The sequence below is a fragment of the Tenrec ecaudatus genome, chromosome 5, assembly GCF_050624435.1.
Source record: "Tenrec ecaudatus isolate mTenEca1 chromosome 5, mTenEca1.hap1, whole genome shotgun sequence".
NCBI lineage: Eukaryota > Metazoa > Chordata > Mammalia > Afrosoricida > Tenrecidae > Tenrec > Tenrec ecaudatus.
The window spans coordinates 36,447,695-36,569,590 of NC_134534.1; the positions used below are offsets into that span (position 1 = coordinate 36,447,695).

The 121,896-nt window shown below is 46.9% G+C and overlaps 1 protein-coding gene and 1 non-coding gene across 2 annotated transcripts; both read left to right on the plus strand.

Annotated features, from left to right (window-relative positions):
- The first annotated feature begins 26,972 nt into the window (after positions 1 to 26,972).
- Positions 26,973 to 120,351, plus strand: NCALD (neurocalcin delta). Its single transcript, XM_075549426.1, has 4 exons — positions 26,973 to 27,086; positions 100,349 to 100,745; positions 114,776 to 114,881; positions 117,661 to 120,351. Exons 2-4 carry the CDS (start codon positions 100,368 to 100,370, stop codon positions 117,756 to 117,758), a joined length of 582 nt encoding a protein of 193 aa, XP_075405541.1. The 5' UTR covers positions 26,973 to 27,086; positions 100,349 to 100,367; the 3' UTR covers positions 117,759 to 120,351.
- Positions 99,921 to 100,111, plus strand: LOC142449391 (U2 spliceosomal RNA). The gene has a single exon (XR_012784581.1). It is a non-coding gene; the product is annotated as a U2 spliceosomal RNA (small nuclear RNA).
- Positions 120,352 to 121,896: the final 1,545 nt, after the last annotated feature.

Consider the following 121,896-nt stretch of genomic DNA (forward strand, 5'->3'; position numbering starts at 1 on the left):
TCTCCATTATACTTAATACATTTGCCAAATCTGCGATTCCATTCTTGGAAACACTTGTCAAATTCATCTGTTTGGATGACTGACAGCACCTCCCTCATTTTTTTTCCCACCTCTTCTATTCTACATTGTCAAATTGCTGTCCTTTCATGTCCCTCTTCATTTGAGGAAACAGAAAAGAAGTCACACAGAGCAAGGTCAGGTGGTGTGTGAGGTAAGAGAGGCATACTGTTTTTTGCCCCAAGCTTGCACATTGAGATGGCTGTGTGAGCTGGTGCATTGTCGTGGTGGTAAAACCAGATGCCCATCTTCCACAAATCAGGGCTTTTTGTTGAACACTGTCATGCAATCTTTTCAGAACCTCTATATAGAAAGCTTAATTAGCAAACAGTCTGACCTGGTGGAACACACTCCATATGCACTACGAGTGAACATTTTTGTCTCTTCAGGAAGTTGACGGACTTCCAGAATGAGGTTTGTCATCAATTGACATTTCACCTTTTATGAAATGAGAGAAATCACTTGTACAGTTTAGTTTTTCCCATAATGCTATCCTTGTAAGCTATGTTCAACATCACAACAGTTTCAGTGGCATTTTTCCCAAGAAGGAAATAAAATTTCACAGCTGCACACTAGTCTCTTAAATCCGTCATCACAAAAAGTGAGGTTTGAGTGAAACTGCTTTAAAAAAAATGCACTGTGACTGGAGAGCACCTTCCCAGGTGATGCCATTGGGTGCACTAACTCACCTAGCAGAAAAATGCATACTATGAAACCTCTGCTCTGCCCAGAGCAATTCTGAGTCTTTTTGGGGTACCCCCTTGTGTGTTTGTGTGTGTATGTATGGGTATGTGTGTATACATCTATATATGAAATTGTCTCTATAGCTTTATCTATCCTAGATTTCATATAAAGGAAATCATATGAAAAACTCCCAACAATAATAACATAACACAGAAACTCTCGATCTATAGGAAAACAGAAAAATTTAAAAACTAGAACAAATTTTAAATGGGTCGAAAGGGAGAACAAATGATAAGATGTTAAACTTTAACCTAACTACTTCTGCATTAATCTACCTTCCAATGCACTTGCCTGACAGCAAAGCTATTCCCGTTCCTGGTCAGTGATCAGCGGGGCCTCACCAGTGGTTCAATCCACGTGGGAACTCTGCAATGGATTTTGGGCTTCCGCTGTTATCCATAGCCTTCTGCAAACTGGATGCTCGGAACTTAAACTCTAATGCAACTCCCTCCTCTAGTCTTAGATTTTCTTATTTACCATCCTGGATCACACAGGCTGCTTCTTCTATGTAGACTTAGCTGACACCTCGCTTAGATGGCTCCTTGTTTTAAGACAAGCCTCCAAGACCCCAGGCACTATTCTTTCTTATTGCCAGATACCATTGAATTTCTTTACCACACGTTACTACAACACACGTACCTTCAGGGCCACGTCATATGAACTAATTATTCTTAGATTAGGGCTAACAATTAAGTTTGAGCTGAAACTCCATTTATCTACAGTTTATAGATCAAATTGACTGTTTTTACAAAGTCGGTGAATTGCATTGATCTTTCTAAGCAAACCAAATGGCCAGTAAGAGCTGTTGCTGGAAGCTGGTGGGAGGAGCTTCTGCTTACATAATTTCTGGAAGGATATTTTCATTCATAAAAAACCCTCCTATGATTTACACATACATGAACTTTTTCACATATATCTTAAACTAAGATGTACTTTTATTGGGTATGTACTCTATGCAAAGAACCAAGCAAATTATGGCAGGGAATCTGTCATGTTCTCAGTGTGTTTCCAGCTCAAAGAAGGCACCAGCCAAGGACCAAATGCACCAAGATGTGAGCTTGTGCGTACCATGCGGTCTGTTGAATGGATGTAGCTCTTGGTTCCTAATTGGAAAACAAAAGTAACATTGTAGGGAACTTTTCTCAAAGCTCACCCCAGTGAAGTGATTGGTTGGAGAAATCCCAAGCCTTGGAGCAGGAAGAAGTATCCCATGCTTAATCAGACAATGCAGCATGGTACTTACTGGGCTTAAGAACAATCAGAAAGAACAGCTATCAGAAAGTTTGAGATCAGAGTCACCTCCTTTCAGCATGTAAACGTTCTCTGTGATTAATTGAATTGTTAGAACTTTGTAATTTAACTACAGTATTAGAATCTGACACAATTATCTTTAGGCCCATCACAGGTCTCATTGTGTCTTATACAACATGAGTAAGGTGAACTTGAAGACTAAACAGGCCCCTATTGGCATAGGGGTTACAAGTTTGACTGCTAACTGAAAGGTTGGAGAAAGGCAGAGTTCTCTACTCCCAGAAAGAGTTACAGTCTTGGAGACTCATGGGGGCAGCTCTGCCCATTTTATAGGGTTGCTATAAGTCAACATCAACTTGATGGCACTGACTTTGGATACTTTTAAGACCTAGTGCCTCTATGAAAAACATGTACAATAGTATTAGGATGTTGGGTCAGGGGGTTGGACCAATTTAATTGTCCATTTTCCATGGCAATTTAAAATTTAGACATGATAATGTGTGCTAATTAGGGGTAAATAGATTGTTTTTGCTGAGGTAGTTCTGGTCATATGGACTATTGGGTTAGTCTGAGTAGACCAGAGAAACAAATGCATAGACACTCATCTGTGTATAAGAAAGAGCTTTATACACAAGAGCAGTTGAATATTGATGAAACATCCCAGCCCAATCCAGATCAAGTCCATAAGTCCGATATTAGCCCATATGTCCGATACCAATCTGCGAAGTCCTCTTCAGACTCACGCAACACGTGCAGTGATGCTGAGTGCAGGAAGGTCACAGGCCAGTGGCTTGGAAGTCTTGTGGATCCAGTGGCATTGTAAGCATCTCCGCACTAGCAGGGGGCTCCAGGTGGCTTCCCTGGCTCCAGAGAGCTGGCTCCTTCAGCCACTCTCCATGTGTCTTCTCCGCGGGGATGTCTCCAAAGGAGTGAGCAGAAAGAAAGTGTCTCCTCCCTCACAGGAGGAAATACCAGAGTCCCCAGAATCCTCAGGAGAAGGCCATGCCCACACAGAGGTCTCATTGTCTATATCCCGACTGACAGTCTAGACTCCACCCCTGCACTCTTAATCCTCAAATTGACGCCAGACTATGTAACTACCACAGCTATCTGTGGGATGTTGGAATTAGAAATCACTGACCATATTTCTTAGGGATTTGCAAATACTCTTTAGCCCTAGCATCCTTTGTTTACGCAAAATTGTAAACTGAGGTGTGGTATGTAAGACAGATAAGTGGAGGCAGAGGAGGGGCACACATCTCCATTGACTTGTTCTTCTTATGTCCCCAATGAGTTCCCCAAGGCATGGTGTGAACACTGTTTTTCCTTACCAGTTCCCACATTTTACCCAGGGGTGGGCCATGACCTAGTGGGGAGGAGTGGCTCCCTCCATAGTGTGTCTTGCTCAAGACAGAATACAGATAGTTAGATCCTTTGGGTTCAGCTACTTTGGCTCATTTCATTGAGCTTTCTTCCAAAAACCTAACACAACTAGCATCTCTTTTCACTTGCGTTTGCAAATACGTGTAGCTCCTGAAACTGGGCCACTGTCTGGACCGAGATAGGAACTGAGGAAAAGGATGAGGGCTGTGTCCTGAGCCGAGGGGGGACGAGGGTAAATCCATGGTGGGCTTCCTTTACCTCCTTATTCTAGTTGACTGCACTCATCTCTGCTCTGCAAATCGAAAAGCCAGCCTTCTATGACTGACAGGCATAACCCCGTCCCTGCAGTGGACAGGGCCATTTGATCAAAGATGGTGGATTTGCAGGGTGTGTGTGTGTTGGGGGGGGGTGCATCTCTGAGAACATCTCTTTGGCCCAGTAGGCTGTGCAGGTTGGCTATCAGCACACGTCTTACAAGCACCGGTGGGTCCTTTCTCTTCTCAAGGTCTTTTCCACACTTTGAGAAGCAAAGCCTTATGTTACTCTGCGTTACGGCCAAACGAAAAAACCAGACTCCCTGCTGGAGAGTGGATGCTGACTGAGGTGCCAAGACTGTAACCCTGTAGAGAGCCCCACCTTTCTCTCTCGGAGCAGTTGGTAGTTTCAGACAGCTCTCCTTGCCGCTAAGCAGCCCAGTGCATGAACACTATCCAACCTGGGGTCCTGCCTTATGAAAGTGATGGTCATCCCATGCTGTCTTTTCCCATCTTTCTTCCGGGGAGTGTTCTGCTGAGGTGCCCGAGTGGCAGAAACAGGTAGCTCTATCAGTGTGAGTAACCACTTCTGCGTGTCAAGTTCAAGTTCATTGCAATCTATGGGCAGCCACGTCTCGCAGAGTGTTAAGGGTTGGTTTTCAGAAGTAGGTAGATAAGCTAGACCTTCTTTCTCAGGTGCTTCTCTCTGGACTCAAAGTGCCCCACTTCCGGTTAGTAGCTAGGCAGTTGGCAGTACCCCAGGACTCCACCTGTCAATAAGCGCCCTTTAGTTAGCTAGCCCAGGAGAACAGGAAGAGCCTTAAAATAGGGTCCTGAACAGGTAAGCAGGGCTAGCATGAAGTTCCAGTTACTTCGAAGAGAGTGCCTGGAACCAGAAACCAGGTCTCTGAAGGCCAGTCCAATGGCCTAGCCCCACATAATGGGGCTAGTGAGGAAAGGGAAAGCAGGCCTGATATTGAACCCAACAGCATCACCTGAAGCCTGACTCTCACCACCTGACTGACACTAATTCACACGTTAGAACTGGGGTACTTTGGGGAGGCTAATCCTGACAGGGAGGGTACCCCTTGATACCCTAGAAACTTACCCTTTGGAGAGCACTCATGAATGTATTTTTTTCCTTCCAAAGAGCCACTGAGAGTGCTGTGGGTTAGACTTTGGACTGCTAAACCAAGAGGTTGATGGTTCAAGTCCCCCAGGCACTCCTTGGGAGAAGGATGAGGCTGTCTGAACCTGTCAACGTTTGCAGCCTGGCAATGATGTGCAGTGTCACTCTGGGTTGGAATGGACTCGGTGGCAGGGGTGAGTCTGGTGGTGCAGGGTTCACGGCTCGTTGCTGACTGAGAGGCCCAGTGGCCACTCCACACCTGGCCATCTCTTCCTGTAGAGAGTCCCCCCCCCCGCCAAGCACCCCTACGGAGCCGTTTCACACAGTGCTTTCGGCTGGCTCTGAGTTAGAATGCGCCGGACAGCATACCACAACAGCACAGATTTCCACAGCAAGCGCTCATTCATGCCTTTCCCCACTCCATGTCCCCCTAAGGGGGCTGCTTGGTCACACCTGGACTCATACATTTTCCACAGGAGGCTCCTATGACTTGACCCCTTTTTCAGGTTAGTGTGTCAGTTCTGGAAGGAATGGACATACCTTCTGTGCAGTGATCCTAAAACAATGAGCGTCTGTCCCAAGTGGTGACGTTTCTACAGCTTCCCCCAGGTAGCGGGCAGGCTGAAGCCGTGCCAAGACCAAGTCCACACGATAGATCCCCGGTTCTCTTCTGATCACGACTTCCAGCCAGTGCTCTAGTCGGGGAAAGGGGTCGGTTTTCTTTGTTCCTTCTGTTTAAGAAAATGACTTCCTTGTGCAGGTAGGGATCGCAGCCACACCCACGCCCATCCATCCGTTTCTCCATGGGCAGTGGGCACATTCGCCCAGAAGGGAAGTCGTTCCTGCTCATTCTCCCCGAGTTGCTCGGTCCCCACTAACCCCAGTCTCCGTCTCACTCTGCCACTGACGTCCTGCTGCCAGTCTGAGCCCCTGTGGAGGCATCTCGCGAGTGCCGCCAGGGCTCAAGGCAGGAACACTTTCCTAGGCAAGCAGAATGATTGTTTAGTTTTCAGAAGACTTCGGGGGATAGATTTAGGGCCCCTACTCTTTGAGAATCACAAGTGTTATTTCAAGCTGGATCCTCACCCGTTGGAAACACTTCCCTGCTGGTTCTCAACGTGAAGCCTCGTCTCGGGATATCTGAGCTGCAGTCTGTAACTTGAATTGTCTTGAGTGAAAAAGAGGGGCAACAGCCATCGTAATGGCTCCTGGGGAAGAATCTGAAGTTGTTTATTGGTATGTGGAGTCCTGTGTGCATTGATATCTTAAACTGGAACCATCCTGGCTGCGGTGACAGGGGCAGTCTGCCCAGCGGTGTGGTTACAGACTTGCGTGGTTAGATACTCCGTTGTCCCGTAGGAGGTTGCAAAATTGTTTTCTTGGTCTTTCTAAACCATGCTGAATCACGCGCACGCACGTGCACGCGCACACACCACACACACACACACACATCACCACACAGACACACGCACACGCGTGCACACACACCACACACAGCCACATACCCCACACATGCACATACCACACACACATACCACACACACCAAACACACACACCACACACATGCTTGCACACATGCACACACACATACCACACACACAGGCACACACTACACACACCACACAGATACACACACACCACACACAGACGCACACATACACATACCATACACACACACACACACACACACACACGCACTTCAGCCCTGGCTGTGTCTTTAGACAGCATCTAGCCTGTGGCTGTCGGAGTGGGTCCAGGAAGCAGCATCAGCATCACCTGAGGGCTTGCTGGTGATGCACCATTTCAGGCCCCGCAACAGACCCCGTGAATTAGCGTCTGCGGTTGGACGAGATTCCCCATGCCTGCAGTGCCCTTTCAAAGGCGAAGCACGGCAATCTAGTTTAACTCCCTCCGTCTGACAGAGGAGGAAAGGAGACCCAGGAGGAAGAGCTGCAGCCTACCATGAGCTGCCGTGAACTTCGCAGCCTACTTTCTCATACAGGCCCTGACGGCTCCCGGGGTGGGCACTTTCCTAAAAAGAACCGAAAGGCTTAATGGCTTGTGCAGTGGGGTGGATATGGGACTACGGTGATCATTGCAGACTTCAGAGGTTAACAATGAGCCACAGAACTTTGCAGGCCACTGCCTGTGACTAATGTCTCAGGAGCTGCAAGTGTACGGCTGCCTGTCCTTGAAGGAACCTAGAGGTCATGGCCCACAGCATTCATGTTGGCGTTTCGACCATTTGTTTGTGTGAGGAAACACCCTCACTGATCACAGCTCTGTGCTTCTGCAGGTCTCTGAAATCAAGTATTTGCTTAATAAACATGACCTGTTCTCATATTTCTGGTTCGATATGATTACTGCCCAGGGCAGCCTGGGTTTGGGGGTGGGGGTGGGGTGGAAGGGCAGTGGTGTTGGGGGGAGGACTGTGTCAGATGTCTTTTCCATTGTAATTAGGATTTTAAAGTAAATAGACATGGTCACCCTTAGACAGATTCTGAAATCTTACTGCCATTCTAAACATGAAATGGTTGCTTGTTGTCAAACCTTGCTAAGCTGGGAAGTGATGAAAACACTATTTTTAGAAGCCAAAATGAACAAAGATGCATTTCTTCCTGGGAAGTGAGCAGGAAGTCACAGTGCCCTGTCACATTTATGGTGTAAACTCTGTGTCTTGGCCACAAGAGTTGGGCTGTCGGAGGCCACACGCAGAAGGTCTGTGGATTTGTGGGACTGGAGAGAGGGGTGGTAAGTGTGGTTAGGTCTTGGGTTGCTAACTAACTACAAGATTGGCAGTTCAAACCCACCAGCTGCTCCTCGGGAAAAACATGAGGCTGAGTGTTCTCATGAAGATTGACAGCCTCAGAAACTCTGTTTAGGGGTCACAAAAATCCGAATCAACTCACTCTGATACAGTAGACAAATTGTTTTTCTTAATTACAAAACTGTTTTTGGTTTTGACACAATGGGAAAATGGCTTTAATGATTTTAACAGCTTTATTGGCACATAATTCACATATCATACAATTCAAAAGTTCGGTTATATTAAAGAGAGTTATACTATCATCCCAACAATCAATTTTAGAACATTCTCATCTGTCTTGTACTTACTGTTATCAGCTCCCCATTTCTACCCAACCTCCTCTGCCATATTCCCTAATAAATCATCAATGCAGTCACTGTAGCTTTATCAATCCTGGATTTCAGATACCGGAAAACATAGGGCATAAGGGATGGGGAACAAAACCCAAACACCCACTGCACTCTGCATGCGAGGAAGGCTGCACACATCCCTGGTCTATGCTCCGAGGGGATTCACCAGAGGCTTAATCACTGTGTGGACCCTGCAAATGTATTTTGGGTGTCCACTGTCATCCATAGCCTTCTGCAAACTGGGTGTTCATAATTTAAGCGCTGATACCATTCCCTCCTTCAGATTTGGATTTTATTATTTATAATCCTTAGATCACACAGGCTGGTGTGCTTCTTCTGTGTAGGCTTAGTTGATGTCTCTATTAGATGGCTGCTTGTTTGAAGACATGCCTTTAATTACTCAGACAATATTCTTTCTACTAGCCGGGCACCATCTATTTTCTTCCCCACACTTTCTTTAGCAACCTTATCTTCAGTGATCTCTTCATGAGGGTGCCCATCAAGCAGGGCCACATCACAAGAACTAATTACTTGTAGTGTGGCTAGAGTTAAGTGTGAGCCCCCAATCCATGCATCTGTGGTTTATATATGTCTCTGGTTCACTTTAGAGAATCATTGTCATTTTATGTTAGAGAACATAATCCATCATCCTCCTAGGCGTGAGGTCATTCTGTTGATAGTGACATTAATCTAGTCAGTGGTCTAGGCTTTAAAGGACTTCTATGGAAAGCAAACTACACAAGCATAGGCTAGTTGTGAACTGTAATGCATGCATTATTGACGTGAACAGATTAAACTCTTGTGTGACTGGACACTCTTTTCATAATCAACAGAGTTTGATGACAGGGCAAACGTCCAATAACATTTATTTACCAAAGCCTTCCAGATGAATCCATGTCACAATAGAGCCAGGGGAGTGTTAAATTAGTAAAGATCAGTAGTTCCAGACCACCATTCACTGGGCACCTATAACCGGGGGTAGCAGTTACCTGATTCTGAAACACGAGGGTTCTGAAACCAAGGATTACGGGTGAGTTTGAGGTGAAGCCCAATTCCCTTCGTGGGGTTCCACATCAAGTTTTGGTGTGGCCTGGGGAGGATGATGCGGACCTCCAAAGAACAGAGTCTAAGGTCCCAGTAGTCTATACCACATGGTGGCCTGGGTCACCCAGAGCTGGATAGAACTAGATCAAAAGTGTCCAATTAGGAGCACACTACCGGGCATCTTCCCGGGTTCTGTCTACCCATTGTCAAACGTGTGCGTGTTTTCTGACTTTGATGATCCCTGCGAGTTCACTAGGAATGAAGGGTAGTGATGAGTGAGCATTTGCCACACAGAGCTGGCGCGCGCGCCTCGGGTCTGAGAGGAGGACTGGGACCGTCTCATCTGAGCTCACAAGTTGCCCTCACTTCCCAGAGAACGCCTTAAACATGTCAATTCGCGTCACTACTCTTGAAAATCACACCCAGTACAAATCCATTGTGCCTTTTCAAGGAACTCAGGGACATGAGAAAGGCACCGTGATTGACAGTTCATTTAAAAACGAAACATCCAGAACAGGAAAACAAATCTCTAAGCCCCACCTCCCCTCCCCCTTTCTCTCTCCCTCTAACCTCAGCAGTACTTTAAAATTTGCCAAATTTGCATTTATTTATTTAACATTGATAAATGTTTAGAGCCTCTTTTGAGATTTTGTCTCCCTGATTAGTGAAAGCCCTCTGGGTTCCTGAGACTGTAACTCTTTACGGGAGTAGAAATAACGGCTGATGGTTTTGAACTGCTAACCTCGTGGTTAGCAGTCTAACACTACTGTGATTCCCAGATCTCCTGCCCCATGTACTGGAGAAGATAAAGTCTCGGCATTGAATTAGTGCTCTAATGAAAGCAATGCTTTATGGAAACCCCGGGTATACAAAATGCTATCGTGTGCCGTCCACGAAGGTTAACTTTATAAAAAACAGGACCTTTAAAATATAGTGGACTCTTCATAACATCTAATATTGAGATGGGTGTTGCTGGGTGCCATTAAGTCAATCAACTCATAGTGTAACCAAACAAAACAGAATAGAAATATTGAGAATACCAACACATTGGGAAATTGTAACCATTGTCACAGAACAATTGGTATAAAAATTATCAAGTGGGAACCTCATTTGCTGTGATTTTTTTCACCTATACTCAATAAACTATTTTAGGTTTTAATGGGAAGGCTAAGACCAACTTGTATGCATTCTCTTGTCCTGGGAGTTGATGGTGGAGTCTCAGGAGGAGCTCAGTACCTGAGGTGCACCTGCACCTCCAGAGTGCACAGCAGTAGGAAGACAGCTCACGTCTGCTGGGCTTGTGCCTGAGGGACTTCCATTCCAGTTTACCTGTACATGACGCAGTCTGAGTAACCGGGAAATCTGAGAAACCAGCAGCATATAGATATATGGCCCCGGCCAATGGGTCCTTAAACAATCCAGGTAGGATGTGGACAAAGGCATATAAGTAGGCCAGCCTGAAGATGTGTGTTCCCACTGCCCCTTACAATAGCTTTTGCAGCAAAGAATTATTCTGAATTGGATTCAAATGATCCTGGATTTCCAAGCTGATTGTGACACCCAGAAACCTGTGGACCCAAATCCAGGATATCCTATGGCAGAACAAAGAATTCGAGTCCTTCATTTGGGTCTTCGCATCTTTTCCTCCTTTTGAAGTAGAAAGCAGTCAGATGATGAATTCCCCTGACTTGCCCTGGGCTCTGAGACCTAAAGCAAGAACATAGTATTTTAGGCTTTGCGAACTATGCCATCTCTGGAGAAACTACTTAATCCTACCATTGCGCCATTAAACGCAGCATAGGCAGTGCCTAAACAAACAGATACAGCCAATGTGTTATTCTTTTTTTTAGAAAAGCAGATGACAAATTAGATTTGGCCCACAGTTCCACAGTTAGTTGACTCCTGGCTTAGAGGATTTAGATGCCAGGGCCAAAAGATAGTACCAAGCGATCATGGTTTTTATGTGTAGATTGAAGATGCTCAGAAAAGCGGAGACAGATGGAGACCTTTGGGAGGTAGATAAAAGCATTTATTTATAATCATTGAACTTGCCTAGGGTTCCTATAGTTCCATAAGTCATTGGAACCAGTCGGTTCCCCAAAACCTTTGACCTGGAGACACTTGGAGAAATGGCAGAACATCAGAGCAGAATAACTGGATGGTAAAGTCAGCCATCCTGATCTGGGTTCACCTCATTCTTCCGTAAACTGCCGTGGTCAATTTAATGACCTTTAGTTTCATCACCTGTAGCACGGAAACATTAGTTCTTGACTCATAGGATTCTTGTCAGGATGAAGTAAGAGAATTCATATTTAAGATTTCTACTAAACCAAGGCCACAATCAAGCACACAGCCGTCAAGTAGATTCCTCTCTTGGTGACCCAACAGGGCAGTGCAGAACTGCTCCTTAGGGCTCCCAAGGCTGTAAATCTTTACGGGTGCAGACACCTCCTCTCTCTACTGAGGAGCATCTGGTAGGCCCAAACCCCTGATTTTGCCCTTGGAGCCACGAGCAATCCCTCTAAATTCATATGGAGAGTAAACCATTGTTAAGCTCGGTATCTGAAGAGGTGGTGGGAACAGTGGTTCAGCCCAATGAGAAATATTAGGATTTAGATAAAGGATCTGCAGTGAGTCACCGAGGGGAAGCAAGGTCTGTGTCATTGTACTCCAGTACTGTGGCTGTATTTGTGGTTCTGGAAGCTGTTCTTGGCCAGGGAGAATAGCAATAATAATGCTTTGTTCACCAACATAGCGCTCCGATCCCTCGGAGCCGTGGAACGCGAAGCCAGTGCCATCTGAAAGGGCTCCAGAAACAGGGAGCTCGGCCCCGATTGGCAGCAAGTGCGGTCAGTGACACTAATAACAATATACTCCAACTTGCATGTGGGCTAGGCCTGGACCAAGGTGACATGAAAACAGAGACTTTTCCCAGGCTCTACTTACAGAAGGTGGTCCCCCTACCCCTTATTCTCTGAGAGCAAACCAAAGGAACAGTTGACGGCATGTAGACATTCCACAGCAAATGGCACTTGCTCGGGGTAATTGCAGGGCTTGCACAGTATTCTTTTGAGAGGCAATCAGAAGGAAATGAAAATGTGTAAGGCACACTAACCCCATGGAGAGCCATAAGTAGGCTGCTATATTCAGTTTTTCTCCTGGGATTTTGAAAGGCAAACCGAGGGAATCTTTCCAGAATTTTCCTCTCCAGTTGACTAAATTGGCACTCCCCCATAGAACTGCTTCAGTGGCACTGTCAGTTGGTGGTTGTTGTCCGCCATCATATTCAGAGGGGTTTCTAGAAGAGCCTCCCCCAGCGCTCTCCTGTACCCTGAAATGAAGCCCCGTGTAAAGAACAACACCTTCTGGGGACAGTCTTGGAGCAGCTCGTATTTTAAGAGCCCTTCGACCCAAGCATGTCCGTTGGCGCCCTCCTTCGCTCTAGACATTGTTTGTCCATACTGTGGGCCTTAAAAAGTATGGAAGCGATGTTCTTTGCATTTCCTTTTGCTCAAATATTTGGCAGGATTGAGCACAAGTGTTCTTTGTGCTAAGGAGCTCTGTGAAACCGTAAGGTAGACCGCACTCAAGGTGAGGCTTGGAGTGATGTCACCAAAGGGGAGGCACTGGTTCTGGAAACGTAGGCTCCAGAAAAGGTTACGGAGGCTCCTGCTTGTTTGGGATGTTTGGACATCTTGGAATTACAGCTTAACACACTCCAACAGACCAACAAAAGTTTTTTTTAGTTTACATTCTATTTGCTCATTTTATTTTTGATTTCCTAAAACTGTAACTACTTGCCAGAACTACTGTAGCGTGTAATGAAAAGATGCCATTGGTCATCAGGAAACTTCTGAACTCTGCATAAATACAAAATATCAGAGGACATTTTTATATCCTGGCAAACCTTAGAAATATCATTTAACTTCATCCGGTGGGTTTCATGTATATTTAGTATGATTCTGGACTTCAGAGAGTGGGCTCTCTTTGCTTTTGGGCTAATTATACCTTTGGAGGCCTACCAGTTGTGGTGGAGTTGACTCTGGATTCGTGGTAACTCCAGATGTGTCAGAGAAGATCTGTGCTCCATAGAGTTTTCCATGGCTGATTTTTTGGGAAGAAGATCGCCAGACCTTTCTTCCAATGTGGTTTCCCGTCTTTCAGTCAGCAGTCGAGTGCAGTTTCTATCGGCACCTCTCAGGGATGAGTGAACGTGCTTGGCTGCGCCCATTGGAACTATGGAGTTTGTGCCTCCTTTGAACCGTGCCGATGCCACTGCTAGCACTGAAAGGATGCCGGTCCCCTCGGCTGCCCAAGGCTCCAGTTGCAAGAACAGCCAATACCACCGGAGCCCAGAGTGACACCTGCTGCTCCTTCCAGGAGCTGCTCCCTGGGCTGCACGCAAGGCCAGAAGCAGCAATGTTGAACACACGTGCAGGGCTCCGTAGCTTTGGGAATGTACAGATTTGCTGCCATTGAGCGGAAAGAGAGAGAGAGAGAGAAGCATTTGACTTCTCAATGTTTGAATTTGCATGCCAGCTCTTGCCTCGACTCTCTGACTCCACTTATTAAGTCAGACACCTCAGGCAAGTAACTGAACCTCTCCTAAGACTTCATTTTCCTGGGTCTGTAATACTGGTACCTACCTTGTGGGCTTATTGTGAAGCTGAAGTGAGATTGGTCCCACGGAGTGCTCTGCATAGTGCCAAGGACATAGCAAGCAAAAAACAAATGAACAAAAGTCAATATTCAAATGCCGTGTTTATTTTTTTTCTTACACATTAAAGATTAGAGGAGAGTATGAGGAGAACTGGACAAAGAAAGGTCTTACGCAGGATCACGGAATGGGTGAATTATTGAGCACTTCATTTTATACTGGCTTCAAGTTACTTTAATTTTTATAAATTAAGATTTTTAAAGAAGAAATGTTAAGCCCCATGCCCCCTAGGACAAAGTCCTCCTACCAGGTCGCCCTCTTACTTACCACCAGCTGGAAAGCCGGATTTCCCGTCCTCCGTGTTCACAAGGCGTCCGTGGAGCAGATTTCAAATGGGCCGGTTGCAGCCTTCTCCTTGAGGCAGCTGTTCTGGGGGAAGCTGCTTGTCTCAGATGTCTGATTATGCCACACCTGTGAGGCTATAGAGTGCTGCCTCCCGAGCACCAAATCACGTGCAAAGTCTCTGGTGTCAGAGGGTCTTTGAACCGAAGGCGGGCTTAGCATTTCCTCAGAAAGCCGCATTCATGGGAGAGGCTTCCACCTGACCGGCCTGGAACAATGGCTCTTTCAGGCAGGAGGCTGTGCCGAATGGGATGCCCGGAACCCATCTCTTCAGGGTTATTTTTCTGAAATCCTCATTGTCAGCGATGCCCTCTTGGCTGGGAGACTGCAAAATGCATCTTTCTACCAACTCAATCTCTTCCCCCCTGCACCCCGACCCCCACCACCCCTCCCCTTTTTTGTTTTCTTTTTGGGTCCCGATTGGCCGAGGAAGCAAAATCCAGCTTCGCTACGTTTTATTTCTGTGCACCTGCATTATTTATGCTGCCAGACGCTCAAGGCAAGAGGCTGAAGCCATGAGAATTATTAGGCTTGGGAACTGTGAGGACGGGCAAGGGAGCCTTTCTTTTCACGTGGGTGGCAAGGAAATAAAACGACAATCCAGAAAAAAAAAGAAGGCTAAGGCCTTTACTCTTCAAACAATGTGTCGATTAGCTGTGCCGAGGGATGGCAGCTGAATCGAGTGCTGTATCTGCCGCCCAGGCTTCGTGTCTCATGTGCTGGCCTCTCAGACGAGGCGGGGCAAGAGCTGCTTCTGTGCCTCGCCAGGAGGAAGACAAGGCCCCGCGGGGGTCATGATCGAAGTGCTCAGTTTGGGGTTGACCAAGCAAGTGGCGCTGGAAGGCAGGACCCTCACGGTAACTTTGGGGGATCCACACATCCCCTTCTGGCTTAGAAATATGCGGAAAGTTTCTAGAGAACCAATGAAGAGATGTCAAGGGATGTGACCAGCCACTGCCATCTGGGGAAGAGTGTGTATGGACAGTTTTCATGAAGACCCCTGAGCCCGGGACCCTGCTCGGATGCGGTATGGACACACCCTCTCTGTCTGCTGTGGGCATCGCCACTGGGGGAATCATGAATGTGACGCTGCTCCAGGTGCAAAGGTTACCGTGGATCTCGGGGACCCTGTGTACTGTACACACTGTGGTCCCTTGGCACGGCGATCTTTGTCCTTGTAAAAATCATGCGCATTTGCATTAGAAGGAGCATGCGGCGCCCTGGTGGTGCTGCCAGAGAAGCATTAGAACAGTGGTTCTCAACCTCTGTGGGTCTTGACCGCTTTGGGGGTCAAACGACCCTTTCACAGGGGTTGCCTAAGACCATTGGAAAACACATATTAGCACATATTATATTAAGACGGTAACCCATGCTACACCATGTGTCAAGACAAAATTTTATTTATAAGTCATTAGAAATAAATAAATAGAAATAAATATTTCACCATAAAGAATGACATATTGTTTTTGTGGTGAATCGCTATACTTTCGTTATGTTTAGTTTATAACCATGAAAATACATTCTGCCTATCAGCTATTTACATGACGATTCCTAACGGTAACACAATGACAGCGATGCAGTAGCAACAAAAATAATTTGATGGTTGGGGTCACCACCACATGAGGAGCTAGCTGTATGAAAGGGTGGTGGCCTGAGGAAGGTGGATGCTTACATGCTATCTGTGAGGCTGGGGTTTCAAAGGCGGCAGGCGCTCCATGGGGGGAAAGAGAGGGCTGTTCGCTCTCAAGAACGATCCAGAAAGCCTCTGCTTCACACCGCGATGGACATTCCGATGTGTTCAGTCCTTTTGTCTGTAAGTAGAGTTAGGTGGGGAAAACCAAAGGTAGAAGAGGAGTTTTTTACAGGAACAATATTTATGATTTAAAAAAGAGAAAACAATGGAGTCATTTTAAGACAAGAAGGGATTTGGCCTAGACCTTCATCAGAAGTTTCAGTGTGGTCCAGCTCTTTCTCCCTGCCCTTTGCCATCTTTTCACACAGTCCAGCTTCTCTGCAGGGCTACTCAGCCTGCAGATGGAATGAACACGGTGGCAGACACATCCCTGACCCACACCTTGCCTGATCTCACACCATGCAGTCTTCCTTGGCTCCGTTCCAGTGACTGCAAAAATGTAAGCCGCCGCCTAATTCACAATAACACAGGGTGTTTGTGTGTGTGTGTGTGTATTTTTTTTGTTTAAGTCAATAGCTTATAGTTTTAGCCATGTGCATGTGAGCTTCATTTTTTTGGTCACAAATTGCCTCAAGGATATTTTTATGAAAAATAATAAATTTCCATTGGAACACTGCAAACGTATTTCTTGAGTGGGTGCACTAATTGAATTACATCACCTCTAAGGTCAAGTTTGCTTTTGAGAAGGCAGCAGCACTAACTCAGTAAAGGGCCGAGAGGAGCTGATGGTGTCTATATTCTAACGCCCTCGTTTTCAGGTGATAGAATGCCCGCTCAAGCTGGCCAAAATGAATGTAGAGGTTGTTGGTGTGATGTTGAGGTGGCGCCTCGGGCCCAGGGAGGAGGAAGTCAAGGGCTTCTGGGGGAGCTTGCCGTCTGTAACCTGAAGATCCGTGCGGATAGATAGAACTGTATCGCCAAGCCTCTTCTCACCCTGGTAGAAGGTCCCGTGGTGACTCACTCACAGTGGGCTGCTCGAATGGGTCAGAAATCTCCCTTTTCATCTTGGCTTCCCGATTCGCCTGCTTTCTCCTCCCCCACACCTCCCTCCCCCCATCACCTTTCCATGGCCACCTCAGTTTGAACATCACTCACTGCCATTTGAAGATTTCATAATGGAATTAGAAAAGAAGCCCTTTTGATAAGTCCCGTTGCACCAGAAATTCTTGATGAGTCTCTACCATCACTGACTCCAGGGTTCTCAGTCTATTTGGGGAATTTTCTGATTGCTCTGACCAGGGATAGGAAAACTTTTGACATGAAAGAACCAATCCTGTCCCTGAGAAAAATGTAAAAATTACCCAAGAGCTACAAATATACTTTTACACACAAATGAAATCCCAATTCTCTGCATATTATCTTCTAACATTTTTCCAATTTTACTTCAGAGCCACATATACGTACCGAAAGAAGGGCATGTCGCTCACGAGTCGCAGACCATGAAAGAAATACTTATCTATGGTATAAGAGGCTCTGCATGACATCATTTTCCTCCAGAAAGGGTTCACTTTCACTGGCAGGTAGAGTAGGGGCAAATTATTCTTGATTCAATTAGGGATTTAAATCATTCCAGCAGGTTTTGTGAGAGTTTATCTGTTACCCGATTTTGTTACCTCTAGAGGGCATGACCTTTCAGATACCAGGGCTAAACAGCTAAGATGTTTTCACCAGACTCCAACTCCTTCCAGGCTCCTGGACTCGGCTTTTCCTTGCCCCAGGACAGCAAGACCGCTAGTACTGCCTTTTATGTTGTCACTACTGAGAGTATCTTTTCCTTTGACTTCTTATGTCCTTACCTCTCGCCACTTAGGAGTTGACGAGCACTTTAAGGGGAAAGCCATCCCCGATGTTGGCATCACTTGTTGTACCGTTGTATCAAGATCTCGGTCACTCAAGTCCTGGGGCCCTTGTAAAACCTGTGCTGTGCATTTCGTCTCTGCAGTCCTAGGAAACTCCCCAAAGCTCCTCAGCACTCAGGGTCACCACGTCCGTTAGGAGAAAAACAGCAAGTGCTGTGGAGCATGGCTAGGCTCACCTCAATCTATTCCCCACTCTGGGGTCGTGACATTAAGTTGCTGTTGTCTTGGTTTCTTGTTGATGCCATTCAGTAGTTTATGTCTTAAAATCCTGCCATTGAAGTTATTTCCAGTGAAAGCATTACTTTAAATATATGCTAATCCATCAAAATGGGGAACCAGAGTTGCCCCGTCTGTGTAATCTCACTGTGCCTCAGTTAAAGCTACCGTTTGAGTATATAGATAGATATTCTTTTCTTGTTAAAATGTTGTTGTTGTTATTGAGAATATACATAGCAAAACGTACATTGTATGTTACATCATTCAAATTATGCAACCTTTCTTGCCATCCTTGGATGAGTTGTTTCTCTCTCCTAATATAGATGAACTTCCCCCGAATGTTCCTATCTAATATTTCAGGTTTCTGTTGTCAATGTAATCTCACAGAGATGGTTCTTAAAGAGTTTAAAATTTTAATTTTTTTGTTTTAAACGTTTTATTAGGGGCTCATACAACTCTTATCACAGTCCATACATATACATACATCAATTGTATAAAGCACATCTGTACATTCTTTGCCCTAATCATTTTCTTTTCTTTCTTTCTTTTTTTTTCTTTTCTTTTTTTTACATTTTATTAGGGACTCATAGAGTTTAAAATTTTAAAAAGTGGGTGCTTAACACAATGGAAGAACGCATGGATTGTGATAAGAGATGCAAGAGCCTCCAATAAAAGGATTTAATAATAATAAAAAATTAAATAAACTGGCTAAGATAAACTATTGTTTGATTTTAAGAAGATGCCAAATCTTAATTTCGGTTTAAGGCTTAAATATTATTTCAAGACAATCATTTCAGGTATTTACCCAAACTCCCCCCACCCCGCAAGGTTAAATCGCCTTTGCAATGAGTTGTGAAATCCCAATCCGTTCCAGTGCTCCCTCCCTGCTCCAGCCTTCATTACGTGCTCCCTAAATCCCCTTCCCCTCCTGATCACCCCTGCATTCCCGAGAACCCCTTGTATGAGAGATTCTCATTAAGCCTCCACTCCTCCTGTGCTTCCCAGCTGGGAAACCCAACAGGAAACAATAAAAAACAAAGTCACACTTAAGGTGGTAAAGCTAAAATCATAACAGAATGAAGACAAAAATACAACTAATGTATAAGACGGAAAAGACCCCGATCAACATCCAAAAGGCCAGGGAGGAAATTTCTCTCACGGAACAGGTAGGAGATACTTGGCCCCAGTACAAATTCAGGTCGCGTCTATAGGCGGGTGCAGTTCGTTGTTCTCATGTGTCATTTGTAATATCCTCGCTTAAAGTTTTTACTTTGGTTGCTTGCATATTTTCTTTGTCAGGCCATCTAAAGGTTTGTCAATTTTATTGATCTTTTCAAAGCACTTCTAGTTCCATAGGTTCTCTACTATTTTTCTATTTTACATTTTATTTATCAGTGCTCTGATCATTGTGATTTTATTATACTAGTAATTTAGGCTTAATTTGCTCTTCATTTTTAGGTTCTTGAGCTGTCAAGCTAAATTGTTGAGTTGAGCTCTTTCTTTTTTTCCTCTTTTATGTAAGCATTATTGCTATAAGTGTTCTTCTAAATACTACCTTCACGACTTCCCGTAAGTTTTGGTATGCATGCCATCATTGTCAGTTGACTCTATGACATGTAGTTTTACCTTCCAGTTTCTTATTCGCCCTTGCTGACATTAGACGTAGATTAACTAAAAGGAGAGCGTGCCTGGTGCTTTTTAATTCCCGTATATTTGCGTGTGTTTTCCCCCTGCCCCTGCCTATATTTGTGTATTTTTAAGAGTTTTTGTTGTTATTGTTGTTACTGATTTTTAATTTCACTGTTATATTAGAGAAAATACTTTTTATGATGTCAGTCTTTTTTAACTCGATAAAGACTCATTTTGCGAAAGTGATAGAAATGAAGGTGAAGAAATGGTGATAGAATTGTAAAAGACCAAGGATTTTTTTTTCAGTGCAAATACCACTTTCAGTAATATGAACAGCTGTTGCATACATGGGCCGCATCAGATGGAACACACAGAAATCACACTGACTACATCTGTGGGGGGAGAAGATGGGGAAGCTCAATGTCATCGGCCAAAACAAGGCTGTAGAACAGACCATCCACTGCTCATCTGCAAGTTCAGATGGAAGCAGAGGAAAATGTCAGCAAGTCCATGAGAGCCAAAGTATATCCCATGAGTATATCCCACCTCCATTCAGAGTCCATTTCAAAACAGTTTGTTTCATTGAACACTGATGACAGGCCCGATAAGTTGTGAAATGACATCAAGAACTTCATACACACAGAGACAAAAGGTCATTACAAAGACGAGACAAAAGAGATCAAAGTGGACGTCGGAAGAGACTCCGAAATTTGCTCTTGAGCACGGAGTAGCTGAGGCAAATGGAAGAAATGATGAAGCAAAGAGTCGAGTAGAACAATTCAAAGGGCACCTCAAGAAGACAAAGAAAAGCATTCTTGCCAAGTGTGCAAAGACCTGGAGTTAGAGAACCAAAGCGCGTGAGTGTGCTTAGCGTTGCTAACGCTGAAAGAATTGAAGAAAAACAGTCAAGCCTCAAGTTGTAATATTGAAGGATTCCAGAGGCAAACTTTTGAATGATGCAGAAAGCATCCAAACCAGGTGGAGGAATAAAGGAGTCACTTTAGCAGAAAGTCCTGGCCCATGGTCAGCCCTTTCCAAAGACAGCAGGTGATCAAGGGCCATGGGCACTAAAGGACGACATCTCAGCTTCCCTGAAGGCCTTAGCAAAAAACAAAACACAAACAAATTCAGGATTGACCTTCTCTTGTGTTTCCCTTCCAAAGAAAGGCGACCCGACAGAATGTAGACACCATCAAACTATCAAATATTACCACGAAGGCGTGAAAATGAAGTTTTCCTGAAGATAATTTAGAAAGTTTCCATCTTTAAATAAAAACTAGAAACGGTTGTAGAGTACATTGACAGGGAGCCATCTAGATTCAAGCTGGATTCAGCAGAGGACGTGGAAGGAGGGATGCCATCCTGGCATTAGATGCAGCCTCAAGGAAAACAAAATGCCAGAAGGAGGTTTACTTGTGTTTGCTGGGCTTTACATAGGCATCCTATTTTGTGCACATAGCAAAGTATGCAGACCATTGTGAAGAACGGGAATTCGGGAACATTTGGTTCTGCTCCTGGGCAACCTGTCAGAGAGAGGAATGCACAAGAAGAATATTTTCCAAAAATAAGGACAGAAAAATTCCCCAATCTAGTAAAGGACATGAGTCTTCAAATCCAAGACACTCTAAGAACTCCAAGTAGGATAAACCCAGAGATCTGACACCAAGACACATTGCAGTTAGAGTCTCAAAATGAAAAAGATACAGAAAACCTTGCAAGCAGAGAGATGGAAGCCAACAGGAAACCCAAATGCGTTGCCATCAAGTTGATTCTGACTCAGCCACCCCGTGGGATGCAGGCGAGTGGCCCCCCTGGAGCTCTGAGACTGCGGATCTTAAAGTGAGAGACAGAGTTTGTTTAGGTTGTTAGGGGACTCGCAGGGACCCTGTGGACAACAGAATGAAGCACAGCCAGGTCCTGTGCCATCCTCACCACCGCTTAGTTTGAGCCTGTGGTTTCCTATAAGCACCGAGCCAGCCCATCTTCTGGAGGGTCTTTCTCTTGTGTGCAGACCTCTATTTTACCCAGCATGATAGGATTTGCCAATGATCTCTCTCTCTCTCTCTCTCTCTCTCTCTCTCTCTTTCTCTCTCCACACACATATACACACACACTGTAGTCATTCTATGCCAGCCTTCCTTTTGCATTGTCCGGCGTTCACAGGCTTCCGAGGCCATTGAAAATACCCCAGTTTGGGTTGGGGCACAAATCCCCCAGTTTGGTTTGGGGCACACCCAGTCCTCAAAGTGACACCTTTGCTGTTTGAATGCCATGGTTCATTTGATTTCCTGATGGGCCTCCGCGAACGTTGATTGCAGATCTAGCTAAAATGAAATCCTTGACAACTTCAATCTTCTCTGCTCGTCAGGATGTGGTATGCTGGTCCAGTTGTGAGGAATTTTGTTTTTTTATATTGAGGTGTGATCCATTCTGAAGACTGTAGTTTTGGGGGTTTGTTTTTTGTTTTTAATCTTCATCAGTAAGTGCTTCCCGTCCTTCCCACTTACAGGAAGATTGAGTCATCCGCACATCACAGGTTGCTAATGAATCTTCGTTCAGTCCTGCTTGATGATAGTTCTTCATTTCTCTCAACTCTAGTTTCTGTGACTGCAATAGGACAGAGTTAATGCAGTCTATAATTCTATTTATACACAGCACGTAGAAGCATCTTCCCCATATAATAAGTGGTCAGTTAACATCAGTGGATGTAAAAGATTATGCAGTATCAACAGCAATATCCATAAAATATATTAGCATTCCATTCATGTAAACTCATAATATATATGTGTGATTTAGTAGGAATACTTTGATTTACTTTATAAGGAAACATGACTAATCCTGTGCTGCAAAGTTTTGTTATAACTTGACCTTATTTTTTTTATTCTCCCATTGCCTTTCTATTGGAAGGAAAAGAGAATACCATTTATTTCTATTATTCAGCATTCGTTTTATAGTAGTTGAGTCCTTCGGTAGCCTTTGTGTAGCACTCACTATGTGGTGGGCCCTGTGCTAACGAAGACATGACAAAGCTTCTGTTCTTTCCTTGAACATCTTCACACAATTCTCAGAGAAGCAGACGGATAAACCAGACCTTACATCCACATAAAGCTGCCTCCCAGGTGCCAGCGTGGCGGACATGTGCAATGCATTGTCCTCACCACAGTGTTGGGTGATAGATGGTGAGCTTCAGGGGACCTAAGGACCTTGTTCACTGGCCTACTCTGAAAGTGCCGTTCTGTGAGCTCTGTCCTCACACAGGAGGTCGATGGCTTTGACCCTACGGTTCCAACAGTGGAGAGAGCAACATCTCTCCCTACGAATAGTCCAGTCTAGCTCAGACATTGCCATCCAGTCTAGCCAAATCCCATGTCATCAGTCCAGTCTAACTCAGACATTGTCATCCAGTCTAGCCAAATCCCGTGTCATCAGTCCAGTGTAGCTCAGACATTGCCATCCAGTCTAACCAAATCCCGTGTCATCAGTCCAGTGTAGCTCAGACATTGCCATCCAGTCTAGCCAAATCCCGTGTCATCAGTCCAGTCTAGCTCAGACATTGCCATCCAGTCTAGCCAAATCCCGTGTCATCGAGTCCAGTCTAGCTCAGACATTGCCATCCAGTCTAGCCAAATCCCGTGTCATCAGTCCAGTGTAGCTCAGACATTGCCATCCAGTCTAGCCAAATCCCGTGTCATCGAGTCCAGTCTAGCTCAGACATTGCCATCCAGTCTAGCCAAATCCCGTGTCATCAGTCCAGTGTAGCTCAGACATTGCCATCCAGTCTAGCCAAATCCCGTGTCATCAGTCCAGTGTAGCTCAGACATTGCCATCCAGTCTAGCCAAATCCCGTGTCATCAGTCCAGTGTAGCTCAGACATTGAATGAAAAGCTGGAAAGCGGGTCTATTCCAAGCTCAATTCACTTGTCAGGGGGTGTGAACGCACGCTGGTCTACTTGTTTAGTGCGTTTACTCGCTATTTCAGGCTAAGTGGTCAAACTAATAATAGGCAGCCGTGACGTTCCTACAGCAAGTGAAAACTACTGTGTGGTGACGTGTCTGGAGAGGTATTTTAAAATTTTGTGAATCATTTTCATCTAACATCAGGTATTGTCCTTTAAAACACATCATCTCTTCATAGCTTTGGGCTGTACTTTTAGAAAGCCCCATTCTTATGGTATTTCCAACTAGATTCACCTTAACTAAGTACATGGATTGAGCTCTCACTTCCAAAGAGACTAGAACCCTAGTTTTAAGCCTGAAGGAGACTGGTGACTCCTTTCGATGCAGGAGACTTCTCTAGTCACACACACACAAACATTACGTGCATCCGTGTTTGATGTGGGGAGTCAGTCCACTGAGTAACTTATAAGGCGTTGAAGCACGACTCAGGGGGCAGACAGTCTTGACAAAGATAAACCATTCAGAATGAGAATGCTGGCTTTTGCTAATTTCCCCACGAAGCATTTGAAGGCCTGCATTTCAGGAATGTTTATAACTGAGAACATTCTATCTTTGAGGACTTCACCTATTGGCCACGTGTGGCATTGCCGTTTTCCTGGGTTAGCTGGGAAGCTGCCTCAAGAGGAAGTGAAGTTGATCAGGTTACGGTGGATTTGGAGGGGGTGGGTGGTGGTGGTGATATACCAGGCGTCCTAGAGAACATGTGGGCCTGGCAGTTCAAAAGGACCCACCACCTCCCCTTCCCCTACTACTATGGTGTGCATTTCTGAACAGAAGCCGGGATCCATATGTGGAATACATTGTACAGGAGTGGATTTGGTGGTTGCTGAAATCTACTCCTTATGAGATTTGCCCTGACACATTTAGATAGAGTTTGGATTCAGTACATCAACTGATTTTGATCAAAGAGGTAAGTTTTCAACTCTCGTGAATAGATTAACAGTGAAAATTCTATACTCACGTGGAAGCTGCGTTCTGTAAGCCGTCATTAGGAACACATGCGGGGACACCGCAGGGCCCTAGATCAGGGAAGGTGTGCATCGGGGTAGTATCGTGTCACTGTGCTTCTAGCCATCTGGATGCTGAGCAAATAATCTGCGTAATGGGCCTTTATGAATAAGAAGATGGCATGAAGATTGGAGGAAGGTTCTTTTACAGCCTATGATATACAGATGTTAACACTCTGCTTGCTGAAAGCAAAGGGAATTTGAAGCACATACTAATGAGGGTCAGAGCCTGCAGGCTTCAGTGCGATTAGACCTCCACTTAAAGCAAAACAAAGAGCCTCAGAACTGGACCACTGAGCAACATCAGTGGAGAAACGATGAGAGTGCTCAAGGATTTCATGTTACGTCAATCAACGCCATGGAAGGAGCTAGTCACGAAACCAAGTGATGTATTGCATCGGCATGTCTGCTGCAGATGTCTTCTTTAAACTGTTCAGAAGCAAGGATGCGCCATCGAGGACCAAGGTGTGCGGCACTCACCATGGTATTTTCAGTGGCCTCATATGCATGTGAAAACTGGGCAATGAGTCAGGAAGACTGAAGGAGAATGTATTTGAATCGTGGTGTTGGTGAATGATATTGAATCTGTATCATGGCCTACCAGCAGAATGGGCACGGTAGCACTCTGTTAAGCATATGACTATGAGTCGGAACCAAGTCGATGGCACCTAACAGCAACGTAGATGACAGCATCAGGAAAATAACGGTTCAATTGAAAAGGAGTGTGCTTTCCCACCACCACTGGGAGAGAAGTAAAGAAAGTTGGAAGAGCAGGTTCTTTGCCCAAGCACGCTGGGTATTGGTAATTGTTAAAGAAGACGTTGTCTGACTCTAACTGAAGAAAGTTCATGCTCTTTCAGCAACACAAATGTATCTGATGATCTGGTTTAGCTTATTTTTATATTTCATAGAACCTTAGAGATATAGATCTTCCCTCTCTCCTTTCCTTCCTCTTTCTTAAAAAAAAAAAACAAGAGTAACAATCCTGATAAAACCAAGAATGAAAAGTTATTTAGGGTTTTGAGAGCCAACTCTTCTCCTTGTCTTTTAGCCCCTTTGCCCACAGACTGCGCGTCCATTGCTGGATGTCTTCGTTTGAAGTCCCTCACTATCACCATCATTTAACTCGGCTGAATTGGCTCCTTGTTAATGAAGAAGACCCATGAACTAGGAAATACACATGGGTGTTAGGGTTGAAGTATGTTAGGGTCGTCCTGAAGGAAATGAAGTGGGGGGGTTAGAAACTATGTATCCTTATATCTGCCATTTCTCTCAGCTTTCCTTAGGAGCCTTCGTGGTCTTGTGGGCTAGGGGATGGGTGACTTACTGCAAGGTTGGCAGTTCCAACTCACCAGCTAATCCAAGGGAGAAAGAGGAGGCTGTCTTCCATAAAGATTTATAGTCTTGGAAACTCTATGTAGGGTCCTGGTACAGAGCTGGAATCGGCTGGAGGGCTGTGGATTTGGTAGCAAGAACATGGTGGTCCAGAAGCGAAGGTCCCACGACGTTTGAAATGGTTGCTTTAAAGTAGCGTTGTTTTGAAATTCCTGTCAGCATTGTTCTTGCATAAGACATTTTACAGTGTAGGAATTCTACATGCCTTTCCCTGCTTTTCACATCCTCGGTGGGGTCAAGGATCCCTCTTGGCACAGTGGGTTAAGCACTAGACTGCTAACCCAAAGGTTCCCAGTTCAAGCCCACCAGCTGCTCCGAAGGAGAAAGGGGTGGCAGTCTGCTTCTCTAAAGATTTACAGCCTTGGGAACACCCTGGAGCAGTTCAACTCTGTCCCACGGGGTCACTGGTGTGTTTATCACTAGACCCTTGTGCCTTGGGCCACCACCCGGGTTCTCGTTTTATTTTAACATGGTGTCTAAATTTCTGTGTGAATTCTTACATAGGCTTAAAGACCTCCCCGCACCCCACCTTAAGCATCTTCATTTTTATTGTTTATTAATTTTTTAACAATAAATTCAATCAGCTAAGAAAACCATCTCCAGCCTTATTACCCACTTTCTGTCCTTTGGTAGCTCAGAGACACCTGAGCTTCGTGATACTGAGGGGACTTCCAAGGGTGTGGTCCTGCAGCAAATACCATGAAGAGACAACCAAGCGAAGCCTTCAAGAGAAAAGTTGTGGGCACCCTTGAGTCACAACTTGGGGTGCCGAGGTGATTAGAGAGCTGTCCGTGTTGGTTGTGGGGTGAGTGCATACACAGTCACACTCACATCTCTCTCTCTCTCTCTCTCTCTCTCTCTCTCTCTCTCTCTCTCTCTCTCTCTCTCTCTCTCACACACACACACACACACACACACACACACATACATACACACACACACTCTCTTTCTCTCTCTCACACACACAGACGCACACACACACAGACGCACACACACCAGTGACAGATGACCTATTGAAATAATTTCAGAGCCGGTCTGTGGTTGCTACGACAACCAGTGCTCTCTTGGCTTTCATCTGGCCATGTGACAGGGACTTTGACGTCAGCTGGAGGCAGAGCCTGTGGCTGAGTCCACACAGTCAAAGGCTTGTGAGAATCGGGTGGATGCTGGACTCCGACGCTGCTGCCGCCGCGGCTGCTGCTTTCCCGTGGCTGCCGAGCATGGGCTGTTAAATCTCCCACTTCTGCGTGAGGTACTGGGTTTTCTTGGTGTCTTGTAGTTAGATGGTCTGGAAGCTCTGTGTGGTGCATCTGCTGTCTCGTAGCTCTCACAAGTTTATCTCTGCGAGCAATGATTGTTGCATCCGGGAGGAAACTCCAAGCAGCTCCTGGGTTGCTAGTTTGGGGTAGCGCCTCTGGAATTTGGGCTAAATTTGGATTCTCATTCTGCGATGTAGATCAAAACAGAATCGCCTTGCTGGCTCAACGCTTGCTAACACTGCACTGCCTAGAGAGAGGGATGTGCAGCCTGACCTCAGTGCCCGGGTGAGCTCCAGGAATCCTCTCGCCAGCGCTGTTTGGGCTTTAAAAACTCCAGCCGAGCGGAGCCATGGGCTCCTGACTTGGCTTTTCAAACACTTGCTTCCCTGGTCCGGATCAGCTGAGAACAGCTTGAGATTGTGTTTCTATCTTTGTTTTTGTGGCTTTCATAATTAGCAGCAACAGGAGCCACCCCGACGCAAATGACCAGGCAGCTCGGGAACAAAAGTTGAGGGGCTTCTCACAGAACCGGCGAGTGGCATTCTGCAGCGACCAGGGGCAAACTGTCAACAACTTCCTGTTTAGAGAAAAATGATCCGCACTCTGCCAAGGCAGCTGGGTAAAGCGTCCTCTGCTGTGAATGCAGATGCTGGGGGGCGGGGGGGGGGGGAGCAAACAGCACATTTGCGATGTCTTTTGCTGGGAACTTGCTTGTGAGGAGAATATCGTGGCTGGGTTGGTCTTTGCTGAGAAGCCATGCAAGCTGTTTTTAAATTGTAGGAAATTGAAGTAATTGCCCAGAGCAGAAAATCGTAGCCCTAAAATCGAAATGGAGATTCACTTTATCACAAATACCGATAAGTAGGCACCAAAGATTGGCTTCAAATCCTGGGTGAATTAGCTGAGAGCTCTTACCTGTTCAGCCTTGCTCTGCTGTCGGATGCAAACGGTTTCAGTGCACGGTTGGTGTCTTTCCTTTTTTGCCCAAGGCTGGGAATTTGGGATGTTCTGTCACCGCAGATAAGGTGCATCATTTCGAGCCTTGTAATTCACAGAAAACCTTTTGTGTTGAACTTTACTGAGGCTGAGATTTCTAACTAGGCTTGTGAACCTTACGAGTTTAACTGAAAACAAGAGAAAAGTTTTAGGCAAGTAGTATGAGATGTGATGTGGCTGGTATTTTAAAGAGTGCAAAGCATAGTTTGATGGCGTGATGGTCCAATACATACCCGAAAACCATACCGCTGTGGAGCCGAGTCTGACTCACAGTGACACTCGACGGGGTTTCTGAGACCGGAACCCTTAACTCGGCATATGAACAGCACGCACTGCACAGAATGGGAATGGTCTCCATGTAAAAAAAGACTCCGTTTTTCATATGCTGTGTTAGTCTTAGCACACACCCACGGCCAGCACTGACGTTACTGGGGGCGGAAAGCAGGTCGGACAGCATTAGACTGCAGCGGGGAGTGGATACAAGTGCGTCTATCAACAATTTCTCGCTAGTTCTCAATGAATGAATATTCATGAAACGGGCTGGCATCTGATATGTGTTTTCAGTCAGGGCCTCTCTTGGAGGATTTCCCGAGACGTCTCATGTACTTGCATTCAAGGCACGAGCTATCATGCCGTCATTTAACTGATCTCATGGTTATGATAGGCCAGAGGTCGGGTTCCACAGACCCTGAGCCCCATGTTCACTGACACGGGCACAGATAGGAGCGTTTATAAGAACTCTCCGCGATGCACTATTACACGTGATCATGCCTTAGTTTACTGTCACTAAGCCATTCTCGTGATAGCTTTCCCACTTAGCAAAGATTTCTTGGGGCGCTCGCCACGATGCTTTAAGGTCATGAGAGGGTTCTATTCAATGCCCTTGTGGGATAGACTCCATTTGAGCCACCTGAACTCAGAATTTTCCTGCCTCGAGAGCCGAATGTCACTGCTGGCGCTCAGCAATAGACAAGACCCAGCCACTCGGTGCCAGGAGAGCTGCTCTGGAGGCCGCAGGTCCTTCCTTACAGCAAAGCGAGAAAAGAAAGGGCTCTTGGCAGCATCCGCTATTTACAGCAATGAGATTGTGTTGGTTTCAAGGTCAAGTTGTTTCCACTTCCAAGAGCTTGCCCAGGAAGGATTGGCCGTGGAAACCGGCAGGTTGCACTCTGAAAGCGTTTGTGCAGTTTCGGGTTCTTCACCTGGGTGGGTGCCGGGGAGCGGGTGGACCCTGCTGACCCTTCTGAGCGTGATGTGTGTAACAGAGCACTCCGTGAAGTATGCGGGATGGCACAGGAGGCCACTTGCATGGAAATGTCATGAAGCACGATGTCGTCAATACTCAGGAAGGCGTTGTTCAACAGGCAGCAGATTGATCGCTGCCATAATGTTGAAGCAGTGATATTTCAAGAGGGGGGGGGGCCTTAGTGGTGTAAGGGCTACGCGCTCATCGGCTCCCTGAAAGGCTAGTCCCAGTTCCAACTCATCCGTTGACTCTGAGCGTGGTGGGGGGTGGGGGGGGAGTCTAGGGGGTTGCTCCCATCAAGCTTACAACCTAGAAAGCTCTAGAGAGCAGCCCTGCTCTGTCGCATAGGATGATGGTGAGTCACAAAAATAAATCAATTCTCTGCCACCTCACAGCAACACCACCACTATAATGGTGTTGTGAAAATACCTCCTTCCTCTTGGCAACACACGCAGTTTTGTGGTCTGTGGTCTGCATTGTGCCGTCATGGAAACATTCCCAAATAAAGTTTGGACATTGAAGTGGTAACATCTTTCCCATCCTAGTGCCTGGACCTCTAGCCCTGACTTAAATGATATGAATGCTAGCAATTCCTCAAGGTTATAGAACTGCATCGGATCCAAATCCACAACCCCATTTCCAGGGTCAGCTCCACCACCTCTGATGTCACTCTTTGGCCGTGTCGATTGCCCAGTATTGTCTGCCTTTGGTGTGATGAGGGATGCGGCGTGCATCGGGCCACCAGATGGCAACGGCCCCTTCCTGTTCACCTTGAAAGCCCGGAGCAGTCTTACGTTCCTCGGACAGAGGGACTTTTACCTGATTGGATGGGGTTAAGAGAAAAAGCCACGAGCTCGTGCCAGTTATGCAGGTTGAAACCAGGAACGACAGAAGCAAGACGACATCTGTTTGCAAAGGGCGCTTTCTCCACTGGAAGAAGCTAAGAAGCCAGTGCTTCCCGGAAGAACGCAGGGTGTCGGATGAGAGCGGAGCTGCAGACCGGTTTCATGTAAAAGCTCATGCCTGTGTTGGTGCTGACACACGGACACATTTGTTACATTTTGGTATCCGAGATAATCAGCCGAGCGCCCTGAAGGTTTGTCTGCCAGAGGTTTCCAGGATGGAACCTGTTTAAAATGAAATGGGGAATAGAGATACTTCCCAAAGAACCAGGACGCAGCACCGTGGATGGCTTATTGGACATTGAAGACCAGGGAAGGAAGCAGTCGCGTAGATTGTTTAGTGTGACTTCTGAAGGCAGTTGACTCATATCCCACTGCGCTTTGTGTAGAAGAGATCGCTCTGATTGTGCTTGTCAGCAAACCCGGGAAACTTCTCAGTGGGTTGGCGGCTGTCGGCTCCCACTGCCTTCCCAGCTCGGGGTTCAGAGTTAAAATGGAGTGTACAAAGGCGAGTGCACAGACCCATCCTGTCTCTGACATCAGCACCCACCATCTCAGTGTCACAGAACCGGAGCTGTGACATTTGGGGCAAGCTGTTGTTTAAACTCTCTCCAAATCCCTAACATTTGAGATGGAAGCTTAGCAATTTTCCTTTGCGTGTTTTTGTGGGGATTACGAAAGAGGAGTTTTCTCAAACACTTCCCATTCTTTGGATCAGAGAAGAACACCTGTTCAGGGGGTGGAGGTGGGGGACTTTGAATCTCTAGGGAGACTGGATGAAGAAACTTGGGGAAAGCTTACATTCGCCGACTCCAGGCTGTGCGATTTGCCTCTCTGGTAGTCTTTGAAAAGTGACGCCCAGAAAGAATCGTCATTCTTTCTCATGGCTCAGCTTGTATGGATGCGGTGCCTCTGATGGGTCCAACTCAACAAAGCCTTTCAAGCTGTAATATTGTATTATTGTGTCCAGGAGTGATGCTATAAATGTTAGTACCCATTTAGACTTTGACTGATATAAAAAAAATATGACACAGTAAATATTTAAATTTGCCGGAGCCACTGTCTTTAAACTAAAGACAATCTGCTCTTTTATCTCTGAAGTAAACTTTAGGGGGTTGGGTGTGTGTGTGGGGGGGGATTTGGAGTCATTTCTATAAATGTCTTTCATTAGAAACACAGCATCCCCGTAAAGCTTAGTTTGTGTTCACATAATGTAATATAATATACCCAGATGACATTGAAGTCTTCTGTCTGATTTATAGGAAAGAAATCGCTGGTCTGAAAGACATCCTAGCTACTGTGATTCCAAATGGGAGGATTGTCCATTATTTTCTAAATCCTGCACCAGTCACTGCAGGAAAACTGAGGGCTGCGTTTTGGCTAAGCCCAAGGCTACTTGTTTTAAGGGTGTTTCTGGAATTTTCCCGACTCTCATGAACGTAGGCCCCGGTAGAGGTACATGTTGAGAGGAAGGTTGGTATTCGTTGGCTGCCTGCTCAGCTGACTCCCACAGCCACTGGTATGATTCATGGGACGGAAACCAGGATGGATTTTGTGACCACCAGATGTGCAACATCCGTGGAGATAAAAATGTAAAAATAGCATCCCACACAGTTCTCCTGTCGGATGCTTTCCCAGGGCTTCCCATGACTGTAGATAAGGTGCAGCATGACATAGCATCACACAGTCAACGGGTATTTATTGATTGGCCACTGCATCTATTATATTAGACCAGTGGTTCTCAAACTTCTTCATTTCATGGCCCTTTCATACAGTTCCTCATGTTGTGGCGACCCCACTCCCCCAACCATAAAATTATTTTTGTTGCTACTTCATAATTGTTACTTTGCTACTGTTATGAATCATTATGTAAAGATCTGATATGCAGGATGTATTTTCATTGTTACAAATTGAACATTATTGAGCATAATTAAAGCATAGTGATTAATCACAAAACAATATGTAATTCTACATTGTGAACTATTTATGTGTTTTCTGATGGTCTTAGGCGACCCCTGTGAAAGTCATTCGACCCCCAAAGGGGTCACGACCCACAGGTTGAGAACCACTGTGCTAGACGGACCATGGAAGAGCCCTCGCTACTCTGTGGAATCCTGACTTTTGTTTGCCTACGTTTCCATTTCAACATTCCATCGTTCATGCATGTAACGCATTCGGACTACATGCTTGGGAGTTTGTGTTTAACCATCGCGATCCCGTCTGGGGTTTACAGGCCGATTAACTGTGTGAGGAAACCTCCTAGAAACAGCCACATGGGCTAGGGTAGGATTTTTTTAAGAAGAATCTTGGCTAAAGGAAAAACAAACAAACATCCCAGCCCACATCAAAATAGAGCAGACAGATAAGTCACCCGAGAATCATTAGCTTTTACCGCCCAGCGGAAACTCAGCAGGCCCTCTCTGGCTGTCAAACGGCGGCCCAACCTGGGAGCAACCTGTTCATCTTAGTGTTCAGGGTGCCAGGTGAGCACACCTGCCCTGCTCCCACTGGGCCAAAGGCCATTTGCCTCAACCTCAGATGACAAAGGAGACTAGGGATTTTCCCAGGGAATGGTTTTTCAGGCAAATACCCTGTCTTATGCAAATACAAGAGCCATCTTATGAAAAGAATTCATAAGTTAGTGATACCCAAGTGTGTGTCGTTCATCTTTCCTGTGCTAAGTCAGTGATCGACTCTTGGCTGCGATCCAGAGCACCAACCCCAGCGACAGAATACAGCATGGTTCCTATGTTCCTTTCCCACAAGCATGCGAAGGAGGAGGGGCTTTGCTCCCCACAGTCATTCAGGGACTCGGGGCCCTTCTTCCATCTAGTGACACTGCTCTGGGGGCACATTCTGTCGCTCCCAATTTGTTGTTATTTGGGGCAAGTTTCCTAAGTGTTAGTGTTCTTATTTATAGATCATAGGAGCACTTAGCTCGTGGATTTTTGTGTCCACTGACTTTGCCTAGTAACCGGCAGGTACCAAGAACTCAATCATGTGAATGGTTACCGTCCATTTTCTACCACTCGTGAGGTTGTCCCCATCACCCTGCCCCCAGGAGCCTGGGAGCATCACCCCGTGTGCTTGCTGTTATCATAACAGCTAACAGTTAGGGAGCTAGATAAGGTTCTAAATTCCTCTCAAAATAACTTTCTTTCTTTGTTTGTTTTGTTTCGTTTACAACATTCTAGTTTTACAAATGAGGAATCGGAGGTACAGAGAGTTTGGGCAAACCGATTGCCAGTGTCACACAAATTCTTAATGGGACTCTAGCTGCTCTGTTCTCTGTCCTCTCTGTGTCCTGGGTCTTTGTTCATTATCCTCTATTGCCTTCCAAGCCGGGCTGTGTCGTACAAGACTAAGTAAAAAAGTATCTACGTTAAGCTTCAAGTGCAGAATGGCAAGGGCTTATTCCAAACAAAGTGTGTTTACCCCTGTCTCTGAAATCAGTGGACGACTACAAGCAGGTTCTCTCAGTCACACATTGGTCTCATCCAGGTTATTTTAAAAGGGTGGTGCGATCAGATCAGTGGCTTTCATGGGGATCTGCTGGACCAGCTGAATTCAAGGCAGAAAGATCAGCTCAGAAGGCTCTGGTGACTGCTTTGGGGGATTCTAAAGGAGCAGGCTTGATAGATTTTTCTCAAGGGTCACTGGTTGACTAGCAGCGCTGATCATGAGAAGATTTAAGAAAATTGAAAACTGCATTGATGAGACAAAGACCAGGCAAGTTTTTCTCAAGCATCCCCCCCACCCCCCATCACAACAATAATCCTGCTAGGTCTTGCTTACAGTGCAGCAGGGAATGTACTATGAGAATTTCATCAGAAAGCCTTTCTGCATTCACTCTACAGTTGACCTTGATCCTTCTGATTTCCTTTTGTTCTCAGCACTTAAAGAACCTTTACAAGGAAGATAATTTGAGTCCCTCCGGGTTGACAAAACTGCCATTTGAATGTGGTGTAAATTGAATTCTTTGGGTAAGGCTTAGAGAGATGAAAACACCATTTTCTAAAGGTCATAGATTTAAATGGAGAATATGTTGAGAAATGATAGTTTTGCATTTTGGTATTTTTTGCTTAATAAAGATTTGCACTATTTTGTAGCAATACTTTTTCTTTCTTTTTGATTAAACTGAGTAATTTGAGACTTCATTTATTGAAATGATAACTGAGGCTGAATAGTTGCAGGTTTAGTTTCAGATTCTATTGTCTTTACTTATTTATTTTTAATCGTTTTATTGGGGGTTCATACAACTCTTATCACAATCCATATATACATCAATTATATAAGACACATTTGTACATTAATTGCCCTCATCATTCTCAAAACGTTTGCTCTCCACTTAAGCCCCTGGCATCAGGTCCTCAATTTTTCGGCTCCCTCCCCGCTCCCCTCTCCCTCATGAACCCCTGATAATTTTTTTTGATAGTCATAAAATTTATTTTGTCTTTTCCTTTAATAGGTAACTCTAAATATCTTTTATTTTTCAGTTTTACATTGAATTTCATCTACATTGTAGGTAAAAATATATTCAAACTATATATAATTGCATTTTATTTTTAATTCCTCATAATACTATTTACAATGAGACAACTATATGAAAATCTTATATAAATATCACTTAATTTTGCTAAAATTAAGGTCAGAAAAACCCATTTTAGGTAATAAAATTATAATAGAAATTATGGATTTACTTTATTAGACATTTGAATATCATTGGCCTATCAATGATATTCAAATATACACAGGGAGGTAAAATAATTAAATTCTGCAGTCTAATATTTTGTTAACTTTCACTGATATGAAAGCCAAAACTGAGCATAACCTCCCTTGTTAAAATGGCAAATGTTACAGTTGCCACATAATGTATGTTTTACCATAATGTTTGAAAGCCTCATTATACAGATTATTCAACTTTGTCATTATGTAGATCTAATTTTATAGTTCATTTATTTATTTATTTATTTTTAACGCTTTGTTAGGGGCTCATACAACTCTTATCACAATCCATACATATATCAATTATGTAAAGCACACCTGTACATTCATTGTCCTCATCATTTTCAAAGCATTTGCTCTCTACTTAAGCCCTTTGCATCAGGTCCTCTTTTTTTCCCCTCCCTCCCTGCTCCCCCTTCCTCATGAGCCCTTGATAATTTATACATTATTATTTTGTCATATCTTGCCCTGTCCAACGTCTCCCTTCACCCCCTTTTCTGTTGTCCATCCTCCAGGGAGGAGGTCACATGTAGATCCTTGTAATCGGTGCCCTCTTTCCAACCCACTCTCCCTCTACCCTCCCAGTATCACCACTCACACCACTGATCCTGAAGGTATCATCCGCCCTGGATTCCCTGTACCTCCAGCTCCTATCTGTACCAGTGTACATCCTCTGGTCTAGCCAGACTTGCAAGGTAGAATTTGGATCATGATAGTGGGGGGCGGGGGAGGGGAGGAAGCAATTAGGAACTAGAGGAAAGTTTTATTCTTCATCGGTGCTACATCGCACGCTGACTCATCTCCTCCCCTAGACCCCTCTGCAAAGGGATCTCCAATGAGCTTTGGGTCTCCACTCTGCCTTCTCCCTTCATTCACTATGGTAAGATTTTTTGTTCTGATGATGCCTTATAGGTACGCCCCTTCGGCACCTCGTGATCCCACAGACTGGTGTGCTTCTTCCATGTGGGCTTTGTTGCTTCTGAGTTAGATGGCCACTTGTTTACCTTCAAACCTTTAAGACCCCAGACGCTATCTCTTTTGATAGCTGGGCACCATCATCTTCCTTCGCCACATTTCCTTATGCTCCCGTTTGTCCTAAGCGATCCTATAATGGAGGTGTGCACCCAATGATACGATTTTTTATTCTTTGATGCCTGATAACTGATCCCTTTGGAAACTCGTGATCACACAGACTGGTGTTTTCTTCCATGTGGGCTTTGTTGCTTCTGAGCTAGATGGCCGCTTATTTAACTTTAAGCCTTTAAGACCCCAGACGCTATATCTTTTGATAGCCAGGCACCATCAGCTTTCTTCACCACATTTGCTATTCACCCGCTTTGTCTTCAGTGGCTGTGTTGGGAGGATGAGCACCTGATACTTTAAAAATTATTATTTTGTCAAAGCTTATACTGTCCCACATCTCCCTTCGCCCACTCTTCTGTTATCCATCCCCCAGGGAGGAGGTCACATGTAGATCCTTGTAATTGGTTCCCCATTTCCAACCCACCCTCCCTCTACCCTCCCAGTGTTGCCACGCACACCACTGGTTCTAAAGGGGTCATCTGTCCTGGATTCCCTGTGTTTCCAGTTCCTATCTGTACTAGTGTACATCCTCTGGTCCAGCCAGACTTGCAAGGTAGAATTGGGATCATGATAGTGAGGGGAGGTGGGGAGGAAGCATTTAGGAACTAGAGGAAAGTTGTATTTTTTATCGTTGCTACATCGCACCCTGACTGGCTCATCTCCTCCCCGACACCCTTCTGTAAGGGGATGTCCAGTGGCCTACTGTAGCAATACTTTTTCATTTACCCTTATGTTTCCTCTGGAAATGTTCTATATGGTGGCAAATTATACTAACCCCAAACGGTCATGACATTTACAATGCTCCATCATGCTCTTCCAGGACCTCCCACACTCCATCGAGTGGTAAAGGCTGGTCCCCCTTCCTTGGAGCACACATTTGACAGGTTCAACCATAGATTACAGTGAGTGACCAATCTAAATAATAAAATTAATATGACTTCTTTTCTTTGTGGAATATTCTTTATCTTTCTTGCACACACCAACATTTGCCTTTGAAATCTAGTCACCATGTTTGAGAAAGCCCAAACCAGAGAGAGGGGTCACGTGCAGCTTTTTCCATCAATTATAGAACTAAGGTCTCAGCCAAGGTCCAAGATCAACCACCAGGCAGTGCTGTGCGTGAGCAAGCCTTCAGATGATTCTAGGTCTTGGCCTTTGAGTCCCCCTTCACCTGCCTGATGCCAAGTGGACCGAAGATGAGCTGCCCCTGCCATCTCTGTCCAAAATCTAGATTCAGAAGCTAAATAAATATTACTGTCCTAAGCCTATATGTTTTGGGGTAATTTCTTAGGCATTCAGGGTAACTAGAACATATAGAGTTAGATGTGACTGAAATAACTGTATAGAGGGCTCAGATATAGATTAAATGGGTTTTGTGTGATTTGGCATGAGTGCCTAACTCAGCCCAAAACTTAGATGTTATCCATAAACTTACCAATAAGCTTTAGGAACACATTCTATTTATAGAGTTAAGGCCGTGCCCTGCCTGCTAATGCTGTTACTAGGTCTAGGAGGAAATGTGGATTCAGCTGAGCTTGGACTGTATGCTGTGTCAAAACCTCCTTCCTGTCTTCTGTCGGCTGGGCCCCTCCCTACTGGAGAATCATGATATGAATTGCAGTGCTTTCCCATTTTCCTATGGTCACTGTTTATTCCTCTCAGTTCCCATTCATCCTTCTTTACCATGCCTCCTCGCTTCATTTCCTGCCTAGTCTTCTATTGTTAGGCCTGCTGGCTGCTTTGCACTCTCTTGGCCCATTTCCATTGTGTGCAGGTCTCTCATTGTACGCTCGTGCTTTCTAGTAAAGCTAGGGGATTTCTCTTAGCCAAGTAAGATTCCATTCATTCAACAGAGTCGTTTTCCTCTTAATAAAGCTGCTCACATAGTAAGTCTCCCATTGGCTGAGAGCTGCAAGGGTTGGTCAAACCCATTACAGGCGATCCTCACCTGAAGAGACAGCTCTGCTTCTCCTAGTGCGGGGAAATCAATACCACTTAACTCTCTTTTCTCTTACTAAAACTACACATCCCACTGTTCTTCAGAGCTTTTCTTAAGAAGGCTAATTGGTTTGTTCACTCATTCATCTCTTCATGTAACATTTGCTAACTCCATACAAGGCCCTATAGAAGTATCTCTTTCTTGGCAAGATTTCTTCAACTGTCTACTGCACTTGCCATAGACACTGGGTGGTTGTGGTCCAACCACCCAGACCTTTTGCTAATCAGAACCTGCCCCACGTCTTCTGAGATGTTCCTGCTAAGTGGAATAGACCCATGGACTCTGAGCTCAGCCGGTCCAGTCACAGACTAATTGTTATTTTGTTCATTGATATCAAGTTGGCTCCAACTTATGACCTTGAGTGTGTAATAGAGTAACACGTTGGCTGGTTCTACATCATCATCATGAGAAATGGTATCTCTGAGCCCATTGTTGCAGCTCTTGTGTTGAGCCATCTGGTTGAGTTACCCTCATTTTCATTGGCCCTCTACTGTACCTTTATTGGTCTTTCCTTCCTGAGGAGATCCCAAAGTCAGTCCCTTGGACAGTCTAATTAGAGATGCTGAGAAAGCCATATAGCTTGTCTTTGACTTTGGCTATCCCCTCTCATAGTGCCTAAGGTAGTGCTAAACACATAATCCTATTCATTAAATCTGTGATAAGTGTTTAATAGATTAACTACAAAAGCATATGGCACCGAGATGGTTTGATTTGAAAGGAAGAGAAACACCATTTGTTAATCACTTTGAAGAAGTGAATTTATGGGTTAGTTATGATAATTTCATTATTGCAGTCAGGCAGACTAGTCCTGTCCCTACGGCCCAACACCTGAAGGAAATTGAACCAGTGAATTGGATTGAGTCACATAAAGGTGTTAAATAGCTGAGGACAGATCTTTAACTCAGTTTCAGACGGTGAGTGCCCAAGGTGTGTTTCATAACTACAGGACATCACTTGCTGGGACTGCTGCAGCTGCTCGTGATTGTAACTATTTGGAAATCAGTGTCTGTTTTGGAGGTCATTACCTTGGCTGTTTCTCCTGGTTATTTATTTCAAACTGACTGACCATGGAGTGCTTGGCAAAGCCTTGAAATCTACTCCCGGGGAATGGAGACACAAGCACATGATTGGGAGTTCTCTTTATAGAGAACCTGCACAAAATTTTAGTTGGAAACCATAGTTTCATGAAATTTTTTTTTTCTGATATATTCAGTTGCTCTCACAAAAAAAAAAAGAAGTGATTTTTGAAATGATCCAACTGCCGGTTCAAATTCCACTTTTTTTAAAAAAAGAAAGAACGAACCAACCTGATGAAATTTCCCATGTCCATTTCCAAAAGTGCGGGTCCACTTCCAGCGCCAACAGCCCCACCCACTGCTCATCCAGTGAATTGATCTAAAGGTCATTAACTTCGTGTCAGCAACCCCATCAGGAGGTCACAACTTTGTTAAGGTCACAACGTTTCTTGTAAAGGCAGGAAACTAGCTAGGCTGCAGGTTGACTAAAAAAGTGACTTTAAGATACTGCTTCCTGCCCCCCAAAAAAAAAAAAATCTCCCTGAAATGATCTAAAATCATGCCAGGACTTAGGACATGAATATTTTAAAGACAGTAAAACAAACGAATTCTTTTTTTCATGTGCATCAAATGAAAACTCCTTACCATCAAGTCGATGCTGACTCAGAGTCCCCCTGTAAGACAGGGTAGAACTGTCCCTGTGAGTTTCCAAGAACTATCCCGTGAGTTTCCTCCTTAAGGGAGGAGAAAGCCCAGTCTTTCTCCCCGGCAGCAGCTGGTGGTTTCAAACTGCTGACCTTGCAGTTAGCAGCCCACCTTTCAACCACTACTCAACCAGGGCAGCTCAGTGTGCATACGCTTGTTAACATTCCCATTAAAAATCCTAAAGTTGTTGGGGTTGTTCAGGTTGCCCAGGTGAGCCGGATTTTCACAAAGTCAGACCACAGTGGGCATATGCACATGATCCTGAGGGGAGACGACATGGTGGTGGGCTGGACCATAGGTTACAAATCACCTCTTTCAGTGTATTCAGTTCAAATGTTGTGTCCTAAAGCTGCTCATCATTCTGCTAGCCAAAAAGAATGCCGTTGAACTTGGAGGGCTTTCTGGTTCCAGAAATGAGCCTCAACTAGTCTTTGACTCATGCTCTTTTCTAGTAACTTTTAAATTCTAGAATGATATGGTCTTGGTAGAAGAACACATAGAACATAAGGGAGAAAATAAGTATTGCCCTTCATGTCACGGACTAGACACAACCTTCATTAAGATTGTAAAACCCAAAAGAACTTTTTATGACTCCATATGAGAAAACACTAAAATTAAATGAAAGAATTTGAACCTTAGGTAATTGTTTCTTTAATGTAAGAATGATTGGTTTCTAACTAAATTGTTTTTGATGGTTTAAAAAATATTTTGGCCATATGTTTGAAATCAATCAAACATTAGGTGATTGATTTAAACTTAAAAATAAAACCAACTTAAAAATAAAAACTAGGAACCAACTTAAAAATAAAAACTAGTTGTTTCGTAATGACTTATAAATGTGCAAGTTGATATTTTTAATTAACAAAACTTACTTAACTCAAAACCAATGATGAGAGTCGTGATACCAGGAGGGGAGGGGGAAGGTGGGGGAGAAAGGGGCAACCAATCACAATGATCTACATAGAGCCCCCACCCAGGGGGATAAACAACAGAAAAGTGGGTGAAGGGAGACAGTGGTCTGTATAAAACATGAAAAAAAATTATAAATGATCAAAGGTTCATGAGGTGGGGGAGGGAGGAGTGAGCTGATACCAAGGGCTCAAGTAGAAAGAAAATGTTTTGAAAATGATGATGGAAACATATGTACAAATGTGCTTGGCACAATAGATGTATGTATGGATTATGTATGAATTATGATAAAAGCTCTCAGAGTCCCCTATAAAATGACTTTTAAAACATATTTGAGATACTAGCATCTTTTATATGCCACTAATTATTTGAATGCATATTGTATTTTAGTTTATTTCACATTTTGGCCAACATTTTTCCTTTATGTATATTTGTTTAGGGCCTTGGTTCTCAACCTTCTTAATGCCACGACCCTTTAACACCTTTCCTCATGTTGTGGTGACGCCCCCCCAACCATAAAATTATTTTCATTACTACTGCCTCACTGTAATTCCGCTGCTATTATGAATCAGGCAACCCTTGTGAAAGGATCGTTCAACCCCCAAAGGGGTCGTGACCCCACAGGTTGAGAATCACTGGTAGGGACTCTGATTGCCTTTCTCTTCTCTGGTTGACTTGGAAAGCTCTAACCCTTTAGCACATGTGCAGAATGCACACAGTAGGACAAAGTACTTGAGGTCAATATCTCAACAAGAAAGGGAGCATCGTGACCATTGTGTCCGTCTTGATTCTTAATTACTCAATTTGGTCACTATATCCCCTTTCTTTTTTTAATTATAGTGAAATATTTATTTCTAACGACAATAAGTGAAATTTTGTCATGTAGCATGGGTAACAGTCTTCACACCGGGTACACGGATGTGGGCGTGCCTGCCTGGAGACGGATAGAGGATCGGTACCTCGGATCCTAAGACCATCGGAAATATGTGTTTTCTTTATGTTTGTTCCTTTTTCTTTTTTTATATATCATTTTCTTGCTGAGATGTTTCCAGAAAACACTTTGCCCTCATATTGTCATTCTGGCTGTCTAGTGAGGATTTCTTTCCTCAAATACTAGATTCGTTCCATTTCCCGTATCCTAGCTCTATCCCGCTCTTGAATTCATTTTCAATTTCTCTAGATTTAATTTGGAATTGTGCTCAGTGAAGGCTTGTCAAATGGGTAAACGTATGAATGAAAATTGAAGGCAAACTTGGCTTGACCTTACCTGAGCTTGTGGTTGAGTCATTTCCAGCCCCAAGGAAATTGGGATTAGAATTTGCTGGACATGATCCTCGGTAAGAGGAGCTCTGACGATGCAGGGGTTATGCATGGGGGCCCCCGAGTCCGCACCTGGAAACCACCAGCCAGTCCACAGGACAAAGACTGGCCTCTTCACTCCCGTAACCAGTCACCGTCTCAGCAGCCCGCAGGGGAGGGGCTCTGTGTTGGCATCGCCTCGATGGTCGTGAGTGTGGTTTGGTTGGTGGCCTAGGTTAAGGGCAGGGATCTGCTTTGGATTGCAGGCCATCGGTCAACTTATTTGAACCATTTTCAGTGGTGACACATTGGGCTGCTCTGTGGGAGAGAGGCGGGGCTTTCTTTCTACTCCCTCAGACAGCTGCAGTCTTGGAAACCCACCAGGGCAGTTCTACCCTGTCCTGCAGGGTCGCTGTGAGTAGGCATCGGCTTGATGGCTGCAAGAGTTTGGTATGTACACCATCCATCTCTCATTGGGGAAAATTTATTCCCAGGTTTGGATGCCAGGAAACATCTTGGTAGGGTCTGTTATGTGACCAGGCACAGGATTGTGGGGCATCTGCCATTCCCAGGTGGTGGGCTTGCCCCTCACCTGCTGAGGAAAGACCTGGTCTCCAAGGACGCAGCCACCCCATCCCCAGCTTCTCAGCCTCAAACGGGGCTTATCTTAAAGAGCGAAGCGGCATGGCCTTCAGCAGTGTGGTGCTAAGGTGTGTAACAGCCCAAAGCAAAATATCCTCAACTGCATGACTCAGGAACTGCCTTGGAAATCACCAGGGAAAAGCTGGCTCTGGGGAAGTGTGCTCTGGGAATGCCAGCCTAGAGAGGCGCACTTGTGGCAGCCCCTGATGTAGCCACGGCTAAGGCGCGGAGACGGAAGTGACTGCTTGAAGGTGACACCCTTCACGAAGCGAAGGGCCTCTTGTGATTCAGCATTCCAGCTGCTTCTGGGTGCCTTGTCAATACACAGGGAACCAACCCAACTGACCCTCTAGGGCCCCTGGTTAGAATCTTCCCAGGAGCCTGACAGGAGAGGTCAAGTTTATGCACTGGGCTGCTAACCAGTTAGCAGTTCGAAACAACCGGTCACCCCCTGGAAGAAAAGTGACACTTTCTACTCCCGTAAAGACTCACAGTCTTGTAAACCCACAGGGACGGTTCTACTCTGTCCAGGGGGTTACTCTGAGCCAGAATCGACTGGATGACAGGAGTTTTTCCGTTTTGCTAAGTATAAAACTATAGTTTTATAGGTTTGCTAAGTATCTTACTTTTAATTTATGAAAATCTTATTTTAATTAATTAAATTTATATTTAATACTTATATATTTTATTAAATCTTATTTTAATTGACAATAATTTTAAAGAGATTTTTCCCCTTCCCCGCCCTCCTTCCCTTTCCATTCCTTTCCCCTCTCCCAGTTTCTCCAGAACCTTCAAATTCTGCTTCTTTGGGTGTGAAACTATATTTCTTGCAGTTATTACTGTGTTCTTTTATATCAAGAAGTAATTACGTATCAAGGGTGCATCCCAGCCCAGTCCAATTCAAGTCCATGGTCTGAAGCTAGTCCATAACTCCCTCTTCAGACTCATGGAGCCATACGTGACGCAGAATGGGAACCACAGGAAGGTCACAGGCTGGTGGGTGCCGACGCTCATGGATTCAGAGTTGTTGGAAACAGGCCAGAGCACCAGCAGCTCTCAGGGTTGACAGCAGCGTCCCAGCCAGCAGGAAGGCAAAGGGGCAGAGAGCGAGGCGATTCCCCGAGTCCCGCACTCTCATATGAAAAGTCACACCCCAAAGGGATCTCAGCAAGCTGTGCCCTGATTGATAGGTTGGATTCCACTCCTATACTTCCATACATTTTCCAAGTTGACATAAAATCATCCATTCTACATGTGAACCAGAGGTAATCCATTTCTCCATACATGGACATTTTCATTGTTGGGTTTGTTTGGAATCTATGGGCTGGTGATTGAGGTTTGCTTCTTTACAAAGCCTTCAGAGGGTCTCTTTAACCCTCAGTCTTCTCACTTCACAGGGGCTCTGGCTCTGGACAGAGTGCCAAGCACCAGACATTTTCAGCCAAGCATGTGGCTGGTCAGCAGATAACATGACGAAGCAGGTGCCGAGGCATTTATGGAGTGATTCCAAAAGGCAGGCACTGCTATAGATTCTGCTGACAAATACAAGACAATCCTTGTTTTTAGGGATCAGGGAGTCAGAGTGCACCTCTAACCTGACACGAGGAGCCACCTAGCATCACTTGAAGCACGTGTGAATATATGCCATTGGTCACAAGGAGAGCCAATGGAAGTAGAAGTTTTCAGCCCAAGTGACTATCACAATAGGAAGGCAAGTCCCAGCCAGTTGCTTGTTTGAGAGGGGCAGCCTGTGGGTGGGGCCAATTCACAGGTTTTCCCACGGAACTGCCACGGGCAGGCTTCTCAGAATGAGTGCAAACAAGCAAACAAACAGACAACCATAGGTCACTATAACTTTGAGTTCAAAGCTATTTTTTAAAATAAATATGTCCCATACAATATTTGGGAATAGACGTATGTTAAAACACTGGTTACATACTCAAGTGCTAACTGAAAAGTTGGCAAATTGGAACCCACGGAGTGACCCCATGGGAGAAAAAAAAGTTAATAGCATACAGCAACCTACAATTCTAATTCAACTCTGTGCCCTGAGTTTTATGGCTTAGCCTATGCAGGAATAAGCAAGCTCTGGTGGCATAGTGAGTTACTCATTGGACTGCCAACCTCAAGGTCAGCAGTTTGAAACCACCAGGCACACGAGAGAGAAAGAGGAGGCTGTCTATTCCCATAAAGCAATAGAGTCTTAGAAGCCCACAAAGGCACTTCTTTCTGGGCCCCACAGTAGCCATAAATAGGAACCAATTTGAAGGCAGTGCTTTTGGTTTGCTTTGTGCTCAGGAACATTGTTCTCCCAGAACAAGCTTGTCAAATGTGACTCTATAGTCAACCTCACTTGACAAAGAGTAGAGGGCAGGGTATATGCTGTATTGGCCTTTGCCTTCCTTAAAAACCCAGCACAGTGCTCAACTTCTAGTAGATATTGAGGGAGTCAGTACTGACTGGCTCTTCTTCATATGAGACTCAGCTCAGTGATTGCCTGAACTAATAGGGCTGATGTACCATGAGTACCACTTCTCACATCCACTGTAGCATGTGCCTGCACCCATCTCATTTCTCATGCATTCAAACACCTGGGTGATAAATGGTGATGGGCAGAGCCTGGAAGTTTGCGCTCTCTCTCTTTCTCTTTCTCTCTCTCTCTCTCTCTCTCTCTCTCTCTCTCTCTCTCTTTCTCTCTCTCTCTCTCACACACACACACACACACACACACACACACACACACAAAAAACCTCACACGGGAAGTCTCTGTGTCAAGAAAGCTCTGTAAAAAGTGCAAACACACTTCTACTTTTTGGCTTTGTTCTTTTTTTTTTTTAATTAAAGACTTTCATTGGTGGCTCTTACATCTCTTATCACAATCCATGCATTCATCCATTGTATTAAACACATTTGCACATATGTTGCCATCATCATTTTCTTTTCTTTTTAAAATCATTTTATTAGGGGCTCATACAACTCTTGTTACAATCCATACATTGAATCGGGCATGTTTGTACATATGTTGCCTTCATTCTTTTCTAGACATTTACTATTTTAAAAAATCAATTTATTGGGGCTCATGCAACTCTTATCCATTCATACATCAATTGTGTAAAGCACATTTATATATCCATTACCCTCATCATTCTCAAAACATTTGCTCTCCACGTAAGCCCCTGGCATCCGCTCCTCATTTCCCCCTCCCTCCCCACTCTCCTCTACCTCATGAACTCCTGATAATTTATCAATTATTATTTTGTCATATCTTACACTGTCCAATGTCTCCCTTCACCCATTTCCTGTTGTCCGTCCCCCAGGGAGGAAGTTATAAGTAGATCCTTGCAATCAGTTCCCCTTTCCACCCCGCCTACCCTCCACCCTCCTGGTATCACCACTCTCACCACTGGTCCTGAAAGGTTCATCTGTCCGGGATTCCCTATGTTTCCAGTTCCTGTCTGTACCAGTGTACATCCTCTGGACTAGCCATATTTGTAAGGTAGAATTGGTATCATGATAGTGGGAGGTGGGAAACATGTAGGAACTAGAGGAAGGTTTTATGTTTCATCTTTGCTACCTTGCACTCTGACTGGCTCATCTCCTCCCCGCAACCCTTCTGTAAGGTGATGTCCAGTTGCCTACAGATGGGCTTTGGGTCCCCACTCCACACTCCCCTTCTATCCCCCTCATGATGATTTTTTTTCCTTTGATGCCTGATAACTGATCCCTTCGACAACTCATGATCATACAAGTTGGTGTGCTTCTTCCATGTGGCCTTTGTTGCTTCTGAGCTAGATGGCCGCTTGTTTTCCTTCAAGTCGTTGAGACCCTAGATGCTATATCTTTTGACAGCCGGGCTCCATCAGCTTTCTTCACCACATTTGCTTACGCACCCACTTTGTCTTCAGCAATTGTGTCGGGAAGGTGAGCATCATGGAATGCCAGGTTAATATAACAGAGTATTCTTGCGTTGAGGGAGTACTTGAGACTTGAGTGGAGGCCCAATGTCCATCTGCTACCTTAATACTAAACCTATAAATATATGCACATGGATCTATTTCCCCATCCTCATATATAAATATATTTACATATGTGCATGCCTTTATTTAGACCTCTATAAATGCCCTTTGCCTACTAGCTCTTTCCTCTATTTCCTTTTGCTTTCCTCTTGTCCCACTATCATGCTCAGTCTTCATTTCAGTTTCAGTAATTCCTCTTGGTTACATTGCTCTTGATCACGCCCTACCAGGCCTCCTATACCCTCCTCACCACCGATTTGGATCACTGTTGTTCCCTTGTCCCTGAGTTTGTTAACACCACTTCCTTTCCCCCCACCTCCCCGTCTCCCATGCTCCCCCTGAACTGTCGGTCCCGTTGTTTTCTCATCCAGGTGGCTTGGTTATTTCTTTCATTGTGGGCCTCACTTTCCTTAGTGGGAGAGCACTTGGTCCCAGGACACAATTTGTCAATGAGACAGTTGTGCTTGTGTGGTAGTAGTGTGTGCCAAGGAACTTTCAAGAGATAGTATTCTGTTTTGTTAATTCATTTTCCCAAATTGCTACCCTGAGGTAAGTATCAACAGGAAGGAAGAGTAGCAGTCATCCACAGGTAATTAGTGGGAGCCAGCCATCTGCTTGATTCGACCTTCCTCTGTCTCCCTTTTTATGGTTATAGGGATTGTCTTAGCAATATTTAAGAGGAAAAATCACTCCAAGGTCCTTGCTTATCATAGTTGCATTTGAACTTCGCCTGAGCGGTGGCCCAATAGCCATCTGGATTTGTCATTTCTTGTTGGTCACCTTTAGGCAAGCTATTATTAATCTGTGGCTGCTAGGAGGGAATGTCTATCCCCAAAGGAAGAGATTCTAGCCCCAAAGCCCATGATCATCCGAGTTAGGTCCACAGGTTCTGAAGCCTCTTTCCTCTTAGAGGAAGTATGTTGATCACTCTCATCAGCCTCAGTGGGATGAACGGAGATCACATTTAGAAAATGTTTTTACTTTACTGCCCCTGTGTTTCGGATAAGAGAGAAAGACCAGGCTTTCTGCTGCCATAACTAATTAGTCTCAGAAACTCACAAGGGCAGTTCTGCCCTATCCTCCAGGGTCACTGGGAGTTGGCCTCGACCCCATGACTTTGAGTTTGGTTTTGAGTATTCAGGACCGAGGCAGTCAACCCTGGCCTCACATAAGAATTCCCTAATGAGAAAAGGAGGGAGCAGGAGCCAGGTGAGCTTGTCCCCAGTCAGAGACGGGCCGAGGCTAAAGAGAGGAAGGGAAATGCTGGATGGAGCAGGTGGTCCCTAGGATCAGGGGGAGGCTGCTGGCCAGAGTCGCGCATCTGTGATGAAAACATTCAGCCCCAGCGCCCTGCCACCTCTCTCTGCAGCCACCTCCGGAACAAGAAATCATGCGGCTGGAAGAGAAACAGCAAAACAAAACAAAAGAAAAGCCGAGCTAATATTCCCAGTGCCAGGTTCCAGGGACAAAGGAAGACAGTGCTGAGAGAGGTGGGGGTGGAGGATGGAAAAAGAAAAGAATTCCCCTAATGAGTTTTCATCAGAATAGCAGACCAAGACCCTACCCCCAGGAATGTGGATTCATTTGGTCTGGATAAGGCTTGGACAGGGGTGTTTGAAAACGTGTCTTGAAGGTTTCACAAGGGGTGCTCAGGTGAAGGAAGTACCTGGGGTACTGAATTCCAAATCCCACCCAACAGGGTCCATTGGTGGGTCTGCACCATTCCTGCTCCGAAAGCGCGTGGAGCCTCCTGGGGAGGGCAGTTAGCGTAGTGGGGCTCACCGTTTAATTTTAGTGGAATGAATTCACTCCAGAAGAGGCACGGAGAGAACAGGGCCGCCCCAGATGCTGTGTGCTGACCAAACTGGTGAGGGCGGCAGGGCTGGGAACCCTAGCTGCTCCGGGTCACGGCCGCATGAGTGTCCAAGCTGATTCCAGTGATCTCTGGAGGCAACCTGGAAGGCTTGGATACAAGGGGTACCCCCTCCCCCCAAAAAATACCCAGGTTTTTTTTTTCCAAAGCTATATATTTACATTTTTACAAAACAACCTTATCATCTTCAGAGTACTCTCCACGACACTTAATACACTGATCAAATCTGCAATTCCATTCTTGGAAATATTTTTAAACTCATCTGTTTGGACGTCTGACAGCGCCTCCCTCGGTTGTTTGTTTGTTTTTCCTTTACCTCTTCTACATTGTCAAACCACTGTCCTTTCATGTCCCTGTTCATTTTCGGAAACAAAAAGAAGTGTATGGAGCAAGGTCAGGTGAGCCAGGTGTGTGGGCCAAGAGAGGCAAGCTTTTATTTTTGTGCCTAAAACTGGCACACTGAGATGACTGGGTGAGCAGTACGTTGTTGTGGTGGCAAAAGCTGTCTCCCATCTGCCACAAATCAGTCCTTGATTTTTGCTCACACACACTGTTATGCAATCTTTTCAGAACCTCTAAATAGAAAGCTTGATTAATAGTCTGACCTGCTGGAACAAACTCCAAATGCGCTACCCCCCTCACATCAATAAAACAAATGAGGATCTTTTTTTGGGGGGGTACCCCCTCATATGCAGGAATGAGAAGGGCTCACTTGATTGAAGCGCATGTGCCCTGCAATCAGACTGCCTGGGTTCACATTCTGGATCCACCACTTCAGCTCTGTCTTAAGCCACCAAAGCCACAAGCCATGGAATCCAATCCCAAGAAAATCTCTGACCGAGAAACCAGAGGAGGTGCCCAGGATGGCAGGCTGGAGGATGCTTTCTGCAGTTTGTTTTTTAACCTAGGACCAAGAATCAGGAGTTTTATACTTTTATCTCAGTTTATTTTTCTTTTCCCACCTGTCCAAAATAACTTTACCATAACCCTGCCTAACTTACTTCTCAACGGTCCCTGAGATCGTTTTAAAAAAAATGAAAATGTGTTTAATTAAAAAATCAGTTGCTCTTCTGACACGTAGCAAACCCTGTGTGTGTCAGAGTAGAATGTGCACCGGACGTCTTCAAGGACAATGACTGTGGAAGGGACCACCGGGTCTCCTGAAGTGCTCCTGGGGGCACCCGGATGCCACCCTTGGGGCCAGCAGTCATGCACATTAGCCATTGGCACCACTCAGAAGCCCTGAAGGAAAACAAAACCGCCTGTTAACAGCCATAAAATATACTTTTAGAGATTGCCGTAAGAATTAGAGGCACTGTCTAGGAGTCCTGGTGGTGCTGTCAGGTAAACCTGGGACTATTAGCTGCAAGGTTGGTGGTTCAAAACCCCCAAGCACGCACCTCAAGGGAAAGATGCAGCTGCCTGCTCCTATAGAGAGGCACAATTCCAGAAACCCTATAGGTGTCAGAATTGACTTGACTGCAGGGAGCGGGGGGGTGGGGGGCAGTGATTGCTTGTTTGCTAGATGATCTAAGAAGCCCTAACTGCTAACCAGAAGACCGAAAGTTAGCCCCACCAGCCGTTCTGCAGGAGAAAGCTGTGGCCGGCTGCTATTGTGAAGCTTCCAGCCTTGGGGACTCCATGGGCCAGGAGCACTCTGTCCCGAGTGGGATTGCCTCAGGGCGATGAGTTTGGCTTTGGGTTAGTTGATTGCGCTAGGCTCTTTGCACGAGACACTGACAGGCTGAGTGTCTGACCCAACTCAGCAGCACTGCGGGAGCCAGACCTGCTCACCTGTTTCTGTGAACTTGAACCGAGGACACCCTCTGGCACGGTCCACTCTGTCCCGTGTAGGTCACTGCAAGGCAGAGCCCCTTGATGGCAACGACTTTTGCTTGTGTTTGGTTTTTGTTGGTGTTTTATGCTTTTGTTTCTTTATTTTCTGACAGGCCTTAGAGCCTCCTGACTGTCTGGGGTAGTGGTTGCTCCCTGGACTGCTACCCACAAGGTCAGCAGTTCGAAACCACTTGCTGCGCCGAGGGGGAGAAAGATGAAACTTTCTACTCCCATAAAGACTTGCACTCTCGGGGACCCAGGGGGCAGTTGTACTCACTATGACTGGCACCCACTGGAGGGCAGTGAGTCGTCGAGATGGGAGTAAAGGCTGCCACCCAGAGTGCCTCGGACCACAGGTTTTGTGAAGCTAAAGCGGGGAAAAGAGACACAGAAGAAGAACGGGCTGTTTTCCTGGGCGACCTTACAGTGTGCAGCATTGACAGTGTTTCCTTTCGGCAGTTTCCCAACTAAGTAAAGCTTGTCATCCGTGCTTCCTGTCGCTGCATCCTAGAAAGGATGCCTTTTGTGGGAATTTTTGTCTAGTCCACCCCACCCTGACCTTAAGCTGGTTGAGTGGAAGTTGTACCATGCTGCAAGACTGTGCAGCGACATACCCCGGCCAAGCCATTGCCACGTGTGGAAGAAATGGCTTCTTAGGGCCTGCGGGGTTATCCATGGGCACATACCCCTCAGCACAAGAGGGAACAAGCCTCCAGGATTTAGTTCCATCTGGCATGGCATGGCAGTGACTTTCTGCTCCCATAAAGACTGACAGTCTTGGAAACCCACGGGGCAGTTCGACTGTCTCCTACAGGTCTGTGTTAGAAGCAACTCTGTGGCAGTGAGTTGAGTTGAATTGAGTTGTAATAACTTCGAAACCCATTTGGCTAAACTCTGTGCGTCACAAATTATATTTACTGTGGGGAAGTACATTTAAACCATATGTCTGCAAAGGTACAGAAACACAGTAACCACATTTTCCTAACCTATCCCAATTGTATGGATTCTAACCATATCTCATGTTTACAACTTTTCTTTCTATGGACAGCCTTCAAACCAAATAAGGATTAAACTACATTTGTTTTATATTCAACAAATGAGGGTGCTGAAAATGATTTTTTTTTATATCATGAGTTTTGGGAAATGTGGGCACTGCTGTCCCTGTGCTCTGAGAGCCAAAGAGAGACTTGGAAGTTCGAAGCGGTTGCCAAGTGTGTCAAGTGTCCCGGTTGTCCCAGATGACAGCTGGCACAGAGAGACAAGCAACTTGCTCTCATTTGATTTTTTTTCCTACTAAAGAAGAAATAGCAACTTTTTGCCAGCCTGCTTCTTCCCTACAGGAAGGCGACAAACCAAGTGCAGAGCCGATCGGGCCTTTTCAGTCACTTGCCCAGCGCACTTGAAGAGGAAGCCTGTGGACAAGGTGACGTAAGGTGCTCGGGAAACTATGGAAGTGGGGAAGGGAAGAGTGTAGACAGTAATTTTGGATAATGATGCTGAGTTGGCCTCTAATGATATTTCCTTAAGGTAATTAGTGTAGTGTACCAGGCACACGCTACTGTTTGGAGCTCTCCATTAGAGAAGTACATCTACACAAGAACCAGCGAAGGGTCGCTTTGGCCATTCCCAAGGCGTCTAGCGTCTTTGCGAGAAACTCTCCGTTATTGTGGGACCCAGAAGCTTCCGGCAAGTGGTCTGAAAGCAAAAGGCAGCATGCTTCTTGAAGCACGTCCCGCCACCACGGTGCTTGTCGGGGTCCTGGTGTTTTCTGACTTATTCAACTAACAAGGACAACCTTCCAGACCTACAGGACTCCTCTCGTTTTCAAACTCAATGACAAGGACAAGACCTCATCAATCCGTTCATGATTCTTGATCCTGCTGGTCAAACTTTACTCCTGGGCAGCTGGTGGTCCTTTCCTTGGGGTGGGTCTGCTCTCTGTGTAGTGGATGGCCAGCACCATCCCAAGTCTCATAAATGTGAGGGGTTCAACCTTTGTTAATTAGGTTGTCTGATTTTTTTTTTTTGCTGTTGGCTAATTTTGTTTTGAGATTTCACAGCACTTCTAAATTTATATATGTAAACAAACAGGGACACGCTTTTCTTCAAGTCATTTGTTAGAATCAAAATTAGGGAGAGTTCTTTGACCTTCTTACAATTGGGTGCACGGAAGTTGCTGTTGTTAAGTGGGTGTCGAAAATGTTCACAAGCGTCTCAATGACAAAAAGGAATCTGTACTCACTTCCAACTGCGCCTGCCTGTCTTAGCTTTGGAAAGCCATGGGTACTGAGTGGTTGGCTGCCCACTGGAGAACGGCATTCCTAGTTTGCAGGAGAATGACGTGACCGTTTTCTTCTGTCAAGCTTGATAGTCTTGGAAACTCTCTGGGGGCCATTCTGGTCTGCCCTGGGGGGTCACTGTGAGGTGGAGTCGACTTGATGGCAATGTGTTTCATTTTAGGTTTTATTCCTAGGTTATTTTCCAAGGGAAAGGAAAACTACTTCCCCTTTTCGGTTTTTGGAAACAACATGGAGAATGCAGTGTCATGTACACTTAGAAACTCGTGGGTAGCTTGTGACAGTCCATTTTCTGCATGCAGAAGGAAAAGGAACTCGACTATAGCATCTTAAGGCTATAAGTGAAGTTGGCCTAGGACTTGAGGTTTAATACTGATGGTACAGGACACTTGAGATGTGGGTATTGTATCTATGTCCTGTTGGTGCTGTCACCCATCACCACGACTTTAGTGGCTTAAAACAACACAAATGTGTTACCTTGCAGCCCTGGAGATCAAAAGTATAAAGTGGGGTAGCATTCTTTCTAGAAATTCTGGGGTGGGGGAGCAGGTTGTTTCCGTCCTTCCATGGATAGCCCATTCTCATTGGCTCGCGGCCTCATCACCGCTCAGGTTACATGTCAATTCTGACTCCTAGCGGCCATTTGTGATGGGGGGTTGCGGGGTGGAAGGGTGGCTGCTCTAGAGCGTTTTGTGGCTGCGACCTTTACAGGGGCAACCTGCCAGTCCAGCCTCCTGTGGAGCAGCTTGTGGGTTTGAACCACCGACTTGCATCACTAACCACTCAGTCCTCAGCCCAGTGCTTAGCCACTGTGCCAACCGGGGCTCCTTTCCTTGGTTCCCTTTATTCCTTCTCATAAGAACCTATTACACTGGGACTCCCTGGATAATTTAAGAACGGCTCACAAATTTAAAATCCTTAATCACATCTTCAAAGTCCCTTTGCTATGCAAGATAACTCATTCACAAGTTTCCTAATTAGGAATTTCACAAGGGATTAGGAATGAACCTCTCTAGGGACCATTGCGGTGTCTGCCATTCACATGGACATCATTTTGAACTTGTTCGTTGCCATTGACTCGGTTCCCATAGAATCTGTGGACAATAGAACAAAACACTACCTGGTCCTGAGCCATGCTCACAATCCTTCCTATGGTTGAATGTATTGTTGCAGCCTCTGTCAATCCATCCCATTGAGGGGTTTCCCTTTTTCCTGCACTTCTATTTGACCAGCCACGAGGTCCTTCTCCAGGGTCTGGCCCATCCAGGAAACATGCCCAATGTCCAGGAGACCAAGTCTCACCATGTTTTCTTCTGAGGAGCATTCTGGCAGCACATTCCCCAGGACATTTGCAGGTGTTTCTGGCAGCCCCTGATGCGTTCAAGATCACGTGCCAACCCCAAAATGTGAAGTCACAAATTCTTCTTGGTTGTTGTGGTTGTTAGGTGCCATTGAGCTGGTTCTGACTCACAGAAACCCTATGCACAACAAAACACTGCTTGGTCCTGTGCCATCCTCACAATTGTGGTTAAGCTTGAGCCCATGTTGCCGCCACTGTGTCCTTCCATCTCCTGGGCCTTCCTCTGTCTTGCTGCCCCTCCACTTTATCAGGCATGATGTCCTTCTCCAGGAATAGTGTCGCCTGATAGCATGACCACACTTCTTTCCTCATCTTAATTATTGTCCCGCTTTCACACATACATAAAGTCATTGAAATTACCGGGGCTCAGGTCAAGCACACTTTCCTCCTCAAAACAATATCTCTGCTTTTTGACACTTTAGAAGGATTTCTCCCCCACCCCACCCCACCCCCAGCAAATTTGCCTAATGTAATGCATCCCTTAGTTTCTTGGCTGCTGCTTCCATGGGCATTGCTTGGAGATCAGAGCAAAATGAAGTTCTTGACAATCTCAAAATGTCTCTCTGGGTCATAACTCAGGGCTGATTTTTGTCCAAGAAGAAATGTTTCCTAAAATTCAAGAGTATTTAAAAGAAAAAAATAATAACAATTTATAAATTATCAAGGGTTAGTGAGGGGGAGAGGTGGGGAGGGAGGGAGAAAATGAGGAGCTGATACCAAGGGCTCAAGTAGAAAGAAAATGTTTGAGAACGATGGTGGCAACAAATGTACAAATGTGCTTGACACGATGGATGGATTGTGATAAGAGCTGTAAGACCCCCCAATAAAATAATTAAAAAAACAAAACGAGTGGCTAAACGGAAGGAGGAGTGGTGATGGGAAACCACAAAAAGCATCTTTTTGAAGCCCTGCCAGTGGTGCCCACCGTGGGTGCCATGTGGCACAAGACTTCCTGCGGGCTTCTTGTGTGCGAAGCAAAATGCCCTTTACAGCAAATGAATGCGTCCTCTCCAAGAGCCGAACAGGAAACAAGGTCAATGCTACCTCGTAGAGGAAAGAAGCGGAAGTATATGGCAGCAGAGACTTGTCTCCTGAGCACATTATCCTTGGGTCCTTGTTGAAGTGACCTCTTAGTCCTCATTTCAACTCAGTCCAGCTGAAATGGCTGTTTCCAGAACACGCTGAGACTTAAGGGAAGGCATTTCCTTATGCTCTTGATCTGCTCACGAGTGCAGTCCCTGCAGTGTGAGGTGTCCGATCAGCTTAGATACCTAATGATAGGTTTGAAGGACGCTTTCTCCCCACAATACGTCCCATCACCCTTCAGGACAGGGGTTTTCCAGCAGCTCTAGCTCCAGATCTTATCCTGAGCATGAACAACAATTCCAGATATATTTTCCCCCTAGTTACTAAGAAAACGGTGTAGAATTTTAAATCATGTGTGTATTTGAAAAGAATCTATAAATATTGCAACTCGATTTATTCTTGGGACAATCTGGGTTTCTGTACACATGGAAATTTGACAGGAAAAGAGGGAACCGATTATAAGGATCTACATGTGACCTCCTCCCTGGGGGACGGACAACAGAAAAGGGGGTGAAGGGAGACGTTGGACAGGGCAAGATATGACAAAACAATAATTATGAATTATCAAGGGCTCATGGGGGGAAGCGGAGAGGGAGGGGAAAAAAGAGGACCTGATGCAAAGGGCTTAAGTGGAGAGCAGGTGCTTTGAAAATGATGAGGGCAAAGAATGTACAGATGTGCTTTACACAATTGACATATGTATGGATTGTGATAAGAGTTGTATGACTCCCTAATAAAATGTTTTAAAATAAAATAAAAATAGATTTGACAGGAGCTGTAGGCCCCAATTATTCACATTGTCAAAGAGAGCAGTGAGTCTCTTTCCAGAGCACCTCTTTTCCAGGACACTGGCATCCTGAGTTCAAGGTAGCAGCTGCGGGAGCTGCAAATATTCATGATGCTCCCTGGATCCAAGCCCATGTCATAAATAAGAAAAGACCGGACCTCTGCCCACTGCTCTGCCTATTCTGGTGGCTACTATTTGCCTCTCTCCTTGAAATGCTTGTGGGCTGCTTGTGATGTCAACACCATTTGCATGGAGTGCTGGGTATACACGTTCGTGTCAGAATGACTGGTTCCCAAAGAATGGTCCCAGAGAAGGGTGCGCACATCTCTTGGACCCCTGTCCTACAGGATGAGCTTTCTTCATATCCTGATGAGAATCTGGACCATTAACATTGGGCTGATGCTTCACAGTCTTGATTTCAGCTTGATTCAGCTAATAATAGATGCAGGCAGGAGACTGGATCTATTATTAGTTGAATGGGAGGTGATATACTGTAGTAGGTGAGTCTCCATTTGCAAGCTAGAATGACCTGGAATTAAATCCTGACACTTCCACTTATTGGCTGTAGTTTGGGAAAGTTTCTCACTCTGTCTTAACATCTGTTTCCTCACATGAAAGATAAGGGATATTTATACCCACATTGCAAGATATTTAGGAGGGTTAAATGAGGTGTCGCCTGTAAAAGCATCTGTTACCACATCGAAGTACGCCCTAAATGGCAGCTAGTGCGGTTATCAACTTGCCCTGGTGGCCTAGCGCGTTACATGAAGGCTGCTCCTCACAAGGTCTGCGGTTCAAATCTACCAGGAGCATAAGCAAGAGGCTCTTTGCTACTTAAAGATTTGCCATCTCAGAAACCCACAGGGGCAGTTCTACGTTGGGTCCTTTGGGGTTGTTATTAGTTGGGACCTTCTATCCCATTAAAAAAAAGAATAACCTCTTGATCACTCTTCTTCTGGCAGCAGCTGCGCCTCTTTTTGCACCCTCTGGAAACAAAGCCCTGGCAAAGAGATCCTCTCATGGTCTCCAATGACCTGTTGTTGTTGTTGTTGTTGTTGAAAATATACACAGCAGAGCATACACTAAGTCAGCAATTTCTGCACGTGTGATTCAGCGGCATTGATTTGTGTAACCATTCTCTCCCCCTTTTTTCAAACTGTTCCTCCCCTATGCAGGCAGCTCACTGCCCGCTACGCTTCCAATCTAAACTTGCAAGTTGTGGTTGTCAACTTGACCTGCTATCGGTCCTTCTTTAAAGAGCACAATGCTTGAGGCGGATATTCACGACTCATTAACCTAGACTGCTTTTTGTTTTAAAGAGTTTTGTGGGTATTTTTGGTTTAAAGTCCAAAGGTGATCGCAGGGAAATATGAGTTCCTTCAGGCTCAGTGGCTCCAGAAAGTCTGAATCCCATGCGAACTTGAAATTCTGTTCATTTCACACTTACATTCACTTTTCAACTTACCCCATTTAAGCGTTGGCCTGTCTTTCCACAGCTGTCTTTTTGTTTTGTTTTGGTCAAGATGATCAAGAACCACTGCATTGTTTGTCTGTTTTCATTGGCCGATCAACAGCATTGGTAGACCACTCCCTTCTTGACAGAATTTTTCCCTCCTGAACTTCCAGGTCAACACATCTCCTTGTTTTTCTTCGATTTCAAATGCTGCTCCTTCCCAATCCCCGTTGCTGAGGTCTCTGAGCTTTAGACATTGCGGAGGCCAAGGACTCTGTTAATTTATCAACATTCATTCCCTCAATGATCCCACCCCATCCTTTGACTTCAAATACCATTTTAATGGCTATGATCCCTATATTTCTCTTACCAGCCTTGAACAAAATCCTCAATCTCAGACTCTTATTCAACTGCCTGTTTGACATCTCCGCTTACATGCCTATTAGGCATCTCAGGGACATCATGTCCCCAAATTAATCTTTTAGTGCAAGTAATGCTACCTTGCCTTGATTTCCCCTGTCTTGGGTTGGCAGAGGCATCCTTCCAGTTTGACCCAGATCAGAATCTCTGGAGTCATCCTTGGTCCCACCTGCTAGAAAAGCCTGTTTCGTCCACCTTCGCAACAGGCCGCGAATCCAGCCATCCCTTACCCCGTCCATGTCACCTTCGCAACAAGCCGCGAATCCAGCCATCCCTTACCCCGTCCACGTGATTGCTTTTATTTGAGCCACCACCGTTGCTCAAGACCGAGACCAAATACCTTGTATAGAATGCAGCCCACTGACACCAGCATCCTGGCCCCCTTTACTCAAGTCTCTCGTCTTCTTTCTGTCCATCACATGGACCACCCCCTCATGTACTGTGACATTTCCTCATTCATTTGGATTGTTGTTTGTTTGCCTCTGGTAGATTGCAAATACCCCAAATCAGACAGACAGACAGTGTCAGATATATAGTAGATATGCAGACAGTGCTAGGCATATGGTGGACATGTAATCGATGTTTCTTGAGTTAATTTCCAGTGTAAAGCTGAGTAAACTGGGGCTTAGAAGAATTAAGTGATTGGTCAAGGTCATATGATTGTACATGGTAACGCTATCCTGAAATAGTGCTTAAAAGACTCTCAGGCAAGAAACTATAACGTTCGAACATTAGGTGAGTTTCTGTAAGGCTGCTGTAGAGCATGTATTTTTCAGTTTTTATTAAAAGTAGATCTTGTCTGGATAGCGGTGTCTGTGGACTAAGGATGATTTGGTAAAACAAGCTTGACCATGGCTGCTGCTTATTCTCTACTTCTTATCTCTATGCTGTTCGATCAGCTGATAAGATCCCCTTGCTTTGAAATATTTCCACCCTTCAGAATTTAATATACTAATGTTATCCCCACCTTTTGTTTTTTTAAAGTTCTTAAGAAGTCAAGCCAGGCATCTCTTTGTAACCTTTCATATAAGTTGATCCTTTCATCTTCGTATTCTATGTGTACATGATATTCAATGATTACACAAAAGCAGAGGGGATTTTTACTTCTGTATCATCATCCACAAATAAGAGGTAAGAAATTGCTTTATGGGGGCTCTGTGATAGTGTCAGAGAAAGACCGAGGCATCCAGGAGTTCCTTGTGTATTAGGGGAAATTATATCTATATTGTGTGTGTGTGTGTTGAGATAATTGATTCAGGTGCTATATCAGAGACTAAACAACAGTGGCTTAAACAAGACAGACGTTCTCTCTTCTCTCTTACCCTGTCAGACAAGCAGTCAGAGGAAAGGGTTCTGTGCTCCGAGGTCATCTGGCACTCGATCCCTTCCCATTGCTGCTCCACCATCCCCTGCTGTGTTGCTCTCATCTGGACCCTTCAGATGGTAGAACTTGCCTCCTAGTCCCCCCCACAGTCTAGGCCCTAGAAAGGGGATGGAAGGAAAACAAGGTGTCTCGATTAGCCAGTGCTGCTACAACAGAAAAACCCACCACCAGTGGATGGTTTTCACAAACAGAAATGCATCCTTTCTTGGTTTAGGAAGACCAAACGTCTAAATTCAGGCACCGGCTCTAGGGGAGGCTCTCTTTCTGTGGCAGTTCTAGGGGAAGTTCCTTGTGTTCTTTCAACATCTAGGAGCCTGATGTTCCCTGGAGATCTCTATGTGTCTGCATCAGTCTTTCCCCTGCTCTAGGAGGTTCTCATCACAGGGACCCACTGGTGCCGTCTGTTCACGGCCATCACCAGAGCACAGGTGTTTCAGACATTCTAATGCCCTTCCAATGAATTGGATGATCATGTAAGATCACACCATTGGGAAGATTACTGCCAACCCACGGATAATTACAGCCCAGGCAACACATCCTGGAGGAACACGCCTCAGTCCAGGACAGAAATTAAGTGTCTTCCTTTTGAAATTATGGCCCCAAAGTTGAACACCTCACCTAGTCATATGCAGGGACAGACAACCCAAGAGAAGCCCGGCCCATGCTCACTTGGCTTACTGTGTGTCCATCCCTGCTGGCAGCTGTGAATATGAAGAGGCTTTGATGCTGTAGGAAGGTGCGTGGGGTCGGCAGAAAGACAGATGTCAGCCATATCCAGCGGTAGAATTTAGGGTGTGGTGAAAGCGTGAAGGTATTCTCTACAGATTAATAAATAAGCCACTCTTCCCTCGCTTAGTGGGTCATCTGACATTGCTCATATTCCATTGGCCAGAATGTAGCCGCCTGGCCATAGCTCGGATGAGCCAGGAAATGTCATCGGTAGTGTGCCACGTGTCCAGTGTGAGGCATTACATACGCTGGGGCTTCAAGAAGTTGGTGGAACAAAGAATAAAGGGATTCATTCTCATGTTGCTGAAAGGAAGAAGGAGGAGAAGAAGAGAGAGTAGCAATTAGAGTTCAAAGAAAACTCCCTGCTTGACGATATGTGTAAACATCTCTGTCTCTTCCAAATACATAAAAAAGCTTTAAAGGGCAGGGCCGCATCGAGCCCTCAGATCCTTGCACATTCCACGTGCTTCCTAGGTGCTCAGTGATCGGGTGCCTTGGGGGTGCCCTTTCATCCCAGAGGTCTCGTCGAGCGTCTATCATAATACCCCAAACAAACACTGTTCCATCGCAGAAGAAATACTGCCAAGAGAGAAACGTCCCAGGGTCGCCCAGCCATAGCTCCCCGTGCACTGACACGCCTCCCTCTGCCTTCCAAACTGGAGAGGCCGCCTGTCGTCGGGAAACAGAAGCAAAAGATAAGACTCGGACTTAGTGGCTTTGGTTCCAGCTGATTGGCTGCCCCATTAATGCACCCAGTGATGAAACTTCTGCTCCAGCAAATTTGCTGACCCAATTTTGAGAACTCAAAGCCAGAGCTGAGGGTGGCTCGGTGGCATGCTGGGTTCCTCTTTTAATTCAGCCTTCATGGGAACCAGGATCTCGGGCATCCCCTCCCCCAGGTAGCTGTTAAGCTGGTAGAATTGTTCTCTCCAGCCCATGAGGAAATGAAAACGGATCCTCCGGGAGGATGTAAACAGAGCAGCAGCAAAGCGCCCCTCCTCCTGAATCTCAACATCTGTTCTAACTTTCCACAGTTCCCAGGGGGAAGGGGACAGAGCACAAGGTTTCAAGCTATAAAGGAAAGCCCCGTCCATGTGCGCTACTCAGCCACCTCGAAATTTAGGATCATTTTAGCGGAGCGGGCCCCGCATTTCTCTTTGTGGTACCTCTGGAGGGAGGCCAAGCTGTGGGGAAATTCTATAAACAACGAAATGGGAAACACCAATCTTGTTGCCAGCAAGTCGGTTCAGACTCATCAAGGCCCGCAAAGACAGTCGGCCGCCCCATCTGGCTTCTGAGGCTCCCCACAAGAGGACTACTGCATTGTTTTTCTCCTCACCCCTTACCCTCCACCCCCCTTGACAGACTGCCCTCGCGTCCACCAAGTCAAAGCCTTGTGAGAGTGTGGGCCGGGCTCCCAGAGCCACCCGACAGCTCACTGTCATCTGATCCATTCCCACTCCACTGCGACCCCACGGGACAGAGTAGAACCCGGCATGTGGTTTTCGCAGACTGTAACTCTTTACCAGAGCAAAGTCTCATTTTTCTCCTGAGAAGTGGCAGGTGGCTTTGAACTGCTGACTTCGTGGTCAGCAGCCTAATGTGTAACCCTATACCAGGGGCACTCCCTGCAAGTGGATACGGGTGATGTTTATTATGCTGAGGAGAACAAATCTCTCTCAGGACAACCGCATCAATGATTTGAATGTAAACCACCACCGCTTTTGCCAGGTGAGATGCTGAGGCCCGAGCCGAAGGAAGGAGTGGCCACCCCTCATTATGAAAGCGCCTGGTGAGCCGGAGGTCGTGTTGCTCAACAGACTTGTAAGAGACAGACTGTGTTTTGTAAGCCTGGCACTTGGTGAGCGGGCACCGACCTTCGTTGATCTGGATGAGTAGACTAGGCTGCATAGATGCTCCCTGAGCCCCTCAGCCATCCCTGATCCAGATGTCAGGTTGTATTTATTTTAGGATGTTGTTCGTCCCTTCCCTTCCCAGAATACCCAGCAATATGGCCAATCATTTTCCTCTTCCTAGCACAGAAGGCTTTGCGACAGTAACCAGCGCTCTGCTAAGCCCCCTGCAAGCGTTTGCTTCCAGCTGCTTATCCACCTGCTGGCCTGGAGTGAAGCTGCGGTGATAGCAGTCTCAAAGGAAAGCCGTTGCCAGCCAGGCCGGCCAAGCCATGTGGGAGGCATGGCAAGTCAGGCCGGGTGCAATCCTCAGGCTCTGAGGTGTTCTCCTGGAGAAACAGAGTGAGACGCTCTCTCAGCAGACTTCATCCGTGCATTATCAGCGGTACCGCTTGGAGAATCAGGTCAGGACCAGGATAACGGGATTGGGGCCATCACCATGGGTTGGTTTTAAAACTGGCTGCCATCTTGACCTGACTGATGCCCTGGAACCCGGCCGGGGTGGTCTTGGAAGGGCAGAGCGCCTGCTTTCCAAGGAGCCACCATGGGAATGTCGTTGCCGGGGGTTGTTTCATTGGGAAGCAGCCATCCTCTCTCCCAGTGTCCTCAACGGTGATGAACTCCTAATTCAACACTATGTTTCACACGAGGGAAGCCAGCAGTGGCTGTGGCCCGTGGGAGCATGCCCGGGTGGAGCAGTAGCCAGTGGGCATGGGGGCCAACTATAAGATAGGTGGTTGGAGTGCACCCGAGAAATGTGTTTTTAAAGGCCTGATGGTCCACTTAAATTTAAAAAGCCACTGAAAGCCCCAAGTGCAGTTCGACTAGGAGCTTGCAGCTACTGGACAGCCGTGGGTGGCTGTGCCTCGCCAATGGGAACTGGGTTTTTCCTGGTCATCTTCTTTGGGGACGTGTGTCTAGCTGGGGTGTTCACTGCTCTGTCTCATAGCTGAACTGAAAGAGGAGTAGAGAAACAGACTTTGCTGCCCTGGCAGAGAGCACACAGGTCCACCGGCCACTCTCAAGGTCTCCCTTGCTTAAATTTGGTTGAAATGGGGTCTTTGCAGAGAAAAAGGATCATGTTCTTCATTGTCTATTTAAAAGTTTCCTTTGTCTGTGTACCTGGAGATTAGAGGTAAATCCCCATCTCTGCCCTTCTCTCCCTCCTCCCTCCCTCCGTTTCCTTGTCTTTAAGTGCACATTGCCTGCGGGGAGGAGATCCTAGTACGTTTTCCTTCTAGCCATGGGCAAGGAAACACACTATCAGTCAACCAGACGCTTTGTTGAAGAACTTCTCATTATCTACGTCCGCTACTGTTCCGCTTTATGAATGCGTCTTTGGCTTCCAAAAGAGCATTTTTGATGAAGGAATGCTGCTTATTAAAATGTGGGTGGTTTCTTCTGCTCGTGGGCTTGGCAGGTCGATCTGCAGGTGGTTTCCATGAATATTAAAATGCCAGGGTCCTACAAGTGAGCTTACGTTAGTCATGGATGAAGTCGGCTGGAGATGGAGGTGGGGGCTCAGCTTCCTTAGTATCTAATTGAGCCACTGGGTTTGTACTTTCTAGGCAAATGAGCTCTGTGATCTGCATGTGGCTCAACTATCAGATTCAATTTGGAATTCGATTTTGTCCCCTGTTATTGAGAGCATGGATTCAAATGGAATTTTAAACCCTAGAAGTCTATAGCCTTCGGACGATGCGGGCACTGGCGAGAGACAGCCAGGGAAGGAGCGGCCCCGCTGTGGAGGTGCTCATGACCCTGTGAGGGAGTGCGACTCCGTGAACGGAATCTGCCTTGTAACGTGGTCAGTGCCATGATTGAAGCGCGTTCGTTCAAGGTGTCCGCCAAGTCCCCGTGGAAGAAGCGCGCCAGCTTGTGTGATCTAAGGACTGTAAGTAATAAAACCCAAATCCGAAGGATGGAATGGCATCAGAGTTTAAATTGGGAGCCCCTAGTTTGCTGAAGGCTATGGATGACACGGAAAACCCAAAATCCATTGACAGGGTCCACACATGGATGACCAGGGAGGTGACCAGCCTTGCGCTCATGCAGAGTGCTTTGGAAAGTGGATCATGGCAGATTCTCTCAGGTTAAAATTTAACACCTTATCATTGGATCTCCCTTTGACACTTTTTTTAAAACCTTGTTCTACTTTTTAATATTTTCTGACTTCTTTTCAATTCAAAATTTTCTGTTATTGTTTTCAGTTATTTGTTTATTTCTTTGTATGTTTTTCGTTATATGAAACCAGGATAGGTAAGTCTGTACAGACGGTAACTGGATTCATTGGTTCTTGGGCGGTGTGGCAGGGAGGCGATGGGGAAGTGGGGAGCTAATGACAATGATTACAAGAAAGAAGAAAGTATTCCAAGGTCGATTGTGGCGAAGAATGTACAACTATTTAATCTGATTAAACTATTGAATTGTATGATATATGAATCATATGCCAATAAAACTGTTTAAAAAAATAAAAACACACACACACAAAACACACATTCACCCAGTCAGAGACACAGTGATAGAGTAAGGATGGAGAATTGGGGGGGTAGGGGATTTGGAGTTGTGGACTGCAAGAGAGGGACACATTCATGGATAAGAGAACCAGGTTTATACAGTTGTAAGGGCTTGAATCCTTCTACATATTAACTCTGACTTGAACAAGTTACTAAATGTACTTTGTTTTCATCATGATTATTATATTTATTGAGATGAAAGACTAGAATGTTACATAACGTGCTCAAGGCAGGGTTGACAGCTAGAACATGCTCAATAACTGATCATTTGTCATGAGAGAGTAGGCAGTGAATGCAGACTTGGTGGGAGTCCGGGTAGTAGGAGGTTGGCGAATGGAGCCAAGGTGGGGAGCGGGAAAGGGAAGAGTGGAAGCCAGAGTATGTGGGAGAAGGTCAAGGATGATTTTAGAAAAGGCAGATTTGGCCAGATTGTGAAGCAATCTGCCATGTCAGAATGTGGGATTGGACTTGGCATTGAGAAGTTAGTTATTGGTGTTTGGGAACAAAGCAGTGGCGTCGAGACGTGTGCCTTTAGAGAACGGTCTCTCTGGTTGTTGTAGGGGGATGGTCTAGAAGCAAGACTAGTGAGGAAGTGATCACACCAGTGCCAGAAGGAGTTAGGTGTACATTCACTCTGCCGGTGGTTGTTTTTGTTTGTTTGTTTTTAATTTAAAAATAATTTTATTGGGCTCTTACAGCTCTTATCACAATCCATATATCCATCCATTGTGTCCAACACATTTGTGCATATGTTGCTATCATCATTTGCAAAATATTTTCTTTCTACCTGCGCCCTTGGTATCAGCTCAATTCCCACCACAACCACCACCCTCCCTCCCTCATGAACTCTTGATAATTTATTTTTTAAATGTTTCATGTCTTATACTGACCTCTGTCTCCCTTCACCCACTTTTCTGTTGTCCATCCCCCTGGGAGGGGGTTATATGTCGATCATTATAATCAGTTTCCCTTTCTCCCGCCGCCCCACACCTTCCCCTTCCCCTCCTGGTATCGCTGTTCTCATTATTGGTCCTGAGGGGTCTATCTGTCCTGAATTCCCTGTGCTGTGAGCTCTTGTTTGTACTGTCAGTGGTTGTTGAAGAGCATTGGGACCAGCACATTGTTAGGCACAAACACAGGTAGCGTCTAAGCAAGGACAACCCTTGCAGAGCTAGAGAAAGAGGAAACACTGCAATGCTCTTTTTCTGAGATACGACTGGAAAGAGTTGGTGCCTGTCTGGAAGTAGGGGCTGATGGAGAGGGACAAACAAAAAATTAGTCGTTGAGAAAAATGAGATCTTTTTACATTTATTTTGTCAAGAGTCAGGAACGGACAGCAGCCATTTTTCTCTGGCCATGCTCCTGCTCCTTCCTGTTCTTTGTGGGGAAGCGTCATGGGGCTTAGGGACCGTAGCCCCTTTCAGAGAAGAGAGTTCAGTAGATGTCTGAGTCAGGTCATGTTTTGGGTTAGCTTCTGAAGACAATGTGAAATTTGCTCAAACAGCGAGTGAGGAATGAATAGCGAGGGCCAATGTTCTCCTTGATCCCCATGGCACCTCGAAAGCCTCGCTGGCTGCTGTTGAAAACACACACGAGCATTTAACTTCGGAACACTGTTTTCCTGTTGAAGTGGAAATGTTCTCAGAGGCAATATTAAATAATGGAAAATATGAGGTTATTTGATGAGAGGTTGGGGATGGGATCTGAAGGTCATCGTGGGTCATTAGTACGAGTGAGGGGTGATGCATAAATGCTAACGTGAGAGCCAGGCGGAAACTGGAGAGGAAAAGGGATCACGGCATGAGAGCGCTTTTGTTTATTGGAAAGATATTGTTCATAAAGGAATAATAAACCCTTAGAGAAGACAGAAACTTGAGACTCAGGAGAAAGCCATTATTGTCTTTGTTTGCATCCTTTTAAAAGTTATCAGCAATTCCATTATTGGGACGGTGACATGGATACTGTGACATATTTATTGCCAGAGATGAGTATCATTCCCTTTGTGTATTGCGCTGGTAGGACAGATTTCGTTATCATGGAACAAAATGCACTGTGTATCTTAGAGTCAGATGTGGCTTTGTGACACAGCCTCCCTCAGAGCTGTGTGGGGAAGGGGCTGGAGGTAAGAAAATGTCCTCCAGCCAGATCCTCTGGTCAGAGGTGTAGAGTGAGAACTGAGCACATTGGGGTATATATAAAGTTGGATCATATTCTTTTTAAGTTCATGGCTCATCATTTCCTTACTTCCTATTAACAGGCAAGACGTTTTCTCCCAGTTGGGCTGACTCTTCCTGGTTAAAGTCAGAGGGTTTCAGTTGAAAAATGGCCCCTGACTTCCACTTGCTCAAGTGTCCTTGGTTCCCACTGCACTTGCTTCTTCTCACCATCTCATGATGATGGTGAACACTAGACCCTACACCATCTGACCCTTATCACTTGCCCACTTCTGAAGGGACTCCTCGCTGGTCAGGCTGCCCACTCAAGTCAGGAAGATGACCTAACAAGAGAGTTTACAGCCACTCCCTCGGGCACACGCCGAGTCAAGACCTCTTCATCATCTGCCACCCTATGGCAGGCACCTTTTTCCTTAAGTCCTTCACCCAAAAGCAGACCAGCTGTTCAACTAGCTCTTCAAATAGAGAGTCTTTATCCACTCCTCTCCACAGCCACCAGGGACCTCAAGCTCAACATTTGCACCCATTACTTTTCAATCTCTGGATCAGTCCAAGATTGCTTGCTACCACTTAGCTTCAGGGAAAGCACAAATTTAATCTCTGGAAGAGCTTCTGGTCAGCCACCTCAGTGCCCTTGTGTATTTAGGAGTTGTTTGACTTCATTGTCTCCCAGTCATTGTGTCTCAGTCATGAGTCCTGAACACAAGGTGATGTAGGCCTAGATTGAAGCTGGTATTTGACTCGTCAGCAATCTCTTGTGGCCACCATAAAACCTTGTCACTGGTAAGAGTTCTCTGGTTGACCCCATGGCCCCTGCAGATTCAGATCCATTTGCATCTTAAGGGCCAAAAGGTAAATCATTGCCCACCAAAGATTTTTCCTGTTTTGCCCTTTATGAAGGGGTATTGATCAGCACAGTTACCATGGACTCATATTTCCCTGCTTATCAAAGCCTAGTACCCCATGTCTACCGACAAGCCACAGGATGTGTGAAGCATGCTGGAAAGAGTTGCTGAAAAGGACAATAGACAAGGGAGGAAGGATCTGAGACGAAAGAGAAGATGAGGGGGTGGGGAAGGAGTCATGAGATGCCGTTGCACCTGGTACAGGAACGTTCTCTGTGCTTCAGTGATGGGTGTGACCGCTGGGGGCTGTTGGATCCTCGTGATCCCAAAGTCAAAGGTGTTGAGGGTAACTGGCAGCAAAACTAAACCGACCTCTTGCTTGGGTTCATGAAGATGGTCAGCCATAAGGTCCGTTGGCCAAACTGGAAGTCTTTTGAACGTGCAAAGGAACACTTCTGGACAACAGATATCAACCAAGACCCTGCAGAACAGAGCAGGGCACAAGGTCACCTCAGCCGTGATAGGTCTCTATTTTGAAGCTACTGTATTCTCAAAATCTCACGTTGAACTCTGAACAAGACATGAGTTTGATTGCTTTGAGAGATACAAGTCAAAACTGCTCTGGGCTGAATCAAAAGGTTGAATGGAGGGAAAACTCATAAACAAAGACATTTCCAGTAACCATTCAATGTGGTGTCCAATGAAGTGCCAAATCAATGATAATCGATGTGGGAGGAAGGGAGGACGAAGACTGTGCCAAGGCCTAGATTTGCCTTTCCTGGTGACCTTTATGAAGTGCTTAATCTTTTTGAGCATCCTTTTAGGATGGTTCATTCATTAAGCCTGGGGACATGCATTTTGCCAAGGCAGTCAGGACGGTAAAGAATGTAACTCTTTAGCCCGAGACCTACCTGGGTTTGAATGACAGCCCTGCCTTTTGTTGAGGTTCGTAATGTTTCCTTCCTCCAGAAACAACCCAAAACTCCAAGCACTGCTAGCTGGTCAGTTCTGACTCACAGCAAGGTCCAGATGAAGTAGAACTGCCCCGTGGGTTTCCAACACTGTAGATCTTTACTGGGGAAGAAAGCTTTGTCTTTCTCCCTCTGCCAAACCTGTTGGCTTTGAACGGTGGCCTTGTGGTTAGCTGTCAAACAGATAACCCACTCTGCTACCAAAACTTTTCTTCTCCTGGCTAGATTCTTACTTGTTTCTTCTCTCTGGCCTAATCCCAGCCACTCAACCAACCTTTCACTGATTGCCAGTCAATTTTATATGATATAAGCTGGATTATAACAGCAACAACCTTATTGCAATTGTGTCACTTCTGACTCCATAGCAGCCCCATAGGACAGTATAGAGCTGCCCCTGCACCTTTCTGAGACTATAAGTCTTTTGAGGAGTCTAAATTCTCATTTTTCTTTTAAGGAAGTGTCAGTGGGTTTGAACTTCTGACCTTACAGTTAACAGCCCAACTCTTAAACGACTACACATACCCTGTCCTAACATAAAGCTTCTCAAGAATCAGTTCGTATAAAACCATCTCTTTGAAGATGACTCCAGATTGTTTTATTCGTTTTCATTCTTCTATAGCCTTGAGGGACGGCCTTGCATTAGGGGTGTCTGTATGGTCTCCTATTAACTTCTCCACTCAGTAAGGGAGCTTTGGCCACTTTGAGTGAGACAAAATAGAGATGCCCTCTAAGAATTAAATATACTTGGAATTGCCATGATTTAGAACCCCCTCCCAGAAGGTTAAATATTTCATTAATAATTTTATATTAATTATATATTAAAATTAAAATGCTCTGGGTAGATTTTTTTATTAAGTCAAATCTATCATTAAAATTGTTTTCACCTGTTTCTTCAAAATGTTTTGTATGAATATAGAAGGCACTTGCCATTGAGTTGATTCTGACTCACGATGGCCCCAGGTGTGTCAGAGCTATGCTCCGCAGGGTTTCACATACTGAGCTTTGGGGATTCGATTGCAGGCCTTTCTTCTGAGGCATGCTGACGTGGACTGGAACGTTCACTAATTGGGTTAGCAGCTAAGAGTGCTGACTGCACCACGCAAACCTCAAGGGTGACTGACTGTTGTTATTAGGTGCCTCTAACTCCTTGCTATCCTGCATGCAGCAGATTGAAACACTGGCCAGTCCTATGCCATCCTCAAAATCACATAAGGCCATTGTGGCAGCCACTGTGTCCATCTATCTCCTGGCAGGTCTTCCTCTTTTGTTACTGACCCATCACCTAACTGAGCTCGGTGTCCTTTTTCAGGGACCTCTCTCTCCTGATGACATGTCCAAAGTACAGCAGATAAAGTGTTGTCCTCTTCACTTCTGATGATCTAAGGAATACTCTGGTCATACTTCATCGCAGGCCGATGTACTGGTTTCCTGGCAGTCTAAGTTCTTGCCCAGTACCATCATTCAAATGCTTTACTTCTCCCGTGCTCTCCCTTCCTTGTTGTCCCACTTTCATGTGCATATAAACTGACTGAGAACACCATAGCTTGGGTCACTTTTTTTTAGAACCAATAGACAATAAAAGTATGTACTTGCTCACATTTATAGCACATATTCTATTTCAGGGCAGTAGATGGTGAATTCCTTGAAAGTAGGTCCCACATCTTAATTTTCTGTTATTCATGAAGTCAGCCCCTGCCCTCACTTCATGGTCCATTGCAGTAGGACCAAGTTATTAAAACACTGGTTCAAAATAAAGTCTAAGACAATTCTCTTTGTAAGAACACAGGACCGTGTGATCTCCTTGGCCTCACTCACTCATTCCTTGACATGGAATGATTCCAACTCATAGAGATCCTACAGGACAGCGTAGAACTGCCCGCAGGGCTTCCAAGACTGTCACTCACGCTGTACCTCTGAAGTAATATATGGGTATCTTTTTGGTGTTCCAACCAGTCCAAACCTTCTTTGTAAATTTGCCTGGTTTGGGGATCACTCTGCTGTGGTTACTTCAAGGAACTAGCTAGTTAAGGAATGATCCCAGTTGAAAGGAAAGAGAAACTAGTACTTCAAAATGTATATTAGACCTGTGTGTCTATTAGTTTTCATTCCATCTGCTTCGACACACCTCAGCAAGTGATCTTTTACGCATCGGAGGTGCTGGTGTCTCCATGACTACAACCTCCGAAACAGTGTGGTTATTTTTACAATCGTTATTGGGAATAAAGAAGCAGATGTAAATTATGCTATTTCTATTCAACTCTGCTGAATTATAGCTGGCACTTGCCTCTTTTATTGTTTATTGTATTCCCGGCATGGATTCCTTAGGAGACCAAGAAAATGAAAAATCTAGAGAACATTTGTGAGGAAATTTGTTGATGCAGGAATCGTGACTAAGAGTGTGCTTTATGTTTAATAAACAGAGGCGAGGGGCTTGGCTTTTCTGATTCCAGTGGCCAATAAAACAGACCATTGTAACAAAGCCCACATGGAAGAAGCACACCAGCCTGTGTGATCCCGAAGTGTCGAAGGGATCAGGTATCAGGCATCAAAGAACAAAATATAATATCATTGTGAATGAGGGGGAGTACAGATTGGCAACCCAAAGCCCATCTGTAGATAGCCAGACATCCACTTACAGAAGGGTCTCGGGGAGGAGATGAGCCAGTCTGGGTGCAGTGTAGCACTGATGAAACATATAACTTTCCTCTAGTTCTTAAATGCCTCCCCACCCCCACTATCATGATCCCAAGTCAACTTTACAAATCTGACTAGACCAGAGGATGTACACTGGTACAGATAGGAACTGGAAACACAGGGAATCCAGGATGGATGACCCCTTCAGGACCACCGAAAGTGGTTATACTGGGAGGGTGGAGGGAAGGTGGGGTAGAAAGGGGGAACCAATTACATGGATCTACATATAACCTCCTCCTTGGGGGACAGACAACAGAAAAGTGGGTGAAGGGAGACATCAGACAGTGTAAGACATGACAATAATAATTTATAAATTATCAAGGGTTCATGGAGTGGGGAGCAGGGAGGGAGGGGAAAAATGAGGAGCTGATATCAAGGGCTCAAGTAGAGGGCAAATCTTTTGAAAATGATGACTGCAACAAATGTGCAAATGTGCTTGACACGGATGGATGGGTGGATGGATGGATGGATGCATGGATGCATGGATGGATAGATTGTTTTAAGAACTGTACGAGTCCCCAATAATTTGATTTTTTAAATAAATCAACAGACCATTGTTTGAGGAAGGGAGGATTCTTTTCCAGAAACATTTGGAGAATCTATGGAATCTATGAAAACCAATAATATTCATGATTAGAAATCACGTGTAAAAGACCTGTGACTCCTTGCCATTGAGTCGGCCCCAGTTCCCAGCAGCCATGTGCACAATGGAGCGATGACATGTTGCTTGGCCCTCTGCCATCTCATGGGCACCGGCCTGTCAGAGACGACTGCTGCCACCCCTGGGTGAAGTCATCAAATCGAGGTCTCTCTCACTCTCCAACCTAACTCCCTCATCTCCTCGCCGTCGTCTGTGGTGGTTCCTAGGCTCAGACACTATTGGGAAGAAGATGGTCAAGGCTTGCATCAACTTGGCCGTCATCTGAGAGCTCCACCCAAACCTGTCTGCCCTCGGTGACCCTGCTGGTATTTGGAAGACCAGCTATGTACTTTCTGGCATAATAGCGACATGTAAGCTGCCTCACTATAGACAGGTGCTGGCCCTGAAGAATACCACACAACGATTGGGCTCTTCTCTGGTCACGGAAGGAGTACTGGTGGGACAGGGGTGATGTGCTCCATTGTTAAAGATCAGTGGTTGGATCCACTGACTACTCTGAGCGGGGAAAGATGGAGCAGTCTTAAGCTTCCATCAAAGTTTTGCATCCCCAGAAGCTCCTAGAGGCAGTTCTGCCATCTTATAGGATCTCTACGAGTGAGTTGGAGTTTTAATTTGCATCCAGTCAAAGGGTCAGGGAAGCCTTTGAAAGCAGAACCCTGCCTGCCCCTCCCCTGCCTCTGAGGCGTGAAGTCTCCCTAAAGAAACAACCAGTTCTTCCACTTACTTCACAGAGAGGCTGCTTGAAGAAATCCTGTTTGCTTGATCTTGGGAAGATCATTGTTTCCCTTGGCTTTGATCTTGGCTCAAAAGCGTTTTTGACCGGTGGGGGTGGGATGGGGGCGGGGAGATGCGGGGATACCAGAAAGGAAGGCTGGATTCTGACTCCTCCCCTTCTGTGGTGGTACCAGAGCACACAAACCTATGCTGGCACACTGCTGATTTCTGCCACTGGATCTGTTTCAGATGAAAAAGAGAGGTCCAGGTGTTACCACCTGAAAATAGGTGTCACGCCCTTGCTAGCAAAGTGAGCTCGCTGTGCAGAAGCCAGGCCACTAACGCCGAACCTCTATGTCGTCCCTGTTTCCCAGGGTCAAGGGTAGACAGACACCTCCCAGGAAAAGCAGCCTTGCCTTATGGCCTGGGAGCAGATGAACCTCGACGGCATCTAGACAGGGGAAAATCTGTAGACAAGGGCCAGAAGTTCTAGCCCACGAGCTGCCTGGTTGCTGTGGCAGGAAGCAGAAGCTTTTATGACAGCAGAGTGGTAACGTCCTGTCTTTAGAAGGGAAGTAATCTGGAGGAGGACTGAGCATCGCCTTTGTTTAGGAGAATGGAACACCTTTCTGGTGTGTGGCCTGCCACCATTTTCATCTGTGGCAGGGTGTCAGAGACCTAGAATGATCCAAACCCTTCTCTGCCAAGCCTCTCTTGTCTCCTCGTGGGGTTTCCCTGAGAGCTCTGGACAGACAGGCCATGGGACATGGACACACCTCTTTACTATCAGCAGGCAGTGCCTGGCCCTCAGGGCTGGCCTCTCCGATGTGGGAGCGGATGGTTTAACCTCAGGCCCCAGTAGAGTCTTGTCCCATGCTCTCTATGCAATGCGATGTCACCACCGTCCAGCTGACAGAAGGGATAAGCATCCCTGCACCCCATGAAAGCAGAAGAATGGGGGAAGGAAGGAGCCGGGGATTTCTCCTTCTCCCTGCAGCTGGTCCACAGCAGGAAGCAGAAGGGACGTCCGTTTAATTCCTCTAGTAAGCGCTAACCTTCGCTTCTGGCAAGTCAATTGTGGAGAAGCTCACCCGGTGAGATCAGTCCCTCTTGGAGGGAGAGATTTGAATAAAAGGCAAATGTTCTCTCTGTCCTCTCTACTGGTGTGTGTATAGGCAATGAGCTGAGTGTTTGCTGTGCATTTCTTTATAACAACTGTGTTTACCACCTGCCCTATTTTCATTCTGACTGCAGTTGGGCACGGGAGGCTCTGGGAATATAGGAGTAAGTAAGCAGGCTGTTGGTTACCTGAATGGCAGTGCATTTGAACCTACAGTGGTTGGAGATGCCGGCATGGGGTCTGCCGGTAGTTCCGTCCTGGTCCTTTTGTCAGGCTGGATCCCAGGAGGGGCTTCCAGAGACCACGGAGCATTCACCTTGGTCCATCCTCTTCCTTCTACTGGCCCCTGGGTAGAAAGGGAATGTTGGGATTGTCCCGGTACCATTGGTTCTTTGAGGGAAACATTTCTGACATTAGGAACTAATCCATCCTGCAGAGACACACATTGGAGCTTCATTTAGGAACCATCAAAGTCATTGTAACAGCAAAAGTGTTTTTTTTAAAAGAAGGCACCGACAACAAATGGCCTTATTTTAGGAAAATGTGATTATTTTTACGGGCTTCCCTCCTCATTAGCAGTTAAAGCCGGGTTAGGAATGAGCGCTAAAGAGCCAATCTTGGAAAAGGTTTACTGCAGGGAATTGAGAAGTCCACACGGTTCAAGCCAAGTAATGACAAGGTGCTGCTACACAGAACATCCCCCTACACAAACACACAAACATGTGATCACATGCACACCCTCACATGGCGAATGCCGTCCCAATGGGGTCGCGACCCACAGATTGAGAACCACTGCGCTAGCGGCAGGCTCCTTAAAGCATTATTTGCAGACTTGTGGACAAGCACGTGGACCTGGAGCCAGAGATAAAATACTTAAGAGAGAAACTCGGGAATGGGTACGGGAAGGTCCCTAAAATAACTGACACCCACACTCCGGCGGTGCTCCATTTCCTGCTTGGCCTGGTAGAGCCTTGAGCTTGTGGGGTGACCGCGGTGAAGCAGGGCTATGGGACACCAGCAGTCCAGATTTTGAATGTGCCGAGAAAAGTGACGGTGAACTAAATTCAGGATCCTTTGTCTGAAGTTGGTGAGACGACACTGTGCCCTTCTGGGATGGGTAGAATTATGATGGCTTCATCACCTTGGAGGACTAACGAAAATGCCATAAAAGCGTGGTTTGAGGGAGAGGTGTTATAATCTCTGAGATCTGGAGGCTGGAAGTTTGAATTCAAGGCATCGATTCTGGGGAATGGTCCTCCTTAGTCTGTCTCCACTTCCAGTAGCTCCTGGCAATCCTTCAGGCTCCCGCACTAACACACGCACTTCCTCCTTCCTCACGGGGCTTCTGCCTCCCCTGCGTGTGTCTGTCTCTCTGTGCCTGTTTCCTGTTTATATGATCATACGCCGAAGGGACAGCTGCTCATATGATCATACGACGAAGGGACAGCTGTAGCACCCAACCTAACCTGACATGGCTTCATTCACATCACACGGGGAAATCTCTCTCAGTCGCGTCCTACAAAGATGGGGAAGCAGAGGAAGACAAGATCGTTTACCATAAAGAGGTGCAACAGAGATGTCACATATCACTCCTGTTCTCATTCCGTGGGCGAGACCTTCGTTACATGGCCACGTTGTTACGCGGAGCCCAGTGTGACAACAGTCTCTGCTGATGGCCACTGCCCAAACTCAGGGGCTTTGCTGAAGGGAGACAAGGAAGAAGGACAGTCTGTGCCCGGATGTGCTGAGGCCAAACTCGTTCCAACCATTCTGTTCGGATCCATAACGGAGCAGAGCAGCCTGGAGTCATATAACTCTGCTCCGTTATGGATCTGACCCTTTGAGGTTGGGATCAGCATTCTCATACGTGAAATATGGAGGCATCCGGATCACACGCTAGAGCTGGGATTCCAGTCAAGGTCGGTGCGAACACACCTAGCTCCTCCTGCCCTGCTACACTGCCTCCCACTGGCAAGTGATAGTGGGAGAAGGATGGCAGAACCAAGGTTGGGCAGAGAATTAGCATTTGGGCTGGAGTCCCTGGGCAAAATGTTGCGTTCCCTGAATGGTGAGAAAGGGGACAGGGGGATTCAGAGGTGCAGTGGGCGTGGTGGCCCAGGGACTAGGACTTGCGCCTTCTTTGATTCCTTCCCCTTGGAGAGTCACTAGGAGCACTTCTGCCCAGCCAGTTCCTGGTGATGTTTGTGTGTCAGTGTTCAGTTAGCATCCTCGGGGGCTAAGTGAGGCCACACACTCACAATGACCGCTGTGCTTTTCCATCCGGCACACTGGCCTGGAGGGCTCTTTTCCCCACTTAGAATTGGACTCAGTGTGGGATGGGATCTTTGTTGGCCCTGCTCCGCTCACAGTGCTCACCCAAGGAAATCGGAGCTGGTTTCACAGGAAACCTGGCATGAGATACAATACCCAGAGCTTTGCTGTGTGCTTCATCCTGAGGGCACTTTTAAAGGTCCAAGCTGATAGGATCTGACGTCATAAATCCATGGGAAGGTGGGTCTGTTGTCATCCTATTTCTTCTGGCGTCTGTGACAAATGAAACCAGTCTCGGGTTGGCAGTGTCACTCACGGTTCGGGGTGTAAGAGGGGATTGGAGGGTGTTCAAGAGGAAGTGTCACTTTTCTTTTTCACTCAGCTGTGCACGGTCCCTCCCCATGGAACCAGGAAGCCATCTCTGTTTTCCTTGGTACACTGGTCCAGGCAAAGCTCAGCCATTCCGACTGCTCCTTCACCCAGTGTCACAGTGAGCATGCCTATCCCCATTGTAGGGGTTAAATGTTGCCTGAACTAGATTGCTCCTTGCATATAAAGACTGTGTTTTATGTGAAGCAATAGTCTATCTGGTCCTCTCTGCTAGACAGTTCTTTTAATTCATTGTGATAGCTAGCATCTTAGGTGCCCCTTTAGATGTCTGGGCCCAAAATTCATTGTCATTGCATGGATCCTGAGTCCTCGTGGCCCTATAGGACAGAGACGGACCGCTCCTGTGGGTCTCTGAGCTGGTGTCTCTTGTGGAACCAGAACATCTCATCTTTCTCCCACAGGGGCCAGGCAGTCCCGAGGGTGTCATCCAAAGGGGGAAGGGATCGTCTCGAGTGATGACATGACCACCGGCCTCTCCTGTCTGTCGCTCACAATTTTATTCTCCAAGTGGTGTTCATTCTAACTGTTTCCAAGCCGTTATTTGATCTCCTGTGGATACAGTTCAACTTTTTAAAATAAGCTTTTTCGTGCATACATAAAATCCTTTAAGGATGAAAGAGGATCTGCTTATTTGTGATTTAAATGATCTGCACACTGCTGTGGAGATCCAGGTTCAGAAATGTTCAACGCTGGCTTTGAAATCAAAACAAATCCAGTTCACTTCTGGTCGCCGAAGTGTGTTCAGTCCAGTACTTGGACCGTGTGTCCCTGTTCTTTTACAATCGCTGTCTGTGCATGCAATCCATGGCAGTGAGAGAGCATGTCAACCAGACACTCCTTGCTGGGGGCGGAGTTCAACCTGTCAGTCAAGTGGCAGCTTTATGACACCTTGGGGTGTGGCTTTTTGTATAGGAGCAAGATGGAGCAGAGACAATGCTCTCTGCCACTTCAACTTCTTCCTTCCTGGGACCCTGTTGTCTGCCTCCAGGGGCAGCCCCATGAGGGCGCCCCAACTCCCAGAGCTGTCAGTGCCCTGCCAGGTTTCCACCGACCTTGGGTCCCTGTGACTGCGCCCAGCCTGTGCTCTCCCTGCGTCCCTCTTCTCCCTTTGGTGGCACCGCGGGCAGCTATGTGAGTGCTCCAAAGCGGACCCCAGCTAGCATTGGCCTATGGATTTGAGTCGAACTGGGCCGGGGCACCTTTTCGATCGAAATTTGCATCTTCAAATCAAGTTCTTTCTTGTCCACTCTGGACAGCATACCATCAAATCTGTTTTTGCCGAACCTTCTCATTATGGAGAAGGCTGCTGTTAAAGAGTGGGGTGGTGGCGCTGTAGCATTTCCCACATAGTGGGGCATCATTCTTCATTAATCAGGGGAACGAGAGCTACTGGCTAAAGGCTCTCCACCATTATTCACTTGGCAGAGGTACGCGTCACAGATCACCCTTCCTTGAGTGTCTGCGCCTTCAATAAAATGATATGGATGCATTTCACATTTCCTGTACCGTTCCTTTCAACTGCAATCATGTCTTCTCTAAGTCCAAGTTTTTCCTGTTGGAGTAAGCATATCTTTGGATCGATCATCAGTAAGAAAGATTTAGGCTGTCGGCTCCAGCCACTTGTAATGGTCTTCTATTGACGCTTCCCAGGACACCCTTGGGTGCCTGTTTCATGAGTTCAAGGTACTTCCTAGTCCCACAAGGTCAATGCTTTGCTCTGCAGCCTCCTCTCCTGAGCTCATCTCTGCAGCTCACGCCGACTGTATTTACCGGCGCCGCAAATATGAAGCTGTGAGAACCAATAAGCCCTTTGGTGCTGCAAGTTTAAATAGAAAGGGCCAGCAGCCACATGATTCAGGAAAGACAGAAGGCAATTTTCTTGACAATCCTCTCTAATGAACTTGGGGGATTTGGTATCCAGGCCAGCAGGAGCCATTTTGAGTGGACTTCTGGGCATGTGAGCAGGGACTGAGAATGCAGGAAGACTCCTCTCTATGGACAGTATAAGATATGACAAAATAATAACTTATAAATTATCAAGGGCTCATGAGGGAGTGGGGAGCAGGGAGGGAGGGGAAAAATGAGGAGCTGATGCCAGGGGCTTAAGTGAAGAGCAAATGTTTTGAGAATGATAAGGGCAATGAATGCACAAATGTGCTTTACACAATTGATGTGTGTATGGATTGTGATATGAGTTGTATGAACCCCGAATAAAATGATTAACAAACAAACAAAAAACCTGCTGACTTTCTTAGATTCGCTTCCAGATGTGAACGAAGCTCTAAACTATGTCTTCTTTTAATATGCAATGTATTTCTGAAATCAAACCATTTGTAGAAAAAAAAAAAGTCTCCTCTCTTGTCCCTGCCAGACAGTAGGGATGGGTTCTACCTGCATGTCTTTCCCTGGGATCCTAGCCTGGGAGAGACCGCCCAGGAAAACACCAGAAACTTTTGTGAGCAACTTTAGAATGTTCTGGCATCTCTTTTAAGGCCAATTGTATTTCCTTGTGACAGTGCTTGCTGTTATGTAAGGACCAGAGAGAAGCCCCATGGATATGAAACACTCTTGGCAGGATTGAGAAGGAACCGGGAAAGTCTTAGGTGTTTCCGGTTGGGAAGCAGAAACCTCTGTGAGGACGGCTTTGTGGCTCTTGTTGGGCTGCAGTTGGGTTCATTGCAGCTCACAGTGATGTTTTCGTGGCTCTGCTTTTTATAGGGTGATAAGGGAGTGACCCACCCGCGCGCCCATGAGCTGTCAAATAGGGGAGGCATAGATTACACCCCGTGCCTGTCTTTGGGAGAAAGTGGGGGCCTTTGCATTTTTCCCCTTTTTTAAATTAATAAATCATTTTATTGGGGGCTCTTACAGCTCTTATAACAATCCATACATCCATTATATCAAGCACATGTTGCCATCATCCTTTTCAAAACATTTTCTTTCTGCTTGAGCCCTTGGTATCAGCTCCTCTTTTATTTTCCCCTGATAGATTATAAATTGTTCTTATTGTTTGCTTTTTTAATCACTTGGAGTATTTTTAGCTTTCTTCTCCTTAAAAGATGTTTCCATTTTCATCTTCTCTTGCTTGGGAAAAAAAATCCTGAGATTTATCTCAGATTTTTAGGGAACTGAAAGATGATTTTTAAAATCAAGTGGCGGGCGAACAACAGTGTGAATATCATCCCGGGGAAATGTTGGCCTGGACAACGGAACTCTCAGTGCCCCGATAGTCTCTGTAGAAGGTACTCACTGCAAAGAGATCCAGAGACAGTTACTTTGGGAACGTGTTCCTTAGTCATGCCCCACTGGACTGGAGCCAGGAATCTTGGTCAGCGACCTGGCTCGTCACCCAACAGCCACATCTGTAAGTGTTCCAGGTGCCCTCTGCTAACAGAAGCAGTGGAGCGCCACAGCATGGGATCCATAGAAATGGGTTTGGTAGACTGTGGCCGTCATGGCGGGAGCACATACTGGGTGCAGTGCCTCTCTCAGCGTTGTAAGCAGTAGGACTAACAAATAGAGCAGGCTTCTCATGTATGCTCCGGCCCCCCGGCCCCCGGCAGTTATAAACAGCAATGATACTGGCCGCTCTCTTAGGCACCTTTGTGAGGATTCCTTTGTGGCTGTTGGGTTGCAGTTGAGTTGATTTCGACTCATCGGGACCCCATACGATAGAATAGGATTTCTTGGCTCTAATCTTGACAGGAGCCCATGGCCTAGAGAGCTACCCCGACTACTAACTGAGCAACAGGGTTAGGTTGCAAGGACTCGGTTGTTATATGAGAACAGATGTTACACCGACGTACCGGATAACCACATCAGATCACAGAATCGAGGATGACGATCACTGTATGATTTTCAATTGTCATCATTGCGGGACCGTCAGGCCACTGAGAACCAGGGCCCAGCTATGCTGACGCGTGGCCTTTACCACCACAGGTTAAGCATTACACTGCCTCACTCGGAAGACAATGTTTTCTATTTCCATCAAGAATTCCAATCTCAGAAACCCACAGAGACAGTTCTAACCTGCCCTACAGGGTCGCTAAGAGTTGGAATGTACTCAATGGCAGTGGCATTGACACACCTATTTTTACCAGAGGAACATCGCTAATGTGCCAAAGAGTCAGATAGTGGATTTTTTTTGCAATTGTTTACCATTGTAGGTAAGAATGGTTGAATAATGAGACAGTTGATAAGTGCGGAGTAGGTGTCTATATGAAGTTTCAAGCTCTATGATGGACAAGAGGTAGAAACACACAAGGGGAATTCTTGTTTAATCTTGCCCTTATACTTCTCTTTCATTCTTGCCTCTATAGTTGATGGCTGTAAGCCAAATAAACTAGAAAGGGACAGTGACAGACACGATTGGAGCAAGATCCCGTGGAGATGAGAGTAAAGGGGTGAGTGGAAAGGACATAGACAGAGGTCTCACTCATATCCACAGATGACATGGCCAATAGGATTCCTGGTGGCACAGTGGATTCTGTGGTAGACTGCTTATAGCAAGATCAGCAGGTTGAATCCGCCAGCCCCTCCTTGGGAGCAAGGTAAGGTCACTTGCTCCAGGAAGATTTGTAGTCTCAGGAACCCTATAGAGCAGTTCTACTCTGTCCCTGTAGGGCTGTTATGGGTTGGAACTGACTTGAAGCTATGGGTTTTTTAAGTGGATTGCTAGATTAACAAATGAAAATACTGGGTACTCAGTTAAACTTGAATTTCAGATAAAAAACACAATTGATTTTTGTGTGTGCTTTAACTATGTGAATGGCAAGGAGTTAAAAATAAGGTAATATGAGAAAGTACATTAATTCAACAGATGCCTATTAAGTGTACATTCTCTGCCAGGCATGGTGCTTGAGACCAGGGCTATAGTATGAAACAAGATAGGACCTTCCTGTAATAGAGTTTAACATTTGGCAGGAGAAGTAGACCTTAAGCACTTACTTACATAAGTAGCCCATTCCAATTGCACTAAATGTTAAGACAAATGTATAAGATGCTCGTAGGCTATGCTGGTCAGAGAGATCTCTCAAAGGAGGGAGTCTTTCAGTAATGTACTGGGCGGTCAGTGTGTATTAGGTAAGTGAAAACATTTAGAGAGTGTTTGCAGGTTGGGGGTAGGCAGAGAGAAGAGTATTCTAGGTACTGGGAGTGGTCTCAGCAAAGAATAGGATACAGGCAGGAGGATCACTTCAAAGAATGATCCTGGAAGTTCTTCACCTGTGCCCAGAGCACTCCCTGCAGAAAGCCTGCAGCTCTTCTTGGGGAAGGCATAACCCTGCTGTCCAACCTGAGCTGCTTCATGAGTTGCGGAATAGCTTAGCGAGACTTGTTCAGGGAACTTGAGGTCTGAGCACAGAAGCCAATCACCCTTGCCCTCCCCAATCCCATGGGAGAAGCTCAGGGAAGAAACGCCATGCCTGACTCGCTAGCCACTACTTTTCTAATGAAAGTTACCGCTTACATCCAGTTTAGAGCCATGCCTGCCCAGCAGGGCAAACCCTGAGCCTGTGTCTGGCAGTCTGGCAGGGGGATCTTCTCTGGGGACCAACCCACAAGGGGCTCTCCCATCTGACAAGCCATCAGAGGAAGGGAGTCAGTCGTCAATTCAGAGTTGTGACTTTTCCTCCTATCTCCCTGTGCCACTGAATTTCTCTGGCTCCTTCCAATCTCCACAGAACTACATCATGGTGTGAGCGTCTCCAACTGTGGGGGGCTCGTTATGGTAAATGAGCAAGGCAAGCGGAGCCCTTATCCCATTTAGATTACTAGTGTATACTGAGGACATGCCCGGTGTCGGGCAGAAGGCTGAGCTTCTCCCTCTCGCTGGAAATCCTTGTACTTGTCCATCTTCCAAACTGTCCATTGAGAGAGGTCTTGGTGTGATGCCTGTTTCACTGTGGATGAAACGAGATGGAGAGTGAGCCAATGACTTTCGCAAGGTCACAGAACATAGTCAGGCAACGAGGACGTCAAATTAGCTCTTCTGCTAGCAAGTTCAAGTCTTGTCCCAGGAACCTTGCTGTCTCTGAAAGCTACTTGGGTGGCAGTGCCTCCTGGTCTCCTGGCGAAAACAAAGTGTGCAAAGGGTTAAAAAAGATCACTTCATTGTCTGTCCCTCTGCACCAATTCATAAGCTTCTCACCTGTGCCAGTGTTTGCTGGACAAACATGTCTACTCTCGGCCCTGTTAGCCGGGACAGGGAGTGGTTGGTGACTCCGCACAGAAGCAGCTATTCAAAAGCCTGCTTATTGGGGCCACCTGCTGCGTGAATTTGGGCACAAAATGACCAAATAGAGAAACAATCAGTGTCTCTAAGCCCTTCATTCTTGGGCCAAAACCAAAATAGAATAACTGTCTTAGTTACCTAGTGCCACGGCAACAAAATTTGCCTGAGTGGGTGGCTCATCAAAACAGGCCTTCATTTTCCCACAGCTCCGAGAGCTGATCGTTCAAATCAGGGTGTCAGTGCGCTGATTCCATCTGTGATCTCTCCCCGTCCCTGGTGTCTACTGGCAACCCGTGGCATTTCCTTGCTTATGGCTAAGTCCTCACCCGGCAGCTGTCTTCCCCCTTCCCCATGCTGTGTGTGTCTCTGTGTTCATTCTGCTGTTCCCTAGCGGCATCACTAAGAGCTGATCATGTTTAGGGCCTGAACATAACAGAAGAAACTCTCTATGTCCTAACACGGTCAAATTTATAGCTATAGGGTTTAGGATTGCCATGTTGCTTTCTTTTCTATTAATTAATCATTTTATTGGGAGCTCTTACAGACACCCTAGCATTCCATAGTTCAATCATATCAGGCAGGAAGGTAAAATTTCTACCACAATCCGTTTCAACCCATTTTCTTCTTGAACTCCTTTTTCAGGCCCCCTTTAGAGCCCCTCCCCCTCCAGGAACCCCGTTATTTTTTCCTAGACTAGTTTGGTGGAGGTTGCTATAACTTACACAATCCAATATATCCATTCACATACAATTCTGCCTACAATCCTATCGAGTGGGGTTATACAGTCATCAATACTGTCTGCTCCCTACCCCACCTCTCTCCTTTCTTCCCCAACCCTCAGGGAACCATTGTTCCTGTTACTGTTTCTGAAGGGTTGTCGATCTTGACTTTCATGTACTGTGTGATCTTAAATAAGCAAATGGACAAATGCAAATCTCACATGATTAATGAGGTAAACCACATAAAAACCATACCAGAAAGGGGAGGCGATAATATAGAACTAGAGCAGTTAGGTGGTTCATCAGTGTGCTGCGTTTCTTGCAAAGGGACACAACTCAATGTTGTTCTCATGAACTCTTTGGGGAAATTGTGAAGATAAAATGCTAATGAAAATGCTCTGACCTTTCATTCTGAATCCCAGATGCCCTCCCTTTCCCTCTCCCCTATAGGAACTGATTGCTACAGAAACCCTCATTCCAAGCCAGGAAACAGCAGATATTAAACACATGCTTGCTGAATACATTTTTAAAATTGTGAACTATTCTTAGACGCGATGGAGGGGTTTGTATTAATTTACTAAGGCATTTGCAGCCCCTAGAGGATATCTAAAAATGGCTGCCTATGCTCTTCATGAACCCTCTTCCGCCTGCTGGTTCAGGGACAGGCCCGGCTCCCTGTTATGGAGCTAACACTACACCTGCCCAAGTTCACGAGGGCTCACTGATTTGCTCTTTGGTTTTATCAAAGTCATCATTTCTGTCTTTTCTGTAAGAGAATATGTACTGCCACATAAACGGACGTTGATGGCAATTGCAATCCAGGCAGTCAGCCAAGGAAGGACCGTTACTTGTGGCAGCTCCGGAGAATGGTGAGGTGTTGGTGCACCTTCCTTGTGGCAGTTACATCATCTACTATCAACGGGTGAAGGGGTGGAGTCTGACCTGTCAATCAGGTCATAGCCAATGAGGCCTCTGTGTGGGCAATGGCCTTCTCCTGAGGATTTTGGGAACTCCTGTCTTCCTCCCTGGAGGCAGGACACACACACACACTCTCTGCTTGACTTTCCTGTGGACAAGCCATGTGGAACTATGCAGATGGGACCAGAGCCCTGGAGCTAGAGGAGCCACGTGGAGACCCCTGCCAGTGCTGAGCTACTCCACAAGACTGTCCACCGACTGACATCTGATCTTCCTGCAGTTGGTGTCATTGCATGTGTTGCATGAGTCTGAAGAAGAATTTATAGACTGGTATCAGACATAAGGGCTAATATCAGACTTAGACTCTTGATCTGGACTGGGCCGGGATGTTTTCTCAGTTATACAATTGCTCTTTTATATAAAGCTCTTTCTTTTTATCTTTAAAAAATAATTTTATTGAGGGCTCTTATAACTCTTATCACAATTCATACATCCATCCATTGTGTCAAGCACATTTGTACATTTGTTACCATCATCATTCTCAAAACACTTGTTTTCTATTTGAGCCCTTGGTATCAGCTCCTCATTTTTCCTCTCCCTCCTCTTCTCTTCCTCCCTCACAAACCCTTGATAATTTATAAATTATTCTTATTTTATCATATCTTCTACTGTCCAATGTCTCCCTTCACTCACTTTCCTGTTGTCCATCCCCCAGGGAGGGGTTATATGTGATCAGTTCCCCCTTCCTGCCCCAACTTTCCCTTCCCCTCCTGGTATTGCTACTCTCATTGTTGGTCCTGAGTGGTTAATCTGTCCTGAATTGCCTGTGTTTCCAGCTCTGATCTGTTCCAGTGTACATCAACTGGTCTAGACTAATTTGTAAGATAGAATTGGGATCATGATAGGGGTGGTGGTGGAAGGCAGGAAGCATTTAAGAACTAGAGGAAAGTTGGATGTTTCATTGTTGCTATACTGCACCTTGACTGGCTTGTCTCCTCCCTGTGACCCTTATGTAAGGGGATGTCCAGTTGCCTACAGGTGGGCTTTGGGACCCCACTCTGCACTCCCCCTATTCATAATGATATGGTTTTTTGTTCTTTGATGCCTGATACCTTATCCCATCGACACCTCGTGATCACACAGGCTAGTGTATTTCTTTCAAGTGGACGTTGTTGCTTTTGAGCTAGATGGCCACTTGTTTATCTTCAAGCCTTTAAAACCCCAGACACTATATCTTTTGATAGCCGGGCACTTTCAGTGTTCTTCACCACAGTTGCTTATGTACCTGCTTTGGCTTCAGCGATCATATCTGGAAGGTGAGCATCATGGAATTCCAGTTTAATAGAACAAAGTGTTCTTGCATTGAGGGGGTACTTGAGTGGAGGCCCAATGCCCATCTGCTACCTTAATACTAAATCTATAAACATATGTGCATAGATCTATCTCCCCATCCTCATATATAAATATATTTACATATGTGCATGCCTGTATTTAGGCCTCTATAAATGTCCTTTGCCTCCTAGTTGCGTCCTCTATTTCTAAAGCTCTTTCTGTTACACATATGAGTGTCTATGAATTTGTTTCTCAAGTCAACCCGGATTGCCACACTCCTCTTCCCTCTAGTCTGCGGTAGCCAGGACAGGTAGCTTGAAGGCAGTGGTCTCATGATGAGGTGACATGTGGACGTATTTATCCCTTGACTTCAGAACACTGCAACCACTTCACTGTTTGGGACACTCCTGTCATTTCTGTAGCCAGGAAAGTGGCCACTTCATAGGCCCCAGTCCACTTCCTCGTGGACACTTGATACACAAAAGCTCAGCACATGACGAGCTCTCCCACACCCTCTCGATTCACCTCTGGTTGCCGGTGCTCTAGAGGGCAGGGGCAGGGGAGTCAACCACTGGCTGAACTTGAAGTAGCAGGCAGGAGACACAGGAGTTGAATATCAAGCAACAGAGTTCTTAGGCCACCTCCTCAGAGAAACATCCATTAACGGTGAGATGGGGGCAGCGGTATTTGCCAAGTTACAATAACCAAAGCCAAACCAGACAGACAGGGCCATGGAGTTGGTTCTGACACATGGAACTGGTTCTGATTCATAGGAACCCCAGGACAACAGAGCAGAATACTGCCTGCTCCGACACCATCCCCACAATGATGATGTGGGAGCCCATTGTCATAGCCATTGTGTCCGTTCACCTCCTTGAGGGTCTTCCTTGTTTTTGCTGACCTTCTACTTTACCAAGCATCAGATCCTTCTACGGAGATTGGTCTCTCCTGTCCACATGCCTACGGCACGGAGGATGAAGTCTCACCATCCTTGTTTCCAAGGAGAATTCTAGCTGTACTCCCTCGGACCCGGATTTGTGTGTTCTTCTGGCAGTCCACAGTGTTTTCAATATTTTTTGCAACACACAATGGCTGTAAAGACAGAGTAGTTGTTCAGTTTTGGGGTTTTTTTTTTAACTAACTATTGCATCTACTTCCTGATTCAATGCTTTGTATGATGTCAGTGTGCAATGATACCTGTTGAATCAGTCAATAAATGTGAACGCAGCCATTAAACAGGATGTATAGCACGGAGCATATGTATAATGCAGAAGCAGATCCACAATATACTTCTCAGTGAAAATGCAATGTACAAAACAGTTAGGTATGATTGTTAAGAGTGTACAGGTTACATAGATCTGCTCTAAATATCTAGAGGATATAGGACTGAGTACAGTGCTTTATCTTCTATAGAGTGCTACTGCATCTGAGAGAGGATATTCAACATCTATCTCCCTTACAATTCATATACTTTCAATAATGATGTACTGTAATCAGCAAAAACAAAATCCATTTGGGGAGACGGAGGTGTATGTTAAATAAAGTTCTGGTGGTGTTCTTATCAGATTGTATGTATCATTGGCAGTGACGCTGTAGGATTGGCATTGAGTCGATGACTGTGAATGAAATGTAGTGATGCTTTCTTTTGATGCGAAATAATATGGGGTAAAGTGTCCACGGCCAGGCAGAACCTCTCCTTTCTGAAGGACTGGCTCTGTAGAACTAAGTCTCCCATATTTCAGACACCCTACCCCCAACAAAGAAGAATCGACTCGTTTGATTTATGGTGCTGGTGAAGAATATTGAAAGTACCAGGGACTGCCAAAAAACAAACAAGTCTGTCTTAGAAGAAGTACAGCCAGATGTACATATGTAAATATATTTATATATGACAATGGGTAAATACATCTATATGCATAAATTTTTAGATTTAGTATTAAGGTAGCAAATGGATATTGGGCCTCCTCTCAAGTACTCCCTCAATGCAAGAACACTTTGTTCTATGAAATTGGCATTCTATGATGCTCACCTTCCTGATAGGATCGTTGAAGACAAAGCGAGTACATAAGCAAATGTAATGAAGAAAGCTGATGGAGCTCGGCTATCAAAAGATATTGTATCTGTGGTCTTAAAGGCGTGAAGATAAGCAAGCGGTCATCTAGCTGAGAAACAACAAAGCCCACATGGCAGAAGCACACGAGCCTGTGTGATCACGAGGTGTTGATGGGATAAGGTATCAGGCATCAAAGAACAACAGAACCAAAAATCATATCATTGTGAATGAGGAGGGAGTGCGGAGTGGGGTCCCAAACCCCATCTGTAGGCAACTGGACATCACCTTACAGAAGGCTCACAGGGAGGAGACGAGTCAGTCAGGGTACAGTGTAGCAATGATGAAACATACAACTTTCCTCTAGTTCTTAAATGTTTCCTCCCCACTTCCTCCCACTATCATGATCCCAATTCTATCTTACAAATCTGGCTAGACCACAGGATATACACTGGTACAGATAGAAACTGGAAATGCAGGGAATCCAGGACAGATGATCTCTTCAGGACCAGTGCTGAAAGTGGCAATACTGGGAGGGTGGAGGGAAGGTGGAGTGGAAAGGGGGAACCGATCACAAAGATCTACATATAAACCCCTGGAGGCATCAGACAGTGTAAGATATGAAAAATAATAATAATTTATAAATTATCAAGGGTTTATGAAGGAGGGGGTGAGGAGAGAGGGGCAAAATGAGGAGCTGATACAAAGGGCTCAAGTAGAAAGCTAATGTTTTGAGAATGATGGTGGCAACATATGTACAAATGTGCTTGACACAATGGATGGATGGATGGATGGATGGATGGATTATGATAAGAGTTGTATGAGCACCCAATAAAATGACTTTTAAAAAAAGACAACTATCTCAATTTTTAAAAAAAGAAGAAGTACGACCAGAGTGCTCCTTGCAGGCAAGGATGGCGAGACTTCTTCTCCTGTACTTTGGACATGTTGTCAGGAGAGACCAGACCCTGGAGAAGGCCTTCACGCTTGGTAACGTAGAGGGTCAGTGAAAATGAGGAAGCCCCTCAACAAGACGGACGGACACAGTGGCTGGCACAATGGGCTCAGACATAGTACAATTGCGAGGATGGCTCAGTACCAGGCAGTGTTTTGTTCTGTTGTACATCGGGTCCCTATGATCAGAACTGACTCTATGGCACCTAACAACAACCCTCCACCCTCAGCTCACCCCGAGGCCACCTGCTAGTTGTCCTAGATTTGTATCATAGCACGATGAAGACAGATCGGTTTTTAGCGAGCCTCCTGCTCGCTAGAATGTTCGCGCTGACTCAGTTCCCTTCTACAGCCCCTTCCCCTCCCCTCACAAGGAACAAAGGCTCGTGTGTGTCCCAGGCTATGACTCTGTCAGTAGGACGTTCCATCCTCAGAAAGAAAGTCTCCCTGCAAGCAGGGGCTTTCCACTTACTTCCCACAATTCCAGCAAAAGCATTTTGTGATCATGATGAGATTAGGGATGCTCTGGTGGCATCGTGGATTACCTGTTTAGAATCATCAGGTCAGCTGTTCAAACTTACCAGCCACTCCATGGGAGAAAGATGAAGCTTTCCTCTCCCATAAAGATTTACATTCTCTGGGTGCTTAAGCAAATGTGGTGAAGAAAGCTGATGGTGCCAGGCTGTCAAAAGATACAGCGTCTGGGGTCTTAAATGCTTGAAGGTAAACAAACGGCCATCTAGCTCAGAAGCAGCAAAGCCCACATGGAGGAAGCACACCAGCCTGTGTGATCACGAGGTGTCGAAGGGATCAGGTATCAGGCATCAAAGAACAAAAAAAAATCTTATAGTGAATGAGGGGTGGGGAGTGCAGAGTGGAAACCCAAATCCCATTTGTAGGCCACTGGACATACCCTCACAGAAGGGTCTTGGTGGAGACAAGCCAGTCAGGGTGCAGTGTAGCAATAATGAAGCATACAACTTACCTCTGGTTCCTAAATGCTTCCTCCGCCCCCACTAGCATGATCCCAATTCTACCTTACAAATCTGGCTAGACTAGAGGATGTACATTGATACAGATAGGAACTGGAAATGCAGGGAATCCAGGGCAGATGATCCCTTCAGGACCAGTTGTGTGAGTGGCAATACTGGGAGGGTAGAGGAAGGGTGGGTTGGAAAAGGGGAACCGATTACAAGGATCTACATGTGACCTCCTCCCTGGGGGATGGAAAACAGAAAAGTGGGTGAAGGGAGATGTCAGACAAGGCAAGATATAACAAAATAATAATAATAATAATTTGTAATTTGTAAATTATCAAGGGTTCAAGAGGGAGGGGAGGAGGGAGAGAGGGGAAAAATGAGGAGCTGATGTCAGGTGCTTAAGTGGAGTGTACAAATGTGCTTTACACAATTGATATATGTATGGCTTGTGATAAGAGTTGTATGAACCCCAATAAAATGATTTTTTTAAATTTACATTCTCGGAAACCAACAAGGACAGTTCTCTGTCCATAGGGTCGCTGTGCATCAGAAGTTACTGGATGGCAGTGAGATGAGGTTGGAGGAAGTAGGACTTAATTCCTGACATGAACTTGCCTTCCCAGAGGCAAAAGAGCAGTCTGGTCAAGATAAGGCTAAGGTAGTAGAAATACTGTCCCCCTTTTCAATTCTCCCTCTTTGAGTTTTTTCAGTTTCCCTTTTATGTGCTGCTGTGTTTCCTATCCTCCTGTTCCATAGCTTAACTACACCCCTTGATGCAGAGTGGAGCTGTCCTCTGTCGGGTTCTCCAGGGCTGCTTTTTGAGAAGTAGGTCTCCAGGCTTTTCTTGTTCATTTAAATCATTTCATTGGGGGGCTCAGACAGCTCTTATCACAATCCATCCATCCATCCATCCATTGTGCCAAGCACATTTGTACATTTGTTGTCATCATCATTTTAAAAATATTTTCTTTCTACTTGAGCTATTGGTATCAGCCAAGTTCCCCCTTCCCCACCTCCCTCCCTCATGAACTCTTGATAAGTTATAAACTTTTTCTCGTGTCTTACACTGATCACTCTCTCCCTTCACCCACATTTTTGTTGTCCATCCCCCTGGGAGGGGGTTATATGTAGCTCATTATGATTGGTTCCCCCTTTCCCCTCCCCCCACATTACACTAACCCTCCTGGTATTGCTACTCTCCTTATTTGTCCTGATGGTTTATCTGTCCTGGATTCCCTGTATCTTAAGCTCTGATCTGTACCCATGTACATGCACTGGTCTAGCCAGATTTGTAAGGTAGAATTGGGATCATGATAGTAGGTAGGGGGGAGCATTTAAGAACTAGAGGAAAGTTATATGTTTCATTGGTGCTACACTGCACCCTGACTGGCTCATCTCTTCCTTGTGACCCTTCTGTAAGGGATGTCAAGTTGCCTACAGATGGGTTTGGGGTTTCCACTCTGCACTCCCCCTTATTCACACTGATATGATTTTTGTGTTCTTAGTCTTTGGTGCCTGATACTTGAGCCCATGTACACCTCATGATCACACAGTCTGGTGTGTTTCTTCCATGTGGACTTTGTTGCTTCTCAGCTAGATGTCCTCTTGTTTATCTTTAAGCCTTTAAGACCCCAGCTACTCCATCTTTTGATAGCCAGGCACCATCAGCTTTCTTTTCCACATTTACTTATGCATCCCTTTTGTCTTCAGCGATTGTGTCAGGAAGGTGAACATCATACAATGCCAGATTATTAGAACAAAGTGTTCTTGCATTGAAGGAGTACTTGAGTGGAGGCCCAATGTCCATCTGCTACCTAAATACTTAACATATATTACATAGATCTATTTCCTTATCAATAAATATAAATATATTTACATATGTACATACTTATATTTACAACTTCTATAAATGTCCTTTGCTTCCTAGTTCTTTCCTCTATTTCCTTTTACTTTCCTCTTGTCCCTTGTTCATGTTTGACCTTCATTTGGGTACAGTAATTCCTCTAGATTACATTGCCCTTGATCAAGCCCCACCAGGCATCCTATGCTCTCCTCACCATAAATTTTAAATCACTTGTTCCCCTGTCCCTAGATTTGTTACAACACCACCACCACCTTCCTTTCCTCTGCCTCACCCTCTCTTGTATCCTCCTGGAACCATCAGTCCCATTGTTTTCTCCTCTGGATTGTTTATCCCACCTATCTTATCTAGATAGACATGCAGAGACAGTAATAAGCACAAAAACAAGAGAGAGCAAAAGAAAACAAAAACCCCCAAAACAACAACAACAAAAGAAATGCCTATAAATTGTTTGTTGACCTTCAGGAGTGTTTTCTGGTCAAGTCTGATGGGGTGATACACCCTGGCCCCAAAGTCTATATTTGGTATTCCCCAAGGACTTCATTGCTTTGATCCCCTTACTGCTCTGTTGCACACCCTTAGTGTTTTGCCATGGTGTGGTGGGGTCAGATTGGGCACAATTTCTACACTGGCCAGTGTTGTCCCCATTTTGCTATGAGTCAGTGAGGTACGTCATGTCTTTGCATTGACTGCTCTGAGCAGGAATATCATCCTCAGGGCTTGGTGGGCTAGGATGTGTTCCACTATGTCTCCTTCCCTCTCATTTGCTCCTGAGTGCTCTGATCAGACACACTCCTCTCCCTAAGCTATAATTTCTTTGCTGTCCTTTGAAGTGCAATCTTTTTGGGGGGAGGGGGAAGGTACGCCCACATAGTTGGATACCTGTTTGAGAAATCACCAAATTGATTTCCATGGTGGCTGTACATACCTACGGTCCACCAGTAGTGGATGAGAGTTCCTACCTCACCACAGCTCCTCCAACACTTGTTATTTTCTGATTTTTTGAATTGGGCGACCTTTGAGGGTATTAGATGATATCTCATAGTTGTTTTAATTTGCATTTCCCATATGGCTAATTGATTAGGAACATTTTCTCATGTTTATTGGCCATTTGGATTTCTGCCCTTGTGAAACTTCTGTTCAGGCCCTTCCCCACCTCCTCAGAGAGCAATTTTTTCCTTATTGTAAGCTAGCAGAGTAGTATAGCTTTTAGTAATAAGGACTTTGTCTGATGTACTATTGCTAAAGATGTTTTCCAGTCTGTGGGCTCTCTTATGACTCTCTTGGTGAATTCTTCCCATGTACACAGGTGTTTTATCTTCAGTGTATCCCACTTGTCAATCTGTGCCCCCTCTGTGTTTGTGTCCTTCCCTAGCCGAGCCTGTCTTTTGAAGCACCTCTGAGTGCCCCCAAACCTCCAACCTTCCGCTTAGCAGCCAAGCACGTTAACGATTCGTGGCACCCAGGGACTCCATTCTATAAATATCTTCCGGTGGATTGTGGTCCTTCGGTTTCCCACAGTGCAGCAGCTTCCACAGAAGGGAACTTTCGGAAGCAGCATGCTTGCTACCTTTTCCTGTGGTCCTCTGTATGTGTCCCCACCATGGGAAACCGATCCGCGTAGGATGGAGTATGGCCAAGTGCTCCTTAGAGGCAAGGATGGCAAGACTTCATCTTACGTATTTTGGACATGTTGTTACAAGAGGCGAGGCCCTGGAGAAGGACATCGTGGTTGGGATCTTGGAGGGGCCTCCACAGGGCGGACTGGCACAGGGCCTGCACCAGTGAGCCCAGGCATGAGCACCCAGTGGTGAGGATGGTCCAGGGCCGTGCAGTGCTTTGTGCTGTGGTGCACAGGGTTCCGATGGGTCCAAGCCGACTCTGTGACACCGAACCACAGCCGCGTGTCTCTCCCAGTGAGAAGAAACGGCCATCGATCGAGAAACGGATGCATTGGGTTTCAGCAAAGTCAGCATGAGCCCCGGTGGCAGAGGGATTACCAGCTGGGCTGCTGACTGCAAGGCGGTAGTTTGAAACCACCAGCGGCTCCAAGGAACAAAGCTGGGATTGTCTACTCCTGTCAACAACTCCCGTCTGGGAACCTCACTGGGCGGTTCTCCCCTGCCTGAGAGATAGACCTGCTATGGGTCGGCATGGACTCAATGGCAGTGACTTTGGTCTAAATCCGACGGCTGAAGAAGCTGATGTCCACATCCTGCCTCCCCCGTCCTCTGCCCCAACACTGCCATGATTTGGATAAGTTCAAACCTTTTTCGCGGTTTCATAATCTACCGGTTGAAAATCCGAAGCATTGCTTCGTGGGCGAGGTCCCGTGCCCCACCCAGGCGAATGTTCTCATGAATCTGGTCTCTCTCTGGAAACCACGATGGGCTCGTGTTCCTGCTGGGTTCTGTACATTCCATTTTCGGAGACCACAGGGCAGTGTGCATTAAAGTGTGTCTGTGGGAGTTGATCAGGCTGTCCCAAGTAAGTTATGGACTCCTCCCTGGAAGAGCTCAGCCTGGGCTCTAAGGAATTAGGCCACCAAGGCTTCAGATCCTTATGAGGCATTACAGAAACAGAAAGCTGCGGGTCTTTCATTCCATCGATGTGGAGAACACACAGTCCAACACGTGGTTTGCCCATCACCGCTTCATGGCACTGTGGTGTCATGTTTAGTCGCTAGTCCAGTTTTTCCCCTCTTTAAATGGAAACTTAGCTACATAGTTTAGATTCCTGGTCTTGGTCAATCCGGGAGCCTCTGTATAAGTCAGAATCAATGGCAGGGCATGTGTTTTTGTTGGTGACCATTGAGCTTTGTTGTCGTCTGGAACCTTCTCATTTATTTTTCCTTTATCAACTGTGGTCAGTAGTGACCCCACATTTATTTCTTGGGATATTGAACGTAACCCAAAACAAGTTGGGAGATCCTCTTGTTCGCAGAGTAAAGCACTGAAGAACAAAATGCCGGCAGCTGCCCTCTCCCAGACCACACATCTGAAGAGCCAACGTCCCTCAGGAAAGGAAGGGGTTAAACCTCCGCGTTCGTGACAAGCCACCCCCATCACCATTGTGACATTCTTTATTAATAGAGAAGGGTTAGTGGAATCCCCACTCAACTTGATCAAAGCTGGAGTAGCGGTTTAAATCCCTGCTAGCTCTTGGCTTCACCATTCCCATGAGGATTTCCAGATGCCCCAGCCCCTGGTACAGAAGAGCCTCTTTACTCCCGTGGCCAGTCCCTCCTCATCACGTCCTCCATTAGCTCTCTAGCCTTAGATATTATGTTTTTAATCCTTTCTACTAAACTTACAGTGCCCAAGAAATTGAAACCGTGTGAACACTGTGACCTGTTTCCTTTCTTCTTCTTCTTGCTCTCCTGTCGCCATATATTATTTCTGTAAAGACAGAATTAACAAGCCTTCACTAACAGTTAAAGCAACTAGTTTGCCTTTATGAAAGGAGATGCACCATAGGTCCAGCAAAATTTGCAAAGTTTCTATGTATGTACGTAAATACGTGTATGCGTTTGCTTGCACTTGCCTACCTCTGTCCCTAACTGGCGCCAACAGTTTGCTCTTGACTAACGGTTGGCAGTCGCAGCTCACCCACCAGTGGGTGACGCAGAAGAAAACCCCGCGGGAGCAGTTCTACTCTGCACCACACGGGGTCGCCTGGAGTCGGGAAAGATGACATACTGCCCTTGGACACCAATTGGTTAGGTTTGGTTTTAACTGGCATCTAGCTGGATAGATTGATATCTATCTGAATGGCTATCTAACGGGGAAAGTGTGTAAGGTAAAGGGAAGAGGGGTTATTTGCTATTTCAGATAAGTTGCAAGGCCCTGAAGTAAAGAGCCTTCGGAGGTGAAAGCTGTGCCATCTACAGGACCGGGTGCCGGAGCAGAGGGAGTCACCAGAGCTGAATCAGAGGAGTCTGGTTCCTGCTCTTGCAGAGTCTGTGGGCTACCAAGAGGAGGCGGGGTTCTAGTCTAAGTACGCTGGAAAGCCCTTGCAGAGCTTTAAGGAAGGTGTCATGGTCTGTTTACCATTCTTAAAAGTCCCTCTGGGGACCAAATGGAGAGCAGGTTGGGGATCGGGAGAGTGGGGGAAAGGACAAGATGGAAAGTGAACCGAGATTATGTACAGAAAATAGCACTCCTGGCAAACCCAGAAATCGCACCCCTGGCCAAACACCTGGCATCCAGGTCTATTGGGAATCATCATGCACCATAGACTTTTAACTCAACAATCACCTGAGGGCCAAATTAGTCATTTTCATGGAGGGAAGACCGTAACAAACAAACATGCAAACAAACAGCCCTCACAGTACCACCTCCCCCCCCCCCCCCCCCCATTGCCTTGGCCATCCTCCAACCTCACATAACTTTTCCCTCCGTTTGTTAGGAAGGTACATTAGGAGAGACCAGTCCCTACCTTGACATTGAGCAGCTTGTCAAAGAGAAAGCATTGGAAGGCAAGGTGGAAGATGGGAGACCCAGACAGAGTGGGACGCTGGAAAGCAGAGGTTCCTGGGTGAGAAAGGAGGGTGGGTAGGAGAGGGACCAGTGGGAGAAGAAAGTCCTAATGTCTAGATCCCTACCCACACAGTTGGTCCTGGCTCACTGAAGCCCTGTAGGACAGAGTAGACTGTTTTTCAGGGTTTTGAGACACTAAAGCTTTCTCCCACCACAGCTGGTGGGTTTGAACTCCTGACCTTGCAATTACCAGCCCAATTCTTTTTTTAAAATAAATAATTTTATTGGGGGTGCTACAGCTCTTATCACAATCCATACATATATCCATTGTGTCAGGCACATCTGTACATATGTTGCCATCATCATTTTCTTTCTACTTGAGCCTTTGGTATCAGTTCCTCATTTTTTCCCTCCCTCCTCCACCTTCCCTCCTTCATGAACCCTTGATAATTTATAAATTGTTATTTTTTTCATGTCTTATACCGACTACTGTCCCCCTTCACCCACTTTTCTGTTGTTCGTCCCCCTGGGAAGGGGTTATATGTTGATCATTGTGATCAGTTCCCCCTTACCCCCCAATCCTTCCCTTCCCCTCCTGGTATCACTACTCTCATTATTAGTCCTCAGGGGTTTATCTGTCCTGGATTCCCTGTGTTGGGAGTGCTTGTCTGTTCCACTGTATGTGTTCTTCTCTAGCCAGATTTGTAAGGTAGAATTGGGGTTGTGATAGTGAATGCAGGGAGGTGGGGGTAGCATTAAAGAACCAGAGGAAATTCGTGTGTTTCTTTGGTGCCATACTGCACCCTGACTGACCAGCCCAATTCTTACTCCTCTCTGCCCCCAGCACTCCTTCTGAAGTGAAGAAAGGGCTGTCAAGTACAATACTAGCTTTCACTTGCTGAGTGATTTCGAAGCTGGCGGTAGAAACGGCGATGGTTCAGAGAAACTGCTCGATTTAGAGCCCTCTTACTTGCCGTTCTCTCTGAGTGGAATATTCTGGGTCCAGATATCTCCATGACTGGCTTTTCCTTTGGCCTTTGGTCCGTGTCAATGGAGCCCTGGTGGCGGAGGGGGCTATGCATTGGACTGCCAACCTCATGGCCAGTTCAAGCCCACCAGGCACTCAGTGGGAGAACAATGACAGTGTCTGCTCCCATAAACGTTGACTGCTTCAGAAACCCACTGGGGAAGTTCTGCTCTGCCCCCCAGGGTCCCTGGGAGTCCCTGGGAATGGACTCAATGGCACCCAGTCCATGCACTTCATGCCCAGCCACCTCTCCCCAAATTCCACGGATCCCAACACTTGGATCCACTACCAATGGTGGGGGTGGCGCAGGGCCAGGCAGCACTGTGTTCCTCTGGGAATGGGGGTGGGTGGGTGCGGGGACATGAATTAGGGGCCAACTCAATGAGAGCTAACAACAGCTGTAAGTAATAGCATTTTCATTTTTATGCTTTGGGTTCCACTGACACAAAAGAAATATTTTAATGACGGTATAGATTAATACAAAGGATTTGACCGGAGGTGCGACTTGGATCTCCAGTAGTGCTTGTGTGTGTGTGTGTGTGTGTGTGTGTGTGTGTGGCATTGTCTTGTCTTCCCAGCCCCCATCCTCACCTCCATCACTTCAGAGAAAGCAGGCAGCAATTCCTGTCTTCCGGGAGGCAAAAAGTGTGGTGAGACAGTCCTCTACCTTTCCCACTAAAAATGAAATCCCTTCGCCCATCCCCAGGGAGACTTTGTGGGACACTCCAACCAAGTCCAGAAGGCTGTCCCAAGCCCAGTCACCCTGCTTCGTTCGCTAACGGATTTGCAGTTTTGTCCCAAGACAAGTGCTGGACTCCAGTGCAAGCACCCGCCTCCCAGGTCTTATTTTACACGCCACACTCGGCCCGCGGGCCACATGCGGCCCGTCGAGGAGATTTATCCAGGCCGCTGGGTGTTTTTGACCCATTTGTTTTTACTTCAAAATAAGATATGTACAGTGTGCATAGGAATTTGTTCATAGTTTTTTTTTTAAACTAAAGTCCGGCCCTCCAGCAGATCTGAGGGACAGTGACCTGGCCCCCTGTTTAAAAAGCCTTGTGTGCGCGATGGCCTTTCTGTGCTAATGAATTTATGAATGTGGTTTCATGACTGTTTCCCGAGATAGCGCGGCACACAGTTCCTTCTCAGTGGGAACCTTAGCTTAAATGTTGAGGCAATTGGCGTCTGGCACAAAAACAGCTAATAGACGAGACACTTTTTAAACATTGGGAAGGAGCTGCTGTTTGGGGTTTGAAGAAGCAGAGTTTTCTATTTCCAGGGGCATAAATCATCCTTTAAGGGAGTCGATCTTAATATGAAAATAGCACTCCCTGCTTGGCTCCCCCACAAGGCCAAGCCTACCGTGATTTGCATGAGGGATCTGATTGAGCACACGGCCAGGAGCCCAGTGGAAAGAATGCCCCAAAAGGAAAAGTCACAATTGCTCTTCAATTCCATAAAACATTTCAGAGCTCTGTGAACCAATGCATCATGTATTACCTCATGTTTCTGAATTGTGACCTCAGGCAAATGGCCAACTCAGCAACTCAATGACAGTTCGACAATCTAAGACAAAGCAGTCTCTGAACTCTGCATTTTTCTTTTCTTCCTCCAGAAAAAAAAGTGAGGGGTCTATGAGAGGAAACGCAAACCTTTGGAATGTTCAGTTGATACGTTGCTTGTGCTCCCTCTGGAGTCTAGTTTAATTTTTGTTTTATGCATAAAGTGGTGTTTGCTTGATTCCCATAAAAAGGGTCCTGGGAAAGAAAGTATACTCTTTCCCCCAGAGAGACTGTGGCCCTCCCTGTCCCGGGGGAGATACCTACAGAGGTACTCACTCCCCAGGGAGGGCCTGGTGCAGTCTCCCAACGCAGAGTTCAGAGAAGAAAAACCATCAGCTTATCAGCCCACCAGGACTCCCAAGCAGGGGGGACACCAGGAAGTCAAACAGTGTGAGAGACAAACACTACCCCCTAGGAATTCATCTTTAGGGGCTCAGCCAACAGATATACAGGCCATTAATTGAAGGATTGTAAGACTGAGCCTTGGCTGCAAGGTAGCTTCAGCGTGTCAATGGCATTCTGGACACCAGGGTCCCGCCCTTCTGGCAAAATGCTTCCGTTCCCAAAAAGATGGTTTCATATATCCACGTTGCAATTATTCCTTTATTTATTTAACCTTTCCCCCAGTCATTCCTTCTTGCATTTGTTCACCAGATATGGTTTTCTTACTGTTTTAATGCCACATAGCCACATATCATATAGTTTGATAGCTCAATCCTACCAAGAAAAAAGTGTGCAATAATTTCTTGGGTTTTTGGTGGGGTTTTCTGGGGGGTAGTGGACCCTACAGATACAAGACTCGGTGCCATCTAATGGACTCAGACTCATAGGGACCCTATAGGACATGGCAGAACTTCCCCAGAGGGACTCTATGCCAGGACGACACGGAGTTGTAATGTAGACTTCCATATAGACTCTATTCTATCTATATATCATATATCATACGTATATATACCATACATAGGTGTGCATCTCTGTATGTAGATGAGCCCTGTTGGTATCGTGGTTATGCTTTGGGCTGCTAGCTATAAGGTCAACAGTTTGAAATCACCTCGGGGGAAAGATGAGACTTTCTACTCTTGTAGAGAGTTACCGTCTCAGAACCCCACAGGGGCAGCTCCACCCTGTCTTATAGGGTCGCATAGTCAGAATCAACTTGTTGGCAGTGAGTTTTTGTTTCTCTGCTTGAATATGTTCATAATGTACTTAAATAGATGTACATTCAACAACCCTGGCAGGCTGCTCCCCCAAATGGATGTGACACCCCCCCCCCAAGTATTGGGACTGAATGTTGACTGAGGTCTTTGCGCAGCACGGTGTGGTTTTGCCATTTCAGCATGGACACATGCTACTATTATAAGAAAAAGCAGATTTATTTATATTTTTCAAAGGAAATGTTGGCCGATTTCAAAAGCAACACATATAAGACATCAGCCTTATCTGTAAGGTTCAAACCACCAACCTTTCACTTAGCGGGGGCATGCTCCATCATTGAACCCTCGTGGCCCCTTTGAGTGAGTATGAGAATTCCAGTCATCTTAGATCCAAGTTCAAGGCCTTGCAAATGGATAAGTCAGAGCTAATTAACTCTCTCTTACCTCTAGTCTCACTCTGACTGACTCGCTCACTGATTTTCATGATCAAACTATGCTTTCAGGAGGCTCTGTATAAAAGAGACGTGGATCGCTTCTCAGCCTTTTGGCTAAGATCAAGTGTAGTATCTGTTCTTATCAGTTTAATATCTGATATGTCCTCTATCCGAGGACAATATATTAAATGGATTTTTGGAATTAGGAGATGGAATAGGAGCTTGCTCCGTCCACTCCACGCATCGACCTGGTATTGCAGTACTTCCAGGAACGGTGCACCAAAAAAAAAAAGAGAGAGAGAGAGAGACCTGGTTCCTGGCTGGCGCTATTGCTGCTCCGCATGTTCAGCCTGCCTATCTTTGTCTCATCTTGTCTGGCTGACTGCTACGCTACAAAACCTGCACAGTATTATTGTGCTGGAATAGAGCCTGTTGCCCCCCCCCCCAGGAAGACTCATGCATTATCCAAGGCACCCCGAAAGAACAGCCCTAAAGGTGATCTCTTTTCTGTCCCCTCTTCAGCTGAACTCTTGCCGCCAGCATGGGGAAACAGAACAGCAAGCTGCGCCCCGAGGTCATGCAGGACTTACTTGAAAGCACAGACTTCACGGAGCACGAGATCCAGGAATGGTACAAAGGCTTCTTGAGAGACTGCCCCAGTGGACATTTGTCGATGGAAGAATTTAAGAAAATTTACGGGAACTTTTTCCCTTATGGGGATGCTTCCAAATTTGCAGAGCATGTCTTCCGCACCTTCGATGCCAATGGGGATGGGACAATAGACTTTAGAGAATTCATCATCGCCCTGAGTGTCACGTCCAGGGGAAAGCTGGAGCAGAAGCTGAAGTGGGCCTTCAGCATGTACGACCTGGACGGCAACGGCTACATCAGCAAGGCGGAGATGCTGGAGATTGTGCAGGTACGTAGCGCCCGCCCTTGAACAAGAGCACACCTGCAAAGGGGCACACTACGTCCTCGTGCTCAGGTTCAAAACCATTGGTCTGTTAAACCCTATCCACCTGGAAAAAATTTGAACCCATGTCTTATGTATACACACACACACACACACACACACACACACACACACACACGCACACACACATACACCAAAATCTAGATTTGTGGTCATCCCTTGAAAAATTGAAAGGACTGGCATTTCGGAGTCCACATTCCATCCTGACATGGTCACACACCCTCAAATGGAGAGGTGGCCTGGCTCCCTGTGGTCACTCCACCCACGCATGGCCATGATCAGCCTTTGGGGCTGTTTCCTCTGAAGGGGTCTTGAAGGATCAGGCTCGGACCTGGGTTCAAATCTTCTTTCACTCCTGATGTGACATTGGCCAAGTTCATTGACGGGAGCCTCAGCAGCCGCATCTGTAAAGGGAGTGGCCAGTGGTAGCCATCCATGTGATGGGGTCACCGTGAGACTAGCTGTGACTTTCCGTTTTCAGTGCTTGCCACCGTGCCAGTTGTAGAGAAGCTGATTATCCAAAGCACTGACATACAGCCTTATTGAATAAGAGTGTGAACCTCAATTCTATGTGTGTCCCGTCAGAGATAAAAATGCTTTAGGATCCCACGAGGCCCCATCAATGGAATGGGAAGTGTCCCATTGCATTTCCCCTAGTAACCCACCAGAGGACATTACTGAACAGGGAAGAAGAGGTCGAGGGTTGGCCCAGTTTGGGTGGGAAATCCAGAAACGTCCGGGTGGATTGGTAAAGCGTGATGGTCATGGTTGTGGCAACTTGCGTATGCAGCTTTGGGGAAACCAGAGGAAGGACCAGCGTGCAGGCAGCAGGTGGAAGAGCTGGCAGCAGTTGACTGCCCTGGGGAGTGAGTAGAGAACATCAGGGAAGCTTCTGGCAACAGAGTGGAGAGAGAGGCATTTGGTTTCTTAGGGAACTGGTCTCAGAGGCAGGGCTCACCCCAGACGTCTGGGTGCCCACACAGGGCTGCAGGCTGGGGGAAGGGTGGGGTGCTGGGCAAGTGGGGGGTATGCTAGACTCAAAAAGGCTCTCAGTAGAGTGGGAGCGAGGGAAGGGCTATAGTGATATTTGTTTCTGATGGTAACCAGGGACACGGCCAAAATGAGACTGGCATTTCTGACCTGTCTCGGGTGGAGACCTGGGGCCTGGGGCCCCAGGCCTATGGACTGAGTTTCCATGTGCTTCTAGGGAGAGACAGCTGCTGAGGGTGGTGCGGTGCAGGAGCCAGGATGCAAATGGGCCCTGGTCATCAGGAAGCGCTCCGAGATCAGCCAGGCAGACTTCCCTTGTGCTTGGGACATCCGGTGGTTTTTCATTCCCCCAGAGGGGAAGCTAGCTGGTCTCGGCTACCAAGTGACTCCCAGAAGCAGCAGTTCATAAACAAAAATAGCAAATTCTTCTCTGATGAAAGTAGTTAGACTCTAAGGTCTACTGTAAAAAATAGGAGCAATAGAAGCCAAACTGACTACCTTGGAGTCAGTTCTGACTCCTGGCAACCCCTCCCCACAGTCCGTCTTAGAGCATTGTCTTCTGTCTTGTATGCATTGTTATTAGCTGCCCATTTCCTCCTGACCTCCCCTGCCATACCCTCAAGGGACCATTGATCCAGTTGCTAACTCTTCATGGGAGTAGAAAGCCTCCTTTTTCTTCTGAGGATCGGCTGGTGGTTTCGAACTGCTGCCCTTGCGGTTAGCAGCACACTACTTCATCAGGGCACCTGGTTTGCTAGGGAGAGTGGACCAATCGTAGAGACTGGGCAAAAGGTGGCAGTGTGCCCTGCCAGCTTGCACCCTGCTCATGATGGAGCACACTAGGTGCTTATGCAAATGAAGAGGCATTCGCACTGACCAATGCTGCTGCTTCTCCTCCACAGCAAAGCATCTCAGCTCACTGACAGGCCCCTAGTGAGGCCCTGGGTCAAATTGCCGGGACATACCTTCCGGGATGTGCCACTCGGGGTTTTTAAACTGGAAGGCTCAGGGTTCCCGAGGTTCCGGTCCTTCTGTGCCCTGAGCGTTAATATTCATCACCGCAGACGAGGAAAGAGTGCAGCCTCCTGAGAGGGCTTCCAAATCACCAACAGGATTAAATTAAATTGAGAGCCATTTTCATATTAAGGGCTGTGCCATTCCAGTTCTGCGACTTTGCAGATGAACAAATTGGTGTATTCTGTTACATTCATATGATAATCTCCCTGCTTGCCATTATTCTGGGTGAATTGGAAATTTGAAAGGGGGGATTTTGCTGAATGTCCCATTCTCTCCTTTTCTTCTTTGTTTCCCTCTTTGAAAGCCCACATTCAAGACCCTGTCATTGTCACAAGTAACTCGGTGCCTTTGTGTGGATCCTCTTTTCTTGCCCATAGCCGGCCTGGGAAGGAGCCTTGGCTGTTCGGTGGTTATGGCCTGACAATTTAAAAGGTTGAACCCACCGGCCACCCCTATGGCCTGGTGATCTGGTTGCATAGGATGGGAGCCTGGGAACCCCCTGGGCTCATTCTCATCTTGTAGGGTCCTAGGAGCTTGAATCAACGCAGTGGCCCAGAGTCACCGCCGGCCTTCGCCTTAAAGAGAAGGTACACTTGCAGATCCTGCACTTGCTTCAAAGGAGGCAATGTCCGCTGAGGGCCTGCTTTGTGCCTACATCGATAGCCTTAGAAGGTGGCCAGCTAGAGGCCGGCGTGGCTCAGGACGCTCCTAAACAAATCAAGGCGCTGTTCTTGAGTGAAATCTATAGCTTGATGATAAGGGTCAACACAGAAATGGTTGGCCGAGACCCACAGGCCTCCAGGACTCAAGAACTCAAGCCATGTCTAAAATGGCCAGAGAGCAGTGTGAGAAGGTCTCCGCCTGCTGGGCTGGGTTTGAAGACCGATGAAGAGGACCACAAGCCAAGGGATGCTGGTGGTCTCTGGCATCTGGAAAAGGCAAAGAAACTAGGTTTCTCCTTGTGTTAGTCTGGGTCCTTTAGAGAAACAAATCCACAGAAACTCATGTATAAGAGAGAGTTTTTTATAAAGGGTAAGTGCACATCAAGAAATCACCCCAACCCAGTGTTGCCCAAGCCCACAAGTCCAACATTAGCCCATATGTCCTTCACCAATCCACAAAGTCCTCCTCCATCTCACAAAACACACACAGTGATGCCGACTGCAGGAAGAAAGCCGAGTCAGTGTCTCCACATGGCTGCTCCAGTACCCAGGGCTGCATCAGGTTAGGTCCATGTGGCTTCTCCTCAGGGATGTCTTGCAGAAAGTGAGCCTTTCCAGCTAAAGCAGGGAACTGGCTAAGACAGCTGCACCCTGGTCCGACCATCACAAAGCAAGAGACCCAAGAACTAGAAAGACGAGGCTCACCCAGCCATTTATCTCTCCGCCCTTCAATTATGTTTAAATGTGTTTATCCCGCATGTGTTTATTGGCCAGGCTGGCACAATAAACTTTAACTATCTCACCCCTAGAGACTCCAGAAGGAACCAAGGAGAGGACACCTAGGGTTAAAACAGTGGCACTGAACTCAAGACTTCTGACCTCCAGAGCCTGAAAGGGACCCATCTCAATCCTTGGAAAGCCCCTAAGTTTCTGTGCACTAACACAATGTATTTCAGTACTCCACAGACTTCCTAAAGGGGCTTTACATTTCAGAACCCCTTAGAGTTTTTCCAGTTGGTTCTTTGTAGCAATGGTTGGTTTTCTTGCCGACTTTAGGAAATACCAAAGGATTCCAGTTGGTCACCATAAGTCACATCCTATGGCTGCCACAGCCCAAGCACAGGAAGCAACATCAAGGAAGACCAGCTGGGTGCATGGTGAGTGGGAGTCCTGCTCCTCATTCACCGTCCAGTTCAATCATCAGCTTGCTCGGACCCCAGCCTTCGTCCTCACTGGGTGTTTGTGTTTGGGAGTGACAGGGTAGCAAAAGGAAGGAGAATCTATTTTGCCCGAACCCCAGACCCCTGCCCCTCCACCAAGCTGGGCGACATGGCGTTAATTCCCTGCAGCTGCAACACCTGTGTTACCTTGTAGAACGACTCCAGAGGCTTTTCTTGGCTGTGATCTCTCAGGAAGCACATCACCCGGCCTTTCTTCTGTTCCAACTGCAAACAACCATCTAAGTCAACCGTCAAGTGCAACTTGTAACACCGTCTAAGTCAGGGACCAAGGAGCTAACTAGCACCCCTGGGAAAAATCCATCTTGGAATGACGGGCCTGTCTTTGGTTGGCTGTATGAGAGCAACATGACATTCCCCTTCTGAGGGAATGGAAGCGACAGGCTGAGACCAGAGATGGATCACTTATGAAGCCCAAATGCTGCTGCATTCTCACCGGACTCAGACCCAAGGAGGCTCACTCTCCAGCAGCGCTGTGCTCAGCACCAGGAAGTCCTCCAACCTTTACTGCTGACCCAAGCCCACAGGCTCCCGGCACACACTGGGACTGTTGGGGAGGTGGGTGTCACCTCTCTAGATTCATTTCCACATTTGAGTCAGGGACTTCTTCCAGGCTGACAGCAGACGCTGCTCTGAGGATAAAGCTGGAATCGTTTCTATTTAGCATAACCCTTATTTTGATATTAATGATTGTTCCTGATATGCTTGTTGTTCAGATTGTTAAGTCGTTCTGATGTGGGCAAAGCTTCCTTTGAATTCCCTATGGGTACTGACCAGGGATGTGGAATAGCCTTGTTCTCGGTGTAGTGCAGGGGACATTACCTCCACCCACCGGATAAGCCCTGGGAGGGAGAGTCTCCCTTGGGGGCTTGCCTAGGTATGCTCTTGCTGGAGTTCACCGTATGGGCAATCACTTGGGCAAGTGGCAGGCACTGACTGCCTTGAGGAGGTCCCTGGACCAATCTTATAAGCTCTTCTCTCTACCACAGCAAACATGCCCGATCATGGCCCATTCCAGCTCTGGGAACCCCACCTATAACGAGGATGCTTTGATTTCCCCCGGACCATGAGTGTGCATGAGTTCTCCTTGACCTCTCATGTCCTTTCTAAACTTCTGCACACCATCAAACCCTTGGACACCATTTGACCCCATGCCAATGGCCTCCCCCATCGGGATAATGGGTCCTGGTCTTCTGCTAATCCTGTTTAAGACAAACAGAGTTTTAATAAATGCCCTGTTTAATAAGTGTTCTCTTAGGAAATAGAATAAAATCATCATCATTGTGTTAAAACCAAGCTTTCTCTCATCATTGTGATTCAAGGTTAATTGGCACCTGTGATGAAGGACAAGCGGCCTTCATAAGACCGCCTGCTGAGGTTTCCACACATTGTGGATGAATGCGATCTGAAGGCAGGAGGTTGGGAGTTGTCTCAGTCAGCTCGGGTGCTTCTAACAGAAGTACCACGAGTGGCTTTCACCAACAGAAATGTATCCTCGCACAGTTTAGGGGGTTAGGAGTCTGCATTCAAAGGACTGGTCCCAGGGGAAATCCTTCTCTTTCTGTTGGCTGTGGAGGAAAGTTCTTGTCTCGTTCCACTTTAAAAACAAGTCAAAACAACACAGGAAAACTCTCAAACATGCAGGGTGGCAAGTCAAAATATCCTGGTTACAGGTGGGGTGACCAGAGCTGGGATGGGCCATGATGGGGCACGTTTGTTGTGGGAGCAGAAGAGCTTATAAGATTGGGCCAGGTACCTTCTCAGACTGTGAGGGGACAACACTTGTCTAGGTGACCTCTCATAGGGTGAACTCCATCAAGAACACACCTGGGAGCCTGCCCCTCCCTGGGCTCATCCGGTGGGTGGAGGTGATACCCTGCCAGTGCACTGTCTGAAGGTCAGATGATCTGTCGGCTCATCTGGAGGTCCGCCGGTGTCTGGCATCAGCCATTCCCCGCATCTAGGAGGTTCTCGGTACAGGGACCCTAGGTCCAAACGACACATTCGGCTCCTGGCTCTTCTTCCTTGGTGGTAACTGGGTCCCTTCGCTGCTCACTTTTTCTTAACTTTTTATTGTAAATTGGGTAAAGGTTTATAGAGCGCCAGTAGAAATCAGTATCTTGTTTTGGGGTTTTTTTTTTAACCTTTCATTGTGAAGTAGGTGAAGGCTGTCAGAGGAGACCATCAGTCTTGTATTCGATAACACACGCATTGTGTTTCATTTCAGCAATGCCCTCAAGGTAACGTCACTTATTCCAGTGACTTCCTGGGGTCCCGGTGTCCATCCCTCCTTTGTTCCGAGCCTTTTTAAAAACTGTTTCCTGGGAGAACTACTTCCCGTTTGGTCTCAATGGTTGACTGTCCCAGGGCGTCTATGCCTCACTCATATTATTGTTCTCCTTATCGACCTGTCTACTGTTTGGCTAAAAACTGAGTCATGCAAGTTAGTTCTGTTCCAGACTTGAAAGGTGACCAAGGGCTATGGTCTCGGGGGTTCCGCCAGTCTCTCTCTGACCAGTGTTTCTGGTCTTTTTTGTTGTGATTTTGAGTTGTTTCAGATTCAGCACCACCACCACCACCCCCCCAACACACACACACACACACACACACACACACACACACACACACAGTCGTCTAAGGCCTTCTCATGTGATTCCTTTCAGAACCGTTTGTGTTTCTGGTCTCTAGAGGAAACTGGGTAGTTCTGTGCTGTAGGGCCGTAGAGATAAAGGGTCTCCAAGAACCTTAGATTTTGATCGCTCCTCTTGCCTCCAGATGCTGCTCACTCCGTTCATCTCTTTCATATCTCAAAACAGATTGACTCAAGATACAACCTAGGCCTGTCGGCTGTGTCCTGACTCATTGAGCATAGCTGCCCCTAATGGTGCCTCGCTACCATCACTGAGTTAGGATTCACAACACATAGGATAATTACATCAGATCACACAATAGAGGATAATTACGTAACACTGAGGATCGAGGCCTAGCCAAATTGGCACACATTTGGAGCGGGGGGAGGACATAGTTCAATCCATAACAGGAGTGTCCTGGCAGGCCACTGGGGAGATCTCCTTTTTGTTTCTTTTAGCTATGGAAGGAGCCCTGGTTATGAGTTGGGCTATGATCCCAAAGGTCAGCAATTTGAAACCACCAGCGGATCCTTGGGAGAAAGATGAGGCTTTCTACCCCCGTAAACAGCCTGGGAAAGTCACAGGTCAGTTGTACCCTGTCCTATAGGGTCAGTCTGAGTGGACATTAGCTCAATGGCAGTGAGTTAACTATGTGGGTTGTTTTTTTGTTTTGCTTTTTAAATCACCTTGCGACGACACAGCTGTATCTATCAGTACAGTACAGGTTCCCAGGGGGTGTAAGCAGTTTGAATTAGCTGCTAACCTACAGGTTGGCACTTCGACGCCAGCTCGCGATGCCACAGAAGCAGGCTCGGTGGTCTGCTTCTGTAAAGATGACAGCCTAGAGGAGCACCGGGCCGGTCTGGTTTGTAGCACATGGGGCGCCGTAAGTTGGGAGGGACCCAAGGAAGTAGGGTTTTTGTTGCTGTTGTGATCTGTGCAGTGACTTGATGAGGGCGGGGGATGAGGGGGTGACGCCATCAAAGGGCACCAGACAGATTCACAGAGCAGTCCCACCAGATCTCAAGAACACCAGACTGTGACCAATCCAGGCAGCCACCGGGTGAGTGTTTGTGCACCGAGCATCGAAATAGGGACCAGCGAGGCTTCGCAGCACTTTCTTTCCACAACCACTTCCTGAGTGGCATTTGCATGTTTTCCCCAAAGAGCTTTCTAAATTGGTGTCACAGACACTGTCACTTTTTAATATGTTCCGTCGAGACCGAAAATGCTGAGCTCTTCTGGTTCTGAAAAATAAAAACATGAAGGAAAGCGTTTCCATTGCATGTTGACTTGGCCCCTGGGAATTCAGGTTCCAAACGCTTGCCTACTTCCTCATTATGAATGTGGACCGCAGATGTTACCCTGGAAAGCAACTTAGATTTCTTTCCTGGAGAAAACTCTGTTTAGGCAGTTGCTTACCCGAGAGACTTTCTCAAGAACTGACGTCAGTGCTTGCTCCTTCGTTGTGCTGGGTGTATCCCTTTCTTACTAGGGGATTAATATTAAATCCATTTAGAGTTGAAGTTAACTTTTATCATCCAGTGGCATCTGGCAAACCTCAATGAGTTCCTAAACCCCCCAACACTCACTGACATCCAGTCGATTAAGACTCATAGTGACAATAGGACAGGGTAGAAGTGCCCCCCTGAGTTTCTGAGACTGTAACTCTTTACAGAACCAGAAAGCCTCATCTTTCGCCTATGGAGTAACTGGTGGTTTCGAACTGCCGACCTTTCAGTGATCATCCCAACACATAACCACTATGCCGCCAGGGCTCCTCTAACCCCAGAAGGCACCTCTTTCTGGCTTCTTCCCTGTCTCCTTTGTGGAATCCTTCTCCTTCTCCGCTCCCTAAATATGGGCATTCCCGAGCAGGGCTCCTCAGCCTTGCTCTTTGTTTGCTTCCTTCTCTCTAGACTCCGCACAGACTCTGTGTTTTCTTACTTTCAGGGGACTGAATGCTTGTCATGCTATTTCAGCTCCCTGGGGCTGTGCTCACAAATCGACCACACACCGAGTGGCTGGAAACAACAGGAATGTCTCTCAGTTCTGGAGGTTGAAAATCTAAAGCCAAGGTGCCAACAAGGTTTCCTTTCTCTTGTTGCATCTGGAGAACATGCCCATAACGCTCTCCTAGTGGCCTGCTATTTCTGCCCATCTTTGGCATTCCTTGACTTAAATAGCACCACCACTCTGCCTCCATGGTCCTATCTGTGTAGAATTCCCCTTCTTAGAAGGACTCCTGACCTTCAAACCCAGCAGCCACTCCCAGGGGAAAAGAGGAGCCTGCTTGTTCCCATAAAGATACAGCCTCGAAACCCCTGTATCAGATTGTTGTGTGTCAGAATTGACTTCATGGTGTGGAAGGTAGTCACCGTGTGAGGCCACACCCTAGTCAAGTTTCACCTTGTTGTGACTTGATTACGTCTTCCAAGACTGTTTCCAAGTGAGGTCATGCTCACAGGTTCCAGATGGACGTGCTCTGCCAACCCAGCACCCACAGATGAGCTCGTGTATCCTCACAACTTCAGTGACGTCATTTTATAGTTAGAGAGATGGAATGCTTCCAGGTCTCTATCTTCAGTTCCAATCTTGAGCATGGACAGCTCCAACAGTTAGTGAACATTTCCACTTGAATGTTACATTGGTATCTTTAAAAAAAAAAATCCAAAGCCAAACTCATCCTTGCTCCCCATCAAAGAAAAGAGAAAGAAAACCTTTTTTTTTTTTAATTTTAGGAGGAGGGTGGTAAATAACCCTACCATTCATCCTGTCAATCAAACAAAAGACATCTTCCTTCTCTCCTCCATCTCTCTGTCTTCATTCATTCGGTCACCGGGCCTATTACCTCTGTGTCCTGATGAGTTTTCCCGTCTGTTAGCCCTGACACAAAGGGAAAAGCATATGAGATGACTTAGGAGCTTCCAGCTCCATTTTTAGGAGCAGAAACTTTTTGTTTCTCCCAGGTAAAACCGTGCGTGACACTTAGTGTGAGACTGGAACTACCTGGGATGAAGCCAGCCTAGCCCGGCCCTTACTCTCTCCGCATGCACTCCCTACCCCTTAATATGCTTCCCAGACTCCCATCTCTGGAGGAACTCTACACTCCCTGACTTCACTTGTTCTTCTAGCTCCAAATAATAAAAATACATACATATATAACACATACATACCTACAGATGTATGTCCATCTATATCCTATATTTAAATACCCCCCCCAAAAAAAGTCTACTGGCCTCTCTCTCCTTTAGTGATATCTACCATCTAGAAACAATGCCGCGCTGCCCAATATCTTTGGCCCCTGGCCTGCCATCAGAAGGCCATGGGTGTCTGGTTCCCTGCTGGCCGAGCCTACATCTTCTGATGAAAACCAGGAGCCCAGTTTCCTTTAGAAAGAAGATCGAGCTTGACTTCCAGGATTGTGAGAACCCCCTGTTAATACCACAACTGGTGGTGTTTATCCATTCAGACTTGAGTCCTGACTTCTCCCCATTCCTGAAGGAAAACGAAAGGGAAAGGGCAAGCCAGGAGGAAGGGGCAGGCCCTGACCACCCATCGGGAGCTGCCTCCAGTGGGCCTGGGGCAGAGCAGGAGCTGGCTTGCTGGTTATCCTCTAGCTCGCTAGTTCCCCCCAGACCCCCAAATGGGACTCTTCAAGTTTAATTAAAAACAGGATGGCCCTCCAAGGCCTTTCACTGACATGGCTAAAAATAAAGCAAGGAAGTAGCTTGGCCTCTTCACAGTCTGATCCTATTAAATTGCTGGGGGGGTGGGGGAGGGGGCAGGGGGGATGGGAAGAGGGAAGGGCGAGAGGTGAGGGGAGAGCTGGAGTTAGTCACAGACATGATTTATTTCAGATTGCCATCTGGGCTGGTGTCCCTCCTAGTCCTTTGCTGTGGAGTTCCAGGCTTTGAAGTTTGAATACAAGTCCTTCTCGGCGGCTGATGCCTTGTGGGTGGGGGAGCAGAGGGACAGACAATTCCCTAAATGTGCATATTTAGTTTTGCAGAACATTCTGCCACTATCCCCACTGGTGACCCCGGGGACTCGTCACCTCAGCGCTTTGCTCACGGCCCTAGTTCCACCCACGTCGGAGACTTGGGGCTATGACATAGCCGCTATGTGAAACTCCAGTAAGCCCTCCCTGAACGGATGCACAGTACAAATAGAGGTGTGTGTAATGAGTCAAAGAAAAGAACCACCTGGAAATGTTACTGAGTTTTTTAAACCCCTTCACTTGCTCCCCAACCTCACAATGCACTCAGACCTGGTGCCTTCTTCCCACTCCTCCCCAATTCGGTCCAGAGCCCCAGCTTGCAAAAATGCTGCTGCCCTAAGTCTCCTAAGTTTCCCCGAGGGTCAGTGCTCATCCACTAACCGAAAGGTGGGCAGTTTGAACGCACCCGGTAGCTTAATCGAAGAAACTACTTAGAAAGCTGCTTCCATTCTCCTGCTTCACGGGGTCACGGCGAGCTGGACTCAGCCCGACGTAACTGAGCAACAGTCAGGACACCCCCCTTCCATGTTGGTTGTGATTGTACTTGTGTTGTTGGGGTCCCATCTTCACATTCTGCGGAGGTTCTTAGGTGCTGCTAGTGGCGAAGGTGCTCGGCTGCACTTTGGTTTAAGCCTGGAGTTCACCCAGAGGTGGCTTGGTAAGAAGGCTTGGTGGTCTATATCCAACATCTCATCCTTGAAACCTCTATGGGCTACAGTTCCACTCGGATACACCACGAGTTGGAATCGACTCCAGGACAATTGATTTTGCCTTTCTCTGCCCCAAATCTGCTCTTTCAGCATAAGTTCATTGCCATCGAGTTGATGCCGACTCATAGTGACTCTGAAAGACTGGGTAGAACTTCCCCTGTGGGTTTCCAAGATTGTGACTGTTAAGAGTACAAAGCCCTGTCTTTGTCCCAAGGAGCTGCTGGTGGTTTTGAACTGCTGACCTTGGGGATCACAGCCCAATGCATAGCCACTGGAACTCTTCCAGACTTCCAGGGGGGCACAAGTGCCTCCTTTGCGAACAGACAGTTTATCTGGTTGCTAGGTGTTTTCGTTTATTTGTTGAGCAGAGATGAGAGGAATCCCTTCTAGATTATACCGCTGACTTCTCATCAGAATTATAAGAAGGGGTTCCTGAGGCCCAGCACTCCAGAGGAGTCGGTTGCAATCCCTGATTCACTCACGACGGTGGGACCAAGGGGGAGTCTGGGTGAGGGCTTCTTAGCAATGCCTAAATGGTGACAGAGGGATTAGCATCTTTGAGTCCATGCTGTCTCACAGGGCCTCTACAGGACAGAGCCAGACTGTCCCATCTCCTGTACCTGAATGGAAGCAGTCGGCCTTGTCTCTTTCCTGGAGAGCACCTAGTGGGTTTGAACCAGTAGCCTCATCAGCAGCTGAGCACCTCATCACAGTGCCACCAGGATGACACCCACTTAAACAGCTTTCCTTAAAAATTGGGGTACATTTTGTTTCCTATATGATGTGTCTCACGTCCTTGGTTAGAATGATTGGAGCAAGGGAAAAAGACGTCTAGAACGTCGATCTGTCTCCGTATAGGAAGGAATGTTATCACATGCCAAATATTTCATAACTAATTGCTGAATACATGATGAGTGATACTTCTTTTTAATTCTCTAAACACGTTACCTGCAAATGGGGCAATCGAGTGGAATATGGGCAGTAGGCACTGCTAGGACAAGCAAATGCCCCCCCTGCCATCTCTCTGCAGTTTGGGATGTGCACTGGTACTTTCAAATGGCCCACAGGCCCTTGGTAGTCAGTTGCTGCCTACGTGAAAGCCACAGTCCCCTCTCCGCCTGGGTGTCCTTCCTTCCCCCCCCCCGCAGTTCCCGTCACTCACCTCCTGCGCCTGTCTCTGCTCTAAGCCCTGCGCCCTCTGCGCAGGCCTGCTCAAGCGCCACTCTTCAAGGAACTCTGCCTTCCAACTGGTTTGTTGTAGCCTGTCACCGAGTGGATCCCGGTGCAAGGCTCTAGGAAAAGGTCGGCTGGCGCCCCCCCCCATGCCCCGTCCACCCCCACCACCACCCAGCCCCCCAGGGCTCCAGGCTGTAAATCTTTCTGGTCGCACATTTCCAGAGCTTTCCTCCCATGGCCAGGCCGATAGCTTTCAGGCACAGCCTTTCCCTTAGCAGCTAACTCTGTCCCCATTGCACCGCAAGGCCCCCTCCCCCTATTATATCATTGTCTGAGGCACCGTGCCCTCCTTGGTAGCACTGGGCTCAGTAATGATTTTACATACATTTGTTCAATTATTTTAATAATGGCCCTGCCTTTTGTCATGATTCAGTCCCCTCAGGGCAAGGGTTGGGTCTGTCCTCATGCTCGGTGTCGAGTGGTCACTCGGTCAACGTATGGTGGACACAAAGTCAGTGGATGCAGGCACGGGCATAGGGAGGGAGTACGCGAAGCAGGCATTCTGCAAACACTCTCAGAATCCATGAGCCCCTGGCCTGTCCGGAATGGTCCACGGCACATGCTCATGGCTTCTCAGGTGCAAGGCTAGAGCTACTGACAGGTTTGGAATCGTTAAGAGATTTCACATGAATAGGCCTTTATCCACGCTGGCAGGTGTATCCACCCTTGAAGGGCCTAAGTCAGAGGTTCTCAACCTGTGGCTCGAGACCCCTTTGGGGGTCGAACGACCCTCCCACAGGGTTTGGCTAAGACCATTGGAAAACACATATTTCCGATGGTCTTAGGAACCAAGACACTGCTCCTCTATCCGTCTCCAGGCGGGTCTGCCCACCTGCACATACGCCCAGATCTGAGTACTCAGCGTGAAGACTATTACCCAGGCTACAAGGCAAAATTCCATTTCTTTGTCATTAGAAATCAATATTTCACACTATATAATGACACTGTTTTGTGATGAATCACTATGCTTTCGTTATGTTCAATTTGTCACAATGAAAATACAGCCTGCCTATCAGATATTTACATGACGGTTCCTAACAGTAGCAACATGACAGTGATGAAGTAGCAAAGAAAATCATTTGATGGTTGGAGGTCACCACCACGGGAGGAACTGTATGCAAGGGTCGCGACCTTAGGAAGGTTGAGAACTGCTGGCCTAAGTGGAGGCTTCCGTCTGCTTCTCAACTCTGGAACGCCATCTCCATCCTTCCTCCCTAACGTGATGTCCTCAGGACAGCAGCTGCAGCAGCAGCCCTGGGAAGCCCGTTAGAAATTCAGGCTCTCCGGCCTCTCATTTTAATAAAATCCCAGGGCCGCTGGGGATTGGGCTTCACATGAGAGCCCGAGTCACAGGCGTGGGATGGTCTTTGGGAAGGTCCTGGACAATAGCAATCCTTCGACAGGGACAGGACTGGCTTTCCATGGGGATGGGGAGCATTTTCTTTGTGCCGAGTCACATTTTTGTCTGACAACCATGTGGCTTCTGTCCCCAGGCGATCTATAAGATGGTTTCCTCTGTCATGAAAATGCCAGAAGACGAGTCCACCCCAGAGAAAAGGACAGAAAAGATCTTCCGCCAGATGGACACCAACAGAGATGGTAAGAGGCGGCGGAGGTGTTGTGTTGTGCAGGGTGGGGACTGCTAGAGGATGCAGGCAACCCAAGCCGGGAGATGCCACTGGAGGACAAGATAGGGGCCACAGGGACCTGGCTTGTGATGCTTGGTGGAGGAGGTGGCTCTCGTGGGCAAGAAGCAGGGTGGCCGGATGACCTCTAGAGAGTTGATCCCTGGAGAGAAAGGCCTTATTTCTAGACCCTTCTCTCTCCTTTTGATGCCATTGTCCACCCTCGACAGAATGGGATAAGGCTTGTGGCGTGGGAGAGGAAGGCCCAGAGGTGCTGCAGAACTGTACCGTGGCTGTTCTGTCCATGCTGCGCCGCACCCCCAGGGGACTGCAGTTCAGAGGGGCCCTAATGCCTTGGTGGAGTTAGCATTCCCTGACTCCTCTCCCTGCAGGAAGAGCTGAGCTTTGCTCAGGAAAAGGGTGTGCTATGGGGAAAGGGAGATGGTGAGTGAGTGGCCCTGAGTGGAAAGTGTTGTGAGGCGTCCTGGCACAACCACCAAGATGCAGGACATCAGCTCAGGAAACCTCCCCTCCGACTTGGTGGATGCTAGCTGTGTGTAGCCACTGGCTGCCTCGTTCCAGGAAAAGCCCCAGAGAGCAGACCCAGAGCCAGATGTCTCCATGGGCTCCGGGGTGCGCGCGGGGAGCACCAGCTTCAGGGATTTTGAAAGTGCGCGGGGGACCGCCACTGTCCCCGTTCCCTGCTTTGTTCAGTTTCCTCCACAAAAGGGCCCTGGCAGCCAATGCATACTCCTCCTGCCACAGGATGGGTGCACCTGTTCCCTTGTTGGGTGCACCTGTTCCCCTGTCGTAGGCTGGGTGCGCCTGTTCCCCTGTCATAGGTTGGATGCACCTTTTCCATTGGGCCCACCTGTTCTGTTGTAGGGTGGATAGACCTGTTCCCCTGTCATAGGTCAGGTGCACCTGTTCCTGTCGTAGGCAGGGTCCACCTGTTCCCTTGGGTGCACCGGTTCCCCTGTTGTAGGCTGGGTGCACTTGTTCCCTTGTTGGGTGCACCTGTTCCCCTGTCATAGGCCGGGTGCACCTGTTCCCTGTTGTGGGCTGGTGCACTTGTCACAGTGTTGAGCACTGCACAGGCAGGGATGTGCTTCTGAAAACAGGCCGGGACACAGCCCAGGAAAGGCCCCTCTGAAAAGCATCAAGAGCCCCGACTCTCTCCTTCAAGCAAGAAGAGTGACTTTGGATAAACAGCCAGGCTCTGGGGAGAATTTGCAGCGCAGGGAGAGAGGTCAGAGGGTTTCAAAGGTTGGGGCAGAGCCCCTTGTCTTCTTGGGTTCGATATTGCCGTGGAGGCTTTGAAGCCCCACATATCTGCTGCTATCTCTGAGGGGGGGGCTCAGGAACAGCCCCTCTCCTCCGCCTGGGCTGGGACATGAAAGAGCAATTCAATTCAAAATTGGGGTGGCCTCCGACTCAACTCATGGCACCCCGTGTGTGTCAGGGGAAGCCTGCTGGGCTTTCAGTGGCCGATCTCTTAGAAGCGGGGCTCCCCCGCCTGGCTTCTAAGGCCTTTGGGTGGACAGTTCAGTGAACAGCCAAAGGCGCTAGCTGTTTGCCCTGCCTGGGAGTAGAATGAAGCTAAGGCACGGAGAGGCATTGGATGGCATGACTTCAAGTGTGAGCTGCTGGATGGTGGGGGGGGTGCACGCTGGACAGGGTGGGGAGCAGGGCGGCAGACATCCTTTCTAAGGGCAGCTCCTCCCAAGGGATGGAAGGCAGGCAGAGCGGAGAATGGACAGTCAAGTCAGGTGCTTCAGGCCCGGGGCAGCAGGGTGCAGGGGACTTCTGCTCCCTGAGCATAGGAGGGAGACGATAATGGAGCACGCAGGACAAGTGTTGCTGTCCCCTGCCTTGCCCAAGGCAAGCCCCCCTGGAAGTGAACTTGGCTCATCTCAGCTCATATGGGAAGGCAAACAGCCCCAGGGCAGGGGCTCTGAGGCTGCAGAGCCTCCCTGCAGGCCCTTCAAGGGTAGGAGAACCTGTGGGGAGGGGAAGGGGCTGAGGGCCACACTCCACCTCACACATTTGTCCTCAGGCCCTGCTTACCCAGGTATGGAGATAATCCAGGATACAGCCTAACACCTGCTTAGGGGGCGGGGAGGGAGGGGAAATGAGGAGCTGATACCAAGGGCTCAAGTAGAAAGCAAATGTTTTGAGAATGATGATGGTAACAAATGTACAAAGGTGCTTGACACAATGGATAGATGGGTTGTGATAAGAGTTGTAAGAGCTCAATAAAATGGTTTTCTTTTTAAAGAACAACACTGCTTATGTGGAAGCTCCCCCCTCCCTCCCCAGTTGGCTGGGTGAGCCTCTGCCAGGGGCAGGGGGAGGGATGCTGGCAGCCAACCAAAGGCCAGCAGGTCCAGGGCTAGTGACCTACATGACCTCCAGGAGCCCAGAAGACTTCCTAGTAACATCGTGGGAACAGCCAGCTTGAGGTCAAAGGATGCGGCCATCTGATGAAGGCCCAAGGGCCGTTCATTCCACAAGTCCTGGGTAGGCCCCACAGGCTGCGTGGAGCAGCGAGGCAGAGGCAGGGTGCCAGCACCCTCTCCCCATCCCAGCCCAGGGTCTGTTTCCATGAGGTTCAGTTCTGGGGAGGTGCACCTGGGGCTCCTAAGTCAGCTGGATCGATGAGGCATTAGGTCAGACAGGCGGCGGGCGATGCTGGCAGAAGGGCGTGCTCACCTGTGTACCTGTGTGTGCTCACCTGCCCTCTTGTCTTCTAGGGAAGCTCTCCCTGGAAGAATTCATCCGGGGGGCCAAGAGCGACCCTTCCATCGTGCGCCTCCTGCAGTGCGACCCCAGCAGTGCCGGCCAGTTCTGAAATCCACGCCCCTCCGCCCCGCCCCACCCCACCCCCCAGCCAATCCTGGAGCTGCTCGTGAACCCTTTTTTATTTTAACTTTGTAACCATTTTGCCAAACAATATTTTTGGTGACGCTGTGCCCCCCCACCCCCACGCGGTCCGCCGCGCCTGCCTGTGTGACGCCTTCCGCTTCTTTTGTCGTGGACGCTTCGTGGCATGCCTAGTGTGCCAGCGCCTCTGGCGAGCATGGACGTGTGACGTTGCCCCCAGGCCTTGTGGTGTCCATTGTCCGACGATGCTTCCCGTTCTTACGGTTTGCTTTCTTCCGATTCGAATGTCTATTCTGAAACCAAGACTTGGTGAGTCCAGGAGGGAACAAGTCACCCTGGTGAGGTGATGGTACCCCATTCGGAGAAGCTGCCTTGAGAGGCGGAAGCCCCCCTCTGGGTGGTGGCCGAAAACAGCCTAGGGGTGATGGGTTCCTCTACGTTACCCTCTGGGGCAAGTCTGGGGAGGGACCTGAGGAAGTCCCCCTCAGGGGGGCTCCCGCCACCCTCTTCCTCCGAAGGCTGTCGTTTCTAAGCTGTGAACATTTGGGGGTACATAGAAGGGAGGGACAAAGATGCTCAGCTATTTTCCCCACACGTTTACACTAGTTGAGCTGATCGAGTATTTCTCCGGAAACGCAACACAAATACTAACAGATCTTCCAAAACCAGACTTCCCTCATCTTGTTGCCGATTGTGATTAAAAAAAATATTGTATATAAAATATTGGGTATTGCACATCAAATTCAGTATTTTGCCTTGTTCCAATGCAAATGCATGTTTAGTGAGCACTGAATCAACCCTCTTCCAAACTGCTGTTGACAGAAAGCCTGGCCGTGTCCTGTGTAAAAGTCGTCTCTGTGTTTGCAACCATGTGCCCATCCAGAGGTGTATTTGAGATATTCCAGAAAAGCAAATGAGTAGCCCGACCACTAGGGTCCCGCCTTCCTCTTGGATGGTTTTCCCGAGCAGCGCTGGCTGGAGAACGTCAGGGTGGCGCACCCGCTCCCACAGGCGCTGCAGAATGTAGTCCCGAGAGGAGAGCCTGGTGGTCTGCCCAGTCTGCCCTCAGCTCACTGACAGCATTCGATGAGAGACGTGTTTTCCTGAGCAAGGCCCGATTCTGCAAAAACAGACAGAAACCCCACGTAGGAAGTCTTTGGGATCGCCCAGTGGCTCCGTTCACAGGCCTGGTAAGGAAGGATCACCAATGTGCCAGTGGGCTTCAGAAGTTGGAGCGGCTTCGGACTCAGGGTACAGAAGGCTTGGTCTCCAAGATCCACAAAGAGCCGTTGCTGTTGGACTGCTAATGGCAAGTTCAGTGGGAGAAAGACGAGGCAATGTGCTCCTGTAAGGATTGACCTCACCAGGAGCGCTCTCTCCTGGACAAGGGGTTGGAACCAACTGGGTGGCATTGGGGTGTTCTTTGAGTACAGACTTGTATTTCCAGAAGGGACAGCACAGCACACACTGAGTTGCTGTTCGCACTGGTGGCCTACAGTACACTAATGGGGACTGGAGCCAACAAGGGAAAGATGCTGATCACTGACACGTTAGTTACAGCAACATCTGGCATAGGGACACCCCAAGATTCAAGGCTGTATGTATGAGTGGGGGGAGGGGGCTGCCACAAGAGAAGGCAGAGGCGTTCCCAGGGAGTCTCTTCGTTGGCTGCACAGTATGGACCATAGAAGGAGAACTCTCACCTACACCAGGACAAAAAAAAGGATACCTTGTCCCGTGCTGACCTCCACTTGCTTGCGTGTGACTTGGACCCATTTTAACTGGCCACGAGGACCCCAAGTTGTATGGTTGACCCAAATGAACCGACTCTGTGGGTTGAATTTTGAGGCCCGGATTCAGTCAGATCATTACCCTCATCTCCCTCCAAGTAGCAATGCCTCACAGTAACTCTGTCCCAAGGCCTGCCAACTTTCTCCTGGGTCCATGTGGTCAAATTTGGTTTTGAACGCAGGGAGCAGAGGTCAGACGGAATGCAGAGTGGGTGAGGGCCAGCACACTCTATCAGTAGCATTCCAGGAATTGCATCCATTTTTTTTCCTCAAGTGAAGATCTCATTCCTCCCTTTAGTTTTCCTCAAATGGGTGGACTCGGTTAATATTTGGCAAGAACACCCTGGGCTCTGCCCTCGGTGATGACATCTTGTTGAGCCGGATCCCCTCTGTCCTCTGGAGTCCACACATGGATGGGGAGCGGGGAAGAGAGGGTCCAGCTGCTCAGGTTGGAGAAGGAGTCAGACCCGGGTCTTGGGAGCTCGGACAAGCCCCAGCATGTACCGACACCGTCCTGTGAATCCTGGCCTGCCTCTGGCCCGATCTGTGCTTTTGTGCAGGGCTGTGTTTCTCGGTCTCTTTCTTCCTGGGAAGGCCTTTGTATGTCTTGAAGCGAAGGCACTCCAGCTTGTCCCCGGGACTCTGCAGCACCCAGAAGGCTGGATGCCTAAACGTTTATGTCACTCCCATGCTGGGCCGTCCGCTGTCATTGCTGTGTTCAGGGCTCTGTCTGAAATAAAGCCAGCCTGTCATGTTCAAGGGACTGGAATAAAGTGCTTACAACCTCAAGGACGACTGTGGTCTGCTGGTTCCTACCTTCCTTGGGGGCAGGGGAGGGGCGCCGAGAGCACCGCCTCAAGGGTGTGCCTTAGGAGAGAGGTGTCCACACAGGGAATTGAAGGATAGATGGATAGACAGACAGATGGAATGATAGAGATAGCACTCATGTGGAGGAGGCCCTCTATCCATTAATTCGGCTTCACACGCTTGTCTGGTATTCAAACATGTGTACTGGTTAAAAGGGTGCTCTGGAACATGAGATCTTCATGGCAATGCTGCAGCTGCAGGCGAGTCTGCACCTGACTGGGGCTCCAGGTACTGACAGGTTTCCTCCTGGGTGTAGTCCTGGCCCTCGAGGGACACAGAACTAGGTCCTGGGAACAGAGGGTTGGCTGGGATAGCCAACGAGACACCCGTCCAGACCGTCCTTGCACCTGCTGCAGGAAGCACAGCGGGGCACAGCTTGTCACACCTCTGGATCCACTTGGATATTGACTCCGAAGCCCTGTTCTCCTGAAACTTCCAGTCATTGCCTGGCCACAGCAGGGAGGGCAGGAGAACTGGGCCATTCTTGTCCTAAGTGGGACCCTTCCAGTGGGTGGCCTTTGCCTGGGGATTTCCCACGGGCCTGGCTGAAATGTTCTTACAGCTGCTGTGGTCTGAGGCTCCCCACCCCACCCCTGAGTACTTTTTCCTTCCTTCTTGCTTTCCACAGGTGTCAGACCATCCTCATCCTCGCAGGCTGCAGGCTGACCGGGTCTGCTCCTTCTCGCTTCTCTTTTATTGTTTGCTCTCAAACATTTCTCCCAGGGCGTCCTGAAAGGACACAGTGAGCTTGAGGATGCAGGTACCTGAAGTGACATCGTGGTTCTGGCTGACATCCTGTAACCACAGAGCTCAGGCATCCACGGGGGCAGCCTTCCCAGAGAGAGGCCCAGACTTGGGCATCTCTCATTACAGCGTGGATGCGTAAGGGCTGGGAGGTCTTTTTCTGTTGTCTGTCTGTTTCTAAGATTCGGTGCCAGCAGCCCCTGACTTGCAGGGAAAAGCGCGGTCACTGTGCAGATCGACACCAGCGCCCCGTCCCTTGGCACCTCTCCTCCTTTGAAGGCAGGATGCATCTCTTTGGCGCCTTCCTTCCCTCTGGCCTCTCTCTCAACGGACGCCTGGGCCATGGATACCAAACTGAATCAATGCAGCAGGACCGTGGGACCCTGATCGTGGGGCATCCTTGAGAGGAAGTGAGTGGGTGGCACACAGGCGGCCAGAGTTTATAAGGAAATAGGATGGTGGCTGCCTGAGGCCAGGGCAAGGGCAACCTCAAGGAGACCAACTCCTATACCCAGGTGTGTAGACAGTGCATCCTATCGAGGCTGTAGGACACGGATCGGGACACCCCAGGAGGCTCCCTCAGTAAGCACTTTCCCCAGCCTCCTCTTCCCAGCCCATTAGGTCAAGCCTAAAGGCAGCTTGGAATACCCCGGGCTGGATCATCAGCCAGAGCTTCGTGAAGGCAAATTTCCAGCCAAGACTTGA

What these genes read in the sequence shown, in the direction of transcription:
- NCALD (XM_075549426.1), top strand. Translation starts at nt 100,368, where the DNA reads ATGGGGAAACAGAACAGCAAGCTGCGCCCCGAGGTCATGCAGGACTTA. An exon ending in AGATGCTGGAGATTGTGCAG is followed by an intron (nt 100,746 to 114,775) that starts GTACGTAGCGCC and finishes TTCTGTCCCCAG; the next exon opens with GCGATCTATAAGATGGTTTC. An exon ending in GATGGACACCAACAGAGATG is followed by an intron (nt 114,882 to 117,660) that starts GTAAGAGGCGGC and finishes CTTGTCTTCTAG; the next exon opens with GGAAGCTCTCCCTGGAAGAA.